Source organism: Ruditapes philippinarum, unplaced genomic scaffold, assembly GCF_026571515.1.
Source record: "Ruditapes philippinarum isolate M1 unplaced genomic scaffold, ASM2657151v2 ctg3021_1_1_1_1, whole genome shotgun sequence".
In the NCBI taxonomy this organism is placed as follows: Eukaryota; Metazoa; Mollusca; class Bivalvia; order Venerida; family Veneridae; genus Ruditapes; species Ruditapes philippinarum.
Window position 1 is genome coordinate 1 of NW_026861992.1, and position 103572 is coordinate 103572.

Below are 103572 nucleotides of genomic sequence, written 5' to 3' on the forward strand. Positions count from 1 at the left end.
TGATGATGATGATGATGCTGCTGATGATAGCGATGGCGATGATTAGGGCGTATATTTCTCTGTTTGACTGCGTCTACATTTTCTTTGCCTATTGTCCGTAATTGTTCTTGGCAGTATTCCATATTTTGCATAATGTGAATTGTTTTGTCAAGTGTTAACTTATCACCTTCGTTGATCAATTTTTCCCTGGCTTTTGGGTTATTTATCCCAAAAACAATTCTGTCACGGATCATTTCTTCCGGCTTGTCGAATTGACAATCTCTAACCCTTATCCGTAGTCGTGTCAGGAAAGAGTCGAAGTTGTCTGAACCCTGCGTTTCGTTATAAAATTTAAACCTGGCAAAGATGGGGTTGAGTTTTGGCTGTACATAATTTCGAAACCGTGTGTAATAGGTTTCTAATTTTTTCTGGTCTTCTGCTGATATATCACCCCATGTTTGGCGGACTTCTGTGCCCCTGCTTCCTACCCAGATTAATAGGTAGCTGACTTTCTGCTCTTCACTCTTCTCCAGTAACGGGCCGTTGAATATTAATTTTGCATGCTCTTCAAACTTGTGCCATTCGTCTGGCAAATTGGTACTATCCCAATTTATATTCGGCGGTGGAATTCCCTCCATTGTTCTAACAAATGTTTATAATATATGAGAGCTTTATAATCCTTTTTTCACTTTTTTTTTAATCCGTTTTTTTCTTCTGACACCATGTAATATTTCTTGTGTAATTTATGTACGTATATTTATTATGGATACGGAGTTCAGTAATTCACAAATGTGAATAGATTGAAGTAAGAACACAGGTGTGAGCTTATCAAGTTTAATCTCAGAACTGGCTAGTGGCGGGAATCGCCTGTCTATATATAAGAACTGCCCATTCAAGCATTAATGGAATAGTACTGATAATATAAAGGTCAAGGTAAAATAATCATGCAGGTTAAACTAGTATCTGATATCGTTACAATTGGGTTCTTAAAAAGAAGATTTTTTAATTTTTTACTATATGCATATAGGGAAAATCAATGGGGCGGGGCCAATTTTGACCCCAGGGCTTTTATTTGAACAAACTTTGTAGACACTCACTAGAAGATGTTTTATGCTTACTATCTAAACTCTAGCTATCTGGGGTTTTACAAGGAAGATTTTAAGTTTTTGCTATACACTGTCATATAAGGAAAATCAATGACCTCCGGGGCGGGGCCAATTTTGACCCCAGGGCTTTTATTTGAACAACATTTGCAGACACTCACTAGAAGATGTTTCATGCTTAATATCTAAACTCCAGCTATTTGGGTTTTTTCAAAGAAGATTTTTTTAAGTTTTTGCTATACACATATAAGGAAAATCAATGACCCCCTGGGACTGGGCCAATTTTGACCCCAGGGCTTTTATTTGAACAAACTTGGAATGGAAGACACCCATTAGAACATGTTTCATGCTAAATATCTTAGCTCTAGCTCTGAGGAGTTCTTTAAAAGAAGATTTTTTAAGTTTTTACTATATGCATATAGAGAAAATCAATGACCCCCTGGGGCGGGACTAATTTTGACCCCAGGGCTTTGATTTGAACAAACTTGGTAGACACTCATTAGAAGATGTTTCATGCCAAATATCTTAGCTCTAGCTCTTAGGGTTTTTTAAAAGAAGATTTTTTAAGTTTTTCCTATTGGTTGCCATGGCAACCAGAGTTTTTAATGGAATTTAAATTTTTGAACAACTTTGAAAGGGGTCCACCTAAGGATCATTTCTGTAAAGTTTGGTTGCAATTGGCCATGTGGTTTAGGAGGAGATGTTGTTTGAAAAGTTTGACGCCATTTTTTGAAGGACGCACGACGCACGGACGCACGACGGACGCAGAGTGATGACAAAAGCTCACCCTTGAGCACTTTGTGCTCAGGTGAGCTAAAAACAGAACAGATATTTTATTAGACGTATACATAAGTATATCGATCATCCTAATACATTGAAATCATTGCATGCTTCCAGTTTCAAGTTACACTAAATGTTAATGCAAATTATAACAAAAATATATAGGTACCTTTGGAAAAGGTTAATAGCTTTATTGTTATGTTTTACGAATGTTTAACTGATCGACACAGTATTTAATATCTTTATTCAAATAACACCTGGAGGTGTGCTTTGTTACTTTGTAACATTATTACATTATCATGCCTTAATTAATGATAAAACTTTGATCATTATTAATATGAACACAAATTATTTCCTAAGAATACTTTCTGCTGGTTCATAATCACCTGTGCAAAGCAGTGTGGAACTTAAAAAGAAATTTAAAAAATATTGATGAAGTATGTAGTTTTACATTTATAAGTTTAAAAATAAATGGACAATTCTTCGTCTGTCGTTCGCTATAAATGGACAATAAATAGAATGCAAAATAAAGCACAAAACAAACCACCTCTATACTGTCCTTTGTTGAATACGGTAGCAGTGCCATATGGTATATTTTCCTACATCCTGTATCATATCCTCCAGTAACTGCAATTTCCCCATGCCGTAAACCCTTAACATATTTTCTGTGACATTCTTTCTGAAGCCCACGTCCGGCCGTCTTCAAAAGAGCTGCTGAAACATTACCTTTAGAAAGGTCCAAATTAGCAGATGTTGTGTTTACCAGTACATCAACCTGTTAAGAGAATCTTAACGTAATCTCTTTCGTAGTTACCACAAATGCTATAGTATTGTTCAGAATTATTGTCTAGGTAATCAACATAATTGCATGTATTAAATTTAATTTTTGAATATAAATAACGTATTAGTGTCTGAATAATTTATATTTTTTGCGTTCCCCTTTTACTCACATAACATGAAAAACATATCTGTCGTATTACGTGGCCATACATTATATATGTGTTGCTGCACACAGATCTGCTCCAGTTCACAGTTTTCGAGAATATATGCCAAAAACAATAGCAACTGTTATAGGTAATGACTCGATCGTACATGTATGGTAATTTATCTTGAATTGATTCATTTCGTATATTGCATATGGTGGTTTCATTTGAATAAAACCCATTTTGCTGTGAACGTCGAGTTATTTCACCTTTTGTAACCATGACAACTGATGGAATTTCACTTGGCGGGGATTCATTTTATTTACACTGTCTCGTTTATAGGAACATGGTGGGGCTAAGAGTGAGGTTTGGTGCACCATTAACCGGTTTAAACTCCCCGGCAGTATTTATGCTGCTGACCGTTCCAAGGCGGCGCCCCTCTGTGTTCCTCAGATTTTTGTCTATTGTGTTTTATACCGTTTCGGTGACACTTTTGTGTCTCTTGTTGTTTTCTCGTCTACGGTAAGTATCTTCCCCTTTGCCCCTAGTTTTTATTTATTCTATCCCCCCATCCCCGGGTCTCATGTCCCCTTCCCCTGTGCCTTTTGACTTTATGGGCCTAATATTCAATAATTTATTTGTTTTCTTTTAGTTCCTTATCAGTTTCTTATTATTTAACCTTAGGTAGTAGTTTGCCTGCCCGTACTCTGCCTTATGCCCGTTCCTGTTTTTGTTTGGAGTCCTCCTGGGCTCCTTGCCACTGGCTTTTGTTACTGGGTCGGGTGGGGCTGCGTTCATTGAACGCCGCCTTTCCTTGATGATCTTGTTTATCATATTTTTTGGCAAATGCCGATTGCACAACCGTACTTTTAGATATAACCATTGTAATGTCAAAAAGAATTAACATATAGCGTGATATATAAGAAAATGTAAAATTATAACTGTTTTACCAGTCATTAATGTCAAATAAACAGAATGAATTTAAAAAGCATGATTAATTATATTTCATTTTGCCCTACTGCTTCGGTTTCCTGCCACATATTGGTCGCCAACGGCATGACTTATATAGCTTTTTTAGAAGTCTACTCAATGTTTCAATTTAATATAAGGATACCATATTTATTATAAAAGCATACGAAACTCACACACAAACAAGAAAAAACAGATACAGGTAACCCACCGGTTAGTACTATCTATTAAACATGTTTGAATTGTACCCAATAAAAAACGTATTTTGTCGAATATATATTAAACAAATCTCCCTACAATTCATTGTAACACGAACTTTCAGCATCACAAATCACGGACAAAATATTCGGTTCTACACTAGGATAATGTATAATACACTGGTTGGCCATATTTGAATAAAAAAAACAATGTCTTGTTCGGGATGTTGTTTGTGAGCAGCTGACCTTAGCAATGAATAGAAAAGGTGGAGCTAAATGTTAACTGCTTAAAACTACGTTCATTGTTTTGTTTAATTTACAGTTATATATATTAGGTCTTCTATATATATGCCATAAGGTTTTCACCCAAATTTTTTTTAAAATGAGCTATTTGAACATGTGTTCCATTCAAAAAATGTCTCTATTACTTAGTTTGGTTCCCGATCCCCAGAGTAAAAATTTAATTTAAAAAATAGCAAGCGAACTAACCAAAATCAACATAGTCTTTTCATACACTTTTATAGCGCCAACCAGGAACAACTAAGTAGTTCTGTTTTAAAGATATACTATGCTCATCCTTGCATAAAAAATTTAATTGAAGAAATGCAATGAAATCTATCAATTTCTTATCGAATATGTATTTAAATAAAAAAAAACGAATAAAGCATGTATTTGAGGCTGCGTTTCCTATTACAGGTCAAGTAAAGCTGATCTTTTCTTTAAAAAAAAACTGCTAGTTTAATGACACTATATTTTCATATTGTGAACACCTATAGCGAGTAGTATTTAAAACATGTGAAGTTAAAACATGTTTATTTTATATTTACAAAGAGACCGTGTAGAAATTATCAATATTTTTAATATCAAATTTATGCATAGTATAATGTAAGAGTATTTGTTGCTGCAAAATGGCCTAAACAGGAAAATGCTTCAATTAATGAGCAAATGGCTAAAATGTTAAAAATAGCAGAATCACTAGTTCAAGAAATATTTTAATATGAGAGTGATAACTCAACGAAATGGTAAGGAAGCATTTAATATCATATGTCAGAAATTTAGTCAAATTGTTAGGTCTATTGAATGAAATGAAATAAGACAAGAAGTTTCGTTCGTTTATATGTAAAAAGGTTTGAATGATAGAAGAAAAAATAATCAAGAGAAGGCAAGGGCCTTTAGGAACTTCTATCTTACATTCAACCAGCATATCACAGTTTCTTTAAAACATTACAAGTATCTCCCTGAAATGAATTGTCTTTTCTTTTTTTATTTCTCAATACTTTTAGTTTGGTTTCTTGTCACAATTTCCAAATTATTACTCACTTGCCATATACACGAACTATCATTTGCTTCTGTAGCTATATAAGCAATTGATAAAAATACAGTAAATTAGTATTTTGTATGGGAGTCAAAATACTTCTATGATTACATTTTGCTACCTTTATGACATTAATATGCGCATTCAGTGCTACTTTCTTCCGTTTCTGAATATACAACATGCCTTAAATCCATAATTAAAACATTTTAACAAATGTTTGACATTTCTTAAGAATTGACAAATTATGTTTCTAAGGCACCATCTATGCGGCTTTAACATGGGCTTTTTAGTTATAATGTTTCCAACATGCAAAAGCAATATTCTAAAGCAACTTGCCTTTGTCTTGTCTAGCTCTCCTTGACAAACTGTTACACTCAGCTCATCTTTATTCTGGGTGGCTTGAATAAAACATTCAAATGTATGTGATTATCTTGTTGTTGATAAGTAAAGGATTGACTATATTTCCGAACATTATATGTCATTTTATACATAATAAAGTAAGAATTATATTTTTTATCTTCATATCTTGAGTTCTTCTTTAAGCATGTGATTGGTTTCTTAGGCAATAGATTGCAATTAACACAGTCGTCCGTAAAATGAAACCTATAACATTATCATTTATAACAATAGGCGGAACTAAGTAAAATGGAGTTTTGAAATCGCATAAGAGCTGCAACACGACACAGGATATTTTCATTATCATTTAGGCGGAAAACATTTTAGAATTTACAGAGCAGACATAAAATGTTTGAATTTTTATCGCTAAGAGTGGCATTGACATTGACTCTACACAGTTGTAACATTGGTTTTGCACATTCAATGTGCAAAACCAATGTTACACCTGCGGAGACTCAATGTCAATGTCACTCATGGCGGTATGTTTACCTTGTTGACGTGAGCAAAGTTTGAATAAAATGCAACAAGTGGTATAAGATTTAAAAAACGGACACAAAATTGTCTGATATTTGACCTTCAGTGGTGACATCGCCTTAATGAGGTGAACATTTGAGCCAAACTTAAAGAAAACCCTTTAACTGGATCTATGAAGCGATACAAAATTGTCAGACACTTGACCTCCAGGGTGACATTGCCATTGAGCCTGCATAGGGGCTGCACTGATTCTGCCAATTGCCTTGATATGGTCAAAATTAGTGCCACGTTTGTTTGGAGAAAATCCTTCAAGAGGTATACGATTTATAGAGAGAGCAGAAAATTATCTGACAATTTTAAATTTGTCCATCAACGGTGACATTTACATTGAGCTGACAAAGCAGTGACATGGATTCTGCACATGGCATTGAATAAGTGCAGATCGAGTTAAGGGATTTATAGGGCAGGCACGAAAATATCTGATATTTGACCTCAAACCTTGATCTTGAGCCGGCACAGTCAAGGCAAAGATATTCAAATTGCCTCGTTAAGGTGAGCATTTGAGCAATGTTTGAACAAAAATCCCTCAAGTAATATAAGATCTAATTTAAGAGCAGATACAAAAGTGTTTGCTTTTTGACTATTTGCCGGCGGGTGGTATAATCCGGACACAATAAACAGAACATTCGTCACTTCTTAAAATACATGAAGATTGACATAGGTAAACATTGGTAAACTGCAAGTGATCAACCAAATAATTACCATTAAGTTATACACATTATATATACTGAAATATTTTCTTGGTTTGACTCTTAAACAGCGCAAGAGATAATAGATAAGACCACTAAAAAGATAAAAATGGATTCAGCTAGTGGGTTCAAAATCTGGTGGAAACCGTTTCTTTTTTTTCAAGCTAAAATTCTTTATTATTAGCATAATGCACTGCCTAAAAACACAACTTTTGAAACAGCAGATGTACTTTGGAAAGTTGTTGTTGTTTGTTTGTTCATTTTTTGTCTCTTAAAATATGTTATAAAATATTCCTAGATTTAAGGAAAAAAAGAAAATAAATAAGGTGGATTTAAGATACTTCGTTTAAAACAAGAGCTGTCACAGGAGACAGCGAAGCTCGACTAATAAAATACTGGACGCAGTAAGGAGGACAAAACTATGAAAGAAAAATCAATTATGTATAATTATGTATTGAAAAATAGTAAAAATAACATTTGTTAACATTAATTCCAAGATCATGGGGAATAATTCTAGAAATAGTCATGCTAGAGTTATGGACCTTGTCACACAACATTTGTGTAATGATAAGAAATATATATTTGAAGTTTGAAGTAGATACCTTAAAAAGTAAAGAAGTTATTATATTTCTTAAAGAAAATCCTAAGTTCAAAGAGAGATAAATCTGTAAATATTGCTTCAAGAGTTATGAACATTGTACATAAAATGTAATTGATGATAAGGAATAAGTATTTGAAGTTTGAGGTAGATACCTTTAAAAAAAAGTTATAATAAAAAATAACATTTTTCTAGTAAAGAAATCTAAGTTTATGGGGAGATAATTCTTGCAATATTGGTGCTAGAGTTATGAACCTTGTCACATAACATGTGGATGATGATAACGTATATATATTTGAAGTATGAAGTTGATCACTTTAGAAATAAAATAAGTAACAGTAAAAAATAATATTTTTTATGGAAAATTCTAAGTTCAAAGGGAGATATAAATCTGCAAATATTGGTGCTTACAGTTATGAACCTTGTCACATAAGAATGGGGATGATGATAAACGTAAATATATTTGAAGTATGAGGTTGATCCCTTAAGAAATAAAGAAGAAACAGTAAGAAATAGTATTTTTTGAGGAAAATTCTAAGTTCAAGGGGAGACTAATCTATAAATATATTTGCAAGAGTTATGAACCTTGTCAAAGCAGATGGGGATGATGATAAGGTACATATATTTGAAGTATGAGGTTGATCCCTTAAGAAATAAAGAAGTAACAGTAAAAAATAGTATTTTTTAAGGAAAATTCTAAGTTCAAGGGGAGATAAATCTGAAAATATTGGTGCTAGAGTTATGAACCCTGTCACATAAGATGTGGTTGATGATAAGGAACATATATTTGAAGTTTGAAGTTAATACCTTAAGAAATGACAAAGTTTTAGTAAAAAATATTTTACTGCACCAAAACTTTAATCTAAAATCTGGACGCGGACGCGGACGCCGACGCCGACGCCGGGGCGAGTAGGACAGCTCTCCATATACTTCGTATAGTCGAGCTAAAAATACCAAAGTAAAAATCAAATCACCACTTTATAATTACATTGGTTCTTCACTATATTAATAATACTGGGAAAAAATATTAAATTGGAAGCCGTAAGTCTTGTGCCATAAAGTATGTTCATTTTAAGCTTATAGTGCCCTATCTATTGAGCTATTGCACAATTTTTAGCGAAATTTACAATTATCAATAAAATGTATAACCATTCTAGATTTACAACATTTTATTAACCAACTTAAAATGGAATGTCCAAGACTATAACTTAGATATGAAGAAACTTCGGTTGATCAAAACATAAATTAATTAATTGTACCACAAATAAACTATATTGATAAATAAAATATAAAGCAATGTTTTGTTTAAACCACACAAACGAACACAAATAGCGAAGATGATAAACTCTTTCTATACCTGATATGAAATCTGCAACGCATGTGTCAACAAATTTATCAGTGACTGCAAATTCTTCTTTATCTGGACACAACATTACTTTGATTGGTTTTGTACTAGTACTAGTCAATAACCATTCGACAGCGAATTCAGCAGTACAATTCATCAACTGATCAAATGTCCATTCCGGTGTTGGTTTTAATGATATCAGCACTGTGTTTTCCATAGTTCTATCAAGTTCATGAAATATTTGCTTCAGCTCTTCTTTTAAATCTTCAAATTCAGAATGTAAACCATCAACCCAAGCTGGCAACCTCAAGTCGACAATATGTTGCCTTTTGACAATCGGCACACCTTCATATTGTAACAAAAAACCTTATGTATAAACAGACAATGTAATATGTATCACAATTTGTTTTGATATAAAAATAATTTTTTGTGCTTAAGATATGATTTCAGTTAAACAACTCTGTAAAGGAGAGATCTTTCAGTGGTAAAAAAGTTTAAATAAATCCCTGTTGTATAAATTCACTGATTTTAGTTTTTATTGAATCTGTTAAGCCTAGGGGGAGATAATGAAAGGTGTAACATCTCTAACGCTCACTAAAATATGATTTTATATGTGAAATAAACTCACCTGCTTTCATATCAGTTGTGGATGGTATAACCTTGACACTGGCTATCGCTTCCTCAATCCTACACTGTACCACAAATAAAGATCTACCATCAGAAACAGTCCATTTATTATGATTATTATCTTCCATCTTTATAACTTGCAACTTCCCACCGACAAATATCCTTTCACCATGTTTTTGAAGATAAACATCTGACTCCTCTTCAATACTGCGAAGGAAATATTTGCTTGATTCTGATTCAAAAAATTGAAGGGCTGTATTCTGTGAAACAACGAAACTATCAAATATGAGTTTTTGTTCAGTATTTAGTATATATTCTAGAGCCGATTTAACACCTTTTTCTGAACCGTTAATTTTCAAAGAAAACTGTTCCGGGATTATAGAAATATTGACCTTGTAATTGTTTTCTATTTTTTTAAATAATCTTTGGAAATATGCTACATGCTTTTTCTTTCGAATATCGTATCTCTCGGAAAAACTTCGACAGGTACTCTGGTCCTGTTTATCAGTATTCGGGTCATATCGGTCATGTGTGCTGGAACCCATTGACTTTCTAACTTCCTGTATTTCTAGAAGTTCAGAACATGCCTCATCAACATCTGGTCTAAGTCCAAATAAATACAATCTGGATTCTTCATCTGTATCTACTAATATCTTTCCCTCAAATTTGCTTTGTAAATGTGTTTTTATACTGTCTGTCTGGTTTCTAGCATTTCCCTCAATTTGTTGGACCCGGTCTACTATCGATTGTTTTACTAAGTTTGCTGCATCAGACAGCATGCTTGACTCGAGACAGTAAACGCACAAACTTGTATTATTTTGTTCAAAAACGATGTTTGGAAATTTTGTTTTGAGCTGAGCATTTACACCATCTTCAACATTCAAATATTTTAGCAACTTTGTTTTACTCTTTGTTAGATATACATTAGTATGTTTTAGATCTTTTTCAACTTGTCTGAGCTCACTGATAGCAGAAGTTACAACGCCTTCGGGACCGGACAACTTGCAAACAAGTTTATCATCAAATTCTTCAAGAGTATATGAAATACTTGAATTTCTAAAGCATTGTTTTATCTCTCTTAAAAACCTTTTAAAGACACGATCTAGACGATATGTTTGCGTCACTTTACTCTGCTGGGAACTATCCATGTATTCTTGAAGACATTTACCAACGCATTCTTTGCCAGAATGCGGGTATACAATAAAAATGCGTTTTTCAACTTTTGAAGCATACGCTACCTCCGTCTCAAATATTTCATTTAGCTTTTCCACACTGTCTACAATGCTGCCGTCCAGTACACTCACTTCCTCCACGACAAGTATTTGGCCTAGTTTGTTGAAAACATATTTCAAAACATGTTCTGTAATCTCTTTAGCTTGTTCCTTGTCAATGACGGATGCATTTATGGCTACCTTGAAGCTAGGAAGAATTGAAACACTTTGGTTACCATTTGAGAAGTTTGTGCTTAAATTGAGACATTTGCGAGGGGAAATCATCAAGTGCTGCCAAACGTTATATTCATGTAGGTTACACTCAAATTTAGTGTGAATTAAATTGTGTTCATCGGGTTTGAGAAAGTAACTTACAGCCAATGGAATATGGAGTAATGTTTCCACTTTATAACCATCCAATTTACCTAAAACATAAATAATATTATAAATCGTTTGGGTGATACATGTATCTTAATTTCTGCTGTATATCTATCAAATAGAATCTTAAAAATTTATTGGTATGAAGTAACGAAACACTTCGCAAATTTATTCATAGTTTCTTAACATTATATATGAAATATTTTAGATTTTGTTTGCATAGACAGACGTAAAAAGCATTTTTATGTATTCATATAACTCACATTTGTTGCCTTCGCAAGCCCGGCAGTATTTCTGAAATAACGCTCCTCGAATGACATCCACATGGGGTGATTGCTGACCTATCTGATCCTGTGTCGACACTGTCTGTTGTCTACCTAACGACTTAAAGATCATAAAAATGAAATACATGTTGATTTTAATACGTTAATTTTCAAAATAAAGTCATATATATACTACGGGGTGAGCACAATAGATAATTATCTCGTGTCAGTCCATTTTTTTGTTTGGATTAAAAATGTTAATCTTATTTTGCAAACAGAAGAGCAGAAGTTAAGCCGTGATTATTCAAATGTTTATCAAGGTTTTATTCATTGAACGCCGCCTTTCCTTTTTGATCTTGTTTATCATATTTTACATTAAAAATACTATAAAGCATCGTTTGATTTTTACAGAAGATTTAAAAAGAGATGAATGCTTTCAAAAATCGAGCTTAATTTCAAATCAATTGTTCGAGTTCTGTCAGGAGAATGACTGCCTTGATGTTATTTAATCTAAGGAAAGATTTAGCAATATGTAATAGAATCAATTTCCAAGATATGGAAGCTGGGCAGCACTGCCTGACTTAAGATTGAAATATTCTCAGTTGGAAAAAAACTAGCATGTTATTGTTTAGTTAACACTATATTTTTTATGTATTTTATCTTTTTCTATCTCAAATCCATATATACATTTAAAGAACAAACTCTGATTATTATTTCCACCCAAAACAAAGAAATCTGATCATTATTTACAAAACAAACACACATTAACCACTTATACGAAATATCTTTTCACGTAAACGTCTTTTATACGAAACAATACTAGACACCTGGCGAGCCCAAGCTCTAAACAACTTATGATCAAACAAAAAATAAAATCGCCACACAATGAAGAACACAGAAATGACTTTTTTTACAACTCTAAGATACACTATAAACCACAAACATTCAACCAACAATATTAACTTCACAAAATCTAATCAGCATTAGAAAACAACTTAAACTAAAGCACCTAGTATTTGCATATATTCTCAAAACAAAGCATCAAATAATATAATCTTGTCTAGAAAAAATCAACCAATTTCAACGAAGTATATCTTACCAAACAGATATAACTCAACAACCAAAACAACTTATTACAACCAATTAACCCTGATCAATTAAGATCACCACAATTATATTCAACCAACTTCAACAAATCAACAAAACTCCCTTCAAAACAACAAATTCTCTTCTCAACAAAAAAATAAACGCTACACACTATCAGTGTGTCTCTCCTAAACTTATGAAAAATCTCTCTCTTAACTCGCATATTTTCTGGGTTTTTTTTAACGATTTTGACATTACCATATATAGAGAGTTTAATATACGCACAGACACAGGTTTACATTTTACATTGAAATATGATACACTTCAGTGTATCGCTGAAGGAAAACATTAACTCTTTTAAAAAAATATCTACAGTGAAACTGTATGATTATTCTGACAACCCCCAACTCAAGAGAACACTCCAGTGTTTTCAAACAAAATGAATAATCTACAACGTCTTTTTTCAGGTATCGAGACTACTTAGGTAATCTGCACCAACGTTGTCCTTTCCTTTCACAGCTACTATTCTAAACTTTTAGTTCTGTTGAAACAATGCTCATCTCATGATGCGGCCACTTTCAACTTTACATTTCTGAATATACGTTAAAGGAGCATAGTCTGTATGCAGCTCAAATTCTTTCCCGTACAAATATTTCTTGAATTTCTTTATTCCAAATACCATTGCAAGACATTCCCTTTCGATAACCGAGTAGTTTCTTTCTCTATTCAGCAATTTCTTACTGGCGTAAGCTATTGGAAGCAGACCATCATCAAACTGTTGAAGAATTGCACTCTCAACTCCTGTGTCTGAAGCATCACATTGCAAAACATATGACTTTGAAAAGTCTGGAAGTCGTAGTATTGATGATAGTGTCAATACTTGCTTCAATGTTTTAAAGGCTTTTTCATGTTCTGGTTTCCATATGATTTTATTTGGCTGTCCTTTCTTCGTAAGATTTGTCAAGGGTGTAGCAATTTCTGCAAATGAAGCAATGAATTTTCGGTAGTATCCAGCTTGACCAAGAAATGATCTCAGTTGCTTCTTTGACTCTGGTCGCATAGCGTCTCGATTTTTTATTAATTTGTCATCTTCTATGCATTTGTCCTTTGCCAACAACATGACCGGTAAATTGTATACTTTCAAATCCAATCATACATTTAGAAGGTTAAACTGTGATTTTTGCGCCTCGTTTTCTTTCGACTGTCTCAACATCTTCATATGTCTCTCCCATGTAACCGATGTAACCGTATGTCCAAGCACATCGTCAACATAGTTATCAGTATCATTCACTCCGGAAAGCAACTTCCGCATCATTCTATTAAATGTTGCACCAGAATTGACCATTCCAAATGGTATCTTTCTGAATTGGTAACTACCTTTTGTTGTAGAAAATGCTGTTAGATGTCTTGATTTTGCTTCAAATGGTATTTGCCAAAAACATTTGGTCAAATCAGTTTTTGTGAAGAACTTATCTTCTTTTAGTTTTGCCATCACGTCCTCAACATTACCCATTGGTCCTGTATCAAATTTTGTTACAGAGTTGAGTCGTCTGAAGTAAATACAAAAGCGGTTTGTATTATCTTTTTCTTCACCAAAACAATTGGAGAATTATAATCAGAATTCGCTGCTTCAATGATACCACATTCAAACATTTTCTTAATTTCATCCCCTACCGCTGTCCTTTTTGCAAATGGTATCGTATATTGTCTGACACGAATTGGTGATTTGTCAGTCAACTCAATCTTGTGAGATTCAAGATCTGTAGTTCAAGGAACGTCAGTGAAAATATCCTCAAATTCTTGAAGCAACGCATTAACTTATGATTTTGTCCAAGTGTTAATTGGTCATCAACATTAACATCTCTGTACGTCTCTCCACCCAGTGTATCTACTAGTTCTAAAAGATTTTCATCATCAACTATCCCAGTATCATTTTTTTTCGGCTTCGGCTCCTGTGAACGTTGCCTTTGCCTTGTTGATATTCATTTCATTATTGTTTTTCTATTACAGCTACACTCGCACAAATTCTATCTTCTCGTTCTTCGTATTTCTTTAGAAGATTTATGTGGTACATCCCATTTCTATCACCTACTTTAACTTTGTAGTCAAACTTATTAACTGCTTCTTTTATAACAAATGGACCTTTCCATTGTAACATTAGTTTATCGTGTGTTGAAGGCAGGAGCAATAAAACTTTGTCTCCTTTCTTAAGACTTCTTGGTCGTGTTTTCTTATCATAATGATGTTTATACTCTTCTTGTGAGTTGCTGAGATTCTCTCTAGCAATCTTGCATATTTGTTCTAACCTATTTCTCAAATCTAGGAAGTACTCATACGTATAACGTGTCTCTGGTACTTCTGTTTCTGTCCATAATTATTTTAGTGCTTGCATAGGACCTCTAACAGTTCTGCCATATAGAAGTTCAAATGGTGAGAACCCTGAACTTGAGTGAGGGACTTCTCTGTATGTAAAGAGAACCGCAGACAAATATCTGTCCCAATCCTTAGGACTTTCTTGGCACATTTTCTTCAACATGCTTTTTAAAAATACCATTCATTCTTTCACAAAGATCATTACATTTTGGATTGTAAGGGGTAGTAAACAACTGTTTCAGTGATACAAATCTACAAAGTTCTTCCATAAGTTGTGACGTGAACTGACTATCTCTATCACTAAATATTTCCGATGGGAAACCTACTCTTGCAAAAATATCTAACAATGCTTCAGCTATATTTTCAGTCTTAATTCTTAGTAAAGCAACAGCTTCTGGGTTACGTGTAGCATAATCAACTACAGTTAATATGTACCTATTTCCCTTTTCCGATACAGGCGTTATTGGCCCTACCAAATCAACCGCAATTCTCTGGAACGGAGTGTCAATAATAGGCATTTCACCTAAAGAAGTTTTTCTGAAGTCTACCCCTAGGCACCGTCTTCTGACAAATGTCACAGGAACGACAAAATCTATTTATATCACTAGAAATACCTGGCCAGTGAAAACTAGACTGTATCCTGTCTAAAGTCTTGCGTACAGACAAATGCCCACCCACTATAGATTCATGAGCTAATGCATAACTCTTTTGTGATATTTACTAGGAACAACTATTTTGTCTTGTTTCAGACTTCAAATCACCCTTTCACCGTCTCAAATATTCTATACAACACATCTTTTCCTACTTCATATCTAAATTTGTTACCACTTTTAGTTTTCATGATCTTATTTTCCCTAGCATACTGCCACAAACGCTGTAACGTATTGTTATTTGATTGTTCTTTTTTAAGAACATCTACCGTAATTTCGTTATCTTCGATCTTTGGAACTTTTAAGAGGTTTCATTGATTTCTTCTCTTTTTCTGCCTGTTGCTCTAGAAACAACAGCAGCTATGGTTTGTTTCGTCTCGACTAAACCCACTTTCTCATTTGGCTTTATCAAGTATACCCCTGAAATATTGCCAAAGACTAAGTCACAAAATTGACTGACATCTAAAAACCATAGCTTCTATTTAAACCCCTTATAATAAGGTGTGTCAATGTCTTATTTTGCCATGGGTACCAAAAACCCGGCCCCCGACCACCCTATTGCTATCATTGACACTAATTTTTATTCAGCAGTTGATCTTCTTCCACCAACTTTTTTTCAACACTGCTAACTCGCAAACCCAGTGTCTCTTTAGAGCTTTCACCTTCTTGATTACCAACATATCCTAGGTTTCAGAATCCAATTGACGTTCACCTTTCTTCTTCACATAATTGTTGTGCTTGTGGTAATTTTAGTTCTTTTATTTGGTTTTTTTCTTTTTTTGGGGGGTTTCCATTTTTTCCTCATTTGAATACTGTTAAATTTTCCCCTTTTAGGATATGTGGCCTGCTTTTTAAATTTGTCTTTTGACGTATCATCTGTGATATGCAGGCTTCATGACCTCTGATCCCCTTCCAAAATCCCATTTTACTTAGTTCCGTCCATTGTTTTCTCGTTTAGGGCACAAGCATTTTTTTTTACTTGGGGACCATATGCCACTTTTCATGGTATGGCACTAAGTGTCACATTGAAGGTTCCATGATAACCGCCATATGAACACATCTGCGGATGTTTCAAAATTCAAAATTGTACCAACTCATGTTAAATGTTGAATTCTGCTTAAGCCGGTGCTAGGGGGCGTGGACGATAGTTTGCACTTTACAGTACCGTCCATGAACAGGCTCAATCAAACCGAGCCTGCAACATTTTCATTTATGCTGTGTTGGACTTTTTTTAGGGATTCTTTCTTTCTCTATTCTAATGATTCAATTGTACCGCTACTTGTAATGACAGGCACAAAATTACTATTGGCTAATTTAGTTTCCCCTCTTCAATACAACCATCATAAGAACTTGTTGGAGAAATTGACATACATAACCCCGATACTTTCTTATCATATGATCTACCATCACGTCTATTTTCTCAAAGCCTACTACGCCAGTTCCTTGGTGAAGAATCCCGATTTGTTTTAAAGTAATTTCTATTTTGCTTTCCATATGACATTGCGGCAGCCCCATATCTTTTCTTAGTCTGATCTCGACAATCTCTGGCCACATGACCCTTTCTATTACATATGAAGCATGTAACTTTTATGTTTTCTCTGTGATAGTGCTGCATTTGTTTCGATAGATTACCTTGATTAAGGCGTATTGGTGATTTATTTGAAAAAACTGGCATATTTTGAGCTTTTACTATTTGTAATCGTACCACCATGAGCCTCTTAGTGTTGTTCAGCCAAAGAGATGACATCTCTACGATCCTTTGGCTTTCGTTCCTTTAGAAAAAGAACTAGCTCTGTTGAACAAACTTTGACAAATTGCTCTCTAATAATAAGATCTCTAAATCTATCTACTGTATCCGCAGCGTCGGCCATTTCTGTCCATCTACTAAAGTACCTATCTAAGCGAGCCGTAAATTGGTTTACATTCTCTCCTTGTTCCGCTTACTCTCTCGAAATTTATTTCTGAAACCGTCTTCTGTTAATTGGTATCTTTTCAAAACTGCTGTTTTTAATTCTTGATAGTCTGATGCTTGCTCAGGGGGGCAAACTAGTGTAAACTTCAAGACCTTTTCCCGTTAATAACGAACTTAAGCTTATTGCCCATGTATCTCCTTTCAATCCTTGACTAATGGAGAATCTTTCAAAACGCTCTATATAAGCATCTATGTCATCCTTTGACTCTTCGAATTTTAGCAATCTTGGCCTCAAACCGTTGTTAGATGGGGTATCAAGGCGATCCTCAGTCTCGATTTTTAACTTCATCAATTCTATTTCTTGCTCTTTCATTTTCATCTCTACTTTAGCAGGGAATAAACGTTTTATTCCTCACGTTCGGCTTCTTTTGCTTTACGCTCGGCCTCAAATCGCCGTCTATCTTCTTCACGTCTAATATTTCTTACTTCTCTTTCAAGATATTCTGATTCTTTCTTTTGAACAAAATCACGTAAATCCGCGTTCTTCAACCCAAGCCTCTCTCCCTATGTTACCCATTTATCGTAATCCATAACTGCTTTATAATGCATTACTATTCAATGAAATAATCAACTTCTACGTACAAACGTTAAGTAAATACGTATAACTCAACAAAATGGTGTACCTCTGTAGCACCGAGACTTGTTTACTCAAATCAAATATCTCTATATAACAATGACACCTACCGGGCTCCGGCAATGAACTTGTACTAACAGGAACAACCAGAGCACCGATATTAATCTTCTCGTAGTGTTTAACAACTATGTAAACTTTATGAAAACAACCAACTGGGCACCGGCGGTAAAAAAAAACAAAAAAAAACCAACTATTTATTCAACTACATGTATTACATACACTGTTGTAAATAATCACGCACTTGACACCGTGTAAACTTTTATCAATTACTGTTTCTAACTTCAACAAATTATAAGCTATATCTTTATCATTGATATAAATTTATAAACACAATGATTCACACTATCACAACAAATGTCTCCCCAAAACCACTTAAAATCTATCGCCGTGTTAACAGTATTCAAAAAAGGTGCTCTCCTGCTAAAGTGCAATTAATTCTTTAGTACACAGTCCGTCACCGCTTCTCTACTTATTAACCTCTAATTAAAATCTATTGTACAGAGAGTTTACTTGTATAATACTACAACGCAGGTTTATCGATAATTTCGCCGAACAGCTTTTACACCGCTCTATTTTACCAACAGTAAGGTTTAACAAAAAACTATATATCAAAGTTTAACCCAGAAAACATTCCAAACATTCCAACTTAAAGGGAATATCCCGCACTGCCTGACTTAAGATTGAAATATTCTCAGTAGCATGTAATTGTTTAGTTAACACAATTATTAGGTATTATTAGGTATTATCTTTTTCTATCTCAAATCCATATATACATTTAAACAACAAACTCTGGTTATTGTTTACACCCAAAACAAAGAAATCTGATCATTATTTACAAAACAAACACACATCAACAACTTATACAAAATATCTTTTCACGTAAACGTCTTTTATACGAAACAATACTAGACACCTAGGCGAGCCCAAGCTCTAAACAACTTATGATCAAACAAAAAAATAAAATCGCCATAAAATGAAGGACACAGAAATGACTCTTTTTACAACTCTAAGATACACTATAAACCACAAACATTCAACCAACAATATTAACTTCACAAAATCTAATCAGCATCAGAAAACAACTTAAACTAAAGCACCTATTATTTGCATATATTCTCAAAACAAAGCATCAAATAATATAATCTTGTCCAGAAAAAATCAACCAATAGCTTACCAAACAGATATAACTCAACAGCCAAAACAACTAATTACAACCAATAAATCCGGATCAATTAAGATCACCACAATTATATTCAACCAACTACAACAAATCAACAAAACTCCCTTCAAAACAACAAATTCTCTTCTCAACAAAAAAATAAACGCTACACACTATCAGTGTGTCTCTCCTAAACTTATGTAAAATATCTCTCTAAACTCTCATATTTTCTGTTTTTTTAACGATTTTGACATTAACATGTATATAGAGTTTATTATACGCACAGCAACAGGTTTACATTGAAATATAATACACTTCTGTGTATCGCTGAAGGAAAACATTAACTCTTTCAAAAAATATCTTCAGTGAAACTGTATGATTATTCTGACAAGTTCCTTATTTTGCAAGTAGAATTTAGTTAAGCTTATTTAAATATATATTATGCTCATCTTGGGTAAAATACTTATATAGTAGAAATTTATTGAAATATTGGAAATTCTTCGAAGTCCGTGGTGTGCCTAACTTGAATTAAGGGAATGCACAATATAGAATTAAGAGAATGCACAATCTTTGTATGGGAAGCTGCATTTCCTAGTTTATCTCATTCTGTCAAGTTAATTTGGATTATTCTTTTAAACAAGAGGGCCATGATGGTCCTAGATCGCTCCCCTGACCCATCAACCGCATCCAAGCAATGTCTAAGACAAGCATCCTGGTCAAGTTTGATGACAATTGAGTCAAAAATGTGACCTCTAGTGTGTTAAAAAGCTTTTTCCATATTTTGGCAGTGTGACTTAGTTTTTGACTAGAAAGAACCCATATTCGAACTTAACCTAGAAGTCATCAAAACAATCTTCCTCACCGATTTCCAGGAAATGTGGATCAAAATTGCAGCCACTAATGTGTTAACAAGCTTTTACTTCTTTTAGCTCCTGTGACTTATTTTTTTACCAGAGATGACCCATCTTCGGACTTGACCTAGAAATCATCAAAACAACATTTCTGACAAATTTAAAGAACATTTGGATCAAAACTGCAGCCACTAGAGTGTAAACAACATATTTCTATTTTTAGCTCCTGTGACCTAGTTTTTGACCGAAGATAACCCATCTTCAAACTTGACCTAGAAATCATAACAACACTCTTCTTCAAAAATTTCCAGAATATTTGGATCAAAACTGCAGACATAAGAGTGTTAACAAGCTTTTTCTATTTTTAGCTCCTGTGACCTTGTTTTTGACCGGAGATGACCTATATTCGAACTTCACCTAGAAATCATCAAAACCACCTTTCGGACAAATTTCATGGAAATTTGGATCAAAACTTCAGCCACTAGAGTGTTAAAAAGCTTTTTCTATTTTAAGCTTCTGTGATCTAGTTTTTTACCGGAGATTAACCATTTTCGAACTTGACCTAGAAATCATCAAAAACAATGTCTTGACAAATTTCCAGAATATTTCAATCAAAACTGCAGCCACTAGAATGTTTACAAGATATTTCTATTTTTAGCTCCTGTGACCTACTTTATGACCGGAGATGACCCATCTTCGTACTTGACCGAGAAATCATCAAAACAACCTTCCTGGCATATTTCCAGAATATTTGGATCAAAACTGCAGCCTCTAGAGTGTTAACAAGATTTTTCTATTTTTAGCTCCTGTGACCTCGTTTTTGACTGGAGATGATCCATCTTCAAACTTGACCTAGAAATTATCAAAACAACCTTCTTGACATATCTCCAGAATATTTAGATCAAAACTGCAGCCACTAGAGTGTTAACAAGATTTTTCTATTTTTAGCTCCTGTGACCTCGTTTTTGACCGCAGAGGACCAATATTCGAACTTAACCTAGAAATCATCAAAACAACTTTCCTGACAAATTTCCAGAATATTTCGATCATAACTGCAGCCACTAGAGTGTTAACAAGCTTTTTCTATTTTTAGCTCCTTTGACCTAGTTTTTGACCGGATATTATCCGTCTTCGAGCCTAACCTAAAATCATCAAAATAACCTTTCTGACAAATTTCCAGAATATTTGGATCAAAACTGCAGCCACTAGAGTGTTAACAAGATTTTTATATTTTTAGCTCTTGTGACCTAGTTTTTGACCTGAGATAACCCATATTCGAAACTCGATCTGTATTTTATTGAGACAAATATTCAGACAAAGTTTGATGATGATCCAATCAAAACTGTGACTGCTAGACTGTTAACAACCCGATTGTTGACGACGAACGACGACACTGTGTTTTCATATAATGTGTTAACCTATATATTGTTACATTGTGTTGAGTTAACAGTTTAAATCTTAAAAATATGTTCTCCGTACGTAATCAACATGTTTACTTTACTCTTAAAAATTACAAGTATTTTAATAAGATCAAATTCGACACAAAATTGTTTGAACACAATATATCTTTCTTTGCACTAGGTCAACCCAGTAAATAAAAAAAAGAGAATTGATCAATTTAGTTATTCGTAAATTAATTTTTAATTGAGAGAAAACCACGATAATTTGTATAATTATTGAAAGGAAGCAATAGAAAAAGCTAAAAGAAAATACTCAGCTTTAGGCTACGTTTGCTTCCCTTATGTATATACACATGTATATATTATATAAATGTATATTAATATATATAATTGTGATAAAATCATGGAAAAAAAACCTGATTTTGATGTGTGTTATCCGAATCCTCGTTCAGCTGGTCAGCCATCACAACTTTCTTTTCCATAATCTACGTTTCTGGTATGTCTCCGTTGTAATAAAAGAACAGCCATAAAGTTCCATTCAATTGAATTTACCTTTTTCTTCTTTTCCTCGGTAAAGTGAAAAATTCATTTTCCGTAAAGAATGAAATAAAAATTAGCTAATAAGAGTACAATTATATGAACACTAAGATTATTGGACAGGTCAACTATTATTAAACCGAAAGCGAAAGTACTTTGGGGATTTTATTGACTTGATTAAAATCCGTACCTTACCGATAACACGCCTTTTCGATAGCTTGATAATAAAATTTTTTACATACTAATAAACGAAATATTGAGAAATATTGATGAAATAAAATGCGTGTTTTTATTTTGCGAATTTTTCTGTAAAAAATTATTTTTCACTGTGGTGAATCATATTTTCCGTGTTTTCACTGGTGTCTTGCCGGACTACTTTATTCTAAATTCAGCCAATGCACAAAATTAAAAGGGAATTCTTCCTATAGGTATGGAATGCCGGTAGGGACATGCCAATTTGCTTATTTGCCAATTGCTGAATTGCTTATTTGCTAATTGCTGTTTTGCTTATTTGTCAATATCTGATAGGCTTAATGACAAATATGCTTATTTGCCAATTGCTGAATTGCTAATTTGCTTATTTTTTAGCCGCTGGTTTACGTATTTGCTTTTTTGCCGATTGCTTATTTGCTTTTTGCAAAAGAAATAGTTTACACTGTGCCGGAAGTATATGGAAAATCTGACTACAGACAACCAGTTGAGTCAGATCTGTTAACTTTTACCAACAGTATTCTTGTACATTTAGTGTTTTTTCCAAGAATACTGTTGGTCAATGAATTTAGTTGCAGTGATGCCTAAGCAGATATATGTCTACAACTGATGGCTGACATGTCCTTGAGAACACAGACGCTTGGGGGTCAGATCCTGTACCCCAACGTGATACGTGCCCCTGTAAACACTCTATTAAAATATTTTAATATTTAAACACGAATTTGACATCGTTAAAAATGATTTTCAAACAATCTTTACATATACCGGTATGAAAAAATACCATATACCACCAAGTCTCAATAAAGTACTTAATGGTTTATCGTTGTAACAGATGTCCAATTAGTATTTAAATAAATATTAAAATAGTTTTGATATAGTGTTTACAGAGGCGTATCACGTTGGGGGCAGGATCTTACCCCCAGCGTCTGTGCTTGAGAATGGTTTATACGTATTGTGTTGCAGCTATAGATAGATCTGTTTGTGCAGCTTAAGTCAGAGATTGATGGCATAATAAACACTTGATTGGTCATATATAATTGGAAATTATTGGATAAAGATTGAAAATAAAAGAACTTGAAAACAAAACTATTTCTTATTTTATGGCATATAAAATGTCGTTATTCTCAGGAGATTTGTCACGGAGGGCTTCATTTTAGTGGTAGGAACACATAGTATCACGAATGATACACTTGGTGCATGCTAAACACGGGTGTTTGTCTTTGCACTTAAGCAATAGGCTTCGTTTTTAGCTCTGTAAGATTTTGAGATCACTTATGTCTGTGTGTCCATCAACATTTTGCTTTTGTTCAATGTTTTTGAAATTTGGTCACACTTTTCCATTTCTTCATGCTGAACATTTTACATGCTATCAGGTGACCATGACCATGATCATGACCTAGGGTATAATGGAATATTGAATATTGTGTATGCATGCTACCTAATGCTTATGTGAAGTTACAGTTAGATATAAGCAATAGTAGCAGAGATATGACAGAAAAACAAAGGCTTCGTAGTACAATTCATTGGTGACCTTGACATTCAGTATATAACGGGGACAGCTTCTTCATGTATGCATGCTTGTAATTATGCAAAGTTTATGCAAAGTTGCAGTAAGCATAAATCAGCAAAAGTAACAGAGATATGACAGAAAAACAAGTTACCAAGAAAACCAATGCCTTGGTGGGTAGAATAGCATCCCTATTCTCTGAATAGTGGAGCTAAAACTGAAACTCAAGATAATTAAAAAACAACTACTTTTTGAAACTGAATTTATATTTTTCGAAATTGAATAAAAAGTATCCATCTGTCTGTCTACCTATATTCAAGGTAATGATGGATTGATCATAATTTACACAAGTTATAATTAACAAAACTTTATCAACATAATAACATGATATAGGTTCATAAGCTTGAAATAAAGTCTACAAAGACTTGTTATGTCATATCAAACAAGAACTTCGCGAGTCGGACGAGTCGCCTGACAATAGCATACAAATTTATGTATATAAGCAAATAAGCAATTGGCAAATAAGCAAATTGGCAAATCAGCAATTAGCAAATAAGCAAATTGGCAAATCAGCAATTAGCAAATAACCAAAATGGCAAATCAGCAATTAGCAAATAAGCAATTCAGTTCTTGGCAAATAAGCAGGCATGTCCCTACCGGCATTCCATATATAGGAGGTATGTACTGATAATGATTTTTCTAAAAATAGATTCACTGATAAGTAATACACATAGCAACAGTTGCTGGTCGTACAAACTTTTTGTCCGGCCTGTTACGAGTACTATAGAATTTATATTACTTTCAGTGTGGATTCAATGAAAAATTAAAGTTTAAACTAATTTTACGGGGTAATTGTATGAAATTTTAATTCAAGACATAGATGATTTGGGTAGGGTATGCCCATTATTGAGAGATCATTATGTGTGACTAAAAAGAGTATTTTAAACTGTCATAAAAGAACTCATACACATTTCGATTTGGTTATTTTCAAGATTTTTTTTGCCAAAAAAGATAGTATTAAAACTCACAATACCTTATAATAATTGCTTTATCATTTTTGTGCAGGATTTTTTCCCAGCAAAAATATAATTTTTGTAGATGAATGTCCATCGTAGGTCATTGATTATTGAATATAACTTTGAAACCTGTCTCACTTTTAATTGTTTTTTGTAAGCATTTGATTTTGATTATAAATATTTATTTATAAAATTATTAAGTCAAAGCATTCAATTTTAGTTAAGTTGACTTCTATAATTATTCCCTTTTGTACCAATATGAAAAATTCTGATTCAGAGGATTTACGAGTATAGGTTAAAACGCTTGTTAAAATTTACTTTTTTTACAAAGGAAATTTTACATTTCTTGGTTTTAGAATCACATTTTTGATGAGAAAGAATTAATAATACTTTGATTAAACAATTTTGATCCAGAAGATTATCATGCTTTAATTTAAATTTTTAAAAGATATTATAAATTAATAATACTTGAATTTAACTTGGATTTTAATCTAATTTTTGAGGAAATTGAATCACATGTATATTCAAAAGACCTTAGTATTAAATTGTTTGATGCCTCTTAGCGCCGGCTTAAGCAGAATTCAAAATTTAAACATAAAATAGTGAAATTTTGAATTTTTGAATTAAGAAACATCGACAGAAGTGTTCATACGGCGATTATCACAGAACCTTCAATGTGACACGTTCGTGCCATTCCGTAAAAAGCGGCATATGGTCATCAAGTATAAAAAAATCGAGAAAACAAAAGGTGGAACTAAATAAATTTGTATTTTGGGATCAGAGGTTATGTGTTGGTAATTTAAATCTTCATAAAACAGTCTGGTTAATCTAGTTATATAACATACATGTATATATATTGCCTATTCATATGCTCAGAATTTCCTCATTTATTCAATGTTTGTAGAATACCTAAAGTGTATAAATCTAGGTTTTGAGAATTGAGTACCGCTCAAGCCGGTGCTAGGGGACGTGAGGGATGTTGCATGTATTCATTATCCCTCATATACAGACTCAATCAAACCGAGTCTGCAATTCCCTTGTAATGTTGTTGTGATAAATGCTTCCGATGGATCACTTTGTTTCCAGATTTTTATACTTCACAACAGCAGGTGTCAAGTGCTGTGTGGCAGCTGTAAAAAGTTGCCCCGTACTTCACTTCAGTGTTGTTCCTTCGGGATCATTGATGCCAGCACTATTAAGTGTTGAGAATTGAGTACCGCTCAAGCCTGTGCTAGGGGGCGTGAGGGATGTTACACGTATTCATTACCCCTCATGTACAGACCCAATCAAACCGAGTCTGCAATTCTCTTGTAATGTTGTTGTGATAAATGCTTCCGAGGGTCACTTTGTTTCCAGATTTTTTACATAGTGTTTCAATGGAGTTAGAAATATGGGTGGTGGTGCTTCTAACTATTAATAAAGTGTCCTGGTGACCCTATATCACACACCAGCTAGATGTTTTAAGATTTGCAAAGTATATTGTAATTAGTGAACAAAACCAATAACTTTGGCATTCATTCACCTATAGGAATTATTTCAAGTCTAAGTCTGACCAAGAAATTTAGTCTGATTTCGGTATCAGGCGTCACTACCCCATAGCAGTATTTATGTTACTTTTCATAGTAATTTTATGAAATGGACCAAAGAAATATTGTAAAATAAACTGAAAATGTTAAATAGTTTATATATTCATGTTTAAGGAGATCAAGAGAAGCCAAGTAAACACGGTGCTGAATACATACCTGAAGCTTACGCAAATTCCCCTAATACACAACGAAATCAAAGACAGAAACCAGTTGAAATGGCGCCGATAGGTGTGTATTTTTTTTGTTGTTGTTGTACCAACAAATTTGGTTTTTGATATACCATTTCCAATGAATAGGACTTGAGTTCGTTATTTATTAACCTATGTAGTGTCCACAGTAGAGGATTGTAAACATTTACTTATACAATAGTTCAATTAACATTAGCTTAGTCATTTATCTTTAATATGTTTTATGTTCATTTCAGATTGACCGTGGTCATTGTTCATCATAATAAAGACATATGAATAAATGGACCTTGTTCTTATTTACTCAGGATTGGACCTTATGGCTATGCCACACGTGTTCGGTGACACATATGCATTAACCTGGCAGCGAAACGGTTACATTTAAAAATCATTGCCACAATTGTAAGAAAATGGAACAGTGTTGTAATGATAAGGGTGTCTGCCACTCAACCCATCGTTCGTGGGTTCGAGCCTAAATCAACTCAAGAACACTTTTTATTTCATATGAATTGCTTGTTCACTTAGTTCCATAAAGTCGGAAGTGGTAAATTAAAGCTGTATTAACTTGTTTCGCGGTTAAGCATTTAAAAATAAATATATGTATGTTTAAAATAACTGTAAAACCATATACAGCGTTCTCTTGTATGTTTTACACAATTCTGGATCCTAGAACCATCACCTTCTGTTGAATTTCTAGGTGGAAAGAAAGACAAGAGTCATAAACATACAGACAGGGAACAAAAAGTTAATTCTGAATCACACTACTACGATTATAATTCACAAGATGAACATAGAATGGAAAAACAAAAAATGACACAAGGTGTGTATATATATCTTAATAACAATTAAATAATTGTCTAATTAATCTGAAAGCGCCTTCTGCGTAGGGCAAAAACAAATTATATGTAATACAAGAAAAATCAGTTTCATATTAAACAATTTTAAGTATTCTGATCTAATTCTCGGGAAATGTGAAGCAATGATGAGAAGAAATAACAAATTTGAAAAATCCTGAAAATGTTCAATTTATGGCATTTCATCCGGCTCTGACGTAAGAATATATGTATGTTTGAATAATTTGTATTATGTTTGATTGAAGACAAATCTGAGCCAAATTCAACCAATACACTTGGCTATGTGTCTGTTAGAGCACATCCTAGCACTGAAAATACCCATGGAACACAAGAAACATCTCATATTGGAGGTGATGATAACACCTGTGTAAAAACTATTGCCGGACCTGACGAATTCGACTCGAACGAAAATTATGAGAACTTGGTAGGTTATAATAATGTTCTTTTCTATAAAATTATTTGTAAATAAATGTTGAATAAAGCATACTTAATTTTTCTTATATACATGTTTTATTCACACAGTAATACATGTGTTATTTTTTAAATGAGCCGCGCCACGACAAAACCAACAATGGGTTTGCAACCAGCATGGATCCAGACCAGCCTGCGCATCCGCGCAGTCTGATCAGGATCCATGCTGTTCGCTTACAAACTCTATAACAAGTATAGAGAAACTGATAGCGAACAGCATGGATCCTGATCAGACTGCGCGAATGCGCAGGCTGGTTTGGATCCATGCTGGTCGCAAAGCCACTATGTTGGTTTTGTCGTGACGCGGCTCATTTATTTTCACCTATTGCTACGTTAAATAAATTTATGAATTAAGAATTTACTTAGGTTACGAAAATAATGCTAAAAATAAAACACTTCAGACCATGCAATTTATATGTTTGTAACTATTTATACGCTATATGTCTAATTATGTAGGTATTTAACAGAGATCAAAAGAAATAACACAGCTGACAAGATTGCTGGGGGAATGAAGCCGAAAATGTATGGATGCCAAACAGTTCACTTAGAACTTAAATTCCCGTGGTTATAATATTTTCTCATGGCTATCCGTCTCTTATAATAAGCTATTTATTATAATTACAAATACACAATACAAGTCATTGACAAGCATTAAGCTCTTTCAAGAAACAGTTGATATTTCAAGAGAATCATTGCAGACAAATGTTGTGAAAATAAATGACAGCCTATAAGAGCGAATTTATTTTTTTCAATTCATTAAGCTACAGAAAACAAAACATTGTAAATGTGCAGGATTGACTACATTATAAAAATATAAATTCAAATTTGTCAATAATCTGTAGCAAAGTTCTAAAATGCAGGTGACTAGTTATCTACAAAGAAAAAAACATAAAGCATATCATGTAATATAGTTTATACATTTCTTATAAATGTTACCTTCCACTTCCATATTTACTAGTATAAGTAAATGTATTACACAAATTAATTGTAATATAAATACGTGTATTTCTTATAAAATGTTTATATAATATATATTTCATATTACATGTATTTATTCGAAATTCTTGTAAATTATGTTCAAATTGAATGCTTGTAAATTATGTTCATTTATGATTTATGCGCATGTGCTTGTAAATATTTATTTTTCACTGTTATCACAGATATATAAACATATATTTAACTCCATGCTGTTATGAATTGAGAAATACTATCTATCTATCTATAAAAGCAAATTAAATTGCAACATTTTCAACACAAACTTAAGAAGACTGTCATGAGATAGGTTTTTTTCTTCTGTTTTGCCACCATTGTGAATGCTTATCATAATACACATGTATTACTAAAATTAACTAAATTGGTACTTTTTATTATGCTTTTCTCACATGCACATAGTGTAAATATTTGATTATGCAATTATTATTTCTAGATATTCTGTTATATTAATCATTATTTAAGTGAAGTTTGCATAGGATCAGCAAGTATCGAATCTTATTCTTTTAATTATTTAATCGATTTTATTTACATTTATGTTATGTACTTAAATTGTGTATTTGGAAATGTGAAAATGTCTATAAAATAATGTTATATATGCATATCAATTCTTGTAAATACCTGATACTAGTAAATAACTAAGAAATAAGAATTATCTTACAATGACAAACATGCATAAAGATATAAGAATACAGTAAATATGTATAAAATTAAATTAATCAATCTATACCCCGTGTTATTTCAAAGGCAGCTGCTGATGTTGCTTGTATGTTACTAAGATTTTCAAAAGTGCTAATGACTGGTACACTATTAAAATATTGAGTGTGATGTGATGTGTAACTTATTCTTCTGAGCACAAGGAGTTGAAAAAAGGAACTTATAAACAGAACAGAACAGACATACTTTTATTAAAGACTTATACATAATATATTGTCTACAAGCACTAAATGTACAGCAAACATACAATATATAAGTGCTAAATGTTTTATGTAATTTTTTGGAAAAAAACTTAAAAATGTAAAATAACGAAATGTAATAAATGTAACTCCAAAATTATGCAAAAGGGACTTATGGTTTTATAGGCACTGCACTTTTCCTGAATGAAATATATTTATAGTTGATATCTACAACTTAAGATTTTTCGAGTTATAACCTGCAAAAACAAAACCCAACTGTCATACGGCTAAACGGATAAGCTGATTCAACTATGACCCCTTACAACTTTGTTTTATTTGAGGGTTATTTAAAACACATTGAAATTTCAAAGTTAAAGCAGGGCCATTCAAGTAGCTCCAATGATCTCTATTATAGTCCAATTTCTTTGCCACAAAGAAACTAGCCTGATAGTTTTAAATATGTATAAATGTTATTGTGTAATACATTTTCAGGTGACTGCATGTCAACAACGTCAAACAAGAATATGATTAAAAATTCCCTCTTCAATTTATTTTTAAATGACTATACTTTAATGAATCCAAAAAAGTCTATAACAACACAAGATCCATTCAACATTTCCGTATTTACTAATAACAATGTCACTCCTCTATTTGATGATCTGTCTAAAATTATCTTTATCAAGCTTCCTAATGAAGTCCTTGTCAATATCCGGCATGGTGACACCTTTCACTTCAAGTTCCTCACGTACTCTTTGAAGGTAAGTACCATCTGGGTAACCAAACCTTAAGTAAAAATCATTACATGTACTTGGATGGCGAGGCAGAAAAAATTCATATGTCAAATCTTAGGCACGAGGGAAGGTCTCATCCCTCTAAGACAGAACTATATCAACACACATAAGTGAATCGTCATCGTCATATTTATCAAAGAACTTTGTATTAAAGTGATCAATTGCAAGATTTATATAAAGGTTTTGATATTCAATCACATCTGTTTAATATCCAAGATAAAAATAATATCGAATCGGCCTGAAACCTTACTGTGTGTGTGGTCTGAAGTCCGTTTTGTGATGTATATCGTTCCATGTTATAACTCCCTCTTTCCCAGTTGTTCTTGATGTTCCAATTGTAAAAACTAAACGCCTCTCAAAGGCCACCTTCAAAAGTGCACATATCTCTCTGCCTTCCATGTTGTCAGGTAAGAATGCTGTCCTAGTGATAGCTTTATAAGGAGTACCTGGGTTTGGGTGGTCTGTCTAGAATATATTATAAAATTACAATTAACTTCAATAATTAAAGCCATCAACATTAATGTAAATAAAACACAAGTTTAGCGTAAACAAACGCTTTCCAGGAGTTTTATTTTATACCAGACTTTATCCGCAAACAATTTATGCATTGATCATTCAGATTAATACGTTCGTTTTTAAGATGTATTTATTGCACTAAAAAGACCTAAAATATGCACTTTGTATAAATTATAAGCATTGATCACCGATATTTACATGAAAACTGCGCATGCAGGTATACATTAACGGAGAAAAAGGAGATCACGCAAACACGCCCATTATCTGGTTATTTAATAAATAATATATCCCAGACAGTGATTTTATCTCTCAACAACATCACTGTTTGGAGCTCGGATGCGAGGAATTATATCACGAGGGCGTAGCCCGAGTGAAATAATGATGCGCATCCGAACGACAAACAGTGATGTTATCAAGCGATAAAATCACCGATTTGGATAAATTACTTCGATTCTAACACGACATCAACAAATAAATGTTGCCGTAGATCTTCCTGATATTAAACTAAATTGCATCTGATTTGTTTCAGTACTTATTTTCAGTGCGTCGCATTTAATTAAGTGGTTACATCACATGTATAATCAAACCAAACTCCTCACAGTGATTACCTCCCTTGGCAGAATTGTAAACACTGCCTTCACAGACGTCACATGATGATGAAAGTCACATGACGTAACGTCGAAATTCAAATGTTACATAGAAAATCTAACGTCATTTTTCTCTTTCTGTTTTATTTTTAACTTTTTGTACCTACGTCCGTTATATTTTATCAAAAAATTATCAAAAATATACAAAATAATGAAAAATAAATTAAAAAGCTAAAAAAATATAAATATCAAAATATTGATGATGGCAGAGATCTCTGTACTGATAAGGGGGAGATCAAACTCCGACGCAGTCGCCTCCCTTCGCTTCGCTACACAGTTACCGATTTATCGAATGTTATGACATCAAGGAACATACATACATACTTTCATTCTTGCGCACGCATGATTTTAATTTGTATTTGAAAAAAAACACACATGTATTGTTTATAAAGGTGTTAAATTCAAGTAAGAAAGAAAGATAATATACACAAACCCCTTGTTTTCCAGATGCAAAACTGTAAGTAATGGCAATGGTTTTGTATCTTTTATAACCTTCCAAATGTTCGCGTCTTTTTATGATGTCCATCATTCCTTCAGGTTGGTCACCAGTGATAATCCCGCATACTTTGCCACATGTTGGACAAACCTTCCTTACCTTATAATTAGTAAATGCATAAATGATAAAAAAAAATTAATGGTACAATATTTTGTTTGCCTTAAAATCAAATATCAGACTTCTTCTTTCATAACTTCGCCGCTACATCCAACAAATATTGTTTGGTAAGAAAAAATAATTATTATTCCGAAAAAAAACAATATGAAAATTAACTTGGCAAATTTTGTTTAAAATACTATTACATCATAAGCCTAAATGTTTCTCTAAAGTGCTTTAATTTACGTTATATATCTTATAAAATATTTCATGATAAATGAATTTACCCGAAAATATCCTTCAATACATTCTGAGCAAAAGGTATGTCCACAGATTAACTTCATAGGCTTTGTTATGTTGTCCATGCATATAACACAGTCTTGTGGGACTTCTTCGTCTTTGGTAGCTGACTGCATCGTAATTAATGTTAAGAATAAATCTTATAAATTGTATCTAAGCTAAAAAGTAAACTTTAAAGTTAAACTTTGTTATGGCAAAATCTTTATAGTAAAAAAGGGTTAAGAAAAGATGGTACATATTATTGAAGTGCGTAATGATCAATCAAAGGCTAAATTTATCTGATTTATTAACAGCAAGTAGTTAAGCATTACATACTGTAATGTATAATAATCAAAGAAAGTGATTGAATGTACCAAATATAGGTATACATGATCATTTACATTTTTATAGTTTTATACTGTTTGTAAAAAACAAACTTACATCAACTGTTGAGAAATCGGATTTCGTTTTCACGTCATCTTTTATGTCTCCTGTTTCGTTTTCTTTAGAATGACTTTCATGCCCCATGTCTACAGAAATTTGTCCAGTTCGTGGTTCAACTTCACTTTTATGAGACTCTTTAATTTTGGTTATATGTGCTTTGAAAACATCTTTAACTGAGCTCGCTATATCTTTATCATTTAGAACTAAATGGACATGGAGAGTGAATTGTCTATTCTTACTATCGTTGAAAAACTGAATCAACTCAGAGAGCAATAACCTTGCGCTGTCTATTACGTCCATATCTTCACAACCTAAATAGAAAATGAAGAGTATCTTTCAAACTTATCGATATTTCGACAGTACATATTGCTATTTTCCATTTTTCAAATCATGTCAGAAAGGAAAAACTCAATTTTGCAATTGAAAAAAAACATCAAAAATGAATATCATAAAAATATTGCTTTTAGCTTTTCAGTACATTACTTTAGTTAACTGCTACACATTGGAGGAAAGTCAAGAAAAAGTTAGTAAAATCTTGTACAGTAAATGCTTACATTATAATTATTAATTATAATTATTTATGATTATTAAATCAACAATTAAATATGATATACCTGTTCCCAATATTGGTAACGCCAATGAAGAGATATTTTTCCTCCTTGTTTCTAGTAAAACATTCCTGTAAACGATCGGAACAACATTTTGTTTGCATTTTCTGGAAATAATGGCGTGCATTACCCACTGAAATCCACATTTTCCGCCTTGTGTCGTGATTATATCGCCAGAATTTTTATACTTATAAAACTCTTTCATCTTTGCATAACTGTAAGGATCTCCCCCTACTTTTAACAATGCTTGAGCAATCATACCTTTTGCTTCCCCTTGTTTATTTTCGCTACAAACTATTGCTTCAACATCAGATAAACTCAATATGTCTGCATCATATACTTCAACCACATTTCCAGGTGGAAAGAAGCATTTTAATGTTTTACGATCTTGTATGTATGAGACTTGTTTGTCATATTCAGCGAAATCTTTCTTTGACAAGTTCTGCTGGGACGGAATATATATCGACGTTTTCAAAACTGTATTTCTTGTTGGCGATTTCATATCATTGTCTGTTACTGATGCACCACCACTTTTGTCCACAGAAGATCTTTCAATATATAAATTCATGTTATAAGGCGAATGCTTCCCATCATGAATTACGTCCTGAAAAGTCTTTTGAATTATCTCAACCATGTTTCGATTCTGGTCAATAAAATGAATTTCCTTTACGTTTTTGCTTCTTCTTTCCTTTGTGAACATCTTTATAGCCTCTGCATACTGAACAGCACAAACCTCTTGAGGAACATCAAACTTTCCTAAGATAAAAGGGTCTAACAGATAAGTTTTACTATTTTAATCGCTTGATAAAAAATATCAATACAATTGAAAATTCATTTGAAAATTATGTATATGATAAAAAAATAGCATGTAAGTACCTGAATTTAAAGATGAAAATGCAATACAAGTGCAATTCTCATTTTCGGCTAGTTGTAAGCAATTGAGCGTTGTCTTCCTAAGATCGTCAGCACATTTTGTGAAGTTCGATCTTGTCATTGGTTTATAGTTGAACCAGCTTGGGAAAACAGCCTGTATGACGCAGGTACCAATTTGTTCTGCGGAAGTTACAATTGTCAATTTTAGAAAATAGCATATCAACACCACAGTTTATTACTCAAATCCCGGGTACTAGTGGTATGATTGCATTTTTAAATTGCTTTACTTTACAAAAGGTATACTTTTCCAAATAACATAAACAAAAGTTAGATACTTAACATCACCTTAGCTCTTTCTTTAATTTATTTCAACGTAAACCGTGTTATTTTCTTTGAGAGAAATCAGTTAATTTTCCAGTTCGTACTATTACTAATTGTTAATTAATAAAACATATTATGAAAAGTAGAAGTCATGAAATTTGCAAAGTTTATTTATAATAATAATAATAATAATAATAATAATAATAATACAACATGTTAATCACCCTTTTTTCGATTCAAACAGCATGCCTCTCCTACCACTTGTACGTCAGTGGCTGCGATATTATCAACGTAATGTTGTTGATTCCCTTCTTTTGCAATTACCATACAATCGATTGGGACATTCAATATATCACCCTTGTATACTCGCAACATACAGTCATCAATCTCGAAGACTTTCAAATATTCAGCATCCTTGGTCAATGAGAATGTTCTATCATACATTCTTTGCTTCCGGTGACAGTCTTTTGATGATCTGCGTCCGTTTTCTTCCTTACTTTCTTCAGGCGGGGTTTTCAATGCAGAAGAATGTGTATTGTCTTTGCTGAAATTATTTTCTGTTGGTGTGAGGCCTCCACATGCAAGATCATTTTCATCTACTGGCTTAGGACTTACATAACTTGCACTGGAAATATTTGATTGATCTGTGACAGGCAATTTCAGCAATTCATGAACTTTTGCATCCAAATGTTCTTTTGACATGTTTATACTTTTTTCTGTGCCAACCATTTCTATTCTAACTTGACTGCAGCTTCTACCTAATTTAGATAATAAACAGGGTTTGTTAAGAAATTAATAAAGGTTGGCAACAACTTAAATAGAATTTGACAATATGTTATTGTATTTTATTGGGTTTCTCTTAAATATTTCATTTTATTAAAAGTTAAACCAACATAAATAAGGAGTGCAACAAATAATGATCAATACATTTCATGTACATCATATGGATCGAAACAAACCCAATTACAGGAATAATTAGGAAAATTGAAAAAAAATACGTTACCGTATTTTCTACTTTTACGATATTTCAATATTGCCAAAAATACTATTAATGAATTTTGAAACATTAAAATATGCGGGTTTACGTTTGCGGTCACAGAATATTCCTGTTTAGAATTAGTTGATACAAGTATAAATGAATAAAGCTTACCTGACATTTCGATTTGCTTGAAATACTGAAATGTTTAAAGACAGACTTTAAAAGGAGTAACTTTCGTAAAGAAAGTGTCATAAATAAACAATAGATACGTGATTTATTTTTGTTGTTATCGCCTTCAAATGGCTAATGAGCTGTGACTTTTGAAAGCAAAATGATAAGAATCTGGATAATGTACTTATACACGATCCTAGACGAAACATAGCTCGTGTGGTATACATGCATGTATTTACACAGTCGTACCTCGTGTTCCTTGATGGTCATAAGATAAAGGCCATAAAACAATATGTCGAGTTATAGAATACTAGTAAATGTATCCACATTCATCCCATATATTATGGTTTCAAAATACTTTTTCCTGATTGGTTAATTTAAATTTATAATGAAGGAACACGATAAAGAATGGCTCGAAAATGGGCCCTGGACATTCACGGCTCCCTGTCTATCATGTTTCGTTTCATGACAATATTTCTTAAGAAAAAAAAGATTCCAATTCAAATTATGCGCAACTATTCCAAGGACATAAAAATCGTGTCTGCAGTGACAGAGAGAAGGAAAGCATGCCGATTGACTGTTGGACAACTGGACACACAAGCTGATCCAATTTTGCTACTGAGCTATGTTAACCTTTTCCCTCATATAGACGTGTTTTGACGGGGTTTTGCCCCCCCCCCCTTTGAGGCCCAAAACAGTGAAAACATGCCCTATTCAGGCCCCAAACACTGTTTTTCTTTTGAGAAATGTTGTTAAAAAAGTGACCACTTTTTCGGCGCCGCCCCCATCAAATTGTTACATCAGGGGGTTGCCATTTGTTTGTTTGTTTTGGGGGTCTGAAGGGGGCGGTAGTCCCCCTCATCGCCAAGAAAATTTTGGACATGTTACAGGCTAAAAATGGCCTCAGGTCGATCTTAGGGTAACTAGTAACCGACGCTGAGAAGTTGCAGCACTTTGAAATCAGTTTTGATGGAAAAAAAACAATGCAAAATAGTGATTTTTGGCAATTTTGAGACGTCCCCCCGTTGCCATGGTTACAGGAAATTTACGATTGAGCGTATTGTGTAGTCAACATATATGTGCCAAGTTTCATCAGTATTGAAGCATTTTTTTCATAGTTTCATAGCAGTTTGAACTTGTTATACGAGACTTTTCAATGAAAACGGCCATTTTTCGCAATATGCTCATGGGGTAAAAGGTTAAAATGTTATAATTCGCTAAAATTTCTGACAAGTTATTTTGTATAAAAGCCCAATTTGCAAGAAAAGGTAATACAAGCTAATGAAAACATAAATTGTACATGTATAACAGTATCATGAAATAAAGGGTAACTTATTTTGCGTTTTATCATAGAAAATAATATTGTCATTAAAATCAAATTTTCCTACTGAATCTTAAGTTACCAACCTGAAAAAGTTCTATATCCTTGTCGTAAATAACGAACTTGATCATTTTCAGTGTTGTTTGTGGGCGGTCACGTTTAAATCTCTCTACACATCCGAACATTTCTGAAGCAACGAGTTCCGCTGGATAACCTAATGAGCCCGTTCCCATTGCCGGAAAGGCGATTGATGTATGTCCGTTGTCTGAAGCTAATTGCAAACAGCCAATCATATGTATTCTTATGTTCTGTAGAAATAATTTCAAATATTTCAATTTCCAAAAATGATATGTTTGCTAATTAACAAAGTGAATTGTTTTACTTAAACATTTTGATTTAGAGGTTTATAAGGTCAATAGCTAAATTGTTACGTTTTTCGACGGTTTTACTGATCGACACAGTATTTAATATCTTCATACAAATAAGATCTGGAGGTATGCTTTGTTTCTTTGTAATATTATATGAACACAGATTATTTCCTTAGAATACTTTCTATTGGCTCATATTGCAAAGCACTGCGAAACTCATACAGAAAACTGAAAATGATTCAAACTCCGCCAATATATTACAATGTAATTGATAAAGTATGTAGTTTTACATTTATAATTTAAAAAATAGATGGACAATGAATAGAATGAATTAAATAAGAATAAAACACAAAAATACGACCCTTATACTGTCCTTTGTTGAATACGGTAGCAGTGCCATATGGTATATTTTCCTACATCCTGTACCATATCCTCTGGTTACTGCAATTTCCCGATGCCGTAAACCCTGTCCATATTTCTTGTTACATTCTTTCTGAAGCCCAGGCCCGGCCGTCTTCAAAAGAGCTGCTGAAACATTACCTTTAGAAAGGTCCAAATTAGCAGATGTTGTGTTTACCAGTACATCAACCTGTTAATAGAATCTGTAAGGTGTTGATGTGCGTATTTTTTCACAACTGTTATACGTATTGTTAAGAACAATTAGCTAGATTGTCAGTATAATTACATGTTTGGATATAAATAATGTCAGTGTCTGAATACATGTATTTTATAATTTGTGCGACCTCGAATACTCATATAACATGAAAACATATCTGTCTCATCAATAGGCCATATTACTGCATAAAGATCTCCTCCAGTTAACAAAGATTGCGAGAAAAGTTGCCAAAAACTATGGCTTTTAAAGATAATGACTCGATTCATTTCGTATAATGCATATACTATATATTATTTTTTAATAAAACCTAGTTTGCTTACGTATAAGTGTGAATGTCGAGTTTTTACATATTGAAATGTCAAAAATAATACAGCATTAACATAAAGCGTGATATATAAGTAAATGTATATAACTAAATAAAACTGTTTTGCAAGTGCTTGACAAATAAAGAGAATGAATTTAAGAAGCATGGCTAATTATATACAATTTTTGTCCTACTGCTTCAGTTGTGTGCACATTTAAGCCACATATTGGTCAAGACAATATTCGCTAAAGGCATGATTTATATAGCTTTTTAGAAGTCTACTTAAAGTTTCAATTAAATATAAGGATACCATAATTATTTTATAAGCACACGGAACTCACACAAATAAGAAAAAACAGATACGGGTACCCCACCTTTGTTCATATCTAGGTAAGTGCTAGCTATTAAATATGTAAACATTGTACCAAAACAAGCGAATTTTGGCGATAATTATTATATTGAAACAAATCTCGCTGCAATTCATTGAAACACGAACTTTCAGCATCACAAATATTAATCATGGACAAAATATTCAGTTCTACATTAGGATAATATATTATACACTGGTTGGACAGTGTTTTGTGTTTTGTTTAATTTACAGTTGTTTGATCTCTTTTTTAAGTGTGAGAATAATACGTTTCAAATGAGTACATACATGACATCCTTAATTATATATGTTAGGTCTCATGCCATAGGTTATTCATCTTAAACATTTTCAAAAATGAACTATTTGAACATAAGTACTCTTCAAAAAAAAAAATGTCTATAACTTAGTTTGGTTCGCGATCCTCCGGAGTAACAAATTAAGAAAAAAGCAAGCGAACTAACCTAACCAAAATCAACTAGTAAACACTTTTTGTATCGCGTATCAGGAACCAGTAGTTCTGTTTTAAGTTAGTGTATATGTTGTCACAAAATGGCCAAAACAGGAAAAGGCTTCAATGAGCAAACACTAGCTAAAGAAATATTTCAAGATGAGAGTGATAATGAAAGGCACTGGCTACGTTCAAATGGTAAGGAAGCATTTCAAATCATTTGTTAGAAATTTAGTCAAATTTTTAGGAGGATTGAATGATATGAAATAAAGCAAACATGATATGGTGGCTATTTAGTTCAAATAAATTTCAGAACAGAACATAAGTATTTTAGTGACAGGCAGTGTAGATATAAGGTCCTATGCTGAATGGAAAAAGAAATAAAAGCCGGATTTTTTTTTCGTTTTATGTTAAAAATGGGTTACTTTGTTTTTGAATGACACAGAGCTAAGTTGGGGCTTCTTATTACCCAGACAACGAAGCCGGGGTCGTTAATATTTTCAAAGGTTTATGTGATATGTGAAAAATAATAAAGAGAAGGCAAAGGGCCTTAAAACCCCTGTCACACTAGAGCGGCGTTCTCACGGCGTCCAAAGAAAATTCAGCTCGTCGAGGTGAGCGCAGCAAGATCGCAAACATCGCTGCAACATCGCCACAGCATCATAGTGGCATCGCATAGAACGCCGACCGACGGCGCGCATTTTGAGCATGCTCAAAACAAACGCAGTCACTCGGCGTTCTGATAAGAGCGCTGCGGGATCGCAGTAAGAATGCCGTAGCAACTCAGTTTCATAACCTACAACGCAACAGGAGCGCCGTGAAACTGCAGAAGGATCACCGAAGGAACGCCGTGGTTAGCCACGGCGCTTGTACGGAGATTGTGCGGCGTCTCTTCCGCGCTTAGTCTGCGTGTGTACTGCGCTTTTACGGAGGTTTAATTTTCTAAATCGCTTTTACTGCGACTTCACGGCACTGTCACGGCGACCATTGCGCTCTCAAGGCAATTCTACTGCGTTCATTTGAAATTACAGAATACAGTTCAGTAGAATCCCTACTCAAGACCGACCAACCACCCTGGATTTCAGACCACACCTCTATAAAGATTAATTTTTAAAAGAACGAAATGTTCTGTTCTTTATGTTAATGCTTACATGATCCACAATTAAAACAACCCCACTTATCCACTTTTAAGATCATCAGTTTTAGTCCAAATTCATTGTTTTATTTATCTTACCCCACTATTGAGACAACTGTTATTCTAGTCAATACCTATTCAGATCTATTCATCTGCTTGAATTCTATAAAGCATGGCACTTGCTGAAACAATGTGTTAAAACTGTTATGATTGGAAAATTGTATAAAGGTGAGAAAATAAACTTCCGAGTGGTTTAATGATACTTTCTGCACATTTATTTTGCGAGGAATTAATTTCTTAATTAATAGGTGAATTACGTACATGAAGCAAGACCTATGAAAAAAATAATCTTTTTATATTAAATATCTTCAGACTTATGTACTAAATATGATTAAATATTATAACATCAGTTTATAGTAATATTTGAATGTCATAATATGATTGCTTAAACATGTTAATGCATAATAATTAAAAAAGAGTGGTCATGAAATGCATATGCCTTGATAATTATATCACCAATTAAGACCACCCGCAATTAAGACCGTTTAAGTTCAGTCCCTTTGGTGGTCTTAATACAGGGTTTTCACAGTACAGTGAAAACCCTCTATTAAGACCACCAGGGGGACTTGACTGAAGCGGTCTTAATTGCGGAATGGTCTTAATTGTGAATATTATTTATCAAGGCATAAATTTATTTCATGACCACCCTATTTGAATCATTGTATATAATTGAGGTGATTGATAATTGAGGTGGTCTTAATTGTGGATCATGTTATCATTAACATAAAGAACAGAAAATTCCGTTCTTTTAAAAAATGGTCTTAATACAGTGGTGGTCATAATTCCGGGGTGGTCCTAAGTAGGGATTCTACAGTATATATAATAAGTGTTTGCAAGTAAATGTCCTATAAACCATGCATGATGAACGGCAGCAAGCTGGAATATTGTTTGCTTAAATGCAGGTGCAGGAAGTGCATGACTATTCAGACGTGAGCCGCTGGTATATATAGCACGATTTCAGCGCAGTGTGAGCGCTAAGCCAGCCCGCATAGCTCAATCGGTTAGAGCGCGAGACTTGTAATCTCGACATTGTGGGTTCGATTCCCGGGCTGGCCAACTAAAATTACTAATCAGTCTTTCGGATGAGACTTTAAATCGAGGTCCCGTGTATGGGTGCTTAAACACTTGGCACGCTAAAGAACCAGGAGAAGCTTCTGGAATTGGGGCATCTTTCTGTATCTGTAATTGCACTATCCTCCAAAAAAATAAAATTACTAATACTCTTCTGGAGGACTCGCCCATATGGGCAACCGGTGGCGAGTATAAATAAACGCAAATACACACACACACACGTGTGAGCGCTGCGAGAGCGCTGTGTGAGCGCCGTGTAAGCGCAAAGAACGCAGTAGAAGGTCAGTCCGAACGCAGACAATCGCCGATTAAAACGCTGTAAGAACGCACTACAATACCGTGGAAGCTCCGTAACAACGCCATTATCGCCGTGAGGACGCCATAAAGACGCCATGAAGTCTCCATATCATAAAAAATATCAGATTTTTCTTGCGATCTCGCGGCGCTTTGTTGAATTTCACAACGCCGTGCAAACGCAGTGAAAGCGCAGTCTAGTGTGACAGGGCCTTAAGGAACTTCTATCTTACATTCAACCAGCACATCGCAGTTTCTTTAAAACATTACAAATATCTCCCTGAAATGAATTTTCTTTTCTTTTTTATTTCTCAAATACTTTTATTTTGGTATCTTGTGATACTTTCCAAAATATTACTCACTTGCCATATACATGAACTATCATTTCCTTCTGTTGCTATATTAGCAATTGGTAAAAATACAGTGTATGGAAGTCAAAATACTTCTTTGGTTACTTTTTGCTACCTTTATGACACATTAATGCACATTCAGCGCTACTGTCTCCCGTTTTTGAATATGTAACATGCTCTAAATCCATAATTCAAACATTTTAACAAATGTTTGACATTTCTAAAGAATTGACAAATTATATTTCTAAGGTATAATGTGGCTTTAACGTGGGCTTTTTACCAACATGCAAAGCAATATTCTAAAGCAACTTGCCTTTGTCTTGTCTAGCTTTCCTTGACAAACTGTTACAGTCAGCTCATCTTTATTCTGGGTGGCTTGAATAAAAAATTCAATGCATATTAATGTATGTGGTCATCTTGTCCCTAAATTTAGGGAAAAAAATAACATAATTTTTTTTAAATAAAATCAAATAACCACATTATAAATTATATTGGCTCTTCATAGTATGAATAATACTGGGAAAAAATGTTAGATTGGAAGCCATAAAGTATGTTTATTTTAAGCTTAGTGTCCTATCTACTGAGCTATTGCGGCAATTCTTTGCAAAATTTACAATTATCAATAAAATGTATAACCATTCTAGATGTACAACATTTTATAACCTACTTAAAATGGAATGTCCAAGACTCTATAATTTAGATATGAAGACTAGAAATGTGTCCATAGGACACGGGTGCCCCCACCGCGACACTGTTCTGTCAATCTTTTTACTAAGTCAAAGGAAATAACTCTACAAATACTGGATAAATCCACAAGCCAAACCCCAGGTGCAAATCTAAAATATGCTGAGCAACCTGCCCATAAGGTTTATTGACTATGTCAAATCCTTTTTGAGAAACTTGCGACACAAGTTGAAAATTGCAAAAATTTTCTACGTGAAGGGCAATAACTCTGAAAATACTAAAAATATCCAGATGAAAATACCCAGGTGCACAACTACACATGCTGATCAACATTCCTGTAAAGTTTCATGACTCTAGGTCAAATACTTTTTGAGTTATGTGCGACACAAGTTGAAAATTGCAAAATTTTACTAAGTCAAGGGCAATAACTCTGAAAATACTAAAAATATCCAGACGAAAATACCCAGGTGCACAACTACACATGCTGATCAACATTCCTGTAAAGTTTCATGACTCTAGGTCAAATACTTTTTGAGTTATGTGCGACACAAGTTAAAAATTGCAAAATTTTACTAAGTCAAGGGCAATAACTCTAAAAATACTAAAAATATGCACACGAAAATACCCAGGTGCACAACTACACATGCTGATCAACATACCTGTAAAGTTTCATGACTCTAGGTCAAATACTTTTTGAGTTACATGCGACACAAGTTGAAAATTGCAAAAATTTTACTAAGTCAAGGGCAATAACTCTGAAAATACTAAATATATCCAGACGAAAATACCCAGGTGCACAACTACACATGCTGATCAACATTCCTGTAAAGTTTCATGACTCTAGGTCAAATACTTTTTGAGTTACATGCGACACAAGTTGAACATTGCAAAATTTTACTAAGTCAAGGGCAATAACTCTGAAAATACTAAAAATATCCAGACCAAAATACCCAGGTGCACAACAACACATGCTGATCAACATTCCTGTAAAGTTTCATGACTGTAGGTCAAATACTTTTGGAGTTACATGCGACACAAGTTGAAAATTGCCAAATTTTACTAAGTCAAGGGCAATAACTCTGAAAATACTAAATATATCCAGACGAAAATACCCAGGTGCACAACTACACATGCTGATCAACATTCCTGTAAAGTTTCATGACTCTAGGTCAAATACTTTTTGAGTTACATGCGACACAAGTTGAACATTGCAAAATTTTACTAAGTCAAGGGCAATAACTCTGAAAATACTAAAAATATCCAGACCAAAATACCCAGGTGCACAACTACACATGCTGATCAACATTCCTGTAAAGTTTCATGACTGTAGGTCAAATACTTTTGGAGTTACATGCGACACAAGTTGAAAATTGCCAAATTTTACTAAGTCAAGGGCAATAACTCTGAAAATACTAAAAATATCCAGACGAAAATACCCAGGTGCACAACTACACATGCTGATCAACATTCCTGTAAAGTTTCATGACTGTAGGTCAAATACTTTTGGAGTTACATGCGACACAAGTTGAAAATTGCAAAATTTTACTAAGTCAAGGGCAATAACTCTAAAAATACTAAAAATATCCAGACCAAAATACCCAGGTGCACAACTACACATGCTGATCAACATTCCTGTAAAGTTTCATGACTCTAGGTCAAATACTTCTTGAGTTACGTGCGACACAAAAGTGAACGGACGGACGGACGGACGGAAGGACGGACGAAAGGACGGACGGACAGACGGACGGACGGAAGGACGGACGGACAAGGGTAAATCTAAATGCCCGCCACTAACGTGGGGGCACAAAAAACATAATTCATTAATTGTACCACAAATAAAATATATATCTATAAATAAAATAAAGCAATGTTTTGTTTAAACCACACATACAAACGAACACAAATAGTTCAATATATTAATTTGTGAACGAAGATGATGAACTCTCTATACCTGATATGAAATTTGCAACGCATTTATCCACAAATTTATCTGTGACTGCAAATTCTCGTTTATCTGGACACAACATTACTTTGGTTGGTTTTGCACTAGTACTTGTCAATAACCATTCGACAGCGAATTTAGCAGTACAATTCATCAACTGATCAAATGTCCATTCCGGTGTTGGTTTTAATGATATCAGCACTGTGTTTTCGTTAGCTCTATCAAGTTCATAAAATATTTGCTTCAGCTCTTTTTTTAAATCTTCAAACTCGGAATGTAAACCGGCAATCCAAGCTGGCAACCTCAAGTCGACAATATGTTGGCCTTTGACAATTGGCACTCCTTCATATTGTAACAAGAAATGTATAAACAGACAATGTAATATGTATCACAATTTGCTTTGATATAAAAATAATTTATGCTTTAGATATGATAACAGTTAAACAACTCTGGAAAGGAGAGATCATGCAGTGGTAAAAAGAGTTTAAATTAATCCCTGTAGTTTAAATACACTTGTTCAGTTTGAATTTAATCTGTTAAGCCTAGGGGAGATAATGAAAGGTGTAACATCTATCACGCTCACTAGCACCGGATTGAATACCATTCAATCCACAATACTGAAAGTATTAGAATTAAAGACATAATAGACTAGACAAATTTACCCTCACTGAGATGAAGGATGGTGTAACATCTTACTGTTGTCACAAAGTACCTAACCTCTGCTGTTTGAGTATAAAATTCTAGAGTGGGAGATGGTGCATCCCTTCTTGGTAATAAGATAACCAAATGGTAGAACATCTTAGAATCGGTTTGTTCGTGATATTTAATGAAAATGCAACATTTCTCGCGTCCTCTAGCACCAGCTTAAATGGTATTCTGTCAATGAACCTATATATAGATCTCTTAATTAAATGACCTTAATGATAACGAAGTGAACAAGGCTTTCGAGTCCTAAGTAATTGTCACTAATACTGATGCTAAAGCACACAAGAAACCCTAATATTTAATTATTTACTCCTCTTTTGAAGTGTATATAACTATCTTTTGCATGAACTACGTTTCCAAAAATGGTAGTATGTCAGACTCATTTCAACATTTTCATCTTTGTTGAGTGTTTTTCCAGGCTTTTGTGTATCTGTTTAAAAATATATAATTTTATATGTGGAAATAACTCACCTGCTTTCATATCACTTGTAGATGGTATAACCTTGACACTGGCTATCGCTTCTTCAATGTTACTCTGTTCCACAAATAAAGATCTGCCATCAGAAACAGTCCATTTATTATTGTTATTATGTTCCGTCTTTGTCACTTGCAACTTCTCACCGACAAATATCCTTTCGCTTTGTTTTTGAAGATAAACATCTGACTCCTCTTCAATACTGCGAAGGAAGTGTTTGCTTGATTCTGATTCAAAAAATTGAAGGGCTGTATTCTTTGAAACAACGAAACTATCAAATATGAGTTTTTGTTCAGTATTGTGTATATATTCTACAGCCAATTTAACACCTTCTTCTGAACCGTTAATTTTTAAAGAAAACTGTTCCGGATTTATAGAAATATTGACCTCGTAATTGTTTTCTATTTTTTCAAAGAATCTTTGGAAATATGCTAAGTGTTTTTTCTTTCGAATATCGTATCTCTCGGAAAATCTTGGACAGGTACTCTCGTCATGTTTATCTCTATTTGGGTCATATCGGTCATGTGTGCTGGAACCCATTGACTTTCTAACTTCCTGTATTTCTAGAAGTTCAGAACATGCCTCATCAACATCTGGTCTAAGTCCAAATAAATACAATCTGGATTCTTCATCTGTATCTACTAATATCTTTCCCTGAAATTTGCCCTGTAAATGTCTTTTTATACTTTCTATCTGGTTTCTAGTTTTTCCCTCAATTTGTTGAACCCGGTCTACTATCAATTGTTCTACAAAGTTTGCTGCATCTGACAGCATGTTTGACTCTAGACCGTAAACACACAAACTTGTCTTATTTTGCTCAACAACAATATTCGAAAATTTTGTTTCGAGATGAGCATTTATACCGTCTTCAACATTTAAATGTTTCAAACCATTTATTTTGCTCCTTGTTAAATATTTAAGATCGTTCTGTTTAAGATTTTCTTTCACTAAACTAAGATTCCCAATAGCAGATTTAACCAGGCTTTCAGGACCTGACAACGTGTAAACAGACTGATTATCAACACTTTCAACAGTATATGATATACTTGGATTACTCAAGCAACGATTAATCTCTGTTGGGAACCTTTTAACGACTCGGTCTAGACAAAAAGTCTGCGTCACTATTATCTGCCGTGAATCATCTTTGTATTCTCGAAGACATTTATCAACGCATTCTTTTCCAGAATGTGGGTATACAATAAAAATGCGTTTTCCAATTTTTGAAGCATGCGCTACCTCCTTGTCAAATATTACATTTAGCTTTTGCACACTGCCTTTAATGTTGCCGTCCAGTACACTCACTTCCTCCACGTCAAGTATTTGGCCTAGTTTGTTGAAAACATATTTCAGAACTTGTTCTGTAATCTCTTTAGCTTGTTCCTTGTCAATGACGGATACATTTATGGCTACCATGAAGCTAGGAAGAATTGTAACACTTTGGTTACCATTTGAGAAGGCTGTGCTTAATTTGGAACATTGGCGAGGGGAATTCATCAAATACTGCCATACATTATATTCATGTAGGTTACACTCAAAATTAGTGTTAAATTTAGTGTCTTCTTCACCAGGCTTGAGACAGTACCGTATAGCCAATGGAATATAGAGTAATGTTTCTACTTTATAACCATCCAATTTACCTAAAACATAAATAATATCATAAAGTGTTTAGGTGATATCTGAATTTCTACGGAAAATCTATCAAATAGAATCTTAGAAATGTATTGATATGAAGTAACGAAACACTTCGATAATATGTTCATTGTCTCTTAACATTATATGTGAAATTTTGTACATTTTATTTCCTTGAATGCAGTCATATTCTATCGTGTTTAAAATTTGTATCGGTTTCGACTTAGTTTTTCATAGACAGAGGTAAAAAGCATTTTTGTACGTATTCATATAACTTACATTTGTTGTCTTTGCAAACCCGGCAGTATTTCCGTAATAACGTTCCTTGAATAACATCCCCATGGGGTGATTGGTGACGTATCTGATCATGTGTCGACGCTGTTTGTTGTCTTCCTAACGACTTAAAGATCATAAAAATAAAATGCATGTTGATTTAAATCATGTAAATTTTCGAAATAAAGCCATATATAATATGATGATTTAGATGTTTATCAATGTTATATTCAAATTAAATATATAATGCATCAATGATTTTACAGAAGAAAAAGAGATGAATGTTTTCAAAAAAATAGGTAAATTGTATTAAAAGTATTTTACCCAATATGAGCATAATATATATTATGCTTATCTTGGGTAAAATACTTTTATAGTAGAAATTTATTGAAATCTGAGAAATTCTTAGTAAGTTTAAATTTGTCAACAAGTTTAAATTTGTCAACGGACTTTCAAGTCCGTGTTTTGTCTAAATTGAATGCACAATCGTTTTATGGGAATATGCATTCCCTAGTTTATCTGTCAAGTTATTTTGGATCTTTCATTAATAAAAAAACTGCCAGTTTTTGTTTGATTTTTGTTGTCTTTAATAACACTGTGTATTCATATAATGTGTTAACCTATATAGTGTGTTGAGTTTCAATCTTAAAATATCTTCTCCGTACGTAATCAACATGTTTACTTTATTCTTAAAAATTACAAGTTTTTTTATAAAATCAAATTTGATACAAATTTGTTTGAGCACGATTATATATCTTTCTTTGCACTAGGTCAACCCAGTAAATAAAAAAAGGAGAATTGATAAATTTAGTTATTCGTAAATTAATTTTTACTTGAAAGAAAACCGCGATTATTTGTTAGTTGGACTAGATTATTTGTAAAATTACTGGAAAAGCGAAAAGGAAATTAAGTTACGTTTGCTCGGTGTATCTATATATAGACATTACACTGCATGAAACATTTATATATATTTAATATATATACAAATGTATTATGTAATTGTGATATAATCATGAAAAAATACCAGATTTTGATGTGTGTTATTCGAATCCTCGTTCAGCTGGTCAGCCATCACAACTTTATTTTCCTTAATCTACGTTTGTGGTAAGTCTCCGTTGTAATCAAAGAACAGCCATAACGTTCCATTCAATTGAATTTACCTTTTTCACCTTTTCCTCGGTAAAGTGAAAAAATTCATTTTCCGTAAAGAATGAAATAAGAATTAGCTTATAAGGGTAAAATTATATGAATACTTAGTCAACAACTATTATTAAACCGAAAGCGAAAGTACTTCGGGATTTTATTGACTTGATTAAAATCCGTACCTTACCCGAGCATTTATACTGATAACACGCCTTTTCGATAGCTTGATAATAAAATTCCTTTATAAACATACTTATAAATGAAATATTGAGAAATATTGATCAAATAAAATGCGTGTTTTTATTTTCCGTATTTTCACAGTAAAAATTTATTTTTCACTGCCGTGAATCATATTTTCCGTGTTTTCACCGGTATGCCTAAAATACGAAAGTGAGATTTTTGACGAAAGTGAGCGAAAGTGACTTTTAAAATAGTAATTATAACATTTTAATAGACTTTTAAAACAAACTTGCAGTTTGTAGACGTATATTATTAGAAAATAATTATATTTATTCAAAGTCAAAGTCAAAATTTTATTTGCAATTCGGCAGATATCTGCCTTTGGCAATACAGAAATTTATTAACAGAAATAATCATAATGATGATTTAATCGCTACTAATTTGCATAATTTCTATACACAAGTTCTTATATTTTCCTTTCGCTCACATTGAAAAATACGAAAGTGACTTATAAAATATTAAATATTCTGTTTTAATTGAAATTTTTACTAAAATTACAATTTGTAGATGTATATTATCAGAACTTGATGATACCTATTTTTAAAATAATCATTATGATGATTTAATCGCTATTTATTTGCATTATTTTTAGACACAAGTTCAGATATCTTCCTTCGCTCAGATTGAAAAAAATACGAAAGTGACTTCAAAATATCAAATATAGCGATTGATTTGAATCTATATAATTATAAAAGATTGTAGACGTATAGTTTTGGAATTTGATCGATAATATCTATTTTTAAAAATTATCATTATGATGATTTAATCGCCATTTATTTGCATAATTTCTATACACTAGTTCAGAAATCTTCCTTTCGCTCACATTGAAAAATACTAAAATGACATATGAAATATTAAATATACTGGTTAAGTTGATTTTTTACTAAAATTTCTCTAAGTAGACGTATACTATCAGAAATTGATAATATTCATTTTCAAAAATAATCATTATATATATGATGATTTAATCGCTATTTATTTGCATAATTTATATACACAACTACATCTAGATCTTTCTTTCGCTCACATTGAAAAATACGAAAGTGACTTATAAAACATTCACTATACAGTTTATTTTGAATTTATATTAATACAACAGTTTGTAGACACATAGTTTCAAAAATGAATAAAAAATACTTAAAAATCATTATGAGGTTTTAATATTCATGCATTTTCATTATTTCTAGATAGCAATTTCAGAGATCTTGTTTTCGCTCACTTTCGTATTTTCAATGATAAGCGAAAGTGATTTTAAAAATATCAAATATAGCGTTTTAATTGCACTTAATATTAATAATGCAGTTTGTAGACGTATATTATCAAAACTAGTATCTTTAATCAATATGATCTTCATTTATTAGCATAATATTTATACACAAGCTCAGACATTGATCTTCCTTTCGCTTACTGTGAGCCTGACGAAAGTGACTTACAGAATATCAACTAGAAATGTGTCCATAGGACACGGATGCCCCCACACGCCACTGTTCTGTCAATCTTATGACTCTAGGTCAAATATTTTTTGGACTACATGTGCCACAAGTTGAAAACTAAAAAACAACAAAGGGCCATAATTCTGTTAAATTTAGTCGCAGCAAAAAATTCTTTCCTTTACTACCATCTACACATTAAGGTTGTTAATCCCTGGAAGTTTAAGCAAAATCTGCCATCCGGTTTAAGAGGAGTTGCATTCACAAAATTTCAACATAGTATATAATGAAAAAATCAAAAAAGGGCCATAATTCTGTTAAATTTGGTTGCAGCAAAAATTCCTTTCTTTATTACCATCTACACATTAAGGTTGTTCATTCCTGGAAGTTTAAGCAAAATCTGCTATCCGGTTTAAGAGGAGTTGCATTCACAAAATTTCTACATAGTATATAGTGAAAAAATCAACAAAGGGCCATAAATCTGTAAAATTTGGTCGCAGCGAAAATTCCTTCCTTTACTACCATCTACACCTGAAGGTTGTTCATCCCTGTAAGTTTAAGCAAAATCTGCCATCCGGTTTAAGAGGAGTTGCGTTCACAAAATTTCTACATAGTATATAGTGAAAAAATCAACAAAGGGCCATAATTCTGTTAAAATTGGTCGCAGCAAAAAATCCTTCCTTTACTACCATCTACACATGAAGGTTGTTCATCCCTGTAAGTTTAAGCAAATTCTGCCATCCAGTTTAAGAGGAGTTGCGTTCACAAAATTTCTACATAGTATCTAGTGAAAAAATCAACAAAGGGCCATAATTCTGTTAAATTTGGTCGCAGCAAAAATTCCTTCCTTTACTACCATCTACACATTAAGGTTGTTCATCCCTGTAAGTTTAAGCAAAATCTGCCATCCGGTTTTAGAGGAGTTGCGTTCACAAGATTTCGGGACGTACGGACGGACGGACTGACGGACGGACTGACGTATTGACGGACGGACGGACAAGTGCAACGCTATATGCTCCCACATTGTGGGGGCATAAATATAGCGTTGAAATAGAATTTCATGATAATATTGCAGTTTGTAGACGTATGTTATAAGCTATAGTAACTATTATTTTTTTTTACAGTTCTCAATTTCTTACATCGTCTTTTTCGGGCAGTTTTTAATTTTTGATTAACGATGGTGTTACCTAACATTTAATATTCTGTTTATATATTACATTGTAATTATATACTGTTTGATTATAATCTAACATTAATAGGTCTTGACTGTGTTTCTATAATGTCTCTTGAAATTCTTAAATGGAATGGTCTTATGTAAGTTTTATGTGAATAGTTGTATATATGTTTGAAAATGCATGTATACGAATGAGACAAAATAAAGTATGAATATGTTTACATGCAAACACGTGTTGTCATATCATTTTCGCACCCACTTTAATTGATAGTACACACGACGGTGACGCATGACGCTTTAATCCCATTAAAGTATTATTATAATCCAATCATAGGTATGTAACTGATGACACTTGCCCTGTTGTTTATTGAGTGGACAATTGAATTAACCTTTCTTCTGCACCACCATAGATATCTTGCACGGATTAAAGTGGCAGTTATTATGCTCATTCAGGTGTAGATGAGCAATGTACATGTTAATTTGAAAAATAATTTGGAATTTCCCATCATTATGTTAAAATAATATTTCACTATGAAAAAAGGAAATAAGTAATCCACAGAATTTTCTATAAATATCGTACTATATATATATCGGTAAAGTTCAATCTTTTTATAAGTTAGGATTTTTTTTTATATTTTGTGCTAGTCATTTTCATCATCAATTATAGGTCAATCACCATGAAAACATGAATAATAATGAAAATGACTCATTTATTTTTTTATTATAAAAAACATTAATATCGTGAATATTGACATTGACTTTCGTCCGACTTTAAGTCACTTTCGTATTGTTCAATGTGGGCAAAAGTAAGATATCAGAACAGGTATACAGCAATTATGAAAATACATGGATATTAAATCATCATAATGATTTTTTTTTTTTAATATATTTTATTCATTTCTGAAAACATGCGTCTTTCAGCGCTATATTTGACATTTTTGAAGTCACTTTCGTATTTTTCAATGTGAGGGAAAGGAAGATCTGTTAACTTGTGTAATGCAAATAAAGGGCGGTTAAATCATCATAATGATTATTTTTGAAAATAAATATAATTGACTTCTGATATTGTACGTATACAAATTAATTGCACCACTTTCGTATTTTTCAATGCGAGCAAAAGGAAGATCTCTGTTTATAACTTGTGTATATAGATTATGCAAAATAAATGGCGATTTAATCATCATAATGATTATCTTTGAAAGTAAATATTATCATTTTCTGATATTATACTTCCACTTTGTGCAATAATAGTAAAAATAATTTCAATTTAAATGGTATATTTTATATTTTATAAGACACTTTCGTATTTTTCAATGTAAGCGAAAGGAAGATATAAGAATTTGTGTATATAAATTATGCAAATAAAAACCGAATAAATCATCATTATGATTATTTTTCATAATAAATATAAGTAATTTCTAATAATATACGTCTACAAACTGCAATTTTATTGTAAAAGTCTATTAAAACGTTACAATTAATATTTTAAAAGTCACTTTCGCTCACTTTCGCTCACTTTCGTCAAAAATCTCACTTTCGTATTTTAGGAACAGAACAGAACAGAACAGACATTTTATTTAAGACTTGTACATAATACATCGTCTTGCAAATATATATATATATCATGTCACATGTTTATGTTTACACTTGAAAAGTATATTGATTGCACAATAATACATACTAAGTAAAACAAAGCAGGAATAGTATTTGAGATTTGTGCAAAAGTAATTCATCATACAATAAACACATATATGCAATCATATAATTTAAATTAATTATGTGCATAGGTCGAGAAACCATTTTAACAAACAGATGAAAGAAATTTTATTGTGTTCAAAATCTGAAGAACATTTGCTTGTAATCATATAATTTGATATCAATTAAGATTAAACAGTATAGAGAGGATGAACATTGTGAAACAGTATACAAAGGATGAACAATGTACGTGAATATCAGTTACTTAATAGTGAAAGTCGTACGTATGTAGCGGCTTTAATATATTTTGCTAGATTTGTTATTACAGTATAATTTTTATTTGTTAGCAGCTGCATCATTTTAAACACACTCGGCCTTTGAAAAAAGTATCTTTTAATGTATTTCTTCCTTATATCTTCATAACATGGGCATTTAAATAAAAAGTGAAATTTAAATAAAAAGTGAAATTCATCTTCTAAGTCTAACAAATTGCATTGCAAACAATATCTTTCATTTCTAGGTATTCTATTTCTTGAATAACGACCGGTCTGTATCCTAAGTGAGTGTGCTGATAAACGTAGTTTTGTATAATAACTTCTTAGATTAAAAGGTAAAATATCCAAATAAGTTTCATACCTTAGCTCTTGCTTAATATGTTTATAATTTTCAAGCACTGCACAATTATTTACTGATGCGTTCCAATCTTGTTTATAACAATCAACGATTCGTGTCTTAAAAATATTAGGAAATTTTTTCAAATCAACCGATCTAGGATTGAGGAAAACATCTGCAAATCCATAATCACTTAGTAATTTTTTAACGTTTGAAACCCAGTTTTTACGTCCTTTAATACAATCTATCAAACCCTGTTCATATGTCTTTTGTAAAATAATATTATCTGACTGTTGCAATTTACACCAATATTTTACAATTCTTACGTATCTTGTTATATATAGCGGGAATCTTCCTAACTCGCCGTAAACACCAGCACTTGCGGTTGAAATTCTAACATTTAAAATACGTTTGCAAAACTTAAGATGGATTCTTTCAATTACCTTTGATTTTGTGTAACCCCATAGTTCTGATGAATAGTTCAATATAGCACCAACAAATGCGTCAAATAACTGACATAACAATAAGGGTTTTAATTTAAACTTATTACATTTTAGGCAAACCCTGTTTTCACTGGTGTCTTGGCAGACTACTTTCTTCTAAATTCAGCCAATACACAAAATTAAAAGGGAATTATTCCTATTCATCAGGCTCAAAAAGAGAAAAAGTATATAGTAAACAGAAAATTCAAGTTTTTTAATTAATACAGGATTTATGTTTATCTTGTGGTAATAGAAATAGCATACTTCATACCACTCGATGAAAATAAATCCTGTACTTATAGTAGAAACTTGAATATCTACTGTATATTAGTAGTGCACCCTTAAATAATTTATTTATTCAGCTTTCGTGTTACTATAGTCTGTCCCGTGAAAAATGGAAATGAACTTTTGCCTGGTATGAATTAACAAAACGATGTTGAATAAAAAAAACAAACCATTCAGCCTCGAGATTTTTCAGGATTTTTCTCTAAAGTATCTACTTTTCTTGTAAAAGCAGAGTTTGATTTCTCTATGGAAAATCTCTGTTGTTTGTTTTTCGTAGCCATTGCCGAAGTACTCTTCATTTGATGATAAACAAGAGAAAGCACGTGCCATGTTTCTAAAAATTTTGAAAAAAAAGAAGAAGAAAAACATGCCTAGAGATATTGACGTTCAGGATTAACATGACATTAATTTAAATGAATTTACCATTATATTAAATAAAAATGAAATATTCAAATTTGGTGGGACAGACTATAGACTACGTTTTGTTTATCATAACATCATAAGAATTGTTTGTTATTTGTAAAGTCTTTATATATAAAACAGATAAAAAAATCATTTATTAAAATGTAAAAGAAATAAGTTTGACGTTACAATTAGCTTTTCCTGCCATCACCACCCTGCCACAATCCCCACATCTAATGCAAGGTTAATATATAAATGTGTATTTCATTAATGCATAATTATTTCAAACTCCATCCATGAATAACAAAGTTATGGATCAGACTTGTCCAACCTTTCACATGTTTAAACGTTGGATGTACACTGTGCATGACATGACGTTAAGCTGGAAATTTAACATTTTTTTGCGCGACACATCCTTTCAATCCAAGTTTTTCAAAACCCATACCGGAATGACAAAATTATTGATGAAACACGACCATGTATGCATATATATGAAAAATTCAAATCAGTTCTTCCGATGGTCAAGTGTAACCTTGACCTTTAAGCTGAAACCCTGACCCTTTATTGTGCGTGACACTTTGCCACGACATCCAACATACAATGTATTAATGCCTGGTTATTATATGATTCACCTAGGAAAGACAGAATTGTTTACCGGACACGACCATCAATGAATTTTTATGAACAATTCCTAAGTGTGGCCTTGACCTTAGAGCTAGAGACGTCCATGTATACTGTACTCATGCGCTGAACAAATAGCCGTCATACCAAACACATTTCTGCCAAGTTTGTTTTTAAAATACATCCTGGAACGACAGAATTGTTGATCGGACACGACCATGTACTCTTTAATGGAAAAAGTCATACGTATAAATGTGACTTTCACCTTTGACCTTTTAGCTACACAAAAAGGCTATATAAATCTTGTCCGCGTTATTTCGTCATAATGTCCGATATGCATAGTTATTAAAATTTATCAAGGAATGACAGATTTGGAGCCAGGATTTTGTTGCAAGAGGTAGTCGCAAAAATTTGACAACAGGTAATGCGTATTCTTGGGAGGAACGGGGGAGGGGGGGGGTTTCTTGTTTCCCTAAAGGTGTCGTGCGTCCCTCTCCCCTCCCTCTCTTCAACTGACAGATTTGTTAACAAAATACGAATATGAAATGTATTCACTTTTATGAAAATTGTCCTTAAATCAAAAGGTGTCATTTGACTTTTTAAAATTTTACAAGCATGAGTGTATCTAAAGTAGGCATCCGGCATTTACTTTGGTCTTCATTTGTTTTGTTTTTTTCGCATAAACCAGTGAATGTTTCCATTTAAACCGACGGTCATTGGATTTTTCTTCTTTATTACTGAGAACATTGTGCGGAATGAACCACAAAAAACATTGGATGACGGATGGTTGACGACGTAACCGGATGACTGAAGGACGGAAAATACAATACGGTAAGAACGGCACGGTACAGATAAAACAACTTATAAATTGTATCCAATTTCCGGCTAAATGTCATTAGATGAAAAGTTAAAATAAATTGAAAATGACAACATAAACTGGTGTTTATAACTTTATAATGAAAGTGTAAAAGGACTTCCCTTAAATGCATTCTAATTCATAATAAATAGATCCACAATTTTCATTGAATATTGGATGAATAATTGGTCGCGAAAATACATTAAATAATAAAGAAAATAAAGACCTATTTGGATTTAAGATAAAATATATGGCATTCGGATCTAAGATGAGAATGTTGTTATTAATAATATTTTAAAGAGATGATTTTCTTATGTATTTTATTATGATGATTTTTTTTAAATACTTGGACATCCCAGTATCATTTAGTGGGTGTGTCAAACCATAAATGTATATCATATTTTTTTTTTTTTTTTTTTGATGCGTTTATACTCGGTTCCTATGATATCAAGGGTTCTATGATATCAAGGTATTTAAATTTTCTGTGACTGCTAGTAAAAGCAACACACGATGATGCTAATATTTGTAAAACTTGCACACTAGATTCATTTTCATCTGCCAATAAATTTAATTTGGTGAATAATGAATGTATTTGTGGCAAGAAAACTATTTTATAAAACCTTCATATTTGACTACCATTTTCCTTAATGGTTTTTACACAGTCAATTAAAATATGTTATAAACACATATACTGACATACATGTATAGTCTGTTCATATAGTTTTAATTTCATAGCAAGTTAACTATTGGAAGTTTTTCACAACTTAACTTGAAAGTTTTGACCCATCTATCTTTCCATACTTGCTTTTTTTGGGATTACCTTGATACCGTAGTAACCTCCTCTGAAATTACCCAAAATGGCAGACATTGAAATATTCTGAAAAATGTCATTTTTATTGGTTCTTCTTCTTCTTCCAATATAGTACAGACACCTTCCGGCGTATACTCGTACTAGCGCAGCACGGTGTGAGAAGTGTCTATGTACAAGAGTGATTTAAAAAAGTACTATGTATAGTGCTGGTATAAAGGTAAAAACACCTGACTGTCTATCGGAGAGTGAGTGGGAGTACTTCCCTCTTGAAGCTGTCTATGGTTGTACAGCTTACAACTGTCCGGGGAAGACTGTTCCAGAGGCGGATGGTGTCTGGGAAGAAGGATCGCTGGGTCCTGGGCACTGGGTCCTTGCAAATGGTACCAGGTAGTGAAGTCCATGTCCTCGAACAGAGATGACTGGGGTGAGGTTGGATGTAGGGACTTCTACTAGGCCATTTACTATACGGTACATCATGGTCACCTTGGCATGGGCTCTGCGTTCTCGGAGGGTAGGCCACTGTAGGTGTTGCAGCATCGATGTCACACTGCTGGTTCTTCTGTAGTCTGAGAAGACCATTCTTGCTGCTCGCGCTGCACCATCTCCAGTTTCCAGATATTTGCCTCAGTGAAAGGGTCCCAGATGATAGAGGAGTATTCCACCAGAGTCTCACGAGGGTCATATAGCAGAGCTGCTTTTGGTCCTTCTTGGGCATTGATTGATGTTTCTCTGTAGAAAGGATGTGGCATTGTTGGCTTTCTTTGTAGTTAGATCAATGTGATGGTTCCAGTTTAGTGACTTTTGGAAGTTGAGGCCTAAATATTTTGCTGTATCTACTTCTTCTAAGATGTGTCCATGGATGTTATATGGTTGTCTGATTGGTTTTCTCTTTTTGTTATGTGGAGTATCTGGCATTTTGAGGGTGGAATTCCATCAACCAATCCCTTTCCCATCTTTGTAGTCCATCTAGGTCTTTTTGTAGGGCTATAGCATCTTGGTCTGAGTGGATAGAGCGGTAAAGGGCACAGTCGTCAGCAAACATTCTAGTGGGTGGATTCAGGTGAATACATAGTTGGGTAGATCATTAATGAAGATGAGAAATAAGAGAGGTCCTAGAACACTGCCTTGTGGGACACCTGACTGGACAGGTGCTTCACCTGATTTGCTGCCGTCTAGTAACACTCTCTGGCTCCGATCCCCTAGGAAGCTGTTTATCCACTTTAGTAGGTTGTTTTTCGTATACCATAGAATTGAAGTTTTGTAAGTAATCGGTGGTGTGGGACCTTGTCGAAAGCTTTGGAAAAATCTAATAAAATGACATCAGTCTGACCAGCAGAGTCCATATTGCAAGCAAGGTCCTGGACTGTCAGTAAAAGTTGAGTCTCACAGGATCTGCGTTTACGAAATCCATGCTGGGCATCTGTAAGTATGTTGTAGGTGTCAAGGTGTTTCATAATGGTGCTTTATTCACGTCTTTTGAAATAATTTGTTGACAACCAGTTCTGGAAAAGGTTCAATTATAAGATGCCAGAATAAAAATCTCATTTATTTATGATATTTATATTTAAATATTTTCTGATAAACGTTAAGTACCATGAATTGATATCATAGAACCCCGGGCTATATACAGTCTAACTTTAGCTAACAGTTACTTCCGAGTAACGATCATTTGCCAACAACAGTCATGTTGGTTTCCCCTTGATGAAAATCCCTGTGTGAATGACGTGAATAAAGCCATTAAAGGTCTCTTGCTGTCTGCAGCCAGCGTCTGCTAGAATAGGCTTCCCTGTGGCCATATTATATGTTTAATGTAACTTAATTATCAATTAGCTTGCTATAATTATCATCCGTATCAGTCATAGCTTTTATAGCTTTAACAGCCTGATAATTTAATACACTTTAACAAGTTCTACCATGTCAATTACAAAGTGTCGCTATGGTCACACTACTGTGCATGTGCTAATTTAAATTGTAAGATTTCAACATATACATGTTGAGTTTTTTATGAAAATTGTTTGCCTACTAGAATTTCGCTTTTCCACCAAACAGGGTGAAGTTAAAATATTTTTGGCAAAATTTTCGTCCGACTTTGTCCTAAACACAGTCCCTGTCTATGAATTTTATCAAATATTTACAAAAACTGTATACTACATCTTTCATGATCGTTTTGATGTACACAAAAATCATCATTATTTTATTTGTTTTTGAATTTTCGATTGGGAATTTTTGTCTGTGAATTGGGAAAAAAGATACTATTTTTGATGAGAATATAACAGAATATTGGCAATAAAATCAGCTGGGGAAAAAAACTCTGAAAAGGCTCATCAAAGTTCAAACATAATTATTTTCCTCCAAACACTTGCACTTTACCCTTGGTGGTCTTTGTTGACATGTTTGACTGTATTCAATATAATTTCATAGACTTTTCATTTCCTGAGTAAAAGTCCATGTGCTGTTGTTTTTTTGTTTTTTTTTACAAAGACTGTCCTTATTTTTTTTTTAATAACAATGTTGATGTAGAGTATTGCAAATGTTAAACTGCTAAAATAATAGAATAGTATGTCCTTTTCAGATCATTCTGAAAGATGTCTTGGGCAAATAATCTACCAGAGGAGTTACTGTGTAGGCCAACAGGTCAAGTGATATTGACTGGTCTTGATGTTACATACAATGCTGTACACAAATCTATATGGGACTCATTTTGTAACAACAGGCGACCAGACCGTGTTCCCTTACAGTTTCAGGTTGTCCCTGGAGACCATGAGTACCCAAAATGTAGAACTAATAAGGTAATTAACTGGCACATTTAAATAAATCTTTAAATATATTATAAATTTTCACAGTTAGTATATAGAATGTAACTCTATATGTCAAATTTACAATAACACAAAAACATTTTAATACATGTACATGTAAGTGGCAAGTAGTTTTTCGTGTATTTGATTGGCAAGGGATAAGTTTCTGAACAGACATAATTATCAGGGCACTTCCTTCACCAGTAAAAGTTAGAGTGATGCCTAATTAAACTTTGTCACTTTATTGATAATGCTTTGCCAATAAATGAAATTTTATGTATTGTTAACAGTTACACTCCTCCCTGACTTTGTTATAATTTATTTTATTATCTCCAAAATCAGAGACAGTCCTATGAGTGGTATATTCCTAAAGGTATATTGAAGTCAACATGGATGAAGAAACATTTGACCCAGGTACCAGCTGTTGTTGTTGTTTTTTATGATCTTGATTGGGATGAACATATGTGGAAAGAAAAACAAATGGAGTGTTCTACTAGAGTAGAAATTGTCAGGTAATGAATCGTTTATGATATTTAACAACATGGAGCATAATACATTATATTGTTTCGGCCGAGTAAAATTTACGATTTCATTTTCTGAATTTGTCTTTTCTATTATTTATATGTTTTTGGTAGTGTATGTTGATGGCAAAGATATTAACAAGCAGCTGTTAAGTCTATTTCTAACATGTGCATATAAAGCTTACAGCTGAAGAATAACACATTTATTCATTACTTTTTTTGTTTTTGTTTCAATAGGAATAGTTTACAAGGTAGAGGAACAAAAGTGTCAGTTGTGTTGATACAGAAAAATGCACCGCTGCCCCCTGGTGAGGATGTTGTAGCTGCAGAAAGGGCAGCATCACTGTGTAGTGCATGTGATTTGTCAGCCAAAAATCTGTATGTCCTACCACAGACTGACCATTTAATTGGCTACACAATAAGGTAAAATCTTTTATTTGAGAAAAAAAGAATGTCACAATTGATCAAAAACCCCTATTATGTGTGATACACTGTATCAACGACCTTAATTAACTAAAATGTTCTCTTCTGTATTTTTGTTTTTTATAGTAAATAACTGATTGTTTAAACAGTACTGCATATCTGAAGATACTAGATACAATCTATTTACTAAGTAATCCTAGATAGTTAATCTATAGTCTTACATTGTCTTTATAATGTTTAAATTCTAATTGGATGTTGTAACGTCTTCAGAAGTGAAATTCAAACACAGTGTAATGAAATGACTGAGTAAGAAATTATACAGTTGCCAAACCTTACACATATATTTATCAGAGTGAAACAAAGGAGTATATGGGTAAATATGTGTCTTGTTGACACAATTTGATAAATGAGAATGCTGGTATGTTTGTAGGTTAGAGAATGCCTTCTATGAGTTATCACAAGCATATTATCATGGTGAGGCAAGAAAGGTGAAGTCACACAAAGATTTCCTCAATAAAACTACACATCAGGTAAAATATATAAATATTGAAATTTGAATTTCCTACTTCTTCTGTTAAAGTTTATTTAATTTATTATTTACGTTAGTTATATATGTTATTTATACACGTGAATATTATACAAAATGTATATCTAAGTTTATATTTACACAAATTAACAGTCAGTCATGTAATATACACGTATATGTTTATTATTTTTCTTATTTTTTCATATTTATGATCGGAGAAGTTTTTTTAGAAACATCAATTTATGCTAATTAACATATTGTTTATTGCAGCTATTGTTTGTAAGACACCAGTTTAAAGTTGCTTTCTTCAACGAGATGAAACAGGATACTCATACAGCTATCAAGTTAGTAGATCGCAATATTTATCTTAACTGTTCAGAGAATATTGGGCTCATATTACTTACCAGGACATAAACATAGGCATTTTACTTTGCTTAAAGTTTTACATACAACTTCTTGTACAATTTCATATCATATCAACCATCAAAGATATTTGCTTGTAACTTCACACATGTCTTTGAGATCATAGTAGGAGTTTGCGATTTGTAACGCATAACTCTGACTTCAATTTTGACTTATTATTGTTCTTGGTGAACTTAAAAAATTCTTGGTTAAAATTTTACACACAACATCAATCTTTAAAACTACTGAAGTGATGCACAAAGGGGCACCTGAGGTCACCAGTAAAGTCCCGACAAGATAGTTTTGATGTGACTTAAATCCACCGAAACAACTCATGATTATTTTATGCATTATTACTTAATCCAATTTGTCTTTTTAGTTCATAATAATCATTTGATTGATACGATATGTTTCTGTGATATTTTTTGTTGAGGTCTCTACAGATTTTGTTATATCTTTTAAGCTAATGAAAAAATAAGTAGAATATGTTTTTATTGAATTAAATGATATACAAAAACTGCAATGTATATACATATGTAAATAGCAAATAGTGCTTTAACATTATTTCTTTCTTCAATGATGCAGGTTTTTTGTCCATGCAAGTTAAGCTAAAATTCAAAATTTAAAACAAGTTATTTTGCTGTCATAAGAAGAGAACTCTTAAAACATCAGTTGTTGATAAATTGAAATTATGAGATTTAAATCTGTTTCTGTTATACAATATAAATTGAAGGAAGTGTAGCAATTTTCCATTATGACAAAATTATTATATTCACTGAGACTCTTTTTAGCTCGACTATTCGAAGAATATGAGAGCTATTGTAGTCGCCCCGGCGTCGGCGTCAGCGTCCGCGTCGGCGTCTGCGTTGGTTAAAGTTTTTTGTAAAGTCAAATATCTCAATTATTACTTGAGATATTCAATTGAAACTTACAATACTTATTTATAGTAACAAGGTACATCAGATTGACAAGTTGGATAACTCTGCCTACAATATTGACAGAATTATGCCCCTTTTTTAACTTAGAAATTTTGGTTAAAGTTTTTTGTAAAGTCAAATATCTCAATTATTGCTTGAGATATTCAATTGAAACTTACAATACTTATTTATAGTAACAAGGTACATCAGATTGACAAGTTGGATAACTCTGCTTACAATATTGACAGAATTATGCCCCTTTTTAACTTAGATATTTTGGTTAAAGTTTTTTGTAAAGTCAAATATCTCAATTATTGCTTGCGATATTCAATTGAAACTTACAATACTTATTTATAGTAACAAGGTACATTACATTGACAAGTTGGATAACTCTGCCTACAATATTGAAAGAATAATGCCCCTTTGGAACTTAGAAATTTTGGTTAAAGTTATTTTGTAAAGGCAAATATCTCAATTATTGCTTGAGATATTCAATTGAAATTTAAAATACTTTTTTATAGTTACAATGTACATCAGTTTGCAAAATTGCATAACTCTGCCTGCAATATTTGCAGAATTATTTGCCCCTTTGAAACTTAGAAATTTTGGTTAAAGGTCTTCAAAGATATTTATTGAAACTTTACACATGCACTTAGGGTCATAATAGGAGGGTCATAATTGTATGTCACTGACCAAGTTCCATAACTCTATCCTGCATTAAGGCTGATTCATATCCCCTTTTCTACTTAGTCTCTTGGTTAATGTTTACATGTAAGTTTTACATATCTCAATAACTATTAAAGATATTTATTTAAAACTTCACATATGCATTTAGGGCCATAATTGTAGGTCACTGACAAAGATCCATAATTCTATCTTGCATTTAGGCTGATTTTTCTCCCCTTTTTCAACTTAGAAATTCATGGAAAAGTTTTGCTTGTAAGCTGTTATCTCAATAACTACTGAAGGGGTTGTGCCTTTTTTGGGACAATTTTTTGCATTCATAATAATAAAGCATTGATTTACTTGATAAAACATCTTAATAACAAGCCTTTGTATCTTTTCTGTCAAATTTATGTATTCATAGGTAATTAGTATTATTATACTCAATAAAACACCCTTGTGACATTACCTTCCGAATAGTCAAGCCAATACTGTATAATTAGACTCTCTCTAAGGCCTATAACATGAATTTATAAGAAAAATTAGCCCTTTTGTGAACTTAAAAAATTTAACATCAAGGCTCTTTTACAATCAAGCACTTAGAATAGTCGAGCGTGCTGTCCTACCGACAGCTCTTGTTTGAATATGTATTCATTAGTGTGCCTCATGTTAGACATTCTCTACTTATACATATCTACATTTGTCGGAACAGAAAAGTTGAATAGTTAACTAAGTAAATAATGTATTTGATAATCTTGAGATTATTTTGTGTTTAAACAATTACATTTACATTTATTTATATTGAATATATGAATGGTTATTTACAGACATTACAAGCAAGCATATGGTCATATACTGGAGCTGAGAATGTATGATACAAACATGCTGGAAATTAAAACTATTGCTGGATTTATCAACTACAAGGTATAACTTATCAAACTGTACTTACTTGATTAATATAAATTAATAAAAAGTATTATTCCCTGCCAGGTAATTCTGTTGTATATTACACATATACATGTGGTACACCAATTTTATCAAACCCTGTGTGTATTTGAGGTTATTTATACTTGCCACAGGTTGCCAATATGGGAGAGTTCTCTAGAAGAGAAAAAGTCATTTTATATTTTGGAGGATAGTGCAAGATATAGAGACAGAAAGATGCCCCAATTCCAGAAGCTTCTCCTTGTTCTTTAAATGCCAAATGTTTAAGCACTCATACTCTGGTTTATCAAACTCAAATGCATACTTCAATTTATTATCTTATTAAAGCTACTGAAGTAACAATTATGGTATAAATTGTAATTGTATGTATGCTGATGAAACATTTTAGTATTATTTGTTTGAAACAACACTATTGAAATGCATCATCATGCTTTATTAAGGAAGACAAATAATAGAGTTTCTGTATAATGTAAAATGTCTTGAGCTCTTAGACTTTATATGTTTATCATTTTTTATATACACTGTATGGTGTAAAAGATGATATTGTAGTTACATGTTTGACTACAGAAAGTATAAATTAGTTACAAATGAGCCGTTTCATAACAAAATCAACATAGTGCGTTTGCGACCAGCATGGATCCAGACCAGCCTGCGCATCTGCGCAGTCTGATCAGGATCCATGATGTTCGCTATCAGTTTCTCTACTTGTAATAGAGTTGGTAAGTGAACAGCATGGATCCTGATCAGACTGCACAGATGCGCAACTATGTTGGTTTTGTCGTGATGCGGCTCAAATGTAAAATGGAATATTTCAGATATGTAGATTATCATTCCAACACAATGCCCCGCTGGATGGTATAGCCCAATTTAGGAAGCATATTGACTTCTTCAAGAGTAAAATAGGAATAGCTGATCTGGCATTTGAGCACAGTGCCTGGATGTCTAAACAGTGAGTTACCTTTGTTTGTTTAAAGCTGCATGCCTCCAGATGAGCCAAAATATTTCAATAAAGTCAAACCTGAGAAAAATATACTAAGAGTTTAGGAAAAGTAAAAAGATTAAAGAAATTAAGTAATAATTTTACATGTTATGTGCAATTAATGATTGATTTTTCGGTACTTATAACCATATTGCTACTGCATTACTAATACAGTAAAGACTATTTTTTGAGTGAAACTATAAAAAGGATTGGAGCACTACACTAAATACCATATTCCGGTATATACCGGACAAGGCGCTTGAATGATAACATGCTAAAATCTTGCCTTTTTACCAAACAGAATGAACTTTATTAGATCTAATTAATCTTTTCACACTGATTCAGGAATGATAATGAATGAAAATGTAAAAATCGGCGAAAAAAAAACAATATTTGTCTCTTTTGTGATCATGATTCCTGCAAGCGTCTAGAGGTACTGCTCCAATCCTGTATTGAGTTAAACCCCTATTTTTTAATATTTTTACCTCATTCTGATCATTTGAATGGGTTGTGAGTGCTGATTGTAATGTGTAAAGTGTTTCCTTTTGATTACTTCACTATATTTTACTTTTAAATTCATTTTCTAAATTTTTATAAAAATAAGCATGAATCTGGAGGCGTGCTGCTTTAAAGAATTATTTTCATTCCAAAAGTATTGTATTTATGTTTTTTAATAAATCTGTCTTTCAACTGCCCCTTACTTAACAGTTGTATCTTGTGAATAGTAATTTGGTACTGAAATGCTTCTTGTCAGTCTTTTAATTAAGACCTTAGATATTGTCAATCAATATCATGCTCAGGTCTTCAGTACTGCTTTCACATTTGTCAGTATTAAATGATGTCAGTTATTGTCTTGCTGAATGTTTAATATTGATCTGATCTGAAAATTGAACAATTGGCTGAGAATACAAGTAATATGTATTGGGTCTTACTATAAATGTATATGTTTGTTTATTGTATAAGATTGCATGATATTGTTTGTTATATTGATTACTATTGACAGGTATATGTCCTCATAGATTGGAGTTATCTTGATAGTCATTATTATTTTATCATTAAAAAAAGTCCAGATAAAGATTTATGATTTGTTACAGATGCCAGATATTAAATGATTTTTGTGGTACATGTTCATGTATTGATTAGATTTCAGATATTTAGAGTTTATTTATATGTGAGATATGTAGGGATTTATTTACGTTCTATTTATAGGTTCCAGGTATTTGGAGATTTATTTGATGAGGCTATCAAGCTAGGATTGACAGCTATACAGACACAACATCCAGGATTCTACTACCAGCAAGCAGCAAACCATGCTATTGCCAGGAAACAACTGTGTAGAGGGCTCTGTAAGGTAAGTAGAGAGGACTGTATATACTGATTATTCTTGCAACACTTGAAAATCACAATATTATCATCATAGTGCTTGTTCCTTTTATAGGACTCTAAAAAACTGATTTTTTTGTTAATTTGTCTGCTGGTTTTATTTAAGAAATAATATATCCCAAACAGTGATTTTATCGCTCAATAACATCACTGTTTGGAGTCCGGATGCGAGGAATTATATCACGAGGGCGTAGCTCGAGTGATATAATGATGCGCATCCGAACGACAAACAGTGATGTTATCAAACGATAAAATCACTGTTTGGGATATATTATTTCGATTCTAACACGACATCAACAAATAAATGTTACCGTACTTGATAGTTAAGCAAAATTTTGCCTGATTTGTTTCCGTACTTATTTTCAGCGCGTCGGATATTTGGTGGTTAGGGATAACGTCACATGTCTAAATATAGAACGTCAAACTGTGCATCTGTTGCATAATAACACACACTTTCTGTTCTTCTATGTTCAATAGGGAAAAATGCGGGTCGTGTTAGAATTTTCTATTTCCCATTGTTGAGACTGATAATATTTCACTGTACATGTGTATTTGACTATTTGTACAGTCATTATAACACCATGTCATTATAGTGTTATCTCTTGAGTCTTGATTAATTGCTAATGTGTAAGAGGTAAACAGCAAAAATGTTCCAAGTTTTAAAGTGACATTATGCTCATATAAGAGTAGATAGTGAATGAACAGGTGAGAGTCAAAATAAGTTGACATTTAGCCATAATTCCTTTCAATTTTATAATTCACTTCACATGAAAAATGAACAACACAAGTGGTGCAATGAAATTTCTGTTGATAACCATCAGAATTTATCTGTAACATTCAATTCATAAAAAAGTTGGGGCATTCTTTTAATATTTTTAGCATATTTATATTTTATTTTCAATATTTTCCAACATCAACTGTTGGGCAATCACCATTATAACAGTCAATCTTTTGAAATATATAGTCAATTCAGCTCTATTTGACAATGAAAAAATGAGCATAGGACTGTAAGATCTAATTTATTTTTGATATTTTTTTTTGTGTTTTTTTTTTTAATTTTGCCCTTTCCAAGTTTCTGTGTGTTTTTGTTTCATTTAGAAAAGTTTAATGTTAGTGTTTGAAATTTTCAGCCAACTCAAGAGAAAATAGACCCTGAGATAACTGATGGTCTTAAATCATTGGATTTCTATGGACAAAGACCCTGGAGGCAAGGACTTCAAAGTGAGTTGTCTTTTTTGAGATATTTTCAGACAAGTTTTATAATTCAAAGAAAATCATGATATATTTAAATATTTTATCTGCACAGATAAAATCACATTTATAAAGCAAATGTCATGGGAAGCTATTGCTTCTTTATTTATTTATTTCCAAATACTTGATACAGAAACTCTTTAAAACATCAATGTCATCGTTTCTTCTTTAATATTACAGTAAATGTTCTATACTAGGTGCTTTTAAATTTAATTACATATATTTAGAATAGATTAGAAATTTGACAAAAATTAAGACTATTTCTATAGTATCTATTTGTGCTTTTGAATCCCAATCAGTTTATAAGTGCTTGTAGGTAAAATAGCATAGGCGACATATATTTAAATGAAAATGAAAAATAGCCTTATTTCAATGACATATTGATATGTATCTATTGTTAAATGCACAGTACCGGCCATGTTATGAGTATATAATATGTAGTTAGCATGTGTTTATATATGTAACAGGTATAGATCCACCAGATTTACAGAAAGAGAAGGAAGGGATAGTGGCATTACAATGTCTAGAGTTGAAAGAAGATCATTCTGTATGTTTTATCACATTTAGATCTCTCCATTTTATCCAGTATGATTGGATATATGACATGGCTATGAACAAATACGCTCAGCCAATAACATAATATAATAAAACATTTATGGGCATCTTAATTTGTGTCATTTGACATGCTCTCTTTCTCCCCAGATGAAATTTTGATGTGGGGGTAGGATGGGGACGCAAATGTCCATATTTCTGATTTCTTCACCACCATTATTGTTATGATTTACCCTTGAATGAGATGTTTTTGTCTGAATTATCAGTCAGATTGTATCTGTATCGATATTGGAATCTTTATCTTATATTTACTGATCCATTGTTCCATACAAAAACCCTACAATATATTATAATAATGGCATGTATTTGACAGTGATAATGTGTTACAAACCAGGCATTGATTTGGTATTTTGTGAGTCATGAATGGTACAACTTTTTATAGTCAGCTATGTTAAAACTAATATGATGTGTATCCTTCAGTGTATGTGTTATATATTGATGCATTTGTGATAGAATGAATTATGTGTATATGTATGTGCTTGAATATATAATTTATATGTTTTTTACAGTGGCTGATAATTCCATTATTAAACAGTGCTGTTGCCCAGTTCAAGAAATACAAATCCTTGAGAATGAAGCGATATCTGAGTGAGTTAAGATTATAGTAATGCTAGGATTTTACTCTGTTTCAAGTTTTTCAGCACAAAGGAACTTGATACAGCTATAGAAATTTAGTTGCCAAAATTTCAGTTCTTTATGTTTAAATGTATTAAGATAATTACTTTTAAAGTCAAAGTACTAAATTATGTTTTATGAATATATCTTTTTTTCTGAGCAATATTGACTAGTGATTAACTACATATACATATACTTCCTTAAAAATTGTTTCATTCCATATAGTTAAATAATAAAACTACCAATATTTATATCTTAGCGTGAATAGCAAGCATTTCATGAATCAGTGAAGTTTCCTGCCCACAGGAATATAATGATTCCATAATTTCCATTCTTTACAGTGGTTCAAATGGGACAAGAATATTTCCATGCCAAAGATTATCAAAGATCTCTTATGTAAGTGGATTTTATTATGTTCACAGGTATATAAATTGATTTAGAACCCTATAAAAGAGTAGTTATGTCAATAACTAAATCATTTATGGGTTAATGTTCATTAGAGATATTGAATTCCATGGTCAGTTATTCTACTAAAATGCCTGCCAGAGATTGAAAAACAGTTAAATTATTGCTTTGTTTCAGTATCAAACTGCTTACATTGAAGAGTCAGTTCAGTAAAGACTGCACAAGTATGATTGTGGAAGTTGGAACTGACTCTACACTCCTTGCATAGGATAGTCTGAGCCAATACGACAGCTATCTTTAAAATTTAATCACTGGAACCAAGTTACTAGTACATGTATTAGCCTTTGTCAACAGTATAGAGTCAAGCCAGCCTGTAAATCCTCAGAGTCTAATCAAGCTCTATACTGTTGACAGCTGCATCATTGTATTTGCTGTTTAAATCCCCTGAACTGTTTTTAAAGTAGGGCAAATCCATTATACAATTTCAACATGCTAAGGGTAAAAGAAATTATGAAATGATGAGAAAAATATTATATATATATGTAGGTTATTAAGTAAGGTGACATGGGATTATAGAGGAGAGAGATGGTGGCCTTTACTGACCTCCATACTTACAACATCACTAAAGTGTGCCTACCTGACTGGGAAAATACAGGACTATGTTATAAACTGCGTTGAACTTATTGGACCTTGTATCCTTTTATTTCTTTTTACAACAATTAAAGAAGTAAAGAAGTAAATGTGTCTAGCTTGATTGAATTTAGGTAATAAATGTAAATGTAAAGAAGATAAAAAATGATCTCATAATTATGACAAAGCAAATGTTCCTTGACTACATTATAAAGATACAACATGTCCAGCTGATGAAAAGACGAGAATTCAGATGAATCTGTTAAGAGTTATGTCTGTAAGTATAACAATTTCATATATATTATATCTTTATTTATTCTTTAAGAGAAAATAGCAATCATCATCCTTTGATTTGTGAACCTTATGAAAAATGTGCAGCTTGACCAGGACTCAAATCCGAGACTCATGGAATTCAGCTAAGCGACTCTACCGACTGAGCTTTACACATCATTTACAGTTCTTAACTATGAACCATATGAACAATTCTTAAATTAGAAATGCTTGTACATGTAAGATGCTATATACTGACATATGGCTTGGAATAAAAAACAAGTAATTTCTCAACAACAACAAAAAAAATTGAATAGATCTATATAAATGATTGGTTTTTAACTTTTTATTCAAATTAACAGCATATTCGTGGCCATTTGTAAGGGTGTTTATTGTTTTAACATAATCACCATTAAATTTGTGCAATATGCTAGCATTTATTTGATTTTTGATCAGTTCATTGCCTCTGGATGGGATTGGAACTTTGTAAATCTTACTTTACCATCAATATAGAGGCTTTGCCTTGCACTATTCTGGTGGCAGAGGTTATTATCAATGGTATTGACCGGGGAGTTAAACATAAAAATTAAACAATTCCTGTTATACAGAATGATGCCCCTGAAGCAGAACCTGGCTTAGAAACTGCCTGTGTTGAGAAGGCCAGAAATTTCTGGAATCCTGTGATAGAACCCTGTGTATTCAATGTAGAAATGCAAAATATTGTACCCTGTGGTGAGTGAGTCCTTTAGTTATTTTCTTAATCAGGTATCTGCTTGTAAATTTTTAAGAGAATTTTAAATAAAAAAAATTAAATTCACTTTTCCTTTTTAGCTCACCTTTTGTGACAGGGTGAGCTTTTGTGAACGCTTTTCGTCCGGCGTCCGTAAACTTTTACTTGAAATGACATCTTCTCATATACCACCAAGCCAATTTCATCCAAACTTCACAGGAATGTTCCTTTGGTGGTCACCTTTGAAAATTGTTCAAAGCATTTAATTCCATGCAGAACTCTGGTTGCCATGGCAACCAAAAGGAAAAACTTTACATATCTTCTTCTAAAAAACCCAAAGAGCTAGAGCTTAGATATTTGGCATGAAACATCTTCTAGTGAGTGTCTACCAAGTTTGTTCAAATAAAAGCCCTGGGGTCAAAATTGGCCCCGCCCCAGCGGGTCATTGATTTTCCCTATATGCATATAGTAAAAACTTAAAAAATCTTCTTTTAAAGAACCCAAAGAGCTAGAGCTAAGATATTTAGCATGAAACATCCTCTAATGGGTGTCTACCAAGTTTGTTCAAATAAAAGCCCTGGGGTCAAAATTGGCCCTCCCCAGGGGGTCATTGATTTTCCCTATATGCATATAGTAAAAACTTATGAAATCTTCTTTTAAAGAACCCAAAGAGCTAGAGCTAAGATATTTAGCGTGAAACACCCTCTAATGGGTGTCTACCAAGTTTGTTCAAATAAAAGCCCTGGGGTCAAAATTGGCCCCGCCCCAGGGGGTCATTGATTTTCCCTATATGCATATAGTAAAAACTTAAAAAATCTTCTTTTAAAGAACCCAAAGAGCTAGAGCTAAGATATTTAGCATGAAACATCCTCTAATGGGTGTCTACCAAGTTTGTTCAAATAAAAGCCCTGGGGTCAAAATTGGCCCCGCCCCAGGGGGTCATTGAATTCCCTATATGCATATAGTAAAAACTTAAAAAATCTTCTTTTAAAGAACCCTAAGAGCTAGAGCTAAGATATTTAGCATGAAACATCCTCTAATGGATGTCTACCAAGTTTGTTCAAATAAGAGCCCTTGGGTCAAAATTGGCCCCGCCCCAGGGGGTCATTGATTTTCCTTATATGTGTATAGCAAAAACTTTAAAAATCTTCTTTGAAAAAAAACCAAATAGCTAGAGTTTAGATACTAAGCATGAAACATCTTCTAGTGAGTGTCTACCAAGTTTGTTCTTATAAAAGCCCTGGGGTCAAAATTGGCCCCGCCTCGGGGGTCATTTATTTTCCTTATATGTGTATATAGCAAAAACTTAAAAATCTTCTTTGAAAAAACTCAAATAGCTAGAGTTTAGATATTAAGCATGAAGCATCTTCTAGTGAGTGTCTACAAAGTTTGTTCAAATGAAAGCCCTGGGGTCAAAATTGGCCCCGCCCCGGGGACATTGATTTTCCATATATGTGTATAGCAAAAACTTAAAAATCTTCTTTGAAAAAACCCGAATAGCTAGAGTTTAGATATTTAGCATGAAACATTTTCTAGTAAGTGTCTACAAAGATTGTTCAAATAAAAGCCCTTGGGTCAAAACTGGCCCTGCCCCAGGTGTGTCATTGTTTTTAACTATATGTGTAAAGAAAAAACTTGACCAGCTAAAAACTTAGATGTTTAGCATGAAACATCTTCTAATGGGTGTCTACCAAGTTTGTTCAAATAAAAGCCCTGGGATTTAAACTGGCCCGCTCCGGGGGCCTATATACAGGTGAGCGACTTCAGGGCCGTCATGGCCCTCTTGTTTGAAAATGTATTTGAATGTATAATATTGTGAAGTAACCAAAAGGATACAATTTACACATTATCATTGGAATTTACAAACCATGTTAATTACAAAAAGTGGTCAAAATATGCATAAATAGCCTTACTGCATTAGTAATGCAGTAGAAATAAAGTTGTAAAACTGAAAAATCCGTCATTAATCACACATAATATGTAAAAAAATTACTTGAATCTTGAAACTTTTTACTTATCTTTACATCCTTGTATATTTTTCTCAAATTTGATTTTATTGAACTATTTTGACTCATCTGTGAGCATGTTGCTTTAAAAGGTTGCTGGTCTTTATATTTATTTAAAATTTCTTTATAGTCTATGTTATTGTCATTTATAAACTTATTAAGGACATAGCTCTACCTGACTAATGTATTTATGTTTAACTATCATATGTGTACCTCACTATGACACATATATTTTAGTTGAATGTAAGGCACGATTTACAAGTGCTACAGTGGCAGCTGACCAGGAAGTTGAGGTGGAGGTATATCTACGGGTCAGATGTCCATTTCCTGTCAGATTCTCTAAAGTCAGCATCTCACTCAATAACCCTGTAAGTACAAACTTATGTATATTAACTCATGTTTTAGTAAAAGACTGTAAAAAGGGATCTTTAAATTGAACTCCATTTTATACTTAGATCGAAAATATTTTATTTCCTTTAGAACTATATAACAAAAATCCTATATCTTGGTAAAATGTATCCCTTCAGGTCTATTTATGAGAAATTAGGGAATGTACATTATCTCTCATACATGTAGCAATGGCTTAAGGCAGATTCATTACTGAACACTCAAAGTATTTGAATAAATAATCCTGAAGGACCAGAAACACATAGCAACACCGAGATGTATGCACATGAATGTTTGTGTAGTTTTAAGATTACACATTATTCTAGTATCTCTTACATTGATATTTTTTATATGGTTGGCAACAAGTATCAATTTCAATATTTGTGTGGTCATTCGTCTGATCGAGTACTTGTTTACTCGAAAGAATTCTTGTGACCTTAAAAATGTATAATAACCTGTTATAACCATTTTCCAACTATCTTCCATTTCTGTTAAACCAGTTAGAGAACATAGACAGTAATTCATTTATATGTATGACGCTTTCAGCCGTACACAGAATTGACTAATGCTAGATAAAAAGTGCAAAGACTGTACCTTGAAAATAAAAAAAATATTGTTCATTCAAGAGTCTATGTAATTTAATCTGACATTCTTGAAAGCTATTATCCCTGCAAAGCGGTTAATAATTTCATCAGAACAATTTCAGCAATGCACAGTCACTGATAATTATATGTTACAAGCAGCAATAAATGATGTCAGGTTGTTTATTGAATACATGTAGGCCTACACCTGTCAAACTTTAAAAGCCTGGTTTAGAACTTTTTATATTTACCAATGAAATTTTTTACTGAGTATTTGAATATCAATTTTGTAAACTGGTACACTGACATGTGATCAAGTACACATACTTGATTAACTGGTTACTCTTTGCCATTTCTAATTTTTAATGTGATGTATGGGTATGTATATATATATTTGTATCAATAGATGTATAATCAGTACTTAGAAGTGATTGACGGCCATGGGATATCTGCTGCCTCTGAATCAGAAAGTAAAGAAGGAAATTTATACTTGGTACCCGGCACTCCAAGATGTTATAAATTTACTTTCCTTCCTGTTCAAGAGGATGTAGGGAGCCAACTTGAGGTATGTAGATGTTGATTATGTAGATATTGGCTATGTCCGGTCTCTCCCAAAGTCATATTTCATTAATTATCATGTGGCTACAACACCAAGAACTGCTGTCAGCCATTTTATGATTTATTGCCTCATTTCCATTTGTAACTATGATACATGAAGTAAGCTTGATGCCATGTCAAATCTGTCCTGATTTGTTTTTGTTGTTTTTTTACATTTTCATTTAGATACACTATGTTATGTTGAGCCATGTAAGTAGTCTTAGATATAATCTCTTAAACTAGATTTTCAATATCATATTATTGTTTTCTGAAAATGGTATTATTGAATTTACTAGATAACAGGTGTATGTGTGGTGATGGGATCAGAGACTGCCAGGTGTGCTGTCATGACCTGGGTTGGTGCCGGTGGTGATGCTGTTACACCAATACAAACTGCACTGACTCTGTTACCTAGGAAACAAGGAAAACATACAATAGAATGGGACCAGATTGAGATTGATCAATCAACAAAGTAAACAAATTTTATTTTTAATATAAAGTCAACATTTATTGTGTAAGATATCTATTTAGAAAGATAGACACTCATTACATATTGTAACAGGCTATACTGAAAAAGATTTTTACTTCTTTTGTTTCATTATTACCAATTTCTTGCATTAAAAAAATCTTCAATGAATAGTATAAATTTACATCTTTCAAAGTCACTTAAAAAATTTCATGTCAAAATCATCATTTTCAATGTCAAAGTTGAAGACTTTGCTAGAAAAGCTTATTGAAATGATTTATGCTATACATAAAATACACATGAAGTAATTTATACTTCTACATTTATATATATTTATGGCAATTAAGAAGCAGTATTTATAGAAGTGTTTGGTAGAGAAGATGAATTATGTTACTGTTTTGTAACTTACAGGATTGTATCAAGACCAGCGAAAGTGGACATTGACTTACATCATGAAGCACCAAGTCTACAGAATGAGTTTTATCTTATACAAGCTACTGTCACCAACAGAGAGGATGTAGCTATCAGTAATGTAGTGTAAGTATCATATTGTTTATATGTTCAAGGTGATTAAATTTGCTTTAAAACCTAGCTGAGGGTAGATATACTGTATAAGTGGAAAATTTTGCGACATGGAAATATTTGAGATTTTTGCGAATTGAAATTATTCGCAAATATTTGATCACGCAAAAATTATTTCTGTCTAGGCAAACTACACGCTTTCATACAGCATCTTACATGAAATAAGTTTGACTGTTCAGGTACTGAGATTAATTTTTCTCATTGCTTGTTTGTTTAAGTTCGGTCTTAACATATCACAAATGTTTTCATAAACAATATATGTGTAAATAAGACCATAGGTTAATCATATAACCAAAGAATGTTTCAAAAATATGACAAAGAAATATGTGATCTAGTCCTTTATTAAACAAACAATGTGTATTTCAAACAATTATATAAATTATAAAGTATTGAACAACTGAATAGAAGTGAATATAACGATTACAATAAAGGCATATTCTTAATATGTACTTGCTTTATTAATTATATCAGAAAAACAGTCTTAAATTCAAGAAATCATATTTCGCAAATAGAAAAAATTCAACTTTTTGACATTCACAAAAATTTTGTGACACATAAATATCCACTTATACAGTACTCAGATTTGTTTATTAATTGTTTACCCACAATTCAAAGAAGTTGTTTTTTAAAACTGATGGGTATAAAATGATCTTGTAAATGAAATACATGTTGCATCATACACGATCTTAATTATACAGTTTTTTTGGATAATCAGTAATATTCAGTGACTTTTTTCTTTCAGCATGTCAGTCAGTATACCAGAAAGGGAGGAGTCAGACAAATCTAGTATGTATACATATTTACGTATTTATAATATAGGTTTTAAAAAAAACCCACAAAAAACAATATAGTGTTTAACTGTATTAGAAGGTAAAACTTCATTACCTCTTGCATACATGTTATCATCCAGCTTTCTATCCAATACAGTGTATTAGGTATTCTTACAGATGGAAAATTTTCTAACAATTTGGTGCGTCCGTGGTTGAGTGGTTATAGTTATTGACTACAAACCACTGCATTTCAATACTAGGGACCATACTATCTAGCATTTTCATAAAGCCGTATACAACTTAACAAGATTGTGTGGTACAGATTGTTGGCTTCATGGTTAACCTTTATTACTGCTAGCATTTAGAAAAGTAGACATGCTGAAAAATTGAAATGCCCCTAGAAACTTTGACTTGATTTAAAAGCGGAATGAAATGTTATATGTCCTTGGATATTTATCAGCCTGAAATGCTGCCTTGTCAAAACTTTTTAAAAAAATCATTTGAGAGATGTTGATATAACTTTTTTTTCTACTCAGCACATCTAAGCTTAGAGCATGCAGAGTTTGATGGTAGAGTTGTTTCCCAGCTTTCTTACATTGATCTGGGAACCATGCAGAAAGGAGATGTTCAGAACAAGTCTATTTTTGTGAAATGTCTACAGACTGGGTCCAAACATATTACGTTCCAGGTAAACAGTAATACCTTGTAACTTGTCTGTGATGATGAATTAGTTGCTTTATATTTTTCAGTCTTGTTAAAGGAATGTAGTTACAGAAGATGTGCCCTATTCTATTGTATTGTGAAAAAAAGTTACTTAAATAATTCTTATGCTAAAGTTAAGAGGAAGGGTCATGATCCTTAAATGTCTAAGTTAGTAACATTTTTTGTTTAGAAAACTTCAGTCCATTGAAAATATTTTTTTCATGTTTTCATTGATGTACAAAGTAGTTGTAAATTAAAGATTGAAGTGTCTTATTGGAAAGATAGATGTAAAAATAAGATATTTACTCTATGATGCTTCTAGGCCAGTATTTTTAGAGAAGGTAATTAAGTGAACAAATATATAACCCTGCTCATTATTATTTCACAAAGTAATTTTACCATTATATTAATTTACTATACCAGGTAGAGTACAATATTGACGTGACAGCTGATAACCATGTGATACCCTGTGCGTGTGTGAAGACAGAAATCATTAACCTGGCTACTGTCAGTGCGTTTGAAGTGTCGGTCAAACTCATGAATATGAAGGTAGGCACAATAAATATTGATAGAAATGTACATGTACCAGTATTACTAAACATGAAAGTTGGAAGTTTGAAAATGATTGATTTGTTCTGATATTGATATACATGAAAGATTTACTCAAGATACTGATGATTGTAACATTTCCATTTGACAGGCCTCATCTGGGTAACCCTGTGTATTCACCCCGTAATGGGTATTAGATGGTCATCCCCCTCATACCTTACATTATTTATACATGTATATCACATTGATATATTTACAAACAAAATAATATAAACACCTTAACTTCTTTCATATTATTATTATAATTAGAGAAGGTATACATTTGACAGGACTTGATTATATAATTGAATTTGTTGAGATTCATTGTGGGAAAGGAATATCAGTATATATATAAATCCTCCAGTGACTATGATGCTATAAATGTAATTTGATGTATAGTTTCACTGTAGTAAAGTCCAAACCAATAATCTCTGATTTCTGCACAAAATGAGATTATTGCATAGTGATAAAAAAAAGTTGGCATTTGCATCACAATATGTCTGAAAATATTCATATGAAACAAAACAGTCCCCTTTTCTTAAGTTGAAAGATTTTCAAAATATGTTTTACTTGTACATAATTACATTAATATACGTTTATTAAGTGATGTATATATTTTCAGTTTGAGACTATAGAGGCTATACAAGCAGAAGAACCATTCTTGTTGATGCCAGAACTAAAGTGTACCTCACCATGGGCAGTTGATATACAAGACAGTGATTTACATCTGGTAATATATACACTTTTACAGCATATTAGATAGGATTATCCACTGTTTACACTATTGCTAGAAAAATCCGTCTTACACCCGTCATGTAAGACAGGTTGCATGCTTTAAATGACATCATTCCTGCACACCATTTGTGAATGAATGATGTCATTTTGCCATTATAAATGAAGTTGTAAATTCATATGCAACTATAAGAAAAAAGTGCTTATGAGAATATTAGTTTTCAAAATTTCTTTTCTAAATATGATTAATGTGTTATATGCAAAGAAAGAAAAAGAATTAAACACAGGCTGTCGTATTAGACCAGAATATATAGTTCTCTGGTAACTGTTAAGCAGAAACTCAGCAGAGCCTCATTATTGCCATAAACTGTTACCCTCGAGCTAAATATTCCGATCTGTACTGGCAGTCGGTGTAAGATCCTTATAATACAGCACCAGCAATAATTAATCTATAATGGTTTGTGTGAATTCATTTAACAAAAATTTAATTACTAAAGAAACTTGTTAGTTGAAGGCATGTCTCCAGTCTCCAGTGATCATTTCATCAGATTAGGTAAAGTTGTTCACTGAAGTCTAAATCTGTGCTGACCAGAATTCTGTGATCAAGTTTTAAGTTTCTATGAAGGCTGGTACTGGTACAAGCTTTTGAAGAGGAAATAAATGAAAATAATGTCTTTGATTTGTAACGAAATGCAAAATAAATACAGTTGAGGATGTTCATCTTGTAAAATATTGTAGAAATAATACTAGAAAGTAACCTTCATCTGATGATATATTGTGTTGTGGAGTAATTGACATGAATGTTTGTGTGGCACTGCCATATAGGGAATAAAAATACTGACTTTTTAAAATGTTTGCAAAGAAAGCAGATAACTTAATGTGTTAGTGAGCGTATTTTTGTTATATTTTAGTCTCAGTGTATAGAGAAGGCAGACATGACTCAATCACAGTTACAAGGAGGTATTTGTAATCTGTTACTTCTGCAGATATATTATGCTAAAATTTGATATATGAAAACTTTGAATATTGCCACAGGGTAACTTGGTAAATATAGAATAAACATGTTTTAACTTCACACAAAGTAGATTTGTTAACCCAAGAAAATAACTGTGGAATGATTGTGAAATACCAGTCATTCTACTACATTTAGTTACAGTTGTTTGTTGATATGTTAAAAAATATCTTTGAACAATTTCATCAATTTCTGTATTTTGTCAAAATGTTTGACCGTATTTTATATACTAAAAGAAATGTTTTAGTTATGAAAATAAAATATTCATATTTTCAGTGTGTTTAAAGAAGAGTGAATGTGCTGCTGAATGCTTCTGTCTGACCTCGATGAATTCTGTACAAACATCTGTGTCACTTGGAAGCTATGTCCTACATTGGAAAAGGTTAAAGTTTTATTTTATCTTCACATTTTTTATCAGCATAGATAAGACCTTTTAAAACTGGGTACAATTTCCACAAGTGACCCACTACTAATCTCACATTATTTCTCAATCAGTGGTGAGAAACAAATGACCGTTAGACTCAATTGTTATGGCAAAATTTGGCCTTTCTCAAAGATCAAACCAGCAACTCGTGAAATACAACTCTGATGCTGTCCCTTTGAGCAGTTAATGACACACATTTAAATGTGGCCAAAAATAAATATTTCGCAGTATCAAATAACAAAGTTTTGATTGAATGTATTATAAAGTGAAAATATGTTTACATATGTTTATATTTGTGTAAAAATAAAATAGGTCACACTTTAAATATTTTCATGTAAAATTATCAATATTATTAAATCTACATTGAAACTGATGAAAAACAATTAGATTGTCAATGAGCTATAAAGGGTATATCTTATTTTAATTATTCATGAAGTAAATATAATGAAGAGGCCATTTTAACACACAATACAGCATTACAAATAAAATCAGATTGTAGTTTCTAATATGTTGTGATAATTATTTCAGACATAAGGATGAAAGTATAACCTTAGATCACCCGTCAGTGACAAGCCTTTTCTCTCTACCAACTGTTACCATAGAACACATACCTCTATCTGTGGAGCTCAAACTTCCTGCCCATGGTAGCATGAAGTGTCTGTTACCTGTGTGCTATGTTCTGCACAACCGGACAGGATACCCACAAGAAGTGGAGGTTAACATGGAAGCTAGTGATTCTTTTATGTTCTCTGGAAACAAACAGGTTTGTATAGAAATGACTGTACATATTTGTATACAAAATGAAATATCATGTAATGGATAAATTATGAAATTTTGTTAATATAAATAAGAATGACTTTTAAGCTTTCAATCTCATCATATGTCAAAAGTACATAATTATGTACTTACTTGATGGTTGACTAATGTATTTCTTTAACAAGAAATTTGTGACCTAATGTTAGGGTAAATGTAAGAAAATAGTAAAGTTCTGTTGTATTATGGGTCTATGTTATAGTATACACACATGCATGCACTTGTAACATATATAACACAGACATGTATTGCTAGTTCTATCGTTTAATGACCATGGAATATTCCAAGTGTATGAGTGGCGGGAAGATAATGGACATGCACATTACAATATAAGACAGTATTAAGATTAAATGTATGTATACAATAGTGACAATATAGATTCTCTTTACTTCAGGTACACTTTAGACTGTTGCCAGGTAAACCTTACGAGATGACATATAACCTCTTCCCATTGGTTGCTGGTCATGTGGCCCTTCCCAAGATGCACCTGAACATGTTGAGATATCCGGGAACAATGGATCCTATTGTACAAAAGATGTTACCAACTCATATTTTTATCAAGGTAAATTTCATGTTTAGCTAAGAATTAGTTACAAAACATGTTTATAAAGTTAACTTTTTATGCTTCCCGAAAAATTTCGGGGGGAGCATATAGTCGTCGGGTTGTCCGTCTGTACGTATGGCCCGAATTCGTGTCCGGCCCATAACTTTGTAATTTGAAGTTGGATTTTAAAACTATTTTACAGAAATGATCACCATATTGAGGCGATGTGTCACACGCAACATTTGGGTCGCTACCTTGAAGGTCAAGGTCACAGTATGACCTTGCAGCAAAATCATGTCCGGTCCATAAGTTCATTCTTTGAATTAGGATTTTAAAAATATTTCACAGAAATGATCACCATATTGAGACGACGTGTTGCGCGTAACATTTGGGTTGCTACCTTGAAGGTCAAGGTCACAGCATGACCTTGCAGCAAAATCGTGTCCGGCCCATTACTTTGTTATTTGAAGTCGGATTTTAAAACTTTTTCAAAGAAATGATCACCATATTGAGATGACTTGTCGTGCGCAACATTTGGGTCGCTACCTTGAAGGTCAAGGTCACAGCATGGCCTTGCAGCAAAATCGTGTCAGGTCCATAACTTTGTTATTTGAAGTTGGATTTTAAAAATTATTCACAGAAATGATCAATATATTAAGACGATGTGTCTCACGCAACATGTGGGTCTCTTCCTTAAAGGTCAAGGTCACAGCATGACCTTGCAGCAAAATCGTGTCCGGCCCATAACTTCGCTATTTGAAGTCAGATTTAAAAAGTATTTCACAGAAATGATCATCATATTAAGATGACGTGTCACCCACAACATTTGGGTCGCTACCTTGAAGGTCAAGGTCACAGCATGACCTTGCAGCAAAATCGGTCTGGCCAATAACTTCCTTATTTGAAGTCAGATTTTTAAACTATTCAAAGAAATGATCACCATTTTAAGATGGCATGTCGCGCACAACATTTGGCTCGCTACCTTGAAGGTCAAGGTCACAGCATCACCTTGCAGCAAAATTGTGTCTGGCACATAACTCCATTATTTGAAGTCGGATTTTACAACTATTTCACAGAAATGATCACCACAATGAGACATTGTGTCGCGCACAACATTTGGGTCGCTACCTTGAAGGTCAAGGTCAAGGCATGACCTTGCAGCAAAATCGTGTCCGGCCCTTAACTTCGTTACTGGAAGTCGGATTTAACAACTATTTCACAGTGATGATCACCATATTGAAATGATGTGTCGCTTGCAACATTTGGGTCGCTACCTTGAAGGTCAAGGTCACAGCATGACCATGCAGCAAAATCATGTCCGGCGCATAACTTTGTTATTTGAAGTCGGATTTACAACTATTCACAAAAATGATCACCATATTGAGACAATGTGTCGTGGGTTGTTTTTACACTTTGAACTTTGTCTGTGACATAACTGTGACACAACAAGAGGTATACCTTCCTGTGTCCAAAACCTATTCGGGGAGCATCACCTGGGTCAACCGGCTCTTGTTATTCAAAGTCAAAATTTCCATATGAAAATCATTATAAATGAACCACGACATGCCAAAACCAACATAGTGCATTTGTGACCAGCATGGATCCAGACCAGCCTGATCAGACTGCGCGGATGCGCTGGCTGGTCTTGATCCATGCTTTCGCAAATGCACTTTGTCGGTTTTTTCGTGACACGTCTCCTATTATTATACGTAATATTCATCTGTAAATCATTTACTTTTTGAATAACAGTGAACTTATGTTATTATTTTGTTATGTTAATTTAGATGATAGGTATTCGTGCCTTATTTACTGATAGTAACTGACAGTGAGAGAGCATTGCCTGTTGATAATTTAGCCTGAAACGAGTCCTATTGGTGATGTTGCTAAGAATAGATTTGTCAAAGGGTGAGACAATTTCAGCTTAGCTTGTGACCCTCAGAAAATTGTTTTGTTCTACTGACTGAAGTACTAAGACATTTAAACATCTCCCCTATTAGTGAACAGTTCTACACTGACAGATTTATTGTTTGATGATCTTTCTGTTACAAATATGTTTTAATTCTTCTAACATACTCTTTTTAAATGTAAGTAAAGTTGATGTTTTAATCATTTATTTTCTATCTTTGCAGCCTCTAGGTAAAGTGCCACCTGGTGAGAAATAACTATACAATGTAGTTTAAACTAGAAGATGCAAAGTATGTTGTGTTGATGTGAGAGACAATGATGTCAATGATTATATATCTATATAATACAAGTGAATGAACTGTGTCAGATGCTAGATTGTATTTACATGTACCAAGTTATGAATGTTTAAGGCAGTGCAGAGGAAAATATATAAAATATTTACAGTGTTGTGTGTAAGCAATCTTTCATTAGTGATGATACAGAGAATGTTACATATGATTAACATTGAAATAATTAATTTTGGAAGATATATCTTTACTGAAAATATTACAGTTTGGTTGAAACTGTATGTTATTTGCATGTACTTCATTGTGGTAAGGACATAACAGATAGAATAGAAAGAATACCATAGAGTTAATTTGTACAGTGGCACTTCACCCTTTTTTTAACATGTTTAAGAATTTTGGTATTACATTATGTATAATTGTGTGTAACTAAAAGTTGAAACAATTAATTTATTGATTGGAAATGCCTCGGACAATGTTACCTGATATGCTACATGTATTTATTAAGTTTTTGCTTTTATAATTTCTGTAATATTAAATGTTTATGTGCAATACAATTATGACTTGGATAGTGCTGAATAATAAACTATTGGTAACTATATTACCTTCTCATCTTGTTTTTAATTCACTTAAACCAAATATTCTGTATGAACTTTTATGATGAGGGATATTTACAGGCCATGTGTTCACTATGAAAAAATCTACATCAAAATCAAATTATCCTTGGTTGTTTTCATTGCTGTATGAAACTTGCATGATTGGCTTAAATAACATGGTACAAAATGTAAAAATGTGCTGATTTATAAAGAAACACTAAATTTAGGATAAAATTTAGGAATACCTTTACATATTACTATAATAAATGGATCAAAATGTGGATTAAATTTAAGATCAAGATCAATATTTGGATCAACATATAAATTAAAGCAATTTTTTGTAAAGCAATTATTAAATTTGTTTTATATTTCATGAACTTAAGCTATTTTAAGTCCACTTTTAATGCTATGGCTTGGTGTTAACTGGTTATATAAACTTAAAACTTGCTTTTTTGCTATCCATATACATTTCATAATAAAACTAGTACTGTTGAAAAAGTCTGAATGGCTCTATCAAATAAGATAATTAAATGGGTTAAACCTTAAAATCTATTTATAAACCATTTAAAAGATCTCCATCTAACTTTGTATACAGGAACCCTGAATGAATCTTTCAGCAGCCTCTTGGAAGTGCTAAGAATGGGGAAAAAAATCCTTTTCATAATTTCTCATGATTGTATGGTCAATAAGGGTCACCGTCGAACTCCTCACAGTGATTACCTCCCTTGGCAGAATTGTAATCAGATGTCACATGATGATGAAAGTCACATGACGAAACGTCGAAATTCAATTTCGACCATTACTTAAGTTTAGCTGAATAAGACATCCGTTAAGTAGAGAAGTAGAAACATTTTATTCACAAAGACTTTTGATGTAACCAAGGATTTTTCCTTATTCCCTTTAAAAGTAGATGATTTGTATTACAGTTTCTCTAATACGTATACTAATGGTTTTAGAAAATTAAATATCATTTCAGGCTTAACTATTAACATTATCTGTCAAATAACAAAACAAGATTGCATTTGAGAAAAATGCTATGCCACCGCATTAATACAACACTAAATAGTAGTGTTGGAACAGATTTTTTTTTGTTTCTATACAATTTTGAAGATTGTCATAATGCATAGATCCCTGACCTATCTTATTCTTATTATCAGATTAGTGGTTAAATCTGTTGTTAACTCAATAAAAGATCAGAGTAGGAATATATCAATGCACTCGAGTCTAGTGAATTTGGTGGTGAAGGTCATATTTCACACAGCCTAAATTTCATGACTACATCAAACAACAGTAAGACACTTTGTCAAAATCTAGGTCAGCTGAAATCAAAGTTCACTTTACATCTTAATCTGTGCACATGGTTCAAATTTCATAGCTGTACATCAAAGGACATAAAGTAGGTCACATCATCAAAATCTAGGTCACCTGATATCAAAATTCAATTCTACAACTAAAACTGTGCACATGGTCAAAATTTCATTGCTGTACATCAAAGGACAAGAAAGTAGGTCACTGTCCCCTTGGGCAAAGCAAAATTTTGGACCCAAGGGTTTCATTCAAAACAATCTTGATACAGGTCCACCGAACAACATTTCAAGTCAAATATCTAAGCTGTAGCTTTCTCCCATTCAGAAAACATTTGTTTTATTTTCTGTGTTTACTATGTGTACATAATGAGAATCACTGCCCCTGGGCAGGGCCAATTTTGACAGCAGGGGAATAATTTGAACAACTTTGGAATAGGACCTATAGATGATATTATATAGCAAACATCGAAGCTCTATGCCTTGTACCTTCAGATAAAAATATATTTTTTTATTTTTTTACTATATATATATATGTATATATATATTTACATATAAGGAAAGCCTATGGCCCCCTGGGCGGGGCTAATTTTGACACTAGAGGCAAAATTTGAACAACTTTGGTAGAGTTCCTATAGATGATATCATTTAAAAAATATTTAAGCTCTAATAAAGACAATAAGATTTTTTACTATAAGTATATATTGAAGATACATATAAGGAAAACTAATGACCCCCCGGCGGGCCGATTTTGACCCCAGGGCTATAATTTGAATAGTCTGGGTAGAGGTCTACCAGACAATGCCTTATGCAAAATATCTAAGCTCTAGGCCTTTTGGGTCTTTGGAAGAAGGTATTTTAAGTTTTTTACTATATGTACATATAGTGAAAAGCAATGACCCGGGGCGGGGCCGATTTTGACCCCAGGGCTATAATTTGAACAGTCTTGGTAGAGGTCTACCAGACAATGCTTTATGCAAAAAATCTAAGCTCTAGGCCTTTTCGGTCTTTACAAGAAGGTATTTTAAGTTTTTACTATATGTACATATAGTGAATATCAATGACCCCCGGGGCGGGCCGATTTTGACCCCAGGGCTATAATTTGAACAATCTTGGTAGCTACCAGACAATGCCTTATGCAAAATATCTAAGCTCTAGGCCTTTTGGGTCTTTACAAGAAGACTTTTTAAATTTATTCTTATAATTCCTTTTGGTTGCCACGGGGCGGGGCTGATTTTGACCCTAGGGCTATAATTTGAACAATCTTGGTAGAGGTCTACCAGACAATGCCTTATGCAAAAAATCTAAGCTCTAGGCCTTTTCGGTCTTTACAAGAAGGTTTTTTAAGTTTTTACTATATGTACATATAGTGAAAATCAATGACCCCCGGGGCGGGGCCGATTTTGACCCAAGGGCTTTAATTTGAACAATCTTGGTAGAGGTCTACCAGACAATGCCTTATGCAAAATATCTAAGCTCTAGGCCTTTTGGGTCTTTACAAGAAGATTTTTTAAATTTATTCTTATAATTCTTTTTGGTTGCCATGGCAACCAGATTTCTGCATGGAATGAAATTCTTTGAACAACTTTGGAACCCCTTCACCCAAGGATCAACCCTGCCAAGTTTGGTTGAAATTGGGCTAGTGGTTTTTCACAAGAAGATTTTTTAAGTTCACTATATAATCTATATAACACACACACACACAAACACACACACACACACACAGGTGAATCGCTATATGCCACCGCATCGCAGATGCTGCGGTGGCATAAAAACATCATGGTCCTGAATCACTCGCCAGAAGATATGGTCTACATTGACCAGATTTAATTATTTGGACATTCCTTGTTCATCAGGCCTGAACAATTTGAGCAATGTTTGACAAGACCACTGAATTTTCATTGCTTTTTCATCAGTCTGCTAGATTGTTGTTGAGATATCTTTTAAAGACTTCTTTTTTTAAGCAAACCTTAACATTTTTATTAAAATACCACTTAAGCATCATTTCTGTAGAGTATTATCAAAATTTAGCAAGTAACTGAGGAGATGTTATTTAAAGATAATTTCTCTCTGTAAGCTCTTATCGCAATCTTGTTCAACAAACCAGAAACATTTGAGGACTTTTAAATGATTATTAATGCAAAGTTTCATCAAAATCTACTAAGTTGTTGAGATGTTGTTTAAAGGTTTTACTAACGTAGCTCTGGCAGCCAACTTGTTCACTGGACAGGAACCATTTGAGCAATTTTTAAAGGAGACCACCCATAGATCATTCCTGTACATTGTCATCACCATTTGCCTATATGCTAAGAATTTCAGAAGACAATTTGTGTATGTCTCAAATATGTAGGTTGATTGACATTAAAAGAGTATCATACATGGAGGTGATACTTTGGTAAGGTGCAACATTGACAGAATGTAATTATGATGTTAGTGCTATGATGTGGCACTGTACCAGGTAGTCTTATTGTTCTGTGTAATCAAATATAATGATTTTATGCTGGATCTTTGCATGCTCTCTAAGCAATTATATATTAAACATCAGTAAAATCTTTTTTAGAAGCCTGTTTAGTATTTTGTATTTATTTTAAGCTCTGTTGTCCATGACTTATTGACTTAAAAGCTGTTACATGTTCCCAGTGATTAAAACTAGAGACTACTGTTACAACAAAAACAACAACAACACTTATAAAAGGCAATTTATTAGTTCAAGTGAGTTTTCTATTTCATTAACAATATACATTAGTAGATATAAACACCAGTTTTATCGTTTAAAAACAATTCCAGTGTATTACAATACTAGATTTCAATGAAAAGTATAACCTGAGTGGACAGTGTATTGATGTAGAAAATATATATATAACTTAATTAACATACTTCTCAATCAGGAAAAACTTACATAAGCTGTTCAAGTAGATATCTGAAGGAACTTGTGCATTAAAGTGAAAATTGAAGTATTAGGAAATGAGGATCAATTTTGAAATAAAGTAAAAGCTTAATCAGACATCAATATGAAATATGTGATCAATATTAAGTAAAATTAAGATGTTGAACATTAAGTAATAAGATGCAGGACATTCAGACTGGACTATTAACCACAACATTCAAAGCTTTACTTCCTGATTGGGCAATATTTAACTACTGGTTCAAACATTTCTGCTTCAAACAAAGAAATGAAACATTTTGTAGAAAACACCGGTACCATTTCTAAACACTAAATTACCAAGATAAAACCAGAGTACACTGTGTTAACCTTGTCTGTTGGTTTTTCCTAATTGTAAACACAGCAAACAGCACTATTCATATAATTAAACAACTAATTTAAATACTCAAGGCGATAAATATCAAATAAATGTGATCTAAAACTAGGTAGTTTTAGGGGTAAAATTGTATAAAAAAAAATATCAAAAATAATTTGATCATTAAAGACATTTATCAAAGATGGTTAACTAACTTAACTGGCTTGTTTGAGAAAAGAAATTTCTAGCATAACTTGAAAATTTTCATCTCAATTTCATGCAGAAATAAGCCGCGTCATGACAAAACCAACATAATGGGTTTGCGACCAGCATGGATCCAGACCAGCCTGCGCATCCGCATCCATGCTGTTCGCTTACATACTCTATAACAAGTAGAGAAACTGATAGCGAACAGCATGGATCCTGATCATGGTTTTGTCATGGCGCGGCTCAAATAACATTTCCTTGAGGAAATATTTACTTATACAGTTTAACAACACTCAAGTTGTTAATATGGCAATAACAACTCTGATATTTTGACATACTACTGACTTTGTAACTACACAGAGAGGCACAACGATACTGAAATCATAGCTTAAGATCATAATTAGTTTTACATTTCTAAAGGCTGTAACAGTTTGTTTGTTTTGTTAAAATATTTTCAAGTCAAAAAGTTGCTAAACTTCAGTGCAGAAGAAGACTTTTACATGTACTTGAAAAAAAAATGTAAAACCTTATTTGTGTTTTTTCCCTGCTCAAAAGAATATTTATTTTCATTTCCACATTTCAGTTATGATTAAGACAAAAATCATTTTATAACACTACTGCATCCAACTTTTTTGTCATGATTCAAACTGCTTCCAGCTTAATTAGATTGTCAGAGCGAACATTTCTTATAAAGAATACACAGAGTAGAAATACATAAAAGCTTTACTTCAAATAATGCCCCATGTCATACATACAGTAATCACTGACTTTCAAAATAACTTAATGACAGATATCAATCTAGTTCTTTTAGTGAAAATTTTCACCTCACACTCGAGAAAAGTGTATTATGACAACATTAACATGAACTTAGTTTTCTTCTAATTCAAGCATTATAGTGAACACAACAAAGGAACAACTATTCAGAACACTAATTATGAGTAAACTAGATGCTTATGCTAAAGATGGGCATTTAAAGGGGTATCAAGCTATATGTAATGAAACATTTTTTATATAATAAATAAATGTTATTGTTTCCAATGTTTCCATAATCTTATGGTCTATCCTTTAAAGACTTGTAACATAATTATGGCATGCCTCCGTTAATTGTTCAATAAGTTATTAAACACATATGCATATTATAGGTAAACAGAATAAAATGTTTCAAAACAAAATATGCTGCTATAGGGTTTCAACTGTTAAGCAGTGATTTCCTGAATCTGCCGTTGCTTTTTAGGAAATTACACAAACATATTTCCTTTCATACAGGTATTTTAGAAGTATTCTTTTTAAAATGATAATTTATAGGCAGCATATATATAGCTTAATACACTTTAAGAAAATTATAGTATGTGTTTGTTGTAATCAGTCTTCTTTTTCAATAATTTACATTCCTTATATTTTAATAACACTATGATTCATACATTGCAATAAGACATGTTGTTGGTGGTTAATTTGTTAGATGTATTGTGGTCTGATGTTGAGAAATATCACTGTAACTAAGATACATCCTCCATTAAAAGAGTCCAAACAATGAGCTTGCATATTGCATAGGTTTAACATTTGGATGAGGCTGAAATATACAATAAAAATATGTAGTAAGTATGCAAAATACAACAAATAATCTACAGCGCAGAAATATATAGTCATGTAAATATTCCAACAGCATTAAAGAAATTGCAAGAAATAAAAAGTTAACACAAATCTTGAATTAAATATCAAGCACTTACAATTGTCTGTTAGGAATTATGACAAAGTTTAAATCAATTAATTCTCAGTATGCCAAAATGTGCAGTTCATCATTTACACGGGTAATACACCTCAAAAATGTTTAGGTCATTAGCAATGAAACAGAAAAGATGATTTTGGATAACCTCCGGTGTTAACAAACTTAAAGCAACACCATGGGTCAAAACTGTCTCACCTGCTGGAGTTAAGAGATACATAGACTACAATAATTTGAACCCATTTAGTCGCCTATTACGATCACCCAGAGATAAATGGTGGCTGTAAATCTGATGCCTCAACCCTACAAGGCAACCCCTCAGCCGCAAGGGGATATAACTGTCACCACATCACTCTTGTTAGAACATATTCTATATACTTACAACAGCTTCAAATGATGTAAATTTTGGTGTGAGATCTTCCCCCTTCAATGTTATAAAAGCTCCTTTGTTTCCCATAGTATCACTGAAATTACAAATAATAACTTAGCTAACAATCATTTATTTATATATCATTTTAAACATTACACCATTACAGGAAATTTAATACATGATCATTTGAATTCAAGAAATAAACAAGAACTGTCGGAGGACAGTAACGCTCGACTATTCGAAAATTTGTCACAAGGGTGTTTCATTGAGTATAATAATGCTTACCTATATGAATACATAAAATTGTCCGAAAAGGTACAAACTCTTCAAGTTTCAATACATTCCCTTCAGTAGTTATGGAGATACAAGCTTACATGCAAAAACTTAACCAAGAATTCATGAGTCGAAAAAGGGGCATAATTATGCAAAAAAGCAAATCAGAGTAATGGGACTTGTACCAATCATCTTAGATAATCACAGAGACCAAGTGTGTGAAGTTTCAATCCATTCCCTCTAGTAGTAATGGAGATACCAGCTTACACGCAAAAACTTAACCAAGAATTTCTAAGTGGAAAAAGGGGCATAATTATGTAAAAAAAAGCAAATTAGAGTTATGGGACTTGTGCCAATCATCTTAGATAATCACAGAGAACAAGTGTGTGAAGTTTCAATCCATTCCCTTCAGTAGTTATGGAGATACCAGCTTACATACAAAAACTTAACCAAGAATTTCTAAGTCGAAAAAGGGGCACAATTATGTAAAAAAGCAAATTAGAGTTATGGGACTTGTGCTAATCATCTTACATAATCACAGAGAACAAGTGTGTGAAGTTTCAATCAATTCCCTTCAGTAGTTACGGAGATACCAGCTTACATACAAAAACTTAACCAAGAATTTCTAAGTCGAAAAAGGGGCATAATTATGAAAAAAAGCAAACCAGAGTTATGGGACTTGTGCCAATCATCTTAGATAATCACAGAGAACAAGTGTGTGAAGTTTCAATCCATTCCCTTCAGTAGTTAAGGAGATACCAGCTTTCATACAAAAACTTAACCAAGAATTTCTAAGTTGAAAAAGGGGCATAATTATGAAAAAAAGCAAATCAGAGTTATGGGACTTGTGCCAATCATCTTAGATAATCACAGAGAACAGGTGTGTGAAGTTTCAATCCATTCCCTTCAGTAGTTAAGGAGATACCAGCTTACATACAAAAACTTAACCAAGAATTTCTAAGTCGAAAAAGGGGCATAATTATGAAAAAAAGCAAATCAGAGTTATGGGACTTGTGCCAATCATCTTAGATAATCACAGAGAACAAGTGTGTGAAGTTTCAATCCATTCACTTCAGTAGTTATAGAGATACCAGCTTACATACAAAAACTTAACCACAGGGACGCCGACGCCGACAAATGGGTGACTGCATTAGCTCGATTATTCTGCGAATAGTCGAGCTAAAAATACAATTTATCTTTAATTTTCACCTATTATTTTTTATATTACTTAAAGTACTTAAACCACGACAAAATCAGACAAGTGATCACTTAACAAATATTTATTGCTTCGAATCATCTTAAAATAAGAAACAAATCTCTCATGATAAATCTCCGAATCTCTGAAATTGACTTTCATCAATATATTTTAACTGACAACAGCAAAACTGTTGCATGCCTTCACAAGTAACAATGAAGAAACAGTTATCTCCGGCATCTATAAAATACACATACCAGTAATTTGGTGCAGAAAACACAGTTATACATTTTCCATCATGAGCAACTTCATAACCATCATTCTTTACTTCATGACTTCTTATCACATAGTCTAATTTGTTCTTCTGTAGAAACCTCTTTGTAACATCTGGTCCAAACTGAGTACCGACCCCTCGTTTACTTTGAGATCTCCCACATTGAGGTTGAGGATCTGACCAGAGTAACTCACACATCACACCTAAAATATAAACATTTCGTAGCTGAAGACAAATAGACACTTACTATACATGGTTGCACAAGAAAGATTAACTGTATCTTAATTCAGTAGGAGATAATTAAACAGTGAGAATGTAAAATTTTGAAAAACAAAGAAGGTAAAATGTAAGCATATTGAGAGATTATCTGTGATAAATTCAAGATTACTAATATTTGTTACTGGCAAAAAGCAAAAGTGTTTGAAAAAATTAAAATAGTAGATAAATGGCCGTCAGCTTAAAATGGCAAAGGAGGAATTGTATTAATAACAAGTCTACAATAAGAATGATCAAAAAGAACATTTACACCATCCTTTGTACAAAGATTTGGCCCTACACAAATCTGTAACCTTATTTATAGATAATTACATTTAACACGACTTCTTCAAATTGTTATTGAACCAGTGAGAATGTTAAGAAAATTACCATCTTCAGGAGGCTGTCTATTTCTATCATATTTTCTTATATCATCTAATGTGACATTTTCATCCCTAAACAATCCACCATGCATCACCTGTAACAATATAGTACATGTACTTTATATAGAGGTTGATATGTCTAGTATTATTACACTTACACTGGTGGTGTACATCATGCACATTTAAACTACATGTATATTGGTTATTCCTGGAATGTAAATATTAATACTTCTTTAACCACATTAAATAAACTAATATACAAGAATCTTATATTTCCCAAAACAAAATTAATTAAAAAGAGATCAACTTTATCCAGCTTGCTATGTGCTTGCATTTTTTAAAATGCGAATGCATTAACAATATAATTCCATGTTGCCTGCTATTTTAAATTATTAGTATTGTCATAATTACTAAATATACATACTGACATTTTGTAGTAATTCAGATAAACACTTACCAGGATTTTGTTGTTTATACAGTGAGATAGTGGTAACCAGTTGAACACTTCTGTAAATAAATCAGCCATTTTGGAAGTATATGTGAACTATTGTTAAAGATTCATAATTTTACAAAAACTTTCTATTCATATTGACTGGAGAATACTAGTCAAAATTATAGCATCACCACTTGACTCATAATGTATTTTATATTCAGGTTCATGTTGAAAAATTCTAAGAAAACAAATGCAACATATAAATGACATCACAAACATGTTTGGTGCACTTAAATTTTGAATAGCAAGATTAGTTTATAAACAAACTTGTTTGTTTCAACCTTCGATACAAAATAAAAGTTATCTAATTTTGTGAAAATTTAAAAGATCTCCTTGAACAAGTATAAGGTATCAAATCTCCTGTAAACAATAATGTGATGTCAATATGTAAAAGGATATTTTTCCTTCACTTCTCCCTCAAAACCATACATCTGGTTCATTGTGAAACTTTCATGATTACCTGCAACATAAAAACATGCATGCTTATAGTTCTGTTCATATTTCTGCACACAGTACTTTCTTGTTATATGTGTAGTAAGGTGTTTCTAAAATACAACAGTTTGTGTACATTTGTTTTAAAATATTCAGAATGTCAAGCCAAATCTTTTCCTTATTTTAAGAATAATTTACGTTTAATTACAAGTGTTTTCATCAATAAAATGCATTTATCTAAACAAATTCATTTAATCAAACCTAACACCAAAATCTTGCTTACTAAAATAAGACTCCTAAATATACCAAAATGAAATATCTAGCAATCTAGTATCTATGATAATGTAATATCTATACAGTGTATTGTAGAAATGCAATGATTATTTATTGAAAATTGAAAACAAATGTTTAATTATTTAATCTTACCTCTGGCCATGAAAAAGTGATTTGGGTATAAAAGTTTGAGAGAAAACAATGTAAATATACATTCCACGGAAAATGATCCTCTATCTACAAAATCACCATTAAATAACTGACATATTGTCAAGGATATACATTATCCATAATAAATCTGTACACATGTACAATTATTGATATTGAAAGTTGTTTCTCTGCATATTTTCAAGTATGATAACTAAAACAAAATGCTAGGGCAATGTTGTAAACAATTTCATCACAATCAGTTAATTTACAAGATGTATTATTGCCACAACTGATATATAAATATCCCTGGAATTTTGATATTTTCTCAAATGTATCACAATAAAATTTGATTTCTAGTTTCAATGGTGGACTGAAACATAACAAAAATTTCAGTACAAACTACAGGTAATTGTACATCTTGTAAGATCAATAAACCAAAATTAAAGTACCGGTAATAAAAAAAGTTTCTTCTTCTTCACATTCATATTTCAATGATAAATTTCTAATTTCAATCAGCAATAATACTTATTCAATGTACATTTTAAATATGACAAACCTATGTCATCAAAGGTCAAATTATAATCCAGAACTGTTCCCATGTACTCAGCTTTGTGTTGGTTAAAAATATTCCGCACAGGTTATCAACAGGCTTTAATAAAGGATACATATGGATTAGATTCAGATGGGAGACCGTTCAGTTTGAATATATTTAGGAGATCATAATACTGCCCGTGTATATCCCCACACACTGTAAACTTTTCTCCCTGAAAAATAATATAGTCAAAACTAGTTCAGTTTAATTCCATGAAGATTATGCGATAAAAAGAAATTTTATATACAATTACATCACTGCCAAATACAAGAATAACTTTTCAATATTATTGTTATTAAAATTAAGTGCTCTGACATTTTGCATTGACAAGTCTTTGTTAACATAAATGTCACTGGTGAGGTGAAATGGCAGCCAAATACACATGTGCTTTAACTGTTTGTTTTTATCTGATGTTGCATTTTTGACGAGACATAGTAAAATATCAGTTAAATGTTAAGTCAGAATGCAAAAGTTTGAAACTAAGGAAGATACAGAATTTCGGTTAACATTTTACACCTTCAAAGACAAAGCAAATAAGATTGCATAACAGAGAAAGACTTTCATGTCATAGGTAACATCATACAACATGTAATTAGTGTCATATTGTGCAAATTTTGACAATGTCTGCACATTGGGTTCTCTGACTTATTGAGCCATATTTGTTGAAAACAAAGGATCCTACATATTACCGGACAAATATGATGTTTTTTCGCTGTAACTTTTTTTTTAAACAATAAAAAAGAATGGAATTTTACCTAAATAATTTTGGGTTATCAATACAAATAAACATTACTTTAACAAAATGAAATTAAACATGTGACCGTAGAGATGTGTCTTTAAAGTAGGGTATTATAAGAGAGAAAAAAATCGTGTAGACAGCTCAATTTACCGTACATTGCGTTTCAAAAATTTTTGAAGTCGTGAATTGAAATTAATCTTTAAAGAATCAGCAAGGAAACGACGACTATTGAAAGACAAGGTTAAGATATTGGAAAAAAACTAGTATGTCTCTAAAACTAGACACGGCAGCTACGCTTTTTACGAAAGGCCAATACATGGGGTATAACTGAAATTAACACTATTAACTCAATTAACGTAGTGATTCTTCATGAATCTTTAACGTATGAAACGATTTGATGTTCAAATCGAATTCTGTTCTTTGTCATACAGTTTCCTTTTGGTCATCATGTAGCATGTTACAAAAGCCATAAAATCATTTGATTTAAATTTCATGTAGAGTTTTCTCCCATGGGCGTAACCCGTTTCCTTATATGGCTTTTAATTTGCATTTCTTTGTAAACGACAACATCGAGATACTGTTTGGACTAAATTTAAATTTTTTTAATCATAAAAATATATTACAATTGTCTCCTGAAATAACGATGAGAAGAATTAAAAGTAAAACCTATCTAAAATTACCCATTAAGGGTCTCCATATTCGGGCCTGCGCAGAACAGATTATTCCCCCAGCATGACCAGGTCATGAAATACCTAGTAAACAAAAGGGCATGTTTGTAGATAAAGAACGGAATCAACACTAATTACCTGGGAGTGGTTTTGTTGTTATCTTCTTTGAAATAGAAAGTGTGTGTACGATTCAGACTGTATGATTTTTGAATCAAAGCAAAAAATAAAAAACTATTTGGCAGGAATAGCTTTTGTCCGGTAAACTGATTGTCCGGTAATATGTAGGACCCTCTTTTATTTATCATTATTTATCAATTTATTTGTAAAAATAAGACAATATATAATATGCATTGAATTAAGACAAAATATTAGAAGGATAAGATATAAATTAAGGTACACGTTACCTCAGGCACTGTTATATCTACTAATGACGGCTGTTCTTGGAACAATTTACATACATTCAATAATATCTGAAATATAATGTATAAGTAGCTGTCATAAATCTTTTCAATGCCAGCAGTGATACCTTGCTATCAATACAGCCAGGCAACCTACATTTATAACATTAGAAGATGCTGGTTGCTCAGTTTTTAGTATTTTCATACTGAAATCCCAATAAAAAGTACTAAACTAAAAGAATAATATGTGAATAACATTAACAAGGGAATAAAAAACTATTTCATTATAAAAAGTTTTGCTTGTTAAATCTAAGTTGTTCAACATCATCAATCAAAAATATATATTGTAAAAAAAGTAATCAGAAGGTTATCTTAAGTAAACTGGTTATATTCATACATTAAAGTAGCAGCTAAGTCTAATTTGACAAACAGCAATATTGACCATAAAAATATTTAGAGATGATAAGGAGTAGAAAACAGATATCAAACTCAATTTTTTATTTTTCTAAAAGTTTGTTGTTTTGCGCAATAAATATGGTAATTTATCTCAATTGGTTTCTAAATTCAATAACTTTTCAAATTATCCCATAATTTGATTAATATCTAAAATCAATTTTCTTGATGGTGTGGACAATTCACTGAAGTAATTTTTTTTCAAAGCATCCAATAAAAGCTTTAAACTTTGATAAAGGGCCAATATGATTCATTAAAAAAAACTGCAAACATGTATATAAGAACCTGATAGGCATATTTGCGGTGTAGTTTTTTCTGATCTTTGAAAGTGTCCATCAACTCCTGAACAAAAGAAAGTGTCACATTCCCATTTTCAAGCCTTGGTCCCTTGTATTCATCTTCTATAGCTGTAAATCATAAAAACATAAACTTAAAATTTAATAAAATTTGAATATCACAATTTTTAAAGCATCTTTACAGCAGTTGAACATTGCATTTGGCTTCATACAGATATAAGCATGTTGACGAATAGTCATTTAATGATGAATAGAGATGTAAATATATGTTTTATATAAATGATGTGACTTATTTAAAATCATTCTGATGGATTTCAATAAATATGAACTTGAAACTGATACATAAAATGCTGAAAACATGATGTGTTACTTCTTTATCCAATTAGTGTAACATTTTATATTACTAAGCACCCTTTCTAAGATTGTTTTGTATTTGGAATAGTTCACCGATTATCATCAAGCTACCTATGAACAACAAATGACACTGAAAAGTTCATTAATAGGTATGTATATATTTTTCTATTTAAATTATGTTCCTTTCAAATATAAACAGCTAGTCTAGAGTCAGACAAGATGAAGCACGGACCTTCAAAGCGGCCCCCTGCCCTTTGCTTCCTTGTATAATATTGTTTGTAATGTTAATTTTATTCAGACAACTGTCAGGTTAATATAATTAATTATTACATACACAGCTGCTGCAACATTATAAATTATTTTCAATTTACCCCAAAGACAACACTTTCAAAGTATCATCAATTCCTTTTGACAGATTATATATGACCATGTGTCAATGGTTGTATGCTATATAACCCTCATCTTGTGGCAAGGGTCATATAAGCTTAAACCATATACACTCATGGTCATATAACCTATAAAAGAATATTTCTAACTAGTGATACAAATAAAATAATCTCAAGCCAAGTATTGATTTTTTAGAATTATTATATACCATTTTATTTACAATAAGAACTTTGTTGAAGATGTATAAAAGTAAATGAATACATACTCATGCTTTCTAGATCTAGACTTTCTGCCACAGATTTGGTGTCGTTGACGGCTATAGCTTTAGCAAAGGCATTCATCTTCACTATCTTATTACATTCTGTGTATTTAGCCTTGGCATCTTTATCATTTGGTCTCACTTTTACAACCTACACAATGAGAATTTTTCTTGAATATATTACAGTGCAATTATAGATTTTTTTTTTTCAAATGGCTTAAGTGAATAGACACTTAAATCTTAAGGCTTCTTCCTTGTTTTCACTGATAGAGGAAAACATCAGATTTCTGTTTGATCATTATTTCAATTATAAAACTGCATCCAAATACAGATACTGAACATGTGTAAGCTAGCCTTCTGACAATTTCTTACATGAAAGAATTCTGTGTACTGGCAGGTTTCAAAACCCACAGCAGTAAAGGGCTAGTGATTTGAAGTCAATCACCTTAACCTCTCATCCACTCCCAGTAACAGACACATTAATATCACTTGAACTAAATAAGAACCATTATTTCAATATTCTATCAATAATTATCTTAATTTAAATGTATCTAATATAATGTGAATGCCAAATAATGACTCACCCACAAGAACAGAAAAATACCGTTATTACCTTCTGTTTCCTTTTGTAGTCAAAGCATTTCTAAGGTCAGATGCAATTTATCCTTAGTTTCACAGCATATCATTTTAAAAAATATTACAATAAGTCCAAATATTCAAAAGATGTGAGTGATAATATTTAAATTGATGTTAATCTTTCTGGTTAAATAACAAGAGCTGTAGAACTACTCTAAACTATTCTCAGTGCTTGATATTAAAACATGAGCCTTAATTATAATGTAGACTTTTCTAAATTAAAAAAGGGCCATAATTCTGTCAAAAACCATCCTAGAGTTATAGGCCTTGGATAGTGACTATGCTGCTCTCAAATATGTGTGTGAAGTTTCAACCCATTCCCTTCAGTATTTTGGAGATACCAACTTGTACATAAAAACTTAACTAAAGTGTGATGCTGATGCCCGAGTGTGAATAACAGCTCTTCCTATTCTTCAGTAAGTCAGGCTAAAAATGCTACCAGTATATTTCAAAGCAGCAAATTTAAATGACAAAGCTCAAAAGAAAAGGAGCAAAACCTTTAGAAAAAAATTATGGACCCTTCTTCACAAAGCATTTTAAAATTGGCTAAAAAAGTTCTTTTCTTATATTGTATACTCACAGCTTCAAAGTCTTTGAGTGCCAATTTGAATTTTCCTAGGGCCATATTTGCTGATGCACGTCTGTAATATGCCTGAAATAGATTTTTTTTATTTGTCATTAAAGATATTTCTACATGACTAAGAATAAGTTAGTCTGTAGAGTGCATTAATATACTATAAAATATTTAACTGGAGGTTATGGTGAATAATTTAAATGAAGTTTTGAAAAATACAACAAATTCAAGCACACAATTCTTCTGAATAATAACAAAAAAATAAAATCATGACAATACCTTAAGGTATTTTGGATCTTTCTGCAGTGCCTTGGTAGCATCTTGTAGAGCATATCCAAAACACTCTGTCCTAAGGTAAGCAAAGCTTCTGTTACCATAGTAGGCAGCAACATTTGGATTCAGATCAATAGCTTGTGTGTAAAATGTAACTGCTTGGTTATAGTCTTCCTCTGAAATGTTTTATGACACAGATGTTACAGGTATTCATCAGTCTTCTTGCAGGTTTATCACAAAAGAATACTGCAAAGGCAGGCCAATATAAGCCCAAATGTAAACTTGTTTGAGTAATCAAAAAATAATCTTTCAATAAGGATGAGACCCAATCAAGAAATTTTTTGTCAGAAATTTTTTTTTTCTTAATTATCCTTATGATACTATATGATCTTCAAGGTAGATGCATTTTCTACCCTAAGTGCATGATTCATAAAACTTTTATAGAGGTTCCACTAGACAGTGCTGTATGCATAATATTTATCAACAAAAAGATAAGTTTTCCTGTACCTTAGTTAGTCTACATAAAGCAAGTGACTCCCGGGACTGTGCCAATTTTGGCCCGAGGTTCATGAGTAATTTAACTTTTGTAGAAATCAACAAATTGATGCTACGTGCCAAACATTTATGCTCTGTGTTTTGGAGTTTGGAGCAATTAACTTTCCTTCACAAATTGCGGTTAAATATCTGCCTCTAAAAATAGGTCAAAAGTTGGATAATTGCTGTTTCTTATAAACTACTTCAGTTTCTGATTTATATTGATCAAAACCTTTTACTTTTTAATTAACTGATCAACGTTATTTAACAAGCGAAACTAAGGGAATATGATTAAAACTACGAAAAATCATTTCAATTCTAAAAAGCCCCTTTTATTTTAAAAAAGCCTTTTGCATTTTTTTTTAAATTCTTCTGTTTTCTTGATGTTTTTCCTCTGTTTGGCCAATTTTTGCCCCCGGTTGCTTCTTCGAAGAAAAAATTTTTGTCCCCTTTCCCCAACCCACGTGTTTTCCCCCCGGTAACATTTTAATCCCCTCCAAGGGGAGAGATTAAAAGAAATATGGGGGGCCAGGGGGGGCCCATCAGAAATATTATCATTATTATTCACGTGTCACAAATGCACGTGTTTATTATCACGTGTCGTGTTTATCATCATTTTGGCAACAAACACCCTTCATAATACAGTAGCCCTGGTGTAAATTTGTTAATTGTCATTTTTATTTTTCTCGTGCGTCGTGGCGACGAGTTACTAAGTGGTGCTCATGAGATGCTATGTCGAGGGACTGGCCACGAGTTACTAAATTGTGCGCACGAGATTTAGTTATCATGGTCACGACATAGTATCTCGTGCAAACCACTTAATTATCTCGTTCGCACCAGCCACGACATAGTATCTCGTGCGCAGCAGATAAATGAAAACGCTCAAATGTCACCTGTGTGCCACCGTACGTAACACCCAGTTATCAGTATTTTCAGTTTTTAGGTAACTACAGTGGTAATAATAAGTCAATAATTTAAACATTATTAATTTTAAAGTTCGCTTGTTTTAAAACTGAATCACTCTAAACCCGTTTCCCGGAAAAACTTGTAACTGGGGATTTTGGGGAAACCGGTGTCACCCTATAAACGAAATAAAGAGCCCATTTAGGCCCCCCGATTCTTCTTTGTATCTTAAGTGTTTATCTAAAAAAAAGTACTGATTGAATAGCTCTCTGCTAATGATTTAAGCCTCTCGAGAAGCTGTCATTTCAGATACATTGCGAATGATCTGAGAGAGGGGGAGGGGTCAGAAAAATGTGTTTACACCAATTTGGCACTCCTTTATTGCTCTCAGATAGGCTTGCAATAAACAACTGTTTTCTTAACAATCGTTTAATTGCACGCTACAGAACACATGCCTATCCTCTTTGACAGAAAAAAATGGCAGTACAAATAATTCGTTTACCGACGGTCTTATATCAAAGCTCAAAATTTAAATTTTAATGATATTTACAGCAGGTTTAAAACTTTGACATTGCATACACCCTTTTTCTTTTAAGCATATTTTTTAAATATTTCTAGTTTTTTAGATCAAATGATTAATGTTTTTAAACCCGTTTAACATTGAAAATTTCTCCAATTTAAAAAATCAAAATATAAAAAAATTTTAAAAATAAAAATAAAATTTTTTTTGGCACTTGTTTTGACCATTTTGTTTTTGTGAAAAAAAATAAAAAAAAAAAAATATCAAAAAATATCCCTAAATTTTAAAGAAGATTTAAAGAATGGGAAAATGAACAAAGAAAACAAATGGGGAAAATAAAATCTGAAGTTTTGAGTCATGTTTTATTCAAATTTGGGCAAAAGAAACCGGGGTTTTTTAAAAACTTTTAAAAATCTCAATGGGCTTTATTAATTTAAATCAAAAATTTTTACAGTGCTTGTCAATTTTTTATAATTTTTTTGAATAAAAAGAGGAACATAATTAAAATCCATTTATATTTATTAAAAAGGGAAAAAAAATTAAAACGTCGGATATAAAATCACGGGAAAGTTTGCGGGGGAAGATTTTAAACAGAAAAGCGCATTAAAGGATAAATTTTTATAGGGAAAACCCCAAAACACATCCCGGCAAAAAACGTGCA

General features: G+C 32.6%; 4 protein-coding genes across 8 annotated transcripts; 1 reads left to right on the forward strand and 3 right to left on the reverse strand.

Moving 5' to 3' along the window:
* Positions 1–225: 225 nt before the first annotated feature.
* Positions 226–49390, reverse strand: LOC132717560 (uncharacterized). Of its 2 annotated transcripts, none has more exons than XM_060701052.1 (6): positions 48972–49390; positions 47954–48074; positions 46042–47682; positions 44875–45207; positions 5603–5664; positions 226–2637 (listed from the first exon to the last, which is right to left on the reverse strand). In XM_060701052.1, exons 1-6 carry the CDS (start codon positions 49017–49019, stop codon positions 2245–2247), a joined length of 2598 nt encoding a protein of 865 aa, XP_060557035.1. In that variant the 5' UTR covers positions 49020–49390; the 3' UTR covers positions 226–2244. The 2 variants fall into 2 exon arrangements, with proteins under 2 accessions (XP_060557035.1, XP_060557034.1); XM_060701051.1 differs by lacking the exons at positions 44875–45207; positions 46042–47682; positions 47954–48074; positions 48972–49390 and adding exons at positions 8841–9173; positions 9457–11091; positions 11308–11428; positions 21849–22098.
* LOC132717558 (uncharacterized) lies at positions 28077–39288 on the reverse strand. Its single transcript, XM_060701045.1, has 11 exons — positions 37956–39288; positions 37313–37534; positions 35906–35930; positions 34980–35513; positions 34438–34614; positions 33568–34317; positions 32951–33264; positions 32518–32640; positions 32072–32233; positions 30726–30940; positions 28077–30467 (listed from the first exon to the last, which is right to left on the reverse strand). The coding sequence occupies exons 1-11, from the start codon at positions 37992–37994 to the stop codon at positions 30332–30334; spliced, it is 2697 nt and encodes an 898-aa protein (XP_060557028.1). The 5' UTR covers positions 37995–39288; the 3' UTR covers positions 28077–30331.
* A 7450-nt stretch (positions 49391–56840) lies between the features above and the next one.
* On the forward strand, positions 56841–84759 carry LOC132717559 (trafficking protein particle complex subunit 11-like). 4 transcript variants are annotated; one of them, XM_060701050.1, is made up of 29 exons: positions 56841–56862; positions 60271–60487; positions 60836–61005; positions 61252–61437; positions 61868–61967; positions 62234–62307; positions 64773–64869; positions 65706–65839; positions 67079–67220; positions 68383–68473; positions 68971–69050; positions 69625–69703; positions 70072–70126; positions 70682–70827; positions 70981–71042; positions 71644–71767; positions 74009–74139; positions 75146–75304; positions 75633–75808; positions 76214–76339; positions 77127–77170; positions 77691–77842; positions 78280–78405; positions 79067–79174; positions 80088–80136; positions 80465–80570; positions 81141–81375; positions 81820–81987; positions 84099–84759. In XM_060701050.1, exons 2-29 carry the CDS (start codon positions 60284–60286, stop codon positions 84129–84131), a joined length of 3357 nt encoding a protein of 1118 aa, XP_060557033.1. In that variant the 5' UTR covers positions 56841–56862; positions 60271–60283; the 3' UTR covers positions 84132–84759. The 4 variants fall into 4 exon arrangements, with proteins under 4 accessions (XP_060557033.1, XP_060557030.1, XP_060557029.1 ...); XM_060701047.1 differs by lacking the exon at positions 56841–56862 and adding an exon at positions 56869–56970; XM_060701046.1 differs by lacking the exon at positions 56841–56862 and adding an exon at positions 56896–56995.
* A 3984-nt stretch (positions 84760–88743) lies between these two features.
* LOC132717556 (serine/threonine-protein phosphatase 5-like) lies at positions 88744–101130 on the reverse strand (the record flags this gene model as incomplete). The annotated part of the gene is made up of 13 exons (XM_060701044.1): positions 88744–91074; positions 91610–91691; positions 93323–93542; positions 93985–94072; positions 94435–94512; positions 94866–94930; positions 95329–95434; positions 95991–96089; positions 97729–97794; positions 98461–98582; positions 99478–99622; positions 100688–100759; positions 100961–101130. Coding segments are annotated over 13 exons (1370 nt in total), but the record flags the coding sequence as incomplete, so codon positions are not given.
* Positions 101131–103572: the final 2442 nt, after the last annotated feature.

What these genes read in the sequence shown, in the direction of transcription:
- LOC132717559 (XM_060701050.1), top strand. Translation starts at nt 60,284, where the DNA reads ATGTCTTGGGCAAATAATCTACCAGAGGAGTTACTGTGTAGGCCAACA. An exon ending in CTGGATTTATCAACTACAAG is followed by an intron (nt 64,870 to 65,705) that starts GTATAACTTATC and finishes GGAATATTTCAG; the next exon opens with ATATGTAGATTATCATTCCA. An exon ending in ATCTGTTAAGAGTTATGTCT is followed by an intron (nt 71,043 to 71,643) that starts GTAAGTATAACA and finishes CCTGTTATACAG; the next exon opens with AATGATGCCCCTGAAGCAGA.
- LOC132717560 (XM_060701051.1), bottom strand. Translation starts at nt 21,914, where the DNA reads ATGGAAAAGAAAGTTGTGATGGCTGACCAGCTGAACGAGGATTCGGAT. An exon ending in GGCTTGCGAAGGCAACAAAT is followed by an intron (nt 11,092 to 11,307) that starts GTGAGTTATATG and finishes TTTATGTTTTAG; the next exon opens with GTAAATTGGATGGTTATAAA. An exon ending in GAGAGCTAGACAAGACAAAG is followed by an intron (nt 2,638 to 5,602) that starts GCAAGTTGCTTT and finishes TTCTCTTAACAG; the next exon opens with GTTGATGTACTGGTAAACAC.
- LOC132717558 (XM_060701045.1), bottom strand. Translation starts at nt 37,994, where the DNA reads ATGGCACTGCTACCGTATTCAACAAAGGACAGTATAAGG. An exon ending in CAAGCAAATCGAAATGTCAG is followed by an intron (nt 35,514 to 35,905) that starts GTAAGCTTTATT and finishes TATCTAAATTAG; the next exon opens with GTAGAAGCTGCAGTCAAGTT. An exon ending in CCGATTTCTCAACAGTTGAT is followed by an intron (nt 32,641 to 32,950) that starts GTAAGTTTGTTT and finishes ATTACGATGCAG; the next exon opens with TCAGCTACCAAAGACGAAGA.